Source organism: Schistocerca serialis, chromosome 8, assembly GCF_023864345.2.
Source record: "Schistocerca serialis cubense isolate TAMUIC-IGC-003099 chromosome 8, iqSchSeri2.2, whole genome shotgun sequence".
Lineage (NCBI taxonomy): Eukaryota > Metazoa > Arthropoda > Insecta > Orthoptera > Acrididae > Schistocerca > Schistocerca serialis.
Window position 1 is genome coordinate 329,216,863 of NC_064645.1, and position 144,179 is coordinate 329,361,041.

Below are 144,179 nucleotides of genomic sequence, written 5' to 3' on the forward strand. Positions count from 1 at the left end.
ACTCTGCAGGAGAGACGCTCAGCAGCTCGGTACAGGCTTTTGTTAAAGTTTCGAGAACATACCTCCACCGAGGAGTCAAGCAGTATATTGCTCCCTCTTATGTACATCTCGCGAAGAGACCATGAGGATAAAATCAGAGAGATTAGAGCCCACACGGAAGCATACCGACAACCTTCCTTTCCACGAACAATACAAGACTGGGATAGAAGGGAGAACCGATAGAGGTACTCAGGGTACCCTCCGCCACACACCGTCAGGTGGCTTGCGGAGTATGGATGTAGATGTAGATGTAGATGATGGTGTTAAAATCTAAACCTGGTGGCCTAAACAGTCAACAGACCGCTCCACTTAATTTCATGTGAGTATTAAGACAATATTGCACAACAGCTATTGTTCAGCATCTTAACTTGAACAAGGGTGGCCCAATTAAACTTGAAGTTGTAAGATGGCAAGAACTATTCCCCTTACATGAAGTCATTGTAGATCACCTAACTCACGTTGAGCGAACAGTAGGGCTGAACAAAAATGACTGACAAGGCACAATGCATCTTGTAGAGGGTATAGTATGTTCAAATTGGAATAATTAATGTTGGGTGATGGTTTTAAAGTAAATCACACGACATGAAAACTTTGTGGAAATGCGTCGATTTACTGGAGGATAGTTTATCACAGGGAAGTATTCAGAACTGACCGTAGCTGGCTGGGGAGCGGTGAAGGGAAGGGGCAATAGGCAGCTTAGGGCGGCTCAAGCTCTGAGAAAGTGGTAATGGGGCGCGGCCTCCAGCTGCGTTAAGATGAGTGACAGTGAGTGGGTGGTTGACCCCATGCTGGTGTACTGGGAAGCAGATGGAGAACTTGTACGCCTGTTGACAAATGTCCGTCATCCCGTTTTCAGTGAAACATGCGAGAAAGCCGCGCAAAGCTACGGTGGAGTGGTCAACAGAGGTCAAAATATGCGTGTTCATGACTTTAGCAACTTCATGCTGAATTCACAGTCTACAGAGTCTGAAGTAAATCAGCTGAAGAGCGACAGCATGAAATACACCGGCCTCTGATGGGAATGTAGGACCAAGGAATTTAAAGTACTCTCCTGGGATTCAGAATTCCAGAAGAATTGGTGTTTTGTGCAGACGCTAACCTTGATGGGTTGCCTGGGAGGAGCTAAATAACAGAAGTTGAGAGGAAGGGAAATACTGTGGGAATTTGTTCACTTCCCAGAGCAGGCATTGGTTGGCGCTGGGAAGCGACGCATAATTAACGCGACTTGCACTGCAATTGGAGTAAGTGATTTTGCTGGAGGGGAAACAGAGGCGAAGAGTGGACTGGCTGAAGTCTCCGTATAGGTTTTCCGTTCCCAGCTTGTGTAGAGTGCGGACGTGGCGTTCTTTACTCAACTTCCCTGAGAGAGAGTGAGCATCATTGCAGTTTATGACTTAGCAAACGGAACGATTGAGCTTGAAGATAGAAAGTTTTCGTTCAGTTACGTACTGAGCAAGATAGCTAGGAGTGAATAGACGAGCGCAGCCTTGCAGGACCACGAGGTTGGCCGGCATCTGCATAATGACACCACCCCGCCACGCTGAATTCGGTGATATTGCGCCCGCTCCGGCTGCTGATTAATTTGTTGGATCACGTCAGCAAAGTTTCCACGAGGATTTCATGGGCCGTGTATTGTAGAATTCTTCTCGCACTTCGCATTACACTTGGGTCAGTCGATAGGAATTAATTTTGATTGATCGCGCTTTACTCCACGTAAACGCAATTTATTACCACTTCCTGATAGGAGAGTCTTGTAATGTGATGATTGAAGGTCGGGAGTTAAAATAAATTCGTGCTAATCGACTGCATCTGTTTTAAATCAAGTAGTTGAAATCCCAAGTCACTTTCTTAATTAATTTTACGTTCAACATTTGCATGTTGTGTTAAATAGCTGAATATAACATCAATGTGCACCCCTTTTTAATTAAAAGTGATCAATTCTGAATCAATTAATGTCAACACTGCCACCGCAGTTCAATCAGGAGTCACAGGGCCTTATTATGTTCTTTGCGTTATCCGAAATTGCGGCAGTTTTGCACTCTCTGTTGATCTGTTAGTCAGTTACCTGGGGTGAACACACACCAAAACCAGATAAGTGATGGGTGGGGTGTTACAAAATATGGGCACCATAGTTTGCATAAAGATAATGAAGGGTTTCATCAAGTTATGGAATGAAACAATAGATAACATTAAAGTCCTCTTTAATGCTAAAACGCTTATACTTGACTCCATACACTGATCAGATCAAACAATGAATTATTATATGTACAATACAATGGTTAAAATAGGTTATTCGACATACACAATAATACGTTATCGCGCGGGGGGGGGGGGGGGGGGAGGATTGAGTGGGAGGTGGAATAGGAAAAGAAAAGAAATGCTAATAATGTCATACAACTTGCTATGTCCACATAAACCATCAGTGATTGCTAAATAAGTTAACAGATTAAACGAAAGACCAAGAAGAATACGGAGGAACACCAGTATCTTTCACTAGTGGTAGCAGAGTGCGTAGATTAACTGAGGAAAACAAGACTCTAATTTAAAACATTAACTTCGCATCCGCCTTGACATATCATGTGCAAATGCTGCTCATTATTGACAGCGTTCTAAACCTAAATTGCAGAGAATGGCTGCACTAATAGGTGAAAGTTACGCGTTTGGCCCAGCGTCTGTGATCCGCTATGGGAAAAGTTCTCAGAACGACCACGAGCCAAAACGTTGTCTGCTAGAAACACAGACTCAGAAAAAGTGTTCGACTCCTGGAGTTCTAAGACCAAAAGTTCATACCTTCTCCTTAAAAGAAACTTCATATCACTGCAAACTCGTTAGCCAATTATTGCGGACCTTCTGAGTTCAGTTAAATGAAATTGTCAGGAAGGTCCCAGTAATCACCCCTCTCTGACATAAACTATTGTCATTAACTCTTAAAGAGAGGGCAAAAATAATTTTTTTCCCACTATGAGTTTGGATCCAGGTTTCAGCAAATGAGTTTTCGTTCTCGCTACAAAATTTGGTGAGCCAATACTTGTTTCCCTAGTTGTTGTTGTTGTTGTTGTTGTCTTCAGTCCTGAGACTAGTTTCCCTTACAAAACTTATACATAAATTACTTCTGACTTCCTTTGAGTCCCGCAGATTTCTCTAACTTTGTATGCCTAATGTTTTTCCATTCCCTTGCAGATCGCTACAGTTTTCGAAAGTATTCTTTCCACTGCCGCTCCCAATGTCAGTTTAAAACACCGAGTCCATCATACTCCCTGCTGCTATGGTCGACAATGGGAAACCTTGGCTTTTTGGCCATCGCTCAGTGTACCGCTGCCAGCGACTGTGCCATATAGCGAAAGAACAGTTGTACGGTCGGTTACGTGTTACGTGATACGTGCCGCGTACCACTTTCAGAAAGTGAATTGGACGAGATTGTAGATTAACTGTGCTCGAAAATTAAAAGCGATCCATAGTGACTTCGAATGCTTATCGGACGCAACCCTGAACATTATTCAAATGGCAGAAAAAGTTTTCCGTTACAGTGCAAAACAAGCTTCGGTATCGAAGATGGGGCCTGAAGTACTGGAGAGAATGCATGTAAAGCATGTAAAGCAGCCAAGGAACTCCCTCACATTATTCCGTCTGTCACTCTGTGACAGAGAAAATTGCATAGGTACTTTTATCAAAAAATTTCACATTCTTTTATGGAAATACGATCGCCAGGCAGAGACGCGCACCACGGCGAAAACTGGTAGTAAAATTATAGGTACGAGAAATGCGATATCGTTACTTTAAGTGGCAGTCACCAGGCAGAAAATTAACTTTATATTTTGTGGCTGATGAAATTATGTTGAGAGTTAAGTAAATGGGAAAAGAGTTATAATCAGCAAAGGAAACAGAAAGATTAAAGACACCAACTGGGAAACACAAGAATCCTTTCGTTTTTGAATGCGGTCTGCAATTCTCAAATATCTACCTCTAACAAACGGATCATACACACTGCTATTATATCTAGAGCACATGTTACTTAGACTGATGAGCCAAAACATTATAACCACAGCTCCCCGCGAGGTTGTATGCTGTCTGGTGGCGTTGAGGGCACGTGACTCGTTAAGGTAAGTATATGAGAGGAACAGAGACGAATTGGGACTCATTCTAGCGACGATAAGTGGCGCAAATGTGACTTTGACAAAAGCCAAATTGTTATGGCCCAGTGCCTAGGAGAGAGCATTTCGGAAACGGCGCAGCTGGTCGACTTTTCGCGTGCTACTGTCTTGAGCATTTATGGAAAGTGGTTGAAAAATGTCGAAACCACGAGTAGGTGACAAGAAGTTGGACGTCCATACCTCATCACAGAAAGCAGGGATCGGAGGATTTACCGGTCTCTACAGCAGGACAGGAGCGATGTCTGGCAGATCTGAGGACAGAGTACAGTGGTGGCGCAGGAACAAGTGTTTTGGAGCTCACCGTTCAGCGCTCAGTGTTCGACATGGTGTTCAACAGTAGAGGACTGCTAAGTGTTCCTATGTTGACAATAACGTCGACGTTTATGATTACGGCGGCCACGGATTCATCGAGATTGGTTCGCGGATCAATGGAATCGTGTCGCCTGGTAGGACGAATATCTTTTATTGTTGAACCAGGTCGATGGTCGTGTCCAGATATGCCGTCATTCAGGTGAACTGTTGCTAGAAACATGCAGTGCTCCACGGACACAGACCGCTAGGAACAGTGTTATTTACGTGGGACATTACCCCGGGCTTCCCTGGGATCTGTGGTAGTAACCTGAGGCACCATGATAGCTGCAGACCACGTGAACATCACTAGAGGCCACCTGTAACCCCTTATGCCTCCTGTCTTCCCCAGCAGCGGTGGCATTTTCCAGCAGGATAACTGCCCGTGTCAAGGCCAGAACCATGCTGCACTACTTAGAGGAGCATGAAAGTGAATTCACGTTGATGTCTTGGCCATCAAATTCGCCTTACCTGAAACCTACGAAACATAACTGGAACGCTATGGGGCGCCAGCTCCGCCCCCACAAACCAGCAACCCGTAATTTATGGGAAATGTGTGACCTGTACGTAGGCATCTGGTGCCACAAACCTCTGGAAAACAATCAAGTACTTGTCGAATCAACGGCACGCAGAATCACTGCTGAATTGCGTTCCAGAGGTGGACCAACATGCTTTTAAGCTGGTGGTCATAATGTTTTGGGTCATTGGTGTATCACAGAAGTAACTGGGAGGACGTTTTGCCAATATTACGAAAACAAAACGCGATGATTTTCGCGAAGGTCTTAAGAAAATCATGACTTTATTGGTTTTATATTTCCAGTAGAGACTGGGAAACAGCTGAAAACTGTAGTTGATTGTTTACTAGGCTATCATTTGCACATATGGTCCTGCTCACTTGTTCATAAACGAGAATTTAACCGTTCTGTCCACAGCACTACTATAGCCGTTTGGGTCCAAAATCGCGGTACTTTCCCTACTGAGGGCTTTACGGCACAACGGCCTTACGCTCCACAAGTGGGGGCGTGAATGCAATTCCTTGCGAGTGACGAGCACTCGGCTCAGTACTGAAAATAAAATTTTTGCTACGCCCGCAAATCGTTAGACAGGCAATCTGCAACTAGATTTGTGTGACCAGGTCTTCGTTTTATGCGTTCAGTAATACAGATGCCAGTTTATAAAACCAAACGTTTGTAAATATTAGTAATTTCAGTATACCTACTTCTGTGGCGGTAATTCTTATATAAAAGATAACTGGCCATTGTCCATAAGAAAACAGAAAAATTCAGATTTAACTTTCGGCCGACGACAAGGTCATTAGAGATGTGCTATCACCTCGGAAATATTGTGTATGCCTGAAGGAAATCGTGTTGTTTTTCAAAAGTGACTTTCCTTAAATATGCCTTAAAGGATTTGCAGAATCTACAGAAAACTTTAATCATGATGGCTATAGAAGTCTTTTAACCCACTACTCCTGAATGTGGCAAACACCCCTTCGGTAGCTAAATCGTGGAAGAACAAGTACGAATTCCTAAGGGAAAGCATATAGTTGTACGACAAGTTTATGGCAAAAGAATGTATGCCAGAGGCTGTACTTAGCGTATTACCTTCGAATAAATATTCTTGCTCTTCAGCAATTAGAACTGCTGACTTCCCCTGCACAATTACAAAAAAATTAATACACTAACTGTAAGACAAAGAACAAAAAAAGAAACGACGCACCACGAAAGAATTATCCGAACGGGACGGAAACCGGTAGACGTGATTTACACGTACATACAAACAAAAAATTACAATTTCAGAGAAACTGGATCATTTATGCAAGAGAAAGAGCTTTGCAAACTGAACAATGGCGCGTTAGCCCACCTTTGGCCCTTATGCAACTGCGCGATTCGGCTTAGCATTAATAGTGTGTGTGCGTGTGTGTGTGTGTGTGTTTGTGTGGGTAGGTGGGTGGATGGGTGGGTGGGTGATATCGTACAAAATTCTGTCCGACTGGGGTGTTAGAGCGTCAAAATCCGTAGCTGGTTTAAGGGTACTGTCCATAATGCTTCAAAAGTTCTCAATTGGGGATGGATCTGGTGACCTTGCTAGCCAAGGTATGATTCAGCAATAATGAAACTCTCACCTTGTTCTGGCAGGCACCATCTTGCTTAAATATAAGACCAGGATGGCTTGCCATGAAGGGCAACAAAGCAGGGCGTAGAATGTCGTCGTCGTACGGCTGTGATGTAAGGGTGGCAGGGATGACAATCAAATTGAAAGAAATAGCATCCCAAACCATCGCTCCTTTTTGTCGAGCAGGATACTGGAAGGCAGTCAGATTGGTATCCAATCTTCGTGTAGGGCATTTCCAGACACGTCGGTTGTCATCGGTCAAAGACAACCAATTTTACTCCAGTCAATGCGATTCGAGGCCGAAGACGTGTCGGGAGACACAACAGCGATGGGATTCCAACCCGACTATGGCCTGCCATACGGGCCGACAGCAAGGTCTGGGTTGCCATTTCTTTTCATAGTAAGACACATTTGACTGTCATCTGCTGCACCTTTGCATCACAGCGTTCGTCGGCGACATTCTACGCCCTGACTTTTGGCCATCATGGCAAACCACCCTAGGGTTACATTTCAGGAACGTAATGCCTGCTCGCACACGGCGAGAGTTTATACTGCTTGTCTTAATGCTTCCCACACCCTACCATGGCCAATAACGTCGTCGGATACCGCTCCAATTGGAAAAGTTTAGAGCATCATGGGCAGAGCCCTACAACCATCTCCAGATTTTGACGATCTAACACTCCAATTGGACGGTATACGGCACTATATTCCTCCGGAGGGCACCCGACACCTCTGTCAATCTGTGCCAAGCTGAATAGCTGCTCGTATAACGGCAAAAGATGAACCTATGAGCTATTTACTTGCTCAATTTGAGAAGCTCTTTCTCTTGAATGGGTCATCCAATTTTTGTGAAAGTGTTATCATTTGTTTTTCTGTACATGTACATCACACCTATCGATTTCTGGCGCATTCGAATATTTCTTCCACAGTGCGTCGTTTTTTTCCTTTTTTATCTTAGAGTGTACATAGCCAAAATACTTCCCTTTCCGTGTTATTCCGTTGCTAGAAACAAACTTATTTAAATGAAAATGAAATCATTTGTTCCTTAGGTTAAGGAGTAAACAGCTGACCAGACTGAAGCTAGATTTCATCAGATAATGAGCAGGAAATACTGTTTGCAGGGTTCATTTATTCCAAGAGTTTAACATTTTCGGTTTCATAGTCTTCCTGTGGAAATAATTCTTTCTTTGATGACTTTTAAGTAAGTTGTCCTCTATTTAATTGCATTACTTTATAACTGAGAATAATAGCAACTGTTCCTCCTGAAGTAGTGCATAAGATTTTCATACAGAATGATTTATATTTTCATAATGCCACAGGTACTTGAGGAGATTTAGTACGGATTTAAATGGAACAGGGGAGCCATAAGCGTATACGACAGACTGTTGATGTGCAAGTCACTGTTTTTCATGTGGAGATTATATATTTTGAATATGTTGCCAGTGCCATAAAGACAATATACATGGACTGTCCCTCCTTAACGATAAATATTCTTCTAAGTACAATTATTCGATGAGTTTTACGTTTCGCAACGGTTTCAAGTTCGTAAATAGGCTTTTCTGTTCCTATTATTAAGTAAGCACCTTGCTGTATGATTTGTTCTTCGAAACAGTAGCATATATCTAGGAATCGAAACTTCTAATCACATGAGATTCATTTAATGTCTTTGAATTGTCATGTGCACGGGTCTATTATGTTTGTAATAAATGAATGACTGCCTTATTTTCTTCGTTGAATTCTTCAGTCTGCTCCTATACTTTGTTCACATCCTCTGCATCTTATGCTGGCAAGTAAGCTTCAGTAATCAGCGTATCCACAACCTTATAATTTCACTGCTAACGCCCTGCCACTAACTGGTATACCCGTTGTTACGTTCTTGCCTAAAAGTTTCCTGTATATAACTTCAGTCCCATTTTCCTTCCTTTCCGACACCTTGTAAATAACCTTTCATACTCGAGATTCAAATTCACCTTCTGCTTCCCATCGAACCTCGCTTTACAGTAGTTGACAGATTTTACGTCACTTCATTTTTCAAAAAAAATGGCTCTGAGCACTGCGCGACTCAACTTCTGAGGTCATCAGTCGCCTAGAACTTAGAACTAATTAAACCTAACTAACCTAAGGACATCACACACATCCATGCCCGAGGCAGGATTCGAACCTGCGACCGTAGCGGCCTAGCGGTTCCAGACTGAAGCGCCTTTAACCGCACGGCCACACCGGCCGGCCCACTTCATTTTTCTCTTTAAGTTTTATAATTTTCCTTTCTTAGTCGTCTTTCTCACGTTCCCTTTTCCCTTCTTATTTTGCTTAATTCAGTGCTTTGTTCTCCTGGGTAAGGGCCCACTCGGAGATTCATATGTAGACCCATTCCGGAATTTTTGTTCTCAGGAACAACTTTGGAGCATAGCCCAATGCCACTATGGATTCAACATGAACCTTCAATACGGTGTTTCCCATTGCCTCCAGTATCCTATGCTGTTGGCCATGTCAGGCTCCTCCGCCATTGGGTGTAGTTTCTCACTTTAGGGGGAAGAGAGAGCCCTGCTTCTAGCTGCCCATCCATCCTCCATGGAGGCTGTTGGCACTTGCAGAGGGGGACTCCTTCTCCCAGGTGAGATTCGGTCCTTGTGTCGTTAGCCGTTTATGAGCAAGCATTGCCCCTTCCCTACGACGCTGAGGTGACGTCAGGATTCTCCTCTCATCAAGTATATGACCAAATGACTTTTTCCCAAGATTCTCCAGTACTTCCAGCGAAGTGTGAATAGTACGTGGAAAAGGGAAGAAGGAACGACATAGCTGGAGACTGTGCACTGTGAATGACTAGTGAAAGGGGAGGAAAACTGAGAGCCTTCTGTGAACGATTTTATCTCTGGATCGCCAATACCTGGTTTAAAACATCAACAACGATGACTATACCATTGGAAAGCTCCGGATGATATTGGTACATACGAAATAAACTTTCTCATAACTAGCCAGAGATTCGAAAACGTTATCAAGATGCAAGAAATCTTTCTATGAACAGACGCCAATATGGACCAACATTTACACGTAGCAGATATTAGGAGAAGGTTAAAGCATATTAAAAAAGACAAAGGATAAAGAAATAAAATGTTGGCAAATTCAAGAGTGAAAACTCTAAGAAAATGTACGGTTACGTCGAAAAGAATTTAGAACATCTAAGACGAAGTGTAGAATTCGCTGAAGTGTGGAAAACATTGAAAATACATTGGTGGAGAAAGAACAGTGTATTGGCTAACGTTGACAAGTGCGGGAAAGGAAACAACGGCAATTTGGAAGAAGGTAGAAAACAGTACAGAAAAATGAACAGTGAGCTAAGAAGCTTAATTAACCTGGTTAGAGAAAATGTGAGGGGACAAATAAGAAGAGGTGTCAAACAATTGGAAGGGAAAGAAAAATTACGAGAAATGTATAGAGCCGTGAAAACTTTAACAAAAAGAAAAGTAAGGAAAATAATCAAACAAGGGGTGGTAAATGTACATTGGAAGAAGAAAATATATAGAAAAGAATGAGGAAGACCGATACCCTAAGATACTGAAATGAGAATTTGAGAGAGCAGTTAAAGAATTCCGAGAAAAGAAAGCACTGTGGTGGGACAGAATACCAATTGCGAAACAAAGTTTTAGGTCGAAATTCAATATCCATATTGACTCAGGTACAAAATATGATTTGTAACACAAGAATTAGGCCCCAAGATATACTTAAGATCATTGTATAGCTTTATACGCAACGCAAAAGAATAGCCCGTGCAACGAAGGCTATAGACGGTCGAATAATGGAAAATAATTAGTTTAGTTCCAAATTTCGCTATAGTGGTTGGAGGGTGTCCCAAGAATAACATGTTGATAAAAATGACCAGGGGGGAGGGGGGGTTAATGTGGGGCGGGGGCTGTGTTTGAAGGTCACTTTTGTACATTTTTCTATAACAACACTAAAACTGCGGCCTTTACCAAAAACGTATCCAAGGTGAATCTCAAACTACACTAAATTTGGTACAAAAAGGTCCTAGTCGTATTTTTCTAGGACTCGTATATCGCGCGAAGAGAGCAAGAGAATATTGAACACACTGCAAGGCGAACTTGTCGTGAGCATCCATGAAAAGTAGGTGAAGGATTGTGAAACAACGAATGGGTGACTGGGTGTTGAACGTATACGCCTCACCACAGAACGTGGAGATCAGACTATCCCGCACTCTGAAGCAGTATAGGCAGCGGTCTGTGACACAGTACATTGCTGGTACAGGCACATGTGTTTCGAAGCACGACATTCAATGCACATTGTTGAACTAGAGGCTCAGAAGCAGATCCTGCTAAATGTTCCCATGTTGACCCAACGACACCGCTAATCACGATTACAGTGGATCAGAAGGAACCTTGAGCCGCAGTAAGTTTTGAAAAGCGCGCCGCAGCGCGTAGCGTGAAACAGTCGCCCTCCGTTTTCTGGCTGTGACGCCTTTGTCGCAATTGAAGGCTTCGGTGGCTCCCTCTAGCGGGAAAGGGGAAAAGTGGGCTGTTCGCGTGGGTTTAAGAAGTGGCTCTTTCTAAACCACTGGAACGATTTAAGTCAGATTTGTTACACATATATACAATCTGGAAATATATACTCTAGGGATGGGAACAATCAGCCACCTATTGGGGTGGGAGAGAGGAGGGGGGGACGAGGAGATAGACAAACATCGAAGAGGAAGGAGGAGATGGGTACAAATAGGAGGAGGAGATGGAGAGAGATAGGGGAGGGGAAAGTGGACAGATAGAGAGGCAGAAGGAGATGAAGGAAAGAGAAGTTGTTGGATAGAGACAGGGGCAGGAAGACATAGGCAGAGAAATCGAGGAAGAGGAGATTAGCAGACAGAGGGGGAGAATGAAATTGACAGAGAGAGGGATGGGGGAGGAGGTAGACAAAGTGAGGGGAAGGAGTTAGGGATGAGGACCTGAACACAGGGGAAAAGAGCAAATGGACAGAGAGGAAAGGCGGAGAGTGGGGCAGGAAGAGATGAATAAGGGACGGGTGGAGGAGGTGGACAGAGAGTGGGAGTGGTTCAAATGGCTCTGAGCACTATGGGACTTAACTTTGAGATCATCAGTCCCCTAGAACGCAGAACTACTTAAACCTAACTAACCTAAGGACATCACACACATCCATTCGAACCTGCGACAGTAGCGGTCGCGCGGTTCCAGACTGTAGCGCCTAGAACCGCTCGGCCATCCCGACCAGCAGCGTGGGAGTGGTGGAGATGGATAATGAGACAGGGAAAGAGGAGATGGTCGAACAGAAGATCAGTCTGATGTTGTGTGTTTAATTTTAATTTTTGACTTGAGCATTTCTGCTCTAAACTTCGACCATTGCCTTCTCGCAATGCAATGATTTCTTAAAACTTCATTCTGATGAAGTCATCCTTAGAAGTGTCGAAACCTAGGTCAGTGTACAAAATATTTGCAACCGGTTGGCTGTATGATTCCTATGTTGTGCAGTTATGTTCACAAAAAACAGAATACCTTGAACGACTAGAGATAGGACTTTCATATTCACCGGACATGTGCATTAGTACGTCTTGCAGAAATGATTAGAATTTCAGTAACCCTGGTTCAGCATGTGTCCTGTTGTCTATTAGGCACAGGATGCGCCATGGGCACTAATAACTTGTTCATGCGTGATGGCATCGATGAGTATATGACGCGAATGGCGTCCTGTGGTATAGTCATCCATACTGCATTCACCCTGTTCCAAAGTTCATCTGTTGTGTTTGGCACTGATGTAATATTTCTGGTATAATCAGTGGTATATGTGAATACAGTGTACAAAATGTGTCACTAATACAGTTAGTAGTAAAGAAGTATTAAATTAAAACGTCGTGATTCATGTTGTAGTTTTACTGCATGAACAGCAAAAATTCAGTACGCGATAAACTTTTTTCCCTTCATCATACTGTGGGGGTCGAAAGGTGTGTACAGTCACTTGCAAGTCTGTATGAGCCCTCATTCTAAAATACTGCAAAAGTGAAGTATGGATAATCCCACGTCGTGAGGTACACTGCTTTTCATCCTCCACTTCCTAGGCAGTAAAAAATGTGTGTACCAAGTCTGGTTGAAATCGGTCCTGTGGTTTAGGAGGGGATGTGGAGCACACATACACACAACAGACTCTGGCGTGACAAAAGTCACAGGATACCTCCTACCACCGCATTGGACCTCCTTTTACCCGGCGTAGCGCAGGAACTCGATGTGGCATAGACTCCCCTGCAGAAATATGGAGCCATGCTACCTCTATATCCTTTCATACGAAAGTGTTGCCGGTGCAGGATTTTGTGCACGAACTGACCTCTCGATTATGTCACGTAAATGATCGATGGGATTGATGTCGGGTGATCTGGGTTCATTCGCTCGCACTATTCGGAATGTTCTTCAGAGAAATCGCGAAGAACTGTGGCCCCGTGACATGGCGCACTGTAATACATAAAATGAATGGCTGAAGATAGTCTTTAAAGTCGCCGAATACAGCCATTTCCAGTCAGTGATCGGTTCAGCTAGTCCAGAGGACCCAGTCCATTCCTTGTAAACACAGCCTATACCATTATGGAGGCACCACCAACTTGCATAGCGTCTTATTGACATCTTCACACCATGACTTCAGGAGGTCTTCGCCATACTCGAACCCTACCATCAGCTAATTTTTTTTTTTTTTTTTTTTTTCATCAGTCTTCTGACTGGTTTGATGCGGTCCGCCACGAATTCCTCTCCTGTGTCAACCTCTTCTACTCAGAGTAGCACTTGCAACCTACGTCCTCTATTATTTGCTGGATCTATTCCAACCTCTGTCTTCCTCTACAGATTTTGCCTTCAACAGCTCCCTCTAGTACCTTGGAAGTCTTTTCCTCATGCCTTAGCCGATATATTATCCTGTCCCTTCTCCTTATCACTTTTTTCCACATATTCCTTTCCTCTCCGATTATGCACAGAGCCTCCTCATTCCTTACCTTACCAATCCATCTAATTTTCTACATTCGTCTAAAGCACACACCTCAAATACCTCGATTCTCTACCGTTCCGATTTTCCCACAGTCCATGTTTCACTACCATACAATGCTCTACTCCAAGCGTACATTCTCAGAAATTTCTTCCTCAAGTTAAGGCTGATATTTGATATTAGTAGATTTCTCTTGGCCAGGAATGCCCTTTTGCCATTGTTATTCTGCTTTTGATGTCCTCCTAGCTCCGTCCATCACTCGTTATTTTACTGCCTAGGCAGCAGAATTCCTTGACTTCATCTACTTCGTGACCATCAATCCTGATGTTAAGCTTATCGCTGTTCTCATTTCTGCTACTTCTCATTACCTTCGTCTTTCTTCGATTTACTCTCAATCCATACTCTGTTCTCATTAGACTGTTCAATCTATTCAGCAGATCAAGTAATTCATCTTCACTTTCACTCAGGATAGCAATGTCATCAGTGAATCGTATCATAGATATCCTTTCACCTTCAATTTTAATTCCACTCCTGAACCTTTCTTCTATTTCCATCATTGCTTCCTCTATGTGCAGATTGACAGTTGGGGCGGAAGACTACATCCTTGTCTTACACCCTTTCTAATACGAGCACTTCGTTCTTGGTCCTCCACTCTTATTATTCCTTCTTTGCTGTTGTACATATTGTATATGACCCGTCCTTGTCTATTTTTCTCAGAATTTCGAACATGATGCACCAGTTTACGTTGTCGAAAGCTTTTCCCAGGTCGACAAATCCTATGATCGTGTCTTAAGTTTTCTTCAGTCTTGCTTTCATTATTAACCGCAACGTCAGAATTGCCTCTCTCGTGCCTTTCCCTGTGCGATAACTCTCAAACTTGCCGTTTTCGGAGTTGTGTGGATTATGTTTTTCCGAAGGTCAGATAGTATATTGCCAGACAGTATGTTGAGTCCGTCCTAACGACAATCATTTCTTTTTCGATTTCATCGCATTTTTCATGCAGCCATTTCGTCTTAGCTTCCCTCCTCTTCCTATTTATTTCATTCCTTAGTGACTTGTATTTCTATATTCCTGAGTCTCCCGGAACATTTTTGTACTTCCTCCTTTCATCGATCAATAGAACTATTTCTTCTGTTACCCACGGTTTCTTCGCGATTAACTTCTTCGTACCTCCGTTTTCCTTCCAAACTTCTGTTATCGCCCTTTATCTTGATGCCATTCATCTTCAACTGTACTGCCTACTGAGCTATTCCCTACTGCTGTATCTATGGCCTTAGAGAACTTCAAGCGTATCTCGTCATTCCTTGGTACTTCCGTATCCCACTTCTTTGCGTATTGACTCCTCCTGACTAATATCTTAAACTTCAGCCTGCTCTTCATCACTACCATGTTTTGATTTATATATCTGCTTCTGGGTTCGCCTGACAATCCATTATCTAATTTCGGAGTCTCTGTCTGACCATGACGTAATCTAAGTGAAATCTTCCCGTATCACCCGGCCTTTTTGAAGTATACCTCCTCCTCTTGTGATTCCTGAACAGATTATTCGCTATTACTAGCTGAAATTTATTACAGAACTCAATTAGCCTTTCTCCTCTCTCATTTCTTGTCCCAAGCCCATATTCTCCTGTAACCTTTTCTTCTACTCCTTCTACTACAACTGCATTCCAGTCCCCCAAGACTACTAGATTTTCATCTCCCATTACATACTGAGTTACCCTTTCAATATCCTCATACACTTTCTCTACCTCTTCATCTTCAGCTTGCAACGTCGGTATGCATACCTGAACTATCGTTGTAGGTGTTGGTTTGCTGTCGATTCTGATAAGAATAACCCTATCACAGAACTGTACACAGTAACACACTCTGTGCCCTACCTTCCTATTCATAATGAATCCTACTCCCGTTATACCATTTTCTGCTGCTGTTGATATTACCCTATACTAATCTGACCAGAAATCCTTGTTTTCTTTCCACCTCACTTCACTGACCTCTACTATATCTAGATTGAGCCTTTGCATTTCCCTTTTGAGATTTTCTAGTTTCCCTACCACGTTCAAACTTCTGACATTCCACGCCCCGACTCGTAGAATGTTGTTATTTCGTTGATTATTGAATCTTTTTCTCATGGTAACCTCCCCTTTGGGGACTATTCCGGGATCTTTTGCTAAAGGAGAGATGATCATGAGACTTCTTCCATTACAGGCCACATGTCCTGTGCATACACGTTACATGCCTTTAAGGCAGTGGCTTCCATTGCCTTCTGCTCCTCATGCCGTTGATCTTTGTTGATTCTTCCGCCTCCAGGGCTAGTTTCCCACCCCTAGGACAAAAAGAGTGCCCTAAACCTCTGTCCGCTCCTCCGCCCTCTTTGACAAGGCATTTGGCAGAAAGAGGGTGACTTCTTATGCCGATAGTCTTCGGCTGCCAATGCTGATTATTAATGAAAATTTAGGCAGCGGTGGGGTTCGAACCTGAGACAGAAGACGTTTCGATTGTAAATCTTACCAACTGAAACTGAATGTTCATCCTTCCAGGCCACGTTTTACCTGTTGTCTATGGTCCAGCGGATATGGTCACGAGGCCAGGAGAGGCGCAGAGGCGATACCGTGCTATTAGCAAAGGCACTCCTCGCGTCGGTTGTCTGTTGCCATAGTCTATCAACGCGAAATTTCGTCTCACTGTCCTAAAGGATACTTTCGTCATACGTCCCACATCGAGTTCTGTGGTTATTTCCCGCAGTATTGCTTCTCGTTACTACTGACAAATCTTCGTAAACGCCGCAGGTCTCGTCCGTTAAGTGAAGGCCGACGGCCACTGCGATGTCCGTAGTGAACGACAAAACCTGTAATGTTGTATTCTAGGCTCACTCTTGAGACTGTGGGTCTCGGAATACTGAATTCTCTAAGGATTTCCGAAATGGAATGTCCCATGTGTTTAGCTCCAAATACCATTCCGCAATCAGTCGGTTAATTCCCGTCGTGGGGACATAAAATCACGTCGGAAACCGTTTAACATGAAATAATCTATGCAGAAATGACAGCTCCGCCAATTCACTGCGCTTTCATACCTTGTGAATGCGACACTGGCCCCATGTGTACACGTGCATATCGCTATTACGTGACTTTTGGCCCCTCGGCGTACATACGAGGGCAGTTCAATAAGTAAAGCAACACTTTTTTTTCTGAAACCGGGGTTGTTTTATTCAGCATTGAAATACACCAGGTTATTCCCCAATCTTTTAGCTACACAACACTACTTTTCAACGTAATCTCCATTCAATGCTACGGCCTTACGCCACCTTGAAATGAGGGCCTGTATGCCTGCACGGTACCATTCCACTGGTCGATGTCGGAGCCAACGTCGTACTGCATCAATAACTTCTTCATCATCCGCGTAGTGCCTCCCACGGATTGCGCCCTTCATTGGGCCAAACATATGGAAATCCGACGGTGCGAGATCGGGGCTGTAGGGTGCATGAGGAAGAACAGTCCACTGAAGTTTTGTGAGCTCCTCTCGGGTGCGAAGACTTGTGTGAGGTCTTGCTTTGTCATGAAGAAGGAGAAGTTCGTTCAGATTTTTGTGCCTACGAACACGCTGAAGTCGTTTCTTCAATTTCTGAAGAGTAGCACAATACACTTTAGAGTTGATCGTTTGACCATGGGGAAGGACATCGAACAGAATAACCCCTTCAGCGTCCCAGAAGACTGTAACCATGACTTTACCGGCTGAGGGTATGGCTTTAAACATTTTCTTGGTAGGGGAGTGGGTGTGGCGCCACTCCATTGATTGCCGTTTTGTTTCAGGTTCGAAGTGATGAACCCATGTTTCATCGCCTGTAACAATCTTTGACAAGAAATTGTGACCCTCAGCCACATGACGAGCAAGCAATTCCGCACAGATGGTTCTCCTTTGCTCTTTATGGTATTCGGTTAGACAACGAGGGACCCAGCGGGAACAAACCTTTGAATATCCCAACTGGTGAACAATTGTGACAGCACTACCAACAGAGATGTCAAGTTGAGCACTGAGTTGTTTGATGGTGATCCGTCGATCATCTCGAACGAGTGTGTTCGCACGCTCCGCCATTGCAGGAGTCACAGCTGTGCACGGCCGGCCCGCACGCGGGAGATCAGACAGTCTTGCTTGACCTTGCGGCGATGATGACACACGCTTTGCCCAACGACTCACCATGCTTTTGTCCACTGCCAGATCACCGTAGACATTCTGCAAGCGCCTATGAATATCTGAGATGCCCTGGTTTTCCGCCAAAAGAAACTCGATCACTGCCCCTTGTTTGCAACGCACATCCGTTACAGACGCCATTTTAACAGCTTCGTACAGCGCTGCCACCTGTCGGAAGTCAATGAAACTATACGAGACGAAGCGGGAATGTTTGAAAATACTCCACAAGAAATTTCCGGTTTTTTCAACCAAAATTGGCTGAGAAAAAAATGTGTTGCATTACTTATTGAACTGCCCTCGTACATCAATTTTTATAATTTGTATGGATGCGCCACACACTGAGCTTAAGCGCACTGTCCATCGACCAAAAACGTACAGGTTTACTGTCGCACCAGCAGGGAGAGGAAATTGATTACCCTACGCCTTTATAAGCATTTAGGGTTTTTAGAAGTCATAGATGACATAAGAACCAAAATACCGGCATATAACTGAATAAGTAATAGCTGCCGAGCATCAGAAAGCATTTTCTTTTACAGAGCGCCATAGGTTTCGCTTTAAGAGGATTTTTCTATGTTACAGAATGTCGACGAGGTCAGTTTTCTCTTGAGTTGTGTTATATGTCGGCGTTACAAGAATCATACTATCGGCCAGATTTGGTATCACAAAATTTTCTTTTCTTTAATCCGAATTCAGTAGACTTATTAACCTATTTCTTATGGCAGAGTGCAACACGATGCGTCGGCATATTTTGTGGAGTGGGTGTTGTAGTGAGTGTATAGACGTCGATCACAGTTGTGTGAGCCGCGAACACAGAGCTAGTTAGTTAGCAGGCTGGAACTCGCAGCTCGGTAATGCCTCGTGAGTGCCGTGACCCTAATCCAATAGCGGACAGTAGCAGGCTCAAACTCGGGACTAAGTTGGCGCCACTGCAACCACGCGTTTCGAACGTGGCTTCACAGGGCTCTGATTAGATTAGTACTTTACAGGGCAGCTGTTTGCCAACCCTTACTGTCAAAAGCTCTTGCGATACGTTAGCCAAGCCCTACACGCTCCACGCGTAGTTAGCGACTTTGTGCCGCGAGCAGAGCGCGTTGGAGATGGTCAAAGGGTGTACCTCAGCTGGGACAGGTAAGTTTCTTACTGGCGAACTATCTATAATCCATCCCCGCTTTGGACCTTTGAGGGCAGAAGCTTGATGTTCCACGTTCGCAGAAAAATTCAATTAACTTGTGCTGTGACTACAGACAACCTTACAGCAGGCTTTGGCCGGGTCGCTTACGAGCTTCAAGTATAGTTACGCGTTGCATTATGAGGGGTAAAATCTCATACATGGCATTTATATTATTTCAGCCGTGTATGACCGTACTGTAATGAGCGGGTGGGGTGGAAGGGTGGCAGGGCGGAGGGGCAACAGTATGAAAGGTAACTAACTCTACTGTTGTTTTAGTGTTAAGCGTATTTATGGTCCGTCTAATTATTCTTCAACATTTAAGTCGCTTGTAACAGGAGCCGCTAGCGAGGGACCTACCGATATGGCAATAACACACACGCTCCAGTCACAGTAATATGACCGCCGACTATACAACACGTCAACGTGCAGTAAGCACTCCCACACTGCAAGTGACAGCACTAGCCTGGGATGGTATAATAAAGCGCGTCGGCGGCAAGGTGAGGGGGTGGGGGGAGGGGGGACGCGGAAAACAGTGCAGTCATTGTCGTAATGTGGAAACGGAGCCATTTATCTGACGTCCAAAACAGCATGATCATTGGCTTTCAGGCCAAGAGTCTAAGCATTTCCGAAACGGTGAAATATGTAAATTGTTCGCGTCCTGTCTTGGTTAAAGTTGACCGCGCATGCCAAAATGGCGCTGTCCAAACCAGCCGCCGTGGCAACCGTCGTGGACCACGGGTCACCGATGAGAGGGCTGAACGACGACTGCGGAGATTTGAACGTACAATAAGATGTGACCAACTGATCGCTCGGATGAAACAAGGCACTAGGATCAGTGTCTCCTCAAAGACCGCTCAGCGAACGTTGCTGCAAATGTGCCTTTACAGAAGCTGCCTGGTTCAAACAGCCATGCCGACTGCTGTTTGACCAGCTACGAAGGCTGGAATTTGCACGCTTCTACCACAACTGGACGTTCACTGAGTGACGACAGGTGGCCTTTTCAAATGAATCATGTTTTAAGCTACATCGGATAGATGGCCGTTGCCGTACAAGGCGTGAAAGCACACACCCTGCCTCAATCGTTCGAAGGCTCACAGTCGGAGAGCATTCCTTGCGTGGGACCGTCATTCTGGAAGGCACAATGGACCAACACAAGTATGCGTCTATCGTTGAGACCTTGTCCATCCCTACATGCAGTCTGTTTTTCCTCGGCAATGAATCAGCACGTGCGACGTGTCACACTGCCCAGAGTGTACGTGCGTGGCCTGAGCAGCACCAGGACGAGTTTACCGTACTCCCCTGACCACCAAACCCAACGGGAGTCTGTCACATAAATGTGACTGAACACTGTATAGCGCTACAACTAAACTTGCATTGTATCTACTGTCTGTATACGATATTGTATGGATGATTAAATTTCATGATGATTTGAGGGTCTACAGCGTGAGAAATTTAGTACACAGGGTTGCCACCTCCGTCAGCAAAAATGCAACCCGCCAGTGCACCTGGTCGAACTGAGCTTCGGTGACATATAGAGATACGTCATTTTGCAGTGTTCAAGGTCTGTGCTAGAGCGCATCAGTGGTGGAGAACGGTTGCCTGACAATCTCTCCGCAACATGTGACCTGATATTTTCGGTGGGTGACAGATTTGAAGGCCGGGCCGCCCATGGTAACAGTCGAAAACCCTATTTATTGAGGTAAGTCAGAAGTCTTACTGAAGAGATAACATCAAGAACCCGTTGATGATAGGGCACTGACATCGGCAACAGAGAGTCTAAAATCAATGGTTGCTGTCCAAATCACGGGCTACGCGATAGACATTGAATGTATTGTATGCCCAATGGCAGCCATAGCATAAAACCAGGTGCTGAGTCCATATGACAGTGACGACTGAAATCTGGCAATGTTCGCCTCGGACTCTAAGCTGGTCGTAGGTTGTGTTCCAAAAATGAACAGCATAGAGACAGAAGAGATGACACTTTCTGCAGGACCTGACCATCATTTTGCAAGACAATGCTTAAGCACGTACGGTGCAAGCTGTTACTGATTTGTTTCACTGATGGGGCTGCTAAGTGCTATACCTCCTACTGCACTCCCCTGACTTAAGCCGTCGTGAGTTCAACTCGATTTCTAAAAAGGAAACACTTCACGGCATTCGCTTCAGAACTGCTATAAATTCGTCAGGCAATAGACTGCGCCTCTCAAAATGTCAACACAATTGGCACTGCTAAGAGTAGCCTATGACTTCCACATCGCTGGTAACGGATTATACACAATGCTGGTGACTACTTTGAAGGTCAGTAAAACTTTGAAACACGTATATATTTTGTACGATCTTTAAATAAATAGTTGCCACTATTAAAGTTCCAACCCTCGTATTTGACGTTAAAAGTCTGGGTAATTCGCGCTGCGTTTTAAGGAAAGCTAGTTTTTCACATATCTCACTGTTTATGACGTCATATTTCCTCAACTACCTGTCGTCCAAAGGTGTAATTTTGCGCGTACACTGACTGATACATGTTCATACTATCTGCAGAATACAGTGACGAGCCAAAACATTATGACCACCTGCTTAACAGCTTGCTTGTCTGTCTTTCGAACGAAATAGATGACTGATTTTGCGTATCAGGAATCCGAGAGATCGTTGGTATGTTTGTGGATGTACGTGGCATTAAATGTCTACGCACAGGTCGTGTAATTTCCAGAAATAACGGGCAGCTGATTTTCGTACGCGGTGATGGCACCCTATAGCGACCCAAACAGGTTCCATAGGATTTACATCAGGTAAATTTGGTAGCCGAGACATCAACGTGAATAATTCTTAAACCACTGTAGCGCTATTCTGGCTCCGTGACACGGACAGTTATAATACTGAAAGGTGATATAGCCGTCGGGGAAGACATTAAACACGGAGGCATCGCCGGCCGGCGTGGCCGAGCGGTTCTAGGCGCTACAGTCTGGAACTGCGCAACCACTACGGTCGCAAGTTCGAATCCTGCCTCGGGCATGGATGTGTGTGATGTCCTTAGGTTAGTTAGGTTTAAGTAGTTCTAAGTTCTAGGGGACTGATGACCTCAGAAGTTAAGTCCCATAGTGCTCAGAGCCATTTCTAACGGAGGCATGCAGGTGATTCCCAGCTGTCGGCGTGTCTTCCACAGGCACAATGCAAGCACAGGAGAACGTCTCCCGTAGCATGATGCTGCTCCCACAAGCCTGCGTTCATGGCGCGCTGCACGTTTCGATCCGCCGTTCACCTCGATGACGGCGTTTGTGGAGACTAGCGACCTAGTGTGGCAAAAATGAGATTCACCCGAAGAGCCGACACGTTTCCATTGGTCGACGGTCGAATCTCGATGATCCCGTGCCCACTGCAATCGTAACTGACCATCTCGTTTGGTCAAATGTGAACACATATGGGTAGTCTGCTGCGGAGTTCAGTGTCAAACAATGTACGATGAACGGTGTCCTCCAGAACACTTCTACGTGCACTTGAATTATGCTCTTTCGGCAAACATGCCACAGAACACCATCTACTTTACAGAGGAGACAAGCCTCCGAATCCGAAGTTCTTTGAAGAGTCGTGGACGTCCAACCACTTAGCGCCTAGTGGTTGTTCCACTGTTCTTCTATATTTTTCCGTAGATGCTCACGACAGTTACACGTAAACATTCGACCAGCTTCGCTGTTTTCGAGGTATTCGTTGACAGACTTCGCGTAATAATAATCTACCGTTTGACAAAGTCGCTTACCTCAGTGAATTTCACCATTTGCAGCCCAAATCTTCGCTAGGGTGATCCCCCGTCCGTCTCTGCTGTGTTTATATGCTTTTCATAGATCGTAAAGTGCCCGCAACGTCACCAAGGAACATGCAGCCCTGCGGTGGATAGCGGTCATAATATTTTGGATTGTCAGTGCATGGTGCGATTTTAAGTAACACTAAAGATGCAATGAATTAAAACGCCGTTCCTGATGATGAAGTTTTAGTGCACGAACGAAAATATTTTAAGCCATAAACATTTCAATCTTTGATTATTTTGTGGAGAGTATCAGAATGAAAAAGTTTCGAAAATGACTGAAATTTCGTGTTATGTTTCTTGGAATGTTCTAACCGCTCTCATTCTCAGAAACTGAATGAACAGAGTCTGAAACAAATTACACACCGTGAGTTACGCGACCTTAGGCTATGTACACAGTTTCTAACTTTAATACTTGACTTTTTGGGTCAAACTTTTGACATAACATTATACCTCTCATCAAGCAGATTTGTGAGTGGACAAATAAAGGTCCTGTATGGTTTACAGGGGAGTCTTTCACCATTTTTCCTGCAAAATACTGAAAACTTCGTACAATTATGATGTAGGTGGTTAGCAGTCAAGCACCCATCTCTCCAAAGTAGACCACAAAGGCACAACAATACTGAGATCTGGTGACTCTGCTGCCAGGGAACATACAACAAAATTCATCCTTGTGCTCATAAAACCAGTTCTGGACGATGCGAGATGTGTGAACAGGGGACTGTGACGTCTTGGAACACAGCATGACCACTAGGGAACAAATAGTGTACTACTATATTTACCTGACCAACAGATGTGGTTATACAGTTCTTGACAGTAATGCAACATTGCAGAGTAACCATGGGAGCCATGGAATACAACGCTATGGCTGACCAAATCATCAGCTAACATTCTACGTGTTTCACTCTTGAGACGGAAACGGCCAGAAGTTGGAAATGGTATGAAACAAGATTCATCCGACCCAGCCCTGTTCTTCCACTGCAACATCGCCCAGGTGATACGGCTTGGGAACCACGTTTTCCTTTACGGGCATTTTCATAACTGACAAGTGGTTTTTGAATTCCAGTTCGCCCTGCAGTTTCCTGCTTCTGGTTTTCCCTTAGTACTGTTTTAGTGCTGACGGCTTTCACGAGTGAGGCATTCAGTTGCACGATGACTTTTTCAGCTGCCATCTTCTTATTTTGCGTCACAGTCCTCTTGTATGATCGTCATTCCCGATCACTCAAGACACATTTTCGTCCGTGTTACGACTTAGCGGATGATGTTTTTCCGCCCTCTGTGTTAGTTGTACAATTTTTCGATACGGTGCCGCTTCAGACACCAATCACTACAGATGCACACATCATACGAGCACCAGCAATTTCCCCAGCAAATTCACTTATCTCCGACACAGGGCACTCACAACTGCACAGAACTCAATCCTAGCCACGGCTGTCACTACTTGGTCGAATACATCATCTCAACCTACAGACTTGGCTATAATCTGCATTTACATTCAAGTTTGTATTTCTCGCGGTGTTTCTATACTTTTGTACAAACTATGCGGCACTAGCCTTTATGTTATTAAATAACATCTTTGTGAAACAGTATTGTACGCTACCGATAAACGAAATGTAACAGCTCTGCTTCAAACACACGTCTTATATTCGGTAGAGTGTAGACTCGAATCTTCATCTGCTCAACCTAATTTAGTTTTTCCGTGGTTCCCATAAGTTACTTCAGGGAAATGCCGAGATGTTTCTTGCTATAAGGCCAAGACCCACAATCTGGCCCATCCTTGTCAGACTAGACATATTAGTATTTACAAGGACGAGCCGACTTGTTGCCAGGTTGCTACGTAAGTTTCGCCGGGAAGCCCTTAACATCCTCCATACAGTCCCGATCTCTCGATTTCCACATTTTATAGCCCTGAAGAAGGAATTCGTGGCCTTCGCCTTGCCTCGGACGAAGAGAAGCATGCCTGGATACAGTCATGTTTCTGTAGGCAACTTAGCCCGCATCTCGTGGTCGTGCGGTAGCGTTCTCGCTTCCCACGCCCGGGTTCCCGGGTTCGATTCCCGGCGGGGTCAGGGATTTTCTCTGCCTCGTGATGGCTGGGTGTTGTGTGATGTCCTTAGGTTAGTTAGGTTTAAGTAGTTCTAAGTTCTAGGGGACTGATGACCATGGATGTTAAGTCCCATAGTGCTCAGAGCCATTTTGAACCTGTAGGCAACTTATCACCTTGTCTCGTGGTGAGATGAATATATGAGCAGATAAGGTGATTACTTTTGAAATGATGCATAGTTTACTTACTTTCTTTCATCTGTTTCTTTTTCACTTGTCTGCTCTTTATAAATACTTGGTAGTTACATTATTTTTGCTGTACGCAAATTGCAATACCAAGCATGTCGAATATCCTTGTACAAGTAGATCTACGGATGAATATTGCTACTGCTACTACTACTGCTACTACTACTACTGAGTTAACATTACAAATTATTAAGCACGACCAGTATTTACGAAGGCGTGCTTGAAAGTAATGCCTCCGAATTTTTTGCGTGGAAACTACTAATTTTTTTTATAAAAAAATCAAGCAAGTGTTATTAACATTATACATCTTGAATGAGATTCTCAGTCTGCAACAGAGTGTGCGCTGATATGCCTCATGACCAGTTAAAACTGTGTGCTGGACTAAGACTCGAACTTGGGGCTCTTGCCTTTCGTGAGCAAGTGCTCTACCAAATACATTGTACAGTGAAGGTACCAAAAAACTGGCCTCCCTTAGGGAGAAATGCGTTCGTCGTCAGGGTGACTAAGTTGAGGAATAAATACGTAGACATGAAGAATAAAGATATAGAATGTTAATACAGTTTGTTTTAATTAAATTGTTTTAACAGTTTTCACATGCAATATCCAGAGTCATTTCTTCTCAGCTCGCCGCCGTATATAAAACACCGAAACTGAAATTTTTGTAGACAGCCTGTAATTGGGGGCACATGATAGTTTTGGCCATTTAATAAAATAGATCAAGTGTGGAAAGTAATCCACGAACCTCCATTGACGACGTTCCTGCAGCGGTGCTACTCTGTTTCCCATGGGATAATTTCTGGCAGTAGTGTTGGGAAATCATAAGTGGAAACAACAATAGAAGTCAAATACGATATTGCAGTGCCTGTGTTATCGTGATTACGATGCAAAGTTTCTTTGGACATGTGTGCATGTCCAATACCGGGCAAGTGACTTTCGCGTACAGCGTCCCACCTGCGAGGGAATACACATAATGGATGTACAAGCACAGGTCGTAACCGCCTAGTTGACTACATAGGGGAGTTTGGCTCCGGCCGTGAGTCGTGCACGGTTAACCAACCCCTACTGATGTTGGTCACATAAATTACACTCCTGGAAATGGAAAAAAGAACACATTGACACCGGTGTGTCAGACCCACCATACTTGCTGCGGACACTGCGAGAGGGCTGTACAAGCAATGATCACACGCACGGCACAGCGGACACACCAGGAACCGCGGTGTTGGCCGTCGAATGGCGCTAGCTGCGCAGCATTTGTGCACCGCCGCCGTCAGTGTCAGCCAGTTTGCCGTGGCATACGGAGCTCCATCGCAGTCTTTAACACTGGTAGCATGCCGCGACAGCGTGGACGTGAACCGTATGTGCAGTTGACGGACTTTGAGCGAGGGCGTATAGTGGGCATGCGGGAGGCCGGGTGGACGTACCGCCGAATTGCTCAACACTTGGGGCGTGAGGTCTCCACAGTACATCGATGTTGTCGCCAGTGGTCGGCGGAAGGTGCACGTGCCCGTCGACCTGGGACCGGACCGCAGCGACGCACGGATGCACGCCAAGACCGTAGGATCCTACGCAGTGCCGTAGGGGACCGCACCGCCACTTCCCAGCAAATTAGGGACACTGTTGCTCCTGGGGTATCGGCGAGGACCATTCGCAACCGTCTCCATGAAGCTGGGCTACGGTCCCGCACACCGTTAGGCCGTCTTCCGCTCACGCCCCAACATCGTGCAGCCCGCCTCCAGTGGTGTCGCGACAGGCGTGAATGGAGGGACGAATGGAGACGTGTCGTCTTCAGCGATGAGAGTCGCTTCTGCCTTGGTGCCAATGATGGTCGTATGCGTGTTTGGCGCCGTGCAGGTGAGCGCCACAATCAGGACTGCATACAACCGAGGCACACAGGGCCAACACCCGGCATCATGGTGTGGGGAGCGATCTCCTACACTGGCCGTACACCACTGCTGATCGTCGAGGGGACACTGAATAGTGCACGGTACATCCAAACCGTCATCGAACCCATCGTTCTACCATTCCTAGACCGGCAAGGGAACTTGCTGTTCCAACAGGACAATGCACGTCCGCATGTATCCCGTGCCACCCAACGTGCTCTAGAAGGTGTAAGTCAACTACCCTGGCCAGCAAGAGCTCCGGATCTGTCCCCCATTGAGCATGTTTGGGACTGGATGAAGCGTCGTCTCACGCGGTCTGCACGTCCAGCACGAACGCTTGTCCACTTGAGGCGCCAGGTGGAAATGGCATGGCAAGCCGTTCCACAGGACTCATCCAGCATCTCTACGATCGTCTCCATGGGAGAATAGCAGCCTGCATTGCTGCGAAAGGTGGATATACACTGTACTAGTGCCGACATTGTGCATGCTCTGTTGCCTGTGTCTATGTGCCTGTGGTTCTGTCAGTGTGATCATGTGATGTATCTGACCCCAGGAATGTGTCAATAAAGTTTCCCCTTCCTGGGACAATGAATTCACGGTGTTCTTATTTCAATTTCCAGGAGTGTATATAAGTTAAAACATATTCGTGACGTCTATCTTGTGATGAGCTATTTAAGGGCTGACATTTTATGGAGACCCGTCCTCAGCATGAAATTCCTACAGACTCATAGGAAAGCCGTCCCTGCCCCGAACCTCGTTGAGAGAGAATCGCCGCAAACAACCTGGATGACAGTTTGGGGCAACATTAGTCTTCCGATTTTGCCAATGAGCGTAGCGTCCTCTTCGTATACGGTAGTAAGTAATTTGATTTCAACGAACGAGCAACTTTTCCGTATTGCGCTTAGCGACACGGATTTATATAGTCGTTGTACGTCTACAGAAACGAAACGACATCGATTTACTTGTGGAGGTCATATAGAAATTTGGTCTTGGATTAGGACGCAGCTGCCCTTCCTTACCCGATCTTCGGTGACTTTATACAGTACGGACGTCATACTTCGCCAAGATTCTTCCTTCTCGCCACGGTCGAAAACCCCATACCGTTATGTGGTTGCTAGGACACTTCGTTCATTATGTTGTATAAGGTGAGAGGGAAGATCACGTGAACTTCATACAGTACATGATCACGGCCAAATGGATATGCTTGCGAATGCCTCGATATAGAGACCTCTTCGGCAACATGTTGAATCTTGTTTTAGTCGGTAAGGTGTCGGTTAATTTCATTTTTCTGATGATAGGTGTCTTCTTTGTTATGTATATTCCCATCTCATTTGCTTCGGCTTGTTCTCTCTGTTTTTACCTACTTGTTTGGTTTTTGTGTTTTGATCAAGTATGGCTCCAGTCATATTGTAAAATGGGTATAGATGAACAATATATTCACATGAGTGTATACAATCCTTGCAACCAGAATGGAATTTTTCTGAGTTCGGTATACGGAATACAATCTGCAAGATGTTCGGTAGACCACCGCTGCTCGCACTATGCGTCTATCTTACTACGCAGACATCCAAAATCTGATGAACAGGTGTGGGAATGTTCTACAGACCATTATTCAAAGCAGGAACACACCACTGATGTGCTGTGCCCAATATGTGCAGCACTCCCTTGATGCGTCCATCCACCTTTCCGCAAACTTGGAGTGCGACCCCTTTATTCAACAAGAGTATGTACGCTTCAGTAGGTCATGGTTAAAGCACAGAACGCACGTTCGACTCTAAACTCAGTTACTACATGTAGACTCCAAACAGAGGATGCACAGAGAGGCCTTTTGAGTGCCATCTAATCACCGGTGACCAAAACAAATGAATCACTACCATTACAAACCCTCGGTATTTCGCGCTCCCTGGTGCCACTGACCACTGAACACGGACCCTGAAGGTGTCCGTTTTTTTTTTCTTTTTTTCTTCCAGCTGCGTCCTACGCCAGCCAAGAGATGGACAAGTATCTTAAGTACTTCATCCGTGTCCTGCATTCTGTAATCCTGAAGAGTGGACTGGCTGTTAATGGGAAATGGAAATAACGCCTCGGTAAATGCAGGATATTTCCAAGAAAGGGAAAAGTCTTTTCCTTTACAGCTCTGCTTGAAAAACCTCAGCGAGCGCTTCAATTCTACAGAGACAATCAGAGAGAAAATTCGAGAGTCGTAATCGGAAATGGCGACTGGGGCCGGGCAGGCCTTCATTACGGTCCAGCAGCGTTAGGACGGCGCGCCGTAACGGCGAGAGGACAACCGCGGTGGACGGCGCGTGAAGGGAAGAGAAGAGAAGAGGTGTGGCGGGAATACCAAGCAGCGCGGGGCAGCCAGTCAGCCCTCAGGGTGGAAAATGTGGTGCTCCGCGAGAGAGGCGCAGCTGGCATGCAGTTACTCCGCAAAGCGGAAGACGTTTTAATTGATTTCTGTAGCAGGAGTCTATCAATTCAGTGAATTGCATATTAAGCCCCATAAACTGGACTGGTCGGTCAATGAAGGTATTGTCTTCCAGTCGGAAGTAATCCACAGAAACACAGAAGATGTCAGAGCTCAGGAACGGTCCACGGAAGATGATGATGTTGGTTTGTGGGGCGCTCAACATCGAGGTCATCAGCGCCCGTACATGTAATCAATCTTTGAAGTTCCAATCTCGCCACTTCCCGAATGATGATGATATGTTGAGGACAACACAAAAACCCAGTCCCCGGACGGAGAAAATCTCCGACCCGGCCGGGAATCGACCCCGTGATCCAGAAGTAGCAACGCTAGCCACTACACTGCAAGCTGCAGACTCCACTGAAGAATTGTCGAACACTTTCCATAGTATATGGCAAATATGAGAGACCATAAAATGAAAAGCAAACACCCGCGACAGCAGGACCATAGCACGGCTCCATTCAAAAGTAATCACCACATGCATTACGCCATTTATCCCACAGGGAGGCGAGACGATCAATTCCTGCCTCATAGACAGCAGTCGACCGCTGACGGATCCACAACTGCACCCTGTCTTGCACTTCCTCATCCGATGGAAACCGACGTCCACGCATGTCTTTCTTCAGATTGCAAAACACGGACGATGTTGCAGCGTCTCCCAACCAACCCTTCGTCCAATTGGCAGTATGGAGGCGGGCATTATTGTGCAACAAGATCATTCCATCCGACAGCACTCTGACAGCTAGAGGTCAAACGGCAAAGACAACAGCGGGAACATCCCACATCTTCCCACGCCAAAGAAATCCAAAGCTGCTCACACAAGTTCCTGTAAGGCCTTGATGACCTCCTTCTCTGACTGAACGGGTCCTTTATTCGCCGAGTTCCTTGAGTGTAGAATCACAATCAATGTGTAGCGCTAGGAAGACTCTTTGCAGAAACTGCAGCATGCCATAAAGTCAAAACGAACAGTGATGCTGTCAGGCGGTGTCAGACGGAATCATCCTGTTCCGCGATGACGCCTGACCCCACTCTGCCAGCCCACTGAAGGCTACACTTCAGCGATTTGGCTGTGAAACACTGCATCAACCTCCATACAGCTCAGATCTTCCACTATGTGATTTTCACATCTCTGGTGACCCGAAGAAAAACATGCATGGACGTCAGTTTCAGTCGGACAACTCAGTGCAAGAATGGGTACAGTTGTGGATCCGTCAGCAGCTGACGGCCTTCTAAGAAACAGAAGTTGGTCGTCTCGTCCCGCAATGGCATAAATTTCCTGGCACATTTGGTAATTAGTTTTGAATGGTACCATTCCTTAGTGTATTCTTGGGGGTGTTCAGTTTTCATTTGACTGCCTCTTGCAGTGTTCGATTGTTGATAATTTCATAAAATCGACAGGATAACTTGAATCTTCTATTCTGTTTCCATTTATGCCTCTACAATTTGTTAGTAGGGAGGTGATTCCCAAACTGGCACCCAACGTATTGGGTAATTCATTACGCACATCGTATAGTCAATGCAGTTGACCTTTCAACGCTGTATCGTAACTGCGTTTGATGTACCAGTGACTGCCCAGATTACTTCTCTCTCCTCTTCGTTTTGTCATCGTGACGAACCTGTCACTTTTCTGCAGCCTTGGAGAACTACTTCTAGCTGGCTCAGATCATGGGATGTTTCTGAAAAGAACCAGAAAGAGTCATAAATGTCTTCAGAGCAGATAAAGTACTTAAAGAACTAGAATTTGCTTTGCCACAAGCCCGTGAAAGGGGTTGAAAGGTGAAATCTAAACCATGTGTAGCCTTCGGAAGTGGTAGAGCATGTGACTCAACGTGTGCCTCGGCAGCCACGTCATGGAATACTATTTGACTAAAAGCGTAGCAACTAGTTTTCCGACTGGCTCATAATATTCATTTCTGTATAATGCGTACTTTCTCGTATGTGTCTATATTCTGATTTCCTGTCTTCCTCCCAACATCAGGCTATCAATGGTTAAATCTTTGATAGCAGGAGTTTGTCTAACTTATCCACAAACTCATTAGCAGTCAGAACTCGAAAGGTCTGCTGAAATTGGCTAGCATGATACCAGCACTTATAGGAATAGCCTAGTTTCGAAAAGTTGAGTCAGAGAACACTTGCTGCCAGACGATCGAAGAGAGCAGACTTAGTTTTGGGAGGCTGAGGTACCACATAGATGTCTGCATATTAGAAATGAATACAGAGGGCGAGATATACTCTGTGTTGCTAGCCATTGCTGCCCCTGTTTTCAACACTGACGTCACATAAGAGTGCTAAGAATGAGCCAGTGATGAACGCACCAGTTTTAGGGGGTACAGGGTTCTTTAACTTTCCTGTGGGTTAACGGCTCAGTATTAACTTTAGCACCCAGATAGTTGCTTCCATCATGCACTCTGGCGATTGTACTGGTATTGTCTCATTTTCTGGGTTCTTTCTTTAAACCACTAGCCGTACTTGCAGTCATTGACCATATCCACGATTTAGTTTCATGTTTGTCCTTTTATTGTGGCCGCCCAACTGTGCCAAGGTTAAACTTCGTAATTACAGTCCTTTGCCCATTTCTTAAATGTTCACACACATATCTCTGCTAACGTACTGAGTGATGTGCACCCGCCCCTCCACCGCAGTGAAGTCTCTGTGGTATGTAACAGCGACTGACAACTTTCCTAGGCCTCGACGTTTATACTCTACACATCTTGCCGACAAAACTCTCTCCCCAGAAGCGCCCTTGGAAACTCCGACATGCATAGTTTCCTTTTTAACAATGCTTCCGACTGCTGGCTCCTCACACGCCTCATGTTGGCATTGTTGTTGCGTCGGTCGCCTCAGTCCGTAGAGCCCACCGAACTGATTCACCCTTACGTCACTCACTTCCCTGCTGCTCGATATAATGCCACGGTATGGGTTAAAAGTATGGCGCTGTCATACTTTTTTAATGAGGGCGTTGCATATGTGTTAGATTTTTGGCACTACTTAACGATCTTACGGCACAAGGTGTCGTATGGTTCGCTCTCTGCAAATTACTTGGGGTCGTTCCTTACGCATCCTACAGAGCATTGGGGTGTACCGACTGTGAGACCAGATTGAAGGTATAGCACAGGATGGACTGTCATGAGACATATTCGGTAACCAAAAAGGGTTAAGAGAAGACTATCAGGACGCCCTGCCGACTGGCCGCTGCGGACAGCCCCCCCCCCCCCCCCTCCCATAAATAGAAAAAATAACAAAAAACATTATACTTTCTTCCTCCCTCCTTTTTGACAGGACGATCTGAGGCATGTTTCGTATTTGTTCGCGGCCGGCGCCTGAAGTGGTGGCAAAATTCCGTTCTAGTTAACTAGCTTTCGGGTTAAAAATGAGGTGGCATTACGTATTGTTTTTGTCTGTAGGTTAGATTTTGGGGGCAGTGTGGGTGTCAGAGTGAAATGGAAGAGATCCCGGAAGAAAAAAGCGTTCGAGGCATTAGATTACCAGATAATCTCAATCATAAAAAAACTGCTTAAATTTTGTATACAGTTATCAACAATGGTGGCCAAAGATTACCAATATAGGCAGTCACACTCGTTCTGCTAGCGGCGTTGTCAAAGAGTGCGGAGGACCTGTCAGCGGCTTAGGACTCTTCTTTCCCTTGGTGTGGAAAACTATCCACTATCCCCAGAAGGTGAAAAATCAACAGTGATCAATGGCATGCAAACGCAGACGGCAGTGGAAACCATTGTGTTAAAGGAACACAATGTGAATTCACACTTCATGTTGCTTATAACTGAAAAAGCATCAAGATAATTTTTCCATTAGCAAAATATTGCACCTGTGTTTTCCATTCATTGTCTCCACGAGGGAACTACCATGGAGGAAGTAACAGCGCGAAAAATACTGAATAAACCAACGAAAGGGTAACATTTGAGTGATACGCTGAGGAGTGTGAAATGTCGGAAGTCTGAACGTGGTAGAGAATTAAGAAAATCTGAAAAGGAAAATGGATGAAGTGGGGGGTCAGTGACGTTAAATGCTGTTCAGATGACTAATGGGTAATATTAACAGCAGCAGATAATGGTACAATGGGAGTTGCATTTGTAGAGAGATGTGACTGGGCTATTGTGAACAGTTCAGAAACGACAGCAAACCAACGTCAACAACAACAGTGCATATATAAATTACGGAATAAGAAGCAGAAGATTAAGAGGTAGAGAAGGAATATGAGATACTGAAAACATAATTCAGTATCTAATAATCATGGTGATTGGAACGCTGTAGCAGGGGAAGAAACAGAAACAGTTACTGGAGAACATGGAACCAGCAGCAGAGAAGAAAAGAGTTAATTGAGTTATACAACAAAATTTAAGCTACTGAAAGCGAAAACGCAGTTCAAAAATTGCAATAGTGGAACGCGTACTTGGAAAAGTCTGGCGGACATGGAAAGTTTCCAGCTGGATTACACAATGGTCAAACAGAGATTTCGAAACCTGATATTGGATTATACAGCACGGCAGCAGATGTAGATTCCATAGTTCTCAACTTTAAGGCGATGAGAAGTAGAGTAAAGTTTAAGAGAATCTTCCAAAAGAATCAGTTTGGAAAGAAGAGGGATACAGATGTATTGAGGAATCATGTAATGGTTTCCAAAAGTCTTATGTTGTAAGTTATGTGATAATGCATACCGAAGTAGACAGGGAACTGACATATCTAAGAAGAGAAAAACAGAATTTAGATAGACAAACATAAGCACGAGGAAGTAAATTCCGAACAAATCTTAGGGAACAGAAGAAATACTTAAGCTAATCGACGAAAGAAGGAACTACAAAAAATGTTCACCGATAGATAGGAAAACATCAATACAAGTCAGTTAGGAATAAAGTAAACAGGGAATGTAGAAAAGCTAAGGCGAAATGGCTTCAGGAAACTTCCGCAGAAATAGAGACAGAAATGATTGTCGGAAGTACTGACTCAGCACATAGAAATGTTGCAATTAAATGCAAATGCAGCAATATTAAGAGTGAATCGAGAGTTTCACTGTTAAGCAGAAAAATGAGAGAGCGGATAGGTGGAATGAGTATGTTGAGCTATGTAAAGACGTGACAGAAGAAATAGAATCGATGTAGAAGCCGTAGGGGATCCGGTATAAGAGTTAGGGCTTAACTCAGCTTTGGAAGACGTGCGATTGTATAACGCTGAAGGGATAGATAACATATCTTCGGACTTACTGAAATCATTGGTGGACGTGGCAACGATGACATTTAAATAGCTGTGTAGGATCTATGGGACCGGCGAGACACCACAAGACTTACGAAAAATATCGTACACACGGTAGCAAGGGCAAATTAGCGAGTACAAGCAGCCTAAAGTCCATTGCATGAAAGCTGCTAGCAAGAATAACATACAGAAAAATGGGAAAGAAAATTAAGGATATTTCAGACGACAATCCGTTTGGATTGCAGAAGGGTTAAAGCAGCATAAGTGTAATTGAACTGATGCGCTTGATAATGAAAACATGAATTTAAAAAAAGCGGCACATCTATGTAGGGTTTGTCGGCTCAGAAAATGGTTTCTGCAATGCAACAAATGTTGCAAGTTGCTGGAAATTCCGAAAAAAATAAGAGTAAGCTAAAGCGGAAGAAGGGGAACTGGTGCCCATGCGACGGCGTGTGCAACATTTAACACTAGGACCGCCGAGTGGTCAGCTTGACCACTTTTTATATTTTAACATGTTATTATTCGGTCAATTTCTAATCTTTGCTGTTGTGAGTTAATGACTTTTCCTAAATGTTTATGTAGATGATATAAATAGTCTAACATTTATTATATCTTCATTAGTTTCCTTTGAATGACCACTTATACTTAAAACCGCCGAGTGGTCACTTTGAACACATTAAATGTATATTTGAAAACAGATTATTTAAAGTTTGTTGTGCGTCACTCACCGGATTTTTTCTTAGCACTCGTCAACAATGTACTAAATATGTTGGTTACTGAAGTTTATTCGCATTGTTTTAATTTAAAAGATCAAGAATGCAATACGTCATTTATTGTTTGCTATTGGTTTTCGCATAAACAAGACTGATTATTTGAGTACTGGTCTGAGAGCAGTAGACATGGCTCAGATGTCACAGCGATACAAACCACGGCCACGGTCACTTTCAGATGAAGAAATTGTCACACTTGTGTATAAATCGGATGCTGAAAATGATCCTGAAGTTGAGGACCTTGTGGTTCTACAGATGAAGATTACCGACCTGTCGCTAATCTGGAGAGTGACAGCTCCGAGACTGAAGACGAAAGTAATTTACATTCACTTATATTATTATTATTTCCTTCACTTTCTCAGACGTTAAGTCCGGTTAAAAATGGAGTGACGCGGACCTTGATCAAGCGTCACTTCCTTTTAACTGTACGGTATGTGTTATATTGCATTTAGGAACTTTCAGGTAATTGAACATGTATCAATAATTACGGATTTCTGTAGTTGTATATATATGTTTGGATGTAGCTGTATTGCATTGATGTACTGGTGGATATTGTGTGGTATGACTCCTGTAGTTGATAGTATAATTGGTATGATGTCAACTTTATCCTGATGCCACATGTCTTTGACTTCCTCAGCCAGTTGGATGTATTTTTCAATTTTTTCTCCTGTTTTCTTTTGTATATTTGTTGTATTGGGTATGGATATTTCGATTAGTTGTGTTAATTTCTTCTTTTTATTGGTGAGTATGATGTCAGGTTTGTTATGTGGCGTTGTTTTATCTGTTATAATGGTTCTGTTCCAGTATAATTTGTATTCATCATTCTCCAGTACATTTTGTGGTGTATACTTGTATGTAGGAACGTGTTGTTTTAAAAGTTTATGTTGTAAGGCAAGCTGTTGATGTATTATTTTTGCGACATTGTCATGTCTTCTGGGGTATTCTGTATTTGCTAGTATTGTACATCCGCTTGTGATGTGATCTACTGTTTCTATTTGTTGTTTACAAAGTCTGCATTTATCCGTTGTGGTATTGGGATCTTTAATAATATGCTTGCTGTAATACCTGGTGTTTATTGTTTGATCCTGTATTGCAACCATGAATCCTTCTGTCTCACTGTATATATTGCCTTTTCTTAGCCATGTGTTGGATGCGTCTTGATCGATGTGTGGCTGTGTTAGATGATACGGGTGCTTGCCATGAAGTGTTTTCTTTTTCTAATTTACTTTCTTCGTATCTGTTGATGTTATGTGATCTAAAGGGTTGTAGAAGTGGTTATGAAATTGCAGTGGTGTAGCCGATGTATTTATATGAGTGATTGCCTTGTGTATTTTGCTAGTTACTGCTCGTTCTAGAAAGAATTTTCTTAAATTGTCTACCTGTCCATAATGTAGGTTTTTTATGTCGATAAATCCCCTTCCTCCTTCCTTTCTGCTTAATGTGAATCTTTCTGTTGCTGAATGTATGTGATGTATTCTATATTTGTGGCATTGTGATCGTGTAAGTGTATTGAGTGCTTCTAGGTCTGTGTTACTCCATTTCACTACTCCAAATGAGTAGGTCAATATTGGTATGGCATAAGTATTTATAGCTTTTGTCTTGTTTCTTGCTGTCAATTCTGTTTTCAGTATTTTTGTTAGTCTTTGTCTATATTTTTCTTTTAGTTCTTCTTTAATATTTGTATTATCTATTCCTATTTTTTGTCTGTATCCTAGATATTTATAGGCATCCGTTTTTTCCATCGCTTCTATGCAGTCGCTGTGGTTATCCAATATGTAATCTTCTTGTTTAGTGTGTTTTCCCATGACTATGCTATTTTTCTTACATTTGTCTGTTCCAAGAGCCATACTTATATCATTGCTGAATCCTTCTGTTATCTTTAGTAATTGGTTGAGTTGTTGATTTGTTGCTGCCAGTAGTTTTAGATCATCCATGTATAGCAAATGTGTGATTTTGTGTGGGTATGTTCCAGTAATATTGTATCCATAATCTGTATTATTTAGCATGTTGGGTAGTGGGTTCAGAGCAAGGCAGAACCAGAAAAGACTTAATGAGTCTCCTTGGTATATTCCACGTTTAATCTGTATTGGCTGTGATGTGATATTATTTGAATTTGTTTGGATATTAAGCGTGGTTTTCCAATTTTTCATTACTATGTTTAGGAACTGTATTAATTTAGGATCTACTTGGTATATTTCCAACATTTGTAGTAACCATGAGTGGGGTACACTATCAAAAGCTTTTTGGTAATCGATGTATGCGTAGTGTAGCGACCTTTGTTTAGTTTTAGCTTGATATGTCACCTCTGCATCTATTATCAGTTGCTCTTTACATCCTCGTGCTCCTTTGCAACAGCCTTTTTGTTCTTCATTTATAATTTTGTTCTGTGTTGTATGTGTCATTAATTTCTGTTTAATGACTGAAGTTGATATTTTGTATATTGTTGGTAGGCATGTTATGGGGCGATATTTAGCTGGGTTCGCTGTGTCTGCTTGATCTTTAGGTTTCAGATATGTTATTCCGTGTGTAATTGTATCAGGGAATGTGTATGGGTCTGCAATGTAACTGTTAAATAATTTAGTTAGATGTGAATGTGTTGAGGTGAACTTCTTTAACCAGAAATTTGCTATTTTATCATTTCCAGGGGCTTTCCGATTGTGAGTAGAATTAATTGCTTGGGTGACTTCATGTTGCAAAATTATCACTTCAGGCATTTGTGGTATCATCTTGAATGTGTCTGTTTCTGCTTGTATCCACCGTGCATGCCTGTTATGTTGTACCGGGTTTGACCATATGTTGCTCCAGAAGTGTTCCATGTCTGTTATGTTTGGTGGATTGTTTATTTTAATGTGTGTGTTATCTATTGTCTGGTAAAATTTCTTTTGGTTTGTGTTAAATGCTTGGTTTTGTTTCCTTCTATTTTCACTTTTTTTGTATCTTCTGAGTCGTTTGGCTAATGCTTGTAATTTCTGCTTCTTTTCGTCTAATTGCTCTGTCGCTTCTTGTTGTGAGATTTTACCTAACCTTTTTCTTATAAATTGTGTTAGCTGTCCGATGTCTTTTCTCAGTTTTTCTATTTTGATCTGTAGCCTGTGTTGCCATGCTGGTTTTGTGGGTTTCTTCTGTGTGTTGGTTGGTTCTGATCTCTGCCTAGTGTGTATATTTAGTGTAGTGAGTGCTCCTATATAAACCAGTAGTTGTAACTCTTCCATAGTTGTGTTTTCATTTATTTTGTTGTGTATGATTGTGTTGATAGTTTTTATTGTTGTTTCGACTTGTGGGTTATTTGGTGGTCTATGCAAGAATGGTCTAATGTCTGTATTTGTGTCTTTGTATTCTATATATGTTAGCTGAAATTTTTCTTCTATATCTAACATCTGTGTCACTTTGTGTTCTATTTGTGCTTGTTCTGGTGGCTGTCTTAAGATTTCGTTTTCCTCTGATTGTTTAATTGGTGCATGTTGTTCTTTGTTTGTTTGCTCTGGTATGTTTGAGTCCATTACTGTATTTTCTTCTTCTTCTGATTGCACATTATTTTGTTCCAGTATTTGTTGTACTTGTTGTTTGATGTTTTCTAATTCTGACTGGGGTATCCTGTTATTTTTTATTATTACACGGATCTGATCAGCTTGTCGTTGTTCTGTTAAAAATTTTAATTCTGTGTATCTGGTAATAAATGTTGTGTATACTTGTGATCTGTATCCAGTTGTGTTGGTTCCTAGCTTTCTTGCTTGGTAATAACAGAACATGAGGTGTCGATTAACTTCATCTGACCATCTCATCCTCTGTCTTTGGTTTCCTTCTAGGATGGTTGCAGGAAGCATGTCCTGCAAAACACCTCTATTTGGATTTAAATCATTTTCCAGTTATTATTATTATTATTATTATTATTATTACTGTTATTATTATTATTGTTTCTATATGAATAACGATCACTATTATAATAGAGCTGACACTTCTACTGCTACTTCTGTTACTGCTATTTTATTGTGTGGTATGTTATCTTTATAATGAGTTGTAGCTATCTAATTGTCTCTTTCCTCAAGCATTTGCTGAACCAGGACCAAGCAGTAATATAAACAGTGCTAGGGAAGGACCTACCCTGGGTAAAAAAAGAACTGCACCTCCTGTAAGTGGACCAATACAGAATCGACGTAGAAGAGGAGAACGAAGTGAGGGTTCAAAACTCCTGGGTAAGGACGGGATCACGGAGTGGACTGTAGCAGACTTCGGTGTTACTACTCCAGGTAGGATAGGTCAACAGAATATATTGAAAGAAACACGGGAACCTACTCCACACGCAAAGCGGCACGTCTCAAATGATAATGTTTCGAGTGCCTGGCGCCTTTTAGTTGATCAATCAATATTGGAACACATAAAGAAATGCACAGAAGCAGAGGCACAACGGCTTCTTGGAAATGATTCCTGGAGTTTGCATTTAGAAGAACTAGATGCATTTGTTGCTTTATTATATGTTCGTGGTGCACTAGGTGCCAGATGTATTGAAGTAGATGAGGTGTGGTCGAAAAAGTGGGGAGCCGCATTTTTCACTGACACAATGAGTAGAAACAGGTTTCGAGAAATTTTGAAATATCTGCGTTTTGATGAAAAAATACACGGTCGGAACGTTTGAAAAGTGACGAATTTGCTCTTATATCAACTACTTGGAACCATTTTATAGAAAACTGTCAGTTGAATTACATACCTGGATCAAATGTCACTGTGGACGAACAACTTTTCCCCAGCAGAACCACGTGTCCGTATTTGTAATATATGCCGAATAAGCCTGATAAATTCGGAATCAAATTCTGGCTTCTAGCGGATGTAGAAACAAAATATCTTTGTAGTGGGTTCCCTTATGTAGGAAAGAACGAACAGAGGGCACCTAATGGGAAACTTCCAGAACAAGTAGTAATGAAGTTGGTAGCTCCATATCGCAATATGGGGCGAAATGTGACTACTGATAATTTTTTCACTACGGTCACACTTGGGGAGAGACTGGAAAAAAAGAAAACCAGTCTTGTCGGCACTATCAACCGTGCAAGAAAAGAAATTCCGAACACTATAAAAAATGAAAACTCCTCTTTATACGTCTGTTCTCTTGAAAAGGGAAGGTGGTACTCTGACTGTTTACCAAGGGGAAAAGAACAAAAATGTTCTTCTGTATAGCACCATGCACACAGATGTTGAAATACAAAATAATTCGAAACACCTTCCCGAAACAGTGAGCTTCTACAGCAGCACAAAATTTGCTGTAAATGTCTTGGACCAGATGACGAGGAAATATTCTGTCCTCTCTGGTACTCGTCGATGGCCTGTACACGTATGTCACAATATCCTTAATTTAGCAGCCATCAACGCATGGATCATTTTCAAGCTAGTGACAGGGATCAAAATAAGTAGGAGGAATTTCATCCTAAATCTAGCAGAAGAATTACGTAGAGCCTATATGGAAACCAGAAATCAGGAAAGGATGCCAAGGGATGGAAAAGAAAAGGAAGAAAAGGACAATGGTGATGAACAAAAGGGAAGAAGCGTAAATTCCTGCGAAAGTAAGAAAACTGTGCCAAACGAGGAACTGCAGAAACAAGACAAATGAGGTGTGCAGTAAATACAAGAGATATGTTTGTGGGCCGTGTACATATAAAGTAATAAAGACAGTAATTTGTAATGCTTGTAAGTAGGATTAGGTACTATACATGGTCATATTTTATGATTGGTCTTTCTCTTAACATATTCATGGGTACTTAGTTTCTCCAGTAAGATTAATTTCTATTAATTTTAAAACTACTGCAATACAATTAGTATGGTTGCAGATAAATATTGTGAACTATGTTCTTTAATATTAGTAATATTATGTCCCCACTGTTGTTGTAAAATACAATGATACTGTTACTAAACGTAATTAAAGTGCTACATTGTTATCAAGGTCATTAATATTTACATTACACAACACACAATGTACTTACAAAGAAAGCGATCACTTTGACCACATCGGCGGTTCTAAGTATAGTACTAGTTCTGGCGGTTCTAGTGATATATTCCAAAACGCCGAGCATAAAAACGGTGATTTTTCGGAGCTCAGTCTTCTACTGCAGTAAAAAGGTAGGGTCAAATGTTCTGGATAGCCCTTGGGCTAGGGACCATCTCTGTACCGAAAACAAGGGTCACTTACTGTAACTGTCCTACAGTACAAGGTCAACATTTGAATATTACACGTTTCATCCAGGTTAGGCAAATGGAGCATACTACTTGGATCTTTTTTCAGTAGATCTAGATGTGGTCAACGGTTCGCTTAAAGGGTTTTAAGGAAGAATGATTAAGTTTATCGGTGGTTTCTGAGAAAAATTGAAGAAAGTGTTTTCACAATTTTTTTCCCGACAGCGTCGAATTTCTAAATAGCTAACTGCAGCAAATTGCTGGGATTTTAACGTTGTATTCTCTGGACGCTTATCTAGAAGCGCCATTCTCCCAAAATGGTTCAAATGGCTCTGAGCACTATGGGACTTAACATCTGAGGTCATCAGTCCCCTAGAACTTAGAACTACTTAAACCTATCTAACCTAAGGACACCACGCGCATCCATGCCCGGGGCAGGATTCGAGCCTGCGACCGTAGCGGTCGCTCGGGTCCAGACTGAAGCGCCTAGAACCGCTCGGCCACAGCGGCCGGCTGCCATTCTCCCGTTTTCTAAAATATATACGTCACTGAGAAAAACCCAAAAACCAGGTTTTTAGCATGAAAACGGGTCGTGGATTCCAGAGGCTGTAGTTTTTATTCGATAAATTCCTAAGATATATATCTCGGACAGACTTGAAAATGTTCTTAATACCTTCAGCCGTATCTGAGATCCAGAAGCTCAAAGTTAAACTAATTGTACACCTACAGTACGCATGTAACATTCGGTGTGACGCGATAACGTAGCTTATAATGTGACATATCACGGAGAAATATGCTATAAAGTGTATTCTTATCATCATGTTATAGTACTGGTGCACGTGCAAAATTTTTGTGCACATAAAACCCAGTATGAGATGTAAAATTTGTTTTCTGTTATTTCAATTTCAAATAAGTAAGTTATCGAACTTTTACTGATCGCTAAAGTTCTTTTCATATGAGCGACATTCCCTGCTGTAGCAGGGAAAAGAAGCGAACTGGGGAGGAAAATACTCCTATTGGAGCACCAAAAAGGCGAATACGCTCCTCTTTAAAATACTGACTCAAAAGTATAGTACCAGCTGCCTCATTTAACCTTCCTCAGCACCTTTACAGTTTTCCCAAAAATTTCGCTACGCAGACATTATCGCACGTTTTTGTGATGAGGGAGGAGGAGACAGTGGCAGTGGGAAAGAGAGAGAAAAGTAAGAAATGTATGCTGGAAGATAATAGGCAGTAATTCTGGTACAGAAAGTTCGAAGGAGACAGTGGCATTATGACAGAAAGAGAGGGACATAGTAGCAAACGAACGTAGTTGACAGTGACAGAACAGTGCTAGAAAAAGAGTAAAGCAGACAGTGTCAGTTGGAGAGGCATGGAAAGAAGAAAAAAGTGGAAGAGAGTCAGAGCCAGTGATATTGAAATACAGAGTCTATATCAATGACGACGAGGAAGAGTGAGAAGAGACAACAGCAGCGGGAAGGAATGAATGAGATAGTGTGATGAGACAGTAGTAGTAGGAGAGAGCGAAGGAAACTGTCTGTGATACAGGAGACAGTGATGATTACAGAGATACAAACATATAATGACAACGAGTTGGGCTGATTGAGTGAGTACGAATGAGCAACTGGGAGTGGATGGATATGAACAAGTCCCAGCGATGGACTAGTGCGTATAAGAGAATTACAATTAGGGAAAATTGTGGGAGTGGGAAGTGAGATGTATTTTAAAAACAGCGCGAATATGTTTGCATGCCAGAACTTTTGGAAAATTTTTTAAAGGTGGCGAGAAAGGCAGATTAAGGCTGTTAGTACTCCACTTTTCAGTCAGTCTTTTAAACAGGAGCAATTTTGTAAGAAATTTAATAAGTTTAATTTTGTACTATGACAAGTTTTCGCTGGAGGGTGGGGTTTTCGAGTTATTCAATATAAACTTACAAAAGTGATATTAAGTGTGCTCTATCTCGGAAACCATCGTAATAGGGCATACGTCCATATGAATTTTTTTTTTTCAGAATCACTAATAGTATCACCTCTGAAAGCATGTACCTTTCCTCCTGACTAATCCTATACATGAACGGAATGAACAGCTAAATAAGTACAAAATATTGAATGAGAGTAAACCGATGAAAGACGAAAGAAACGAGGAGTAGTAAAGATGAAAGTAGATATGAAATTGACATCAACATGATGACCACGAAGTTAAAGTGTTGTGCTACCTTGGAAGAAAAATAACACATGACAGACAAAGCAAGGAGGACATAAAAACTAGGCCAACAGATTCAAAGAGGACATTCCTGACAGGGAAGTCAAGTGCTATTTAGCACTGGACTTAATTTAAAACATACAATTTTATGTGCAGACCATCAGGCGCTACTGAAGTTCATCATGAACGAAAACACAACTGACAGCTGGTAAAACTTGTTTTCATCTGACAGCATTACTGGTTTCACGGCTGACAGCCGCATATTCATGGGGAACACTACATATTTAAGAACTGAAATATCATTGTAAACCGTACTGCAAATTTGTGCTATTACATAAATAAATTTACAAACTCATACAAAAATTATTGCAGGAATCCATCACAGGTGTACCCAACATTCATAGTCAAAATATTGCCATTCTGAGAATACTGTCAATATTTGCCATTCCAAGTAGCGTTGGTTCGTCTACACTTGCACATGCTGACAGTGTTCTCAGAATGGCAGTATACTGACTAAGAACGTTGGGTTCACCTATGAGGGTTTAGTGTAACAATTTTTGTGAGTATAAGTCTGCAAATAATCTTTATGTAATAGCACAAATTTGAGATACAGTTTCTAATGATATTTCAGTTTCTTAAATATGTAGGCTGCACCTGAAGATGTGGCTGTAAACCGTGAAATCGGTAGTGTGGTCCGTTAAAGTGTTTTCGTTCATCGTGATTAAATCTAAAAAGTAATTTTATTCAGCCCGATTTTAGAAATGTGGAACAGCTGGTAACATCACCTACCCCAACAGTGCGCACAACGTAACCTTCTTTTCCCACGACGGCTTCTGGCTGGCTCCTGTTATTCTTCATTGATGTCGCTTTGTATCAGTTTCTCTACTCTTCCGTAAATAATTTGTGCCAATATATTTCAGTCGTTATCTATAAAACCGGTAATTCGACAATATCGACACTCATAAGCAAGTGACTTTTGGAATTCGAAATATTACTTTCTTCTTGTAGTCTGAAGGTATTGCACCCATCTCACATCTGTCCGGCCATGTGTAGCGCAAGCGCAGTGATGAGCAGAGAAAGGCACCGTGTGGACTCACATTGAGAACGCTGTCGTGCTTCCCTACCTGTTGACAGCTCATCAGAGCTGTCGCTACCTTCATCAGGCAGTGTGTGTGCGTGTGTGTGTCTGTGTGTGTGTGTGTGTGTGTGTGTGTGTGTGTGTGTGCGTGCGCTCTGGGTACCGCACAAAACTGGCGGGCAGTTTCCGTTCCGCTGTAAACGATCCTCTGCAGCCGGCCGAATCGAGTTAGCCGTCCAGAGTCCGGAGCCGGCCGGCGCATAAGGCCGCTGCCAGCGTGCCGCCGTCCGCGTCCCACATTAGCCTGGCTAATGCAATTTTCGCAATGGTCTTCATCAGCGCTGATGCAATTTGTAGTCCGTGCTGGCCGCCGCGGGGGGCGTGAATCAGTGGGGCCAGCTGTTAACGCAGCCTTTTATAAGCCGGGGGCGCTGCCACCCTCGCCAGAGGGGGCGGGCAGCTTCCCCGGCGTGCTGACCGCTGACCCCCAGGGCCTGTCGGACTGCAGCGTCCCAGCGGGTTACGCTGTATATAAATAATGTCAAAACAACGGAGAAACGCAGGGAAACGCAGTTACTGCAGCGTTAGGTTACTTTCAGCCCATGAACGAGCAGCTAAATGTCATCCAACGGCTTTTCACATCTAGTAAATACAGTCCAGTGGAATTTTATACGAACTACCTCTACATAGATTAGGACACAGACCGTCATCTAGGGGTAAGCAGTATAACACCACCACATTTTAATTAATGTGAGGGAGAGGGATTGTCTTTGCGGCGCCTGTAGGACGCGTTTTACTGCAAACTTCTCGGAAGGCGGGGTGGTTCCATCTCAGCCTTCCTTTTCTACCAATAGCGGCTACGCCCTCCCGGTGTCAAATGGTGCCCAAGCATATTTCGTATTAGATTTAGTGTCACGTGCCAGTGCAATCGCTGTCCCGCCGTACACACCCTACGACGTCGATTTACCTACCATGGACACGAAGCGAACTGGCACTGGCTCAAAACACAACTAACATTTCTGACTTGATCCTCTGAGACTGCCTATTCGGCTGATACTCTATAGCGTCCAGACTCCTAACTTACAAGGACCAATTAAAATCCGACTGAAAGGTTGTACGGGCACTTTCTTCATTACTTCGTAGTTGGAGGCGGCGATAGCGACTCACTGGCTTCCCACTAATATATGGCCACTGCATATTAAAACTGAGTCTGCCACGGGTATGCGACTTATTAGGGGTTATGTTAACCGGTCTTTGTGATATTCTTGTCACGGCTTCTTTACAGGTGTATTGTTACACAGTTAATTTCATTTTTGGGGCTTCGTTCGTATTGTTTTAATTATTAAAAAATACACAAATCGTTGCCAGCAGAGACCGATCTTTTTAAAAGTAAACGTTGCCGATTCGTATTTTTGAATAAAAATTATCAAGTTTCAATGGTACTTGAATTACGTAACCATTACTGCACATCAGCTCAACCTCTCGATACCAGCAATATTCTACTGTGTTTCTGTAAAGTAGTTAACATGTTTCTGCGACAACATTCAGATTTGATTTGATTAATGTAGAGGTACTTTGATACATCGATATGTTTATATTGCAATGATATTATTCTTATTTGAATTCTTTCTTTTGCCACCAGATCTTTGACGTACTTGTAACTCTGATTTTTGGGCGCGTAAGCGGTTATTGGAGAGTCAAGTCATGGTCGTCATGTTGAAAAGACGCAAAATGTAGTCAGTTTATGAAATGTGAACTTTAATAGTGAGGAAGATATTTTCAAGTGCGTTTTATATTGTGAAGTGATGTTTTGTGAGTTACGTGATACTGCAACAAAAGTAATAAAAAAGAAGTCTAACTTAAATTCGAAGTGCTGATTACTTTTTTATGTCACCATTGTGCTAACTTGCAAAAGTTTAATCTTCAAGAATGGTTTATGAAACACATCTATAAAACTTTTGAATATCACAGAATAACACCTAGGCCTCTTTGCATCCGACCTTGGAATCATCACCACCTAAATTTTCGACGATTGAGCCATGAGTTCACAACGAGACAAGCGTGGGAAACACGAAAAGCTCAGCGCCTAGTTTATCCATTATTTCATGAAACGACTTTATTAACTGTGCTCTAATGACACCTGACGCATAATATAACTTTGTTGATGCTGAAAATGCATACAAATCATAATTAATTTTTAACCTTTGTTGTGGTAGGGTTATTAGGAATTGCAGCCGAAGACTTCCTACATAAGAAGTCTCCCTCTTTCTGCCAACGACCTCAACAAAGACGGCGGAGGAGTGGACAGAGGTTCAGGGGACTCTCTTGCCCTCAGGCTGGGAAATTGCACCTGAAGGCAAAAGAATCAGCAATGATCAACGGAATGATGATGCAAAAGGCAATGAAAACCACTGCACTTAAGACACATAATGTGTATCCATTAGAAATGTGGTACGTATCTGAGAAAGTGTCATAGTGTCTTGATGATCTCACTACTAGCGAAAGATAACGTACTAGTCCCAAAACCGGATCTCCGGGAGGGGACAGCCAAGAAGGAGGTCAACATGAAAAAAACAAAGACTGAATTACCAACAAAAGGGTAATGTTCTAGGAGTTGGGGAGTGAAGTGTCAGACTTCCCAATGCGGTAGGGAAGCAAGGTGTCCGCAATTCTAAGAAAAATAGGGATAAACTGTAGTGAAACACGAGAAATATACAATACGTACAGGAACCAATAGGGAACAAAACCAAGGAAAAAAGGCTCAGATTAAAAAGAATCTAAGACAGGGATAAAGTCTTCTGCCCGTAATGTTTAATCTGTACGTCAAAAAAGTAATGACGGAAATGAAAGAAAAGTTCAAGAGTGGGCTTAAAACTTCAAGGTGAAAAGAGAACAATGATCATAATTGCTGGTGAGATTCCTATCCTCAGTGAAAATGAAGAATTACAGGATTTGTTGAATGGGATGAACAGTCCAACGAGTACAGAATATGGATTGAGAGTATACTGGAAAAAGACAAAAGGCAATGAGATGTAGCAGAAATGAGAACAGCAAGAAAAATAACATCAGAATTGGTGATCAGGTAAGCAGGAAAATAATCCATCGTTGACGGAGTGAGGAGGACTTAAAAAACAGACTAGTAGTGGCAAAAAGGGCATTCATATCCAAGAGAAGTCTACTATGTTAAACATAGGCCTTAAATTGAGGAAGAAATTTCTGAGACTGTGCGTTTGAACCACAAATTTGTGTTTCTGTGAAATATGGATAGTGAGAAAATCGGAACAGAAGAGAATCGAAGGGTTTGAGATGTGGTGCTACAGAAGACTGTTTAAAATTAGGTAAACTGATGAGGTAATAAATGAGGAGGTACTCTGTAGAATTGGCGAAGAAAGAAACAACTGGAAAACGCAGACAAGAAGAAGCGACAGGAAAATAGGCCATCTGTCAGGATATCAGAGAATAACTTCAGTGGTGCTATAGGGAGCTGTAGAGGGTAAAAACTGTAGGGGATGACAGAGACTGGAATACAGTCAGCAAATAAATGCGAATGTAGGATGCAGGTGCTATTATGAGATGAAAAGGTTGGCGAAGGAGAGAAATTGGTCGTCGGCCGCAACGAAACAGTCAAAAGACTGATAACACAAGTTCTACATCCATTATCTATAAACATGTGTGAAGTGTGTGGCAGAGATTAATGTATTAACGTTTTTTCCGGTTCCATTCGCACATGGAGGGCGGGAGGAATGACTGTTTACATGCCTCTGTACACACAGTAGTTAACTGAATCTTCTTCTCCTTGTCCCTACGGCAACGATGACTAGGTGGCCGTATTTTTATTCCTAGATTCTTTTACTTATTACTGGTACTTGAAATTTATTAAATCGGCTTATGCGGGATATTTGATGCCTATGTTGAAGCACTGACTAGTTCAGATTTATACACATCTTTGTGATGCTCCCCCATAGGCAAACATATCTATGAACATTACTGCTGCCTTTCTTTGGATCAACTCAGTTCTGTTTGGTGTTGGTCCCACGCGCATGGGCAATATACACAGAAGACCCAAACAAACTGGTACACCTGCGTAATATCGTGTAGAGCCCCAACAGTGCCCCAACACGACGTGGCATGGATTCGACTAATGTCTGAAGTAGTGCCGGCTGAAATTGATACCATAAATCCTCCAGGACTGACCATCTATCCATAAGAGTACGAGGGAGTGGAGATCTCCTCTGAACAGCACGTTGCAAGGCATCCCAGATATACTCATTAATGTCCATGACTGGGGAGTTTGATGGCGAGCGGAAGTGTTTAAACTCAGAAGAGTATTCCTGGAACCACTCTGCAGCTATTCTGGACGTGTGGGATATCGCATTGTCCTGTACATGTCACCTGTCAGAGTCGTATCTAGACGTGTCAGGGGTCCCACATCATTCCAACTGCACACACCCAACACCATTACAGAGACTTCAACAGCATGAACAGTCTTCTGCTGATATGCAGAGTCCATGGATTCATGAGGCTCTCTCCATACCCGTACACGTCCATCCGCTCGATACAATTTGAAACGAGACTCGTCCGACCAAGCAATATGTTTGCAGTCATCAACAGTCCAGTGTCGGTGTTGATGGGCTCTGACGAGGCGTAAAGCTTTGTGTAGTTCAGTACACACGGGTACACTAGTGTGCCTTCGGCTCTGAAAGCCCATATCGATTATGTTTCGTTAAATGGTACGCACGATGACACTTTTCTATGTCTTAGCATTGAAATCTGCAGCAATTTTGCGGAAGGATTGTACTTCTGTCACATTGACAGGTTCTCTTCAGTCGTTGTTGGTTCCGTTCTTACAAGATCTTTTTCCGGCCGCAGTTAAGTCGGAAATTTGATGTATTCCTGATATTCACGGCACACTCGTGAAATAGTCGTACGGGAAAATGCCCACTTCATCACTATCTCGGAGATGCTGTATCCCAGCCGGCCATTGTGGTCGAGCGGTTCTAGGCGCTTCAGTCTGGAACCGCGCGACCGCTACGGTCGCAGGTTCGAATCCTGTCGAGGGCATGGATGTGTGTGATGTCCTTAGGTTAGTTAGGTTTAAGTAGTTCTAAGTTCTAGGGGAGTGATGACCTCACATGTTAAGTCCCATAGTGCTCAGAGCCATTTGAACCATTTTTTGCTGTATCCCATCGCCTGTGCGCAGACTATAAAACCACGTTCAAAGTCACTTAAACCTTGATAACCTGCCATTGTAGCAGCTGTAACCGATCTGACAAATGCATCAGATACTTGTTGTCTTATATAGGTATGGAATACCGCACCGCCATATTCTGATTGTTTGCATGTCTCTGAATACTGATGCCAGTACCATTTTCTATGGCGCTTCAATGTATTATGTTGTGTGCGATTGAATGTATATGACCGCTCTACTTCATATCCTTACAAACTATTGAACTTTGATATTTCTACGGCTTGACTGTTTTCAATGAAGCCAGTTACCAACCTTTGCACCAATGTCAAATTTTATCAGTATTTGACACAGCATCTGAGAAACTTTTTCAGAAAGTACTTCGTTAGAGAAACAATTATTGTCTATATAATTGCTCTTAATACTCCTTGGCAAATCATTAATATAAAACGTGAACAGGAAGGGTTCCAATACATTGAACCTGAAGTTTACTTCCATACCTCTACGTAACACTTTATCCATGACAGCACGCTGCGGTTTCCCTAACGATAAGTTCTCAATCCAGTTACAAATTTTGTCAGGGGGCGTCAGAATAGTGTTCGCCGATGTCATACTTGCATGGTACTTTCGCACTTTCAGTAAAGTACTGAGTGTTACCGTAAGAGCGTGCAAACATTTAACAGGACACAGAGGATGCTCCACTGAACAATGTAAATAAAAAAATGTACAGTAATATGTTTTTATTTCTATTTTTATTTCTATGCTAATAGAAAACATATTACTGTGCACTTTTTATTTACATTAGTTACAGTTAAATGAAATACCGTTACCAACGCAACGGACGTACCGTGTACAGCATCTTACAAAATGTGCTGAAACTGACGGCCATGCAAGTGTAACATCGGCTAACAACATTCTGACGCATTCTGACAAATATCCATTTCATTAACATTGAGTTCAGATAGCTCCTTAGTTAATAATCAAGGGGGTTGAGGTCAGATTATCTCTCAGGCCCTGGAATAGGACCACCCCTTCCATTCCAGCGACTACGGGATACAGACTTAATATGGTTTCCGACATCCACAATGAAGTGAGGTGGTGAACCGTCGTGTCGTATCCACATCTTCTCATAAACAACCAAGGGTACGCTCTCCAACAAGCCGACCGTTGTGGCCGAGCGGTTCTAGGCACTTCAGTGGGGAACCGCGCTGCTGCTACGGTCGCAGGTTCGAATCCCACCTCCGACATGGATGTGTGTGATGTCCTTAGGTTAGTTAGATTTAAGTAGTACTAAGTTCTAGGGGACTGATGACCTCAGATGTTAAGTCCCATTCTGCTCAGAGCCATTTGAACCATTTTCGTTCTCCAACAACTCCAGTAGAACTCTTTGCCCGAGCCTCAAGTGCACGCGGCCATTCAGACGACCTACTACATCATGACTTCCTAGTAATCAGGCTCGTCCTCCTTATTTCCTTGCGGGGAATAACGAACGTACATATAAATAAACAGCTCAGTACGTGTAAACATGTACGCATGTTAGTCGTAAATAAGCAGGAAAACAGTAACACTAGACAAAGCGGTAGACAAGTTTACTTCTATATCTTCTTAAAAACGCAAGAAATATCACGTCATGTGCTACTTGTAATGGAAGAGTTCATAAATCAACAGTTACTGGACCATATTATGCGGAAAGTACCAGTCCTTCCGGAGCGCCATTGGTGATCATTTCAAAAAAGAGTATGGATGGCACTAAAGCATATTGGTTTTATTGAAAGTAGAAATATCTCAGCAGTCCTGTGATTACAGGAACTTACGCGATCTTAAATTCGACTGAACTTTGAATAATGTGGAACAGTACAGGTATTTATTAGCTATGGATCTAAGGAGTGGCTATCATTAGTTGGAAGCGGCGTCAAAATCGACGTTTACGACTGCTTTGTGACACATGCCATTTAGATTAAACAATGTGCTAGCCACATTTCAGTATTTATCTGATGAAGAGCGCAAGGGTTAAAACCAAGACAGTGTGTGATATACTTTGATAAAATAATTGTCTTTGTGAAGCGTATGTAAGAATATATGCTATGGCAAAAAGAGGTGTTTAAACGGTTACACATACCACACCTCCGCCGGCCGAAGTGGCCGTGCGGTTAAAGGCGCTGCAGTCTGGAACCGCAAGACCGCTACGGTCGCAGGTTCGAATCCTGCCTCGGGCATGGATGTTTGTGTTGTCCTTAGGTTAGTTAGGTTTAACTAGTTCTAAGTTCTAGGGGACTAATGACCTCAGCAGTTGAGTCCCATAGTGCTCAGAGCCATTTGAACCACACCACACCTCCACTCCGTTCAGAGGAACGTCACTTCATGCTATGGGAAGTACAATGTTTCGGACTTGGGTTTAGTCATGAGGGAGTCCACACAGGCCATGCATTAGTAAAAGCCATGTAAGATGTTCCAATACCGTGTAAGGAGAAGCAGTTACAGTCTTTTTGGGTTAGTTATTTTTATTGTAGGAAATTTGTTCCGAAATTTGCAGAGATAGCACAGCTTATCACTCACTTATAGAGAAAAGGAATAGTTTCGTTAGACATCAGAGTCTGAGAATGCGATCAGATATTGGTCTGATGCTGGTTTCTCCAAATTATGAACAAGAAAACACATTGTCATGTGACACAAGCAACTATGTGCTTGGCTGCGTATTCAGTCACGGTGTCGATCGAGTGGAGCATCCGTTGGCCTATACCGCATACCAGTTGAATGAAATGGAAAGAAATTACGAAAAAGAAGGAAATGCAACTAGCGGATTATGCAGCATTTTAGTTTTTGTAAGGGCTAAAAAAGCTCTCAGGCTGGTTAAGGCTTATTTACGACTAACATGCGTACAAGTTTACACGTACTGAGCTGTTCATTTATATGTACGTTCGTTATTCCTGCAAGGAAATAAGGAGGACGAGCCTGATCTGATCTGATCTGATATTCAGCAAGTTCTATTTTGGATTAATTCGTCTGCCACGCAGAACACATGGGAATGCAGATGGCCTCAGTTGGAAGGATTATGTGTTACGAATAGTGGGTCATACTACAGAGTGGCACAAAGTGCCAGCACCCGACGTTGACTGTAACCCTTTTCAGTGCTGCCACGATTCATTGTACACGATAGGTTGTAACGTGAGCAAAGAAAACTCCTCATGTTGTGATTCCAGCTGCTTGTGGAAACCAATATTCAAACAGGCGCATGATCATGTGTGACGGGCCATGGGGTCGAGAACCATCGGGCACAATGTTGACGCAAAGTACTGGTCGCGAGTATGTAAGCAGGATGTAGAACAATATGTAAAGAACTGAATACCGTGGTCACAAAATGCTGAACTGAACTTTCAGTATGTTCGGTGGCAAAGAATGCCAAAGGCTAGTAAATCTTTTGGAATGATCCTTTTGGACCGACGCCACACGGAATTGAAATGTACTGAAAATTATAGATCATTCCTTGTGACGATGCGTGATTATGACGGTTACCCCAGCATGCCAAACAATTGGTTGTTGCAATTCAGTGTTTCAGAGACGATAATTTTTGATCACGGCACCTATTTCATGTCAGAGCTACTGAAGCAGCTTTGCCATTTATTACACATTTGTAAATTAAAGACAAGCCCATTACCCATAGGCAAATGGGAGAACAGAGTGAATTCATCGAAGAATAGGAATGATGTCAAGTCATTATAAATAGTGTTCGTAACAACTGAGATACGCTGTTAACCATACGTTGTGGTGGTGTATAGTTCAAATGTTCTCGAGAATATGGCTCTATCGCCATATGAGGTATTATATGTCCAAAAAAGCCATCACTGTTCGAGTCAGTAAAGCCAAAAGTAGGGAAAAATGGAGACACGTTAAGGAATTTTGAGAGAACTTTGCGGAAGGTATGGAATCAAGTTTAGAAAAAAAGTCTTGGCCCGAATTGGACAAATGAACATTAACTCACTTGAATACCGTGTAGGACAGAGTGTAATGTTAATCAGTCTTTACATCCTGAAAAGAAAGACGAAAAGATTCTTCACTTTTTATCGATGTCCGTATCAAATAATCCCGATGACATTAGCAGTGTACGTGAAACTGCAACGCCCGACTCGAACAACAGTCCTCCACGTTTGGTATATCCGCCCCTTCCAGGTGTGCTGAACTCTTTACCGCTGTTATCGGCATCAGTCACAAAAAGGGGGGCAGAGGAGAAAAGAAACGGTAAGGAAAGATAACACCGCAACAGTAGCAGATCAGTGCAATGTATGTGCACATTGCCTTATGCATTAAGAATTAGAGTGAAGCCAACATAAAGAGTAGAGGATGGTATGAATGATGTGCATATAATAAAGGATATCCTTTTGTTTGAAAGTATTTATCGTGAACTGATAATTTGAAGGTTACAACGAGTGGAAGAAATGTATTCTTGTGGTATGTCATGTAGGTTTTTTCCATGGGTTCTCTGTCTTAGTGGACTAATAATATCGAGGATTTCTTTCTGTTATGCTATGAACTTCAGCTGGCTGGAGATGGTCTTTGTCTGTTTTGATCTATAAATAGAGAGTGAAGTTTAGCTAGGAGTATTTTTAGAGTGTAGATTTAGATGGAACATTGGTATCTCACGGTTGGCATGTAGTGTAATGTTAGTTTGGTGGTCGAGATTGTGAGGCAACGGGCGAGTCGCTGCGCCCTGAAAATATTCTAAGTTGGGAGTTGGCGTGGCCGACCTGGGGCCTCTCAGCGGGTCGCGGCCCGGCAGAAAGCACGTGGTGCCGAGCGTTGGCTTAGCAACCGCTTGATGCCACACAACGGCCGGACCACGTGGCTGGGAATTCCTTGGTGACGCTGTGTCAGTGAAGGAGACTTGTACGCCGAGAGTGCCAAAGATGGTGGACTTTGTGAAACCATCATGGCAGACATTTCACAGTTTGTTTGGAAATTAATAGTAGCCAGATGAATCATGATACCTCAAAAAGAAACATGTACATTACTATTATTTCCACGACGATTCTGATAGTGTATCAGATTTTCAATATCTTAGTTTAAAGTTTAGTATCTGATACAAGTAACACCCAGCAACGAATTTCCAAAATCTGAACACTTCGTCCGATTTCATCGCTCGATGTGTCTTTAAAAAGCTGTTAGTGTAAACCTATATTGGTATAAATTACAGGCATGTAACTTGAATAGTACTTGAGTTATTCGAGGTCAATGTGGCCGATTACTATCGATCGCATCAGGCCATAAGTAGTCCACAGTTAAACGAAATAACGGTAGCAGCTTGCTTATAAATATATTTATTCATCTATGTCTTTGTTTATATCCGATATATATTCTATTCATGAAGTTATTGGTTAAATATTTACTGTGTTTTAGAAAGCACAGAGACATAAGGCTACTGGCCTACCTTTTGTTCTATTACTTTGATATATGATTATTTAATTTGTTTATGTATTTAATAATGTGTGTTAGAGCGTGTTTATGGTCCAGCCGTAGGAATATTTATTTAATTTCAAGTTATTTAAATATAAATCCAGTATTTCGAAAGCGGTTCATTATGTTTGTCTGGGTGCGTTGGCTTGAAGACATGGTGCGAGCGCTCTAGCCAATCACAGCGCTCGTGAATTGGGCGACTGGATGGAAGCGCAGAACACGAAAGTACGGGATGGGATACAGGAAGTGCTGGACGTGATGGCGCGACTATCGCACAGCGGCAGAAGAGTGTGGAGCAGTTTGCACGTGATCGTGACACATAGAAATACTTCGGAGCGACAACTTGTGCACTTGTGAGATTTCCGTGGCTTCTACAGTGAAGAAATAGTGTGCGTTTAGAAGTGAATGTCTCGCAACCTATGTTGTTGTTCATAACTAATTACATGCATTAGGAAACTATTGTTTCTCTGTTATTCAATTTATGATTTATTTAATTGCTGGAGCATCGACACTAATAAGTGGTTTGCAGAGATTTACCACATTCTCAAAAGTACTTTTACTAGCGTACTCACCATCTAAAGTCGTTAAGATAGTAGCTGAAGATTTCATTTAATTGCAGTCTTTCATTTCTAAATTTCTACGTTACATCCGCAATTTCCGACTGATAGGAACCTTCGAGCATTTGATTCATGTGCATATTCATATTGTATATACTGTATACTTAGCAGTATTTTGATTGTAATGCGGCAACTGCGCATCCCAGCCCCTAGATGACGAAACCAGCCAAAACTTTCAATATTTCAACTCTCAGTCGGAGGGTACGTAGTTGAGGGCCATACACCATCACATCATCATTTACTATTGAAACCCCGTAAGATGGTCAATGAAACGTGCTATTTCTCAGGGGACAAATGCGGGACGATGACCGTTTGACATCCTCACAAATCAATGATATTTTTAGAAAGGAGGACCTCTCTGGCTGTAATCCGTATTTGCCCCAGTTGTAGTTATCACCGTTTGGCATAAGCAGGGACGTTCAAGAAGAACAGAACGCTTAGAAATACGGAACAGCGGTATAACGGGGTGGAATGAATTGTGGCGTCCCGGGTCCGACTTTCCAGCTTTCAGCAATAATAGCAGACGCTTCATCTATGAACCTTACAAACCCTCTACTGTATTTGGCCATTAATCCTTTATACAAGGGTTGGAACTTTAAAAATGACAACTATTTATTTATAGCTCGTAAAAAGAGATACATGTTTCAAAGTTTTACTGACCTTCAAAGTAGTCACCAACATTGTGTATAACTCGTTACCAGTGATCTGGAAGTCGTGGGATACTCTTAGGAGTGTCAGTTGTGCTGAAAGTTCGGGCAGCGGTCTACTTTCCGAAGAATTTATAGCAATTCTGAATCGAATGCCGTGAAGTGTTTCCTTCAGCTTAGAAATCGAGTTGAACTTACGAGGGCTTAAGTCAGGGGAGTGCAGTAAGTGGTATAGCACTTAATAGCCCCATAAGTCAAACAAATCAATAACAGCTTGCACTGTACGTGCTTAAGCATTGTCCTGCAAAATGATGGTCGCATCCTGCAGAAACTGTCATCACTTCTGTCTCTATGCTGTTCATTTTGGGAACACAACCTACGACCACCTTAGAGACAGAAGTGATGACACTTTCTTCAAGACCTCGTAAGTTCAACTCGATTTCTAAACTGAAGGAAACACTTCACGGCATTCGCTTCATAATTGCTACAAATTCGTCCGGCAATAGACAGCGCCGCTCGAGCTGTCAACACAACTGGCAGTGTTAAGAGTATCCCACGACTTACAGATCGCTGGAAACGGGTTATACACAATGCTGGTGACTAGTCTGAATGTCAGTAAAAATTTGAAATACGTAGCCGCACAGAATGAGAGAATTAGCGCGGAACAGATATTGCTACACATTAAGAAACATCACGGAAGAGACCAGAACAAGGCCATGGCAACAGGAATTTCAATCTCAAGTACCTTCTTAATCCTGATTCTCGTTTGTGTAGCTCATATAGTCAACGAGATCACAGAAGTCATGGGATACCTCCACGTATCGTGTCGGACCTCCTTTTGCCCGGCGTAGTGCAGCGACTCGACGTGACATAGACTCCGAAAATCGTTGAAATTCCTCTGCAGAAATACGGAACGATGCTGCCTCTTTAGCCGTCCATAATTGTAAAAGTGCTGCGGGTGCAAGATTTTCTGCACGAACTATCCTCTCGATTATGTCCCATAAATGTTCGCTGGGTTCTCGTCGGGCGATCTGGGTGATGAAATCATTCACTCGAACTGTCCAAAATGTTCTTCACCCAACTCCCAGACAATTATGGTCCGTTAATTTCATGCATTGCTATCCATAACAATTACATCGTCTATGAATGGCTGCAAATGGTCTCCCAGTGATTCTATAGTGGAGCCACAACCAGCTTGCACAATGCCTTGTTGATAACTTGGGTCCAGTGCTTCGTGGGGTAGTGCCGCTCTCTAACCCTACAATCAACTCTTAACAACTGAAATCGGGACTCATCTGACCAAGCCACGGTTTTCCAGTAGTATAGGGACCAACCGATACGGTATCAAGCCCAGGAGAAGCGCTCCAGGCGATGTCGTCCTGCTAGCAGGGGCACTCGCATCAGTCGTCTGCTGCCATAGCCCATTAACGCCAAATTTCGCTGCACTTTCCTAACGCAAACGTTCGTCGAACGCCCCATATTGATTTCTGCAGTTATTTGCGTAGTGTTGCTTGTCTGTTGGCACTGACAACTCTACACAAACGCCGCTGATCTCGGTCGTTAAGGGAAGGCCATCGGCCACTGCGTTGTACGTGGTGAGAGGTAATGCCAGAAATTTGGTAGTCTCTGCACATTCTTGACACTGTGGATCTCGGAATATTGAATTCCCTAAAGATTTCCAAAATGGAATGTTCTATGTGTATGCCTCCAACTAACATTCCTCGTTCAAGGTCTGTTCATTCCCGTCGGGCGACCATAATCACGTTGGAAACCTTTCCGAATGAGTGCACATGTCAGCTCCTCCACAACACTGCCCTTTTATACGTAGTATATGCGATATTGCCGCCATCTGTATATGTGCATATAGCTAGCTCATGACTTTCGTGATTTCAGTATAGCAGAGATCTGCCACCCATATTAACTCCAGGTTCATTACATATAAACCCAGTGGTTCAAATCCAAGATTTGAACAGTTCTGGGTGTTTCACCAACCATGCACAATGTGAAGGAGTGAACAGAGAAGGATAGTCAGTGCAGAAAGGGCAAAAAAGAGTCTAAGAGAGTATAAACAGAACAGTATTGAGCTATTTCAGGGGTTCGCAGGTTTAGCTGCAGTATGGAAGTTGGAGGATCGAATCAACCTAACACGGGAGGAATAGTATAGCAATAGCCACCTGGTAGAGAGGCATTCAGGAAACAATGCTACCGCTTCACTAATTACTGCTGAAACTGCACCCTACAATGCAGCGAGTCTGCTACAGCGGTGTCCCGGACTTGAACTTGCTGTGGCGCAACAATTCACTCCAATCGGCAGCTGCGTGAGCAGCAATGAACTCCTGTCACAACAAACCTGGACCAAATTATTATAAAGAATTACCGCTGGACCCATAGCAGCTCTTGTATTCGTTCTACGACTAGTTATGAGGCTTCTGACTCCTGTTGGACTGATGCTGTCGCTGTTTCCACGCCAGCTGATGGTCGAAAGTGAGCCAAGTAGCTGGAGATGCACATAGCACGTCAGCCTTGCCGCTGGTCTACGGCCTGCTAGTAGAACCATTGCTTTCGGGTCTCGAGCCGGTGCCACGATGAGAAGACATCCCCTAGGGCCTAGGGTATCTTCGTCCAGCCCTCCAGGTTACTCCAATGTCCCTAGGTTCAGCACTGGATACCTGCGTGCTGCACCCGTTATTCATGGCCCCTGTGACTTCTGTCCGCGGTCTTCCAGACGGGTTTACCTTAGGTCAGCGCAGCCGCCGCCCCGGTCGTGGTCTTGCACCGAGGCTGCCCTGCGTAAGCACACACTGCCCTGAGCCGAGAACGCAGCTGGGAGCTGAGCACCCACGCCGACGAGACGGACTCGCATATGGAAGTCTTGCAGAACAAAGCGAGTTGTTACTAGCTGAGCTGTTCTGATTCCGTGCTCGCTGTCGACTGATAGAAATCATGCTACCGTCCAGCACACGAATTCCTGGGGCTGAAACAATCATCTTAGCCGATAATGATATCCTCATTGGCATTACTAAACAGTGTAGTTCTGCAGCAGGTTAGTACTTTCTATTCCTGTTGTTGTGGCTTAGTTGTTGGCCGACAGAAGAGTTCACAGGATATCAAAAACATTTAAATGCCAGACTTAAAAATCGCATAATAAATAATCCAGAAAGTGCAGTTAGAATTTTGCAGAAATACTGATAGGAGTTTTTAAGTATGGCAGTAAGTGTTGCTATAACACTTACCTTTAAATCAATATGTGACTGGTATCTGTGTTTTAATTGCAGTTCATTATTTAAACACACTTGATGGTTGGTCCGAATGGAAAATAAACACATCAAAAAAATTTTTGCATCACCTCGGTTCCGAGAGTTCCGGAACCTGTACAAAAACTTGGAATAGAGATCAACATAAACATCATTTCGGCCCTTTTTATTGCTCATGAAAACCACAAATTTCTTGTTGTACCATCGTACAGCGAGACCTTTAGAGGTGGTAGTCCAGATTGCTGTACACACCGGTAGCTCTGATACCCAATAGCACGTCCTCTTACATTGATCCATGCCTGTTTCGTCGTGGCGTACTATCCACAAGTTAATCAAGGCACTGCTGATCCACATTGTTCCACCCCTCAACGTAAATTTGGCATAGATCCCTCAGAGTGATTGTTGGGTCATGTTGTCCATAAATAGCCCTCTTCAATCTATCCCGGGCATGTTTGATAGGGTTCATGTCTGGTCAACATGCTGGCCACTCTAGTCAAGCGATGTCGTTATCGGGAATGAAGTCATTCACAAGATGTGGACGAGGGGGCGCGAAATATCGTCCATGAAGACGAATGCCTCGCCAATATGCTGCCGATATGGTTGCACTATCGGTCGGAGGATGGCATCCACGTATCGTAGAAAAAAATGGTTCAAATGGTTCTGAGCAAAATGGTTCAAATGGCTCTGATCACTATGGGACTTAACATCTGTGGTCGTCAGTCCCCTAGAACTTAGAACTACTTAAACCTAACTAATCTAAGGACATCACACACATCTATTCCCGAGGCAGGATTCTAACCTGCGACCGTAGCGGCCTAGCGGTTCCAGACTGTAGCGCCTAGAACCGCACGGCCACTCCAGCCGGCCACGTATCGTAGAGCCGTTACGGCGCCTTCCATGACCACCAGCGGCGTACGTTGGCCCCGTATAATGCCACCCCAAAATAACGGGAACCTCTATCTTACTGCACTAGCTGGACATTGTGTCTAAGGCGTTTGGCCTGACCGGGTTGCCTTCAAACACGTCTCCGAAGATTGTCTGGTTGAAGGCATATGCGATACTCATCAGTGAAGAGAAAGATCTTCTGACTGTCGTTTGAGGAATAAATCCACCCATTATTCTCCTGCAAATTATTACGAAATCTCTTTTCGGACAGATTTATCAAGGTAGCCTTTGACTAATTTCTAATTTCCAATTTAGTGAAGGAAATCCCCCATGTGCAGCCCTCAAGATACCTTGCTTCAACATTTCTTCTTCTTCTTCTTTATTTAGCACTAGCTGTCCTCCCATTTTTTTCGGATGTGCTTCCTGCACTTTATTTTGTAGGGTTGATTTAGGTATACCATATAAATCACACGCTTTTCTGTATGATAATTTACCACTATGAATATCACGAACAGCTTTATCTAAAAGTTCCTGTGAAACCCACGAGACTCAGTGGGTCATAGACACGGGTTCCCAGGTAGGCGTTCGATACAGCTCCCCACAGTCGTTTAATGAACGAAGTAAGAGCATATGGACTATCAGACCAATTGTGTGATTGAACTGAAGAGTTTCTAGATAACAGAACGCAGCACGTCATTCTCAATGGAGAGAAGTCTTCCGAAGTAAGAGTGATTTCAGGTGTGCCGCAGGGGAGTGTCGTAGGACCATTGCTATTCACAAAATACATAAATGACCTTGTGGATGACATCGGAAGTTCACTGAGGCTTTTTGCGGATGATGCTGTGGTATATCGAGAGGTTGTAACAATGGAAAATTGTACTGAAATGCAGGAGAATCTGCAGCGAATTGACGCATGATGCAGGGAATGGCAATTGAATCTCAATGTAGACAAATGTAATGTGCTGCGAATACAAAGAAAAGCATTTAATTCCATAAATTATCTGGGAGTACGCATTAGGAGTGATTTAAAATGGAATGATCATACGAGGTTGATCGTCGGTAAAGCAGATGCCAGACTGAGATTCATTGGAAGAATCTTAAGGAAATGCAATCCGAAAACAAAGGAAGTAGGTTACAGTACGCTTTTTCGCCCACTGCTTGAATACTGCTCATCAGTGTTGGATCCGTACCAGATAGGGTTGATAGAAGAGATAGAGAAGATCCGACGGAGAGCAGCGCGCTTCGTTACAGGATCATTTAGTAATCGCGAAAGCGTTACGGAGATGATAGATAAACTCCAGTGGGAGACTCTGCAGGAGAAACGCTCAGTAGCTCGGTACGGGCTTTTGTTGAAGTTTCAAGAACATACCTTCACCGAGGAGTCAAGCAGTATCTTGCTCCCTCCTACGTATAACTCGCGAAGAGACTATGAGGATAAAACCAGAAATATTAGAGTCCACACAGAGGCATATCGACAATCCTTCTTTCCACGAACAATACGAGACTGGAATAGAAGGGAGAACCGACAGAGGTACTCCAGGTACCCTCCGCCACATACCGTCAAGTGGCTTGCGAAGTATGGATGTAGATGTAGATAATTACACTGTACTGTAGCACCTCTCCTGCTCTTATATGTTCGTCAATTATTCACGAATGTGGTAAATTTCAAAAGTCAAAGTGTATATAGCTTTTTTCAAAGAGTTAATATGTTTCCTTATTCACGTAATAATCTACAAATTATTAATTACGTTGTACTACACACTTTCTGCAGTAGCCTATGTTCTTCCTCGTCGAGATATTCTTGCAGATGACCGAAGTTTATGGAAATGTGATGAATGGAGCTGCCCCTCGAAAATGGCGCATCGTGTTTAATGGCAGACGGAGGCAAGCAGCAGATAATTACGAAACGAGGGAGTAAGCATGGTGAAAAAGTGATGGACTCATCAAACTCTAGTGTCTCAATAATGATGGCAGCTAGTGCTGATGGTAAACTGCTTCCTGCGTCCTTTACAAATCAGAGCATTTGTGGGACGCGTGGCAAGAAGGTGGGTTCGCTGTATGGCTGCTGGGTGCATGGCTGCATGGCTGACCTGTCTGTTAAGTGAACTGGCCTTCCTTGGGGTTTCACAGGCAATGTTAATCAAAATCGGATCACGAAAAAGAAGATACCGTAATGAAAATTGTATAAATGTGGAAGTGTGTTTCTCTGTCACCTTTTCACGGCCAAACCACTGAACCAATTTTTATGCAATTTTGTATGGAGATAGCTTAAGCGAGAATATTAAACGAGCTCGTGTAGAAGTGAACAGAGAGACTGTTAAGATGTTTTTCTCCAATATCAAGGCTATGCTGGAAAATCTCCCACCTAGCAACATGACCAACAATGATGAAACCTACATGTCAGATGATCCAGGCTAGCAGCTTCAATGATCACTACGACTGATGAAATGAAATCAAGAATCAAGGAAAACATTCAACTGGACTAACATTTCACTGTCGATGGACCGAATCATTGTTTTCAGAAAATTTCCCGATCAGTTGATAAAGAAATTGTTGGTAGTGATTTGGGTTGTAGAAGAGTTTGTGCCAGGTGGTTTCATCGACTTTTGAAAGATAAAGACAAAAAATAGAAAAAAATCCCGATGAGTGCGAGAATAATTCGCGTACCGAGGGTTCTGTACTAACATAATTGAGTACCGTCAAACGGGGTGATTTCGGACATCGGGGTGATTAGAACAGTATGGGTTATTTGCCACGGCATAGAAACAAAGAGTTACTTATTTTAGCGTGCGCCAGTTATTTCTACATCTACATCTACATCTATACTCCGCGAGCCAACTTACGGTGTGTGGCGGAGGGTACTTATTGTACCACTATCTGATCCCCCCTTCCCTGTTCCATTCACGAATTGTGCGTGGGAAGAACGACTGCTTGTAAGTCTCCGTATTTGCTCTAATTTCTCGGATCTTTTCGTTGTGATCATTACGCGAGATATATGTGGGCGGTAGTAATATGTTGCCCATCTCTTCCCGGAATGTGCTCTCTCGTAATTTCGATAATAAACCTCTCCGTATTGCGTAACGCCTTTCTTGAAGTGTCCGCCACTGGAGCTTGTTCAGCATCTCCGTAACGCTCTCGCGCTGACTAAATGTCCCCATGACGAATCGCGCTGCTTTTCGCTGGATCATGTCTATCTCTTCTATTAATCCAACCTGGTAAGGGTCCCATACTGATGAGCAATACTCAAGAATCGGACGAACAAGCGTTTTGTAAGCTACTTCTTTCGTCGATGAGTCACATTTTCTTAGAATTCTTCCTATGAATCTCAACCTGGCGCCTGCTTTTCCCACTATTTGTTTTATGTGATCATTCCACTTCAGATCGCTCCGGATAGTAACTCCTAAGTATTTTACGGTCGTTACCGCTTCCAATGATTTACCACCTATGGCATAATCGTACTGGAATGGATTTCTGCCCCTATGTATGCGCATTATATTACATTTATCTACGTTTAGGGAAAGCTGCCAGCTGTCGCACCATGCATTAATCCTCTGCAGGTCCTCCTGGAGTACGTACGAGTCTTCTGATGTTGCTACTTTCTTGTAGACAACTGTGTCATCTGCAAATAGCCTCACGGAGCTACCGATGTTGTCAACTAAGTCATTTATGTATATTGTAAACAATAAAGGTCCTATCACGCTTCCCTGCGGTACTCCCGAAATTACCTCTACATCTGCAGATTTTGAACCGTTAAGAATGACATGTTGTGTTCTTTCTTCTAGGAAATCCTGAATCCAATCACAAACCTGGTCCGATATTCCGTAAGCTCGTATTTTTTTCACTAAACGTAAGTGCGGAACCGTATCAAATGCCTTCCTGAAGTCCAGGAATACGGCATCGCTTTCCATTTTCTGGTTCTGGGATATTTTATTCGTTACACATATACCCTACCACTTCCATAACAATCAATTTAATCTAACAGTGTATACGAAAGTTACAATCAAAATAACGACAAAACCGTCCGAAATCACCGCGTTTGACGGTACATAGAAAGTACATCCATCCTGGGAATCGAGAAATTGACGAATTTTGTCTGTTATCGATGTCGGTATTGGCAGTATTCTACAGTATGTGACATAAATGACCATATCTTTCGACTGCATTGACTTAAAGGCTTAACTATTTTACACCACCAACGGACTATTCAACTTAGCTTGTGATGTACATTTTAACTGGGCATCTCAGCCCGTCCTCGACAAAAAGGAGTCGTATCAAATGGACGGAGAGACAGTCGGGTAATAAATAAAAACAGAAATAAAAAAAAATTCGTGTGATATAATTAGTAATTAACAGTTTTCGGATGTTTCGCTTACTTATACCCCGAAACCTTCCTTCTAACCAAATTTTATCGTCTATGCCAAAGGCAAGCACCCTGTAGGTTCTGATGAGTGAATTTGCTGGTACCAGAATATTTGAAACAATTGGCAGTATCTTTTGACTGCATTGGCTTAGAAGCTTCAATTTTCTCCACCGCCAAGGGTCTGTACATCTTACTATGTGCCATAAATTTCAACGCAATACAGACAAACAGCAACAAAATTACACTGTAAGGGTTCCGATTTTACCGACTGAAGTACGGAAAAACCAAAAAAGAACAAATGGGAACTGCACTGACATTTCTGAATCGATACGACAACTGCGGTGCGAGGCGCTTTTGCTACTGGTGACGATGCTCCGGTTTCCCAAAAAAGTCTAGGGAAAAAAATCGCCAGCGAATAACATGGCGTTATTCATGATCTCAAGCAATACAAAAAAAAAATTCTGAACGTCATAGGCCATCGAATTTTGGCATGCAAAAGGTGTATTCATTGACCTTAAGCCCAGAGAAGAGACAAGAGCAGACTCTTCACCGACTACAGGTGCTGTTAAAAACAAACGACGAAGAACTTCGCCCAGGGGCATTGTGGTTCTTCACGATAACGCTCGCCCACAGTTGCCTGCTTCGACGAAGGATTTTCTTCAGCATTTTAAGTGGGAAGTTTGTGAATATCCGAGTTACAGTACGGACTTGTTTCCAAGTAACTACCATCTGTTTCCTAAACGGTGGGATTTTGTTAAGGGAAGGCGTTATGGAACAACAATTATACTTCAACAAACGTAGCGGCAACTGAATATACAGAAGGCATAGGGAAACTTGAGGAGCGCGACGAAGAATAATTAAATTAGAAAGGCAGCTGAGTAGAAAAGTAGTCAATATATGTAATGAGTTGTAAGGTAAATTTTCTTTGATTATAATGACAAAGTACGAGGTGCCTGGGTTAAAGCATGATAATACAATAAGTAGTAACTTGAGATGTAACTGATATACTTATTGGTGCTTTGCTTCTAGAAGTATGGTATCTCAAAATGTTTTATGGTTACTTACGAACGTTCGTACCACGCGTGTATGCGAATAACGGCTTTTATCAAGTAAACGCGTATCAGTAACTATGTGGACTCCACAGCACAAGGTGTTCTATGTGTGTTCTTTCACGGAGGTAAAGTCTGTTACAACGGTACAACGTCGATTTCGGCGTGAGTATGGACTGCGACCAACTGACGATGTTCGCAATTATGTAAGGCTCTAGAATTGGGGCAAGCAGCCTCGGAAAACTGGAAGTTTGCCTTCGATGTCGGACCATCACACCAAGCACGTAGTTCCAGAGGCTACTGTTGAGCCCTTGCAAGTCAATCCGACAAATAAATAGGCAGTTACAGTTACGCCTTTCGACCAGTACACGATGTCATGCTACGGGCCTTGTACCGGTAGCTTCGTCACAAAACCAAGTCTGGGGACAGGTCTCGGCGGAAGGCATTCGCGGAGACAATTCTGTCAAAAATGAACAAAAACCAGGCATTCCTCGATTTCGTCTGTTTCTCTGACGAGTCTACATTTCACACTTCTGCACGGTAAACACGCATAAATTCCTTATATGGGGAACTGAATCCCCCACATTGTGACGGAGTGTGTAGGTGACTCTCAGAAAGTGAATGCCTGGTGTGGATTGTTGAAGGACAGGGGTGCAGGGCACTTTTTCTTCGCGGAACCGACAGGTAACGCAACAACGTACGTAGACATGTTGGAGATGTATGCTGTGTCACAGCTTCCTCGTGGCGTGATTTTTAAGCGAGATGACGCACCATGTCACTCTGAGAACATCGTGACCTAGTTCTTGGATCGTGAGTTCCCACATCGTTGGACTGTGAGAGGTAGTCCATGGATTGCTTGGCCTCGTCACCGGTTGTTTTATTTTTCTTGTAATGGTTTTCAAGAATCAAGCATACCAGACTACAGTTCGTTATCAGCCAGATCTGCGCCATCGCATTCGTGTAGCTACCGCAAATGTTACGCCTGCAATTCTGCAATACAGTTGGAGAGACGTATAATACAGATTAGATGGCTGTCTCACCACTGATGGTACACATATCGAGTTGTATTAGGTGTATAAAAAACTTTTAGAGCTGCCAAACTTGTAGAAAGGTACAGTTAACAAATATCCTAATTACTTCTCGAGTTAAAACGTGTTTAACATAGACACGCTGTATATTGGAAAACAACTGTTCTTTAAGCTTAGAATGACCCTCGTACTTTATTGTATAGAGTTTTGAGCGTTTGTTATCAAATTCTGTGATTTTCATTCGAGTAGCACTGAAGAAAAAACTACCGGCCCATACAGAAAGATACGACCACCGTTTTCCTTCCTAGGTCACACAAGCAATATTATACACCCATAATGCGCTATCTCAATGAGAGTTACGGGAGCTGGAACCAGGAGTTTCAGAAGTGAAGTCAGCTGATGGCGATCAGTGAAGTATAGCCCTCCATAAAGTTTGTCTTCGCATAAGTATGTGATTAAGAAAGTGAGGACGCGGCTGTACTTCCCGGACGCCGGCTGTTCTTCGTCTCAGGGCGCGCAGTAGATTTACGCATCCCTCGGGTCCATCCAGCTCTGAAAATGGGGTGGGGGGTATGTGGGGTTGCGTCGTGACCGGGGAGCGTAGCACCATAATTCTTTGCGCGCAGTGGGGACTGCGCATGCGTGAATCATCTGGGCTCCGGAGAGGGATGGGGGCTTGTACAAACAGTTGCTACACCTAGCAAATGACGTGTCAGCGACGACCACAAGTTGTTTCAGGACATAAGTCAACTTCTGTCTGTTCCAACTGCAAATTTATTACCTTACAAGCATCAGAACAACGAATTACCAAACACTAAAAAATCGTCGCAAAATTTCAGTAGATCCCAAACCCGAATATAAGCAGCAGCTGTAACATATTAATCGTGTTCACAAAAGACCATAAAAATTTATAATTAGACAATGTACATACAATGCTGAAAAACTGATAGTAAGATGAGAATAACGCAAGGAAAAGACTATATGTGCTTCAAGAAACTGTCGCGAAACGCCTACATGGGGTGATATTGCTAAATGGGACAAACTGCACGAAACAGTCTCTGACAGGATAATGGGCAATAAAAGTCAGATGGAAATACGGCCGGAAATGGATTCCACGGGAGGTACCCCCAATTGAAGGTGGAGTTAAATGATCTACGACAGGGTAGCTATCAGTGACTGAAATCGTACATGACACACGCATCACAATGTGTGATCGGCGGCTGGCCGAAGTGGCTGTGCGGTTAAAGGCGCTGCAGTCTGGAACCGCAAGACCGCTACGGTCGCAGGTTCGAATCCTGCCTCGGGCATGGATATTTGTGATGTCCTTAGGTTAGTTAGGTTTAACTAGTTCTAAGTTCTAGGGAACTAATGACCTCAGCAGTTGAGTCCCATAGTGCTCAGAGCCATTTGAACCATTTTTTTGTGATCGGCGGCCGGCCGGAGTAGCGGAACGGTTCCAGGCGCTTCAGTCTGGAACCGCGCGACCCCTACGGTCGCAGGTTCTAATCCTGCCTCGGTTATGGATGTGTGCGATGTCCTTCGGTTGGTTAGGTTTAAGTAGTTCTAAGTTCTAGGTGACTGATGACTTCAGCTGCCAAGTCCCATAGTGCGAAGTCGGAACTAAAGTTGAAAAATGGTTGAAATGGCTCTGAGCACTATGGGACTCAACTGCTGAGGTCATTAGTCCCCTAGAACTTAGAACTAGTTAAACCTAACTAACCTAAGGACATCACAAACATCCGTGCGCGAGGCAGGATTCGAACCTGCGACCGTAGCGGTCTTGCGGTTCCAGACTGCAGCGCCTTTAACCGCACGGCCACTTCGGCCGGCACTAAAGTTGAAACGTAATGTCTTCTTCCGATAGTTGTGCGCCATGGTGGTCTGGAAGGAAAAACGGCACTTACAGCGGCCGAAGTAAACACAAGCACACGGTGCGCACCTCGACTGAGCTTAACCTGATCAGCACTAAGCTTCACACGTTGGATATCACTTAAACGATTGCCCCGGTGATGTAACTGGGCCTCAAGGCTAGACACTTGTTTTCGGATAGGCTGACTGTCCTCGACGTTTCGATGTAAGTCTGACAGTACAACAGCACATTCGGCTAAAGTGGCACCTACCTCACTGACGGCGTCTTCGCTGAGGAAATGCTTCAAATGGCTCTGAGCACTACGGGACTTAACATCTGAGGTCATCAGTCCCCTAGAACTTAGAACTACTTAAACCTAACTAACCTAAGGACATCACACACATTCATGCCCGAGGCAGCATTGGAACCTGCGACCGTGGCGGTCGCGCGGTTCCGGACTGTAGGGTCTAGAACCGCTCGGCCACGCCAGCCGGCTCTTCGCTGAGGACCAAGGGACTGTTGATACCCGAGCGCAATCGACTCACCAGTTCAGCAACGCTTCCGTCGCAAGACACGTGTTTAATTTTAGTTTTGTGAACCAACTGGTCCGTCTTAAAGAGGGAGATATCAGGACAATGACGCGACCCCATACTCAACAGTGATCCCGAAAATACTATACAATTAAACACAATGCATAATAAAAAACAGCTAAAATAACAAAGACAAATAGTGAATGGTGTTTCAGGGAAAGGATCGGCCTAAGGCCGTTCAATCATCTACAGTTGTTACTACCAGATTCAAAGCAATCGGTAGAAAGACCTTATTAAATACTGAAGTTTCTGACAAGTTTAGCGCTTTCTTTAAAAAAAATTAATAACAAAAAAAATAATGTCGTGTGACGAGTGCCTCCCGTCGGGTGGACCGCTCGCCTGGTGCAAGTCTTTCGATTTGACGCCGCTTCGGCGACTTACGCGTCGATGGGGATGAAATCATGATGATTAGGACAACACAACACCCAGTCCCTGAGCGGAGAAAGTCTCCGACTCAGCCGGGAATCGAACCCGGGCCCTTAGGATTGACAGTCTGTCGCGCTGACCACTCAGCTACCGGGGGCGGAAATTTAATGACAGAGAAATACATATCTCTGACTGAAGCCTGTTATAAGTCTTAGATTATAATCCTTGCAAAAGTAGGCACTGTGAACCAGTAAATTACAACAAAATGACATATTGAGATTTAAGCTTAAATTCGACTTGGCGTGGAAGCATAATTTTTAAAGTGAATTCGACCCCGGGGTCAACTAACTCGATCAAACCAGATCAGAAAACAAGCAAAAAAACTTCTAAAACCTCAGGATAAGCCACACTTAAGTTGCAAAAAGAGCAACTGTTCGAATATTTAGATTAAATCAGTGCAGTGGCCGTTTAGTTAAGAAGCCAGGATCTACTAAGAGCCACTTAAGAAACTGTTCTGAAACCTCAGAGCACATCACACTTAAATTAAAAATGGAGCAACAGTTCTAATTCTCAAGTTACATTCTGTACCATTTTAGATAAGTAACTATTAGCATTTACTTAAGGTGAGTTTCAGTTTTAAGATTAGACCAACTCTCCAGCCTAATATCAACGTACAAGTAAGCAGTCGATAGATATAATAATTTAAAAATACATAACTTTCAGAGCAGTACAGCTGCTCAGTGGAGACGCCCCGCGTCGTTGTTCCATTTAAAACGCGCCAGGTCAGCTGTTGGCTCCAATAAGACCAAAACAAGTAAGTTAAGCCCCACAATCATGACACTAAAACACACTGCCGGTACCACACTCTCGGACTCACTTAACCCACAGTAACAAACTCAACCAAGGGCAGTATAATCTATAATAATAATCAATGAAAACGCCAGAGAAAACACACGCTCTTTAAAATTCCATGAACACTACTGAGCAAAGGCCGAAAGGTGGGGAGCAGTTAACCGTTGTCTTCGTCCCAGATTGCCAAAGCACGAAGTTTAGAGAAGAAGAAGGGCGGTAATGCGATAGGGCCACACTCTTACAGACCGAATAAGGCAGTTTCCGCTGCTAGGAAAAATCAACCGACGCTTCCACGAAACGAGTCATTCCGAATAAACAATCTCAATCAGTCAGACGCTATTTGTGTCTCACATTCTCAAGCTTACCTTTTTGCTGCCGGGCAGAATCAATAACGCAGTCATCAAGAGGAAATCGTAAGCTCAAGCGCACGCACACCAACCCACACTCCCAGTAGCGGTGGAAAATTCACTTCAAGGCAGCTCAGAATCACGTCTCCACTTCCCGCCCGGACATCAGACGCCTCTGTCCAAAACGCAGGCGTTCGTCGCCCTTCATTCCCGCTTCCGTTCCCTCCTTAGACAGCCACACGATCGCAGCGCCGTCTCACCCGGCAGCGCCTCACGTGAAGCCGCCAGTTCGGGATGAGGAGATGGAGAGGCACGCAATTCACGAACGGACCGACACAGCTCAAACATAATTAAGGAATCTCTATTTCGAAACTCCAGACTGGCCTCCTTTACGACGTATCAAGATTGAAATTTGGCGCAAAGGTGTCTACAACTTTCTCTGGAATTAATGGTAATGGTACAAATGTGTGGCGCGCCTCCGGTCGAGTACAAAAAGGTGAACGTCTCATTCCGTGAGGTCAGCGTGACTATAGCGCCAAATGGGGCCGGTTCTGCGGCATGCGGCAGTTAAAGGAACAGGAAGTCAGTGGATGTGTGTGTCAAGCAGCGAGCAGTTAATGTTCACTGTGGTTGTGTTCTTCATTACAACGCGGCCTGGAGATAACTTTTTCGATGACTTTCACACAACGAAGAATCGTCGGAATACTAGAAGCTGTCGCAGGTTCGAATCCTGCTTCTGGCATGGGTGTGTGTGTGATGTCCTGAGGTTAGTTAGGTTTCATTGGCGTCATAGAGATTCCTCGCCATTCAAGTAATTAAAACATCACTTTCTGTTAGGCGGATATAGGAACAGTCTCGTGGGCCAGGGGTGTTGTCATATATGTGAACTGTTTGAGCGAGAGGCCCCTTACCCCCACAATTCTCACATTGGAACAATTTTCTTTTTTCTGCACACTGGAAGGCGCTAGTGGAGTATGTGGCAGTAGGATTGCAAGTTTTAGGGGACTGATGACCTCAGATGTTAATTCCCATAGTGCTCAGAGCCATTTGAACCATTTGATACTAGAAGAAGGCCATAGTGCGACGAGGGTAGCCCAAGAGCGTGGTACTGCTCATAGCATTGTTTCACGTGCATGGACAGCGTTGCGAATCACAGTCATTGCTGCTCAAAGAAGAGGAGACGGTCGATCGCGGCCAGCTACAACGGCGCATGACTCCTACATTGTGTAACAGGCAAGAGGCGGTCCACGTTAAACAGCAGGTGCAATAAGGCAACCACATTTAACAGCACTGCAAGGCACGCAGTCTTGCTTTCCACAGAGGCACGTCAGTGCGTGGTGGTCGCCTCTTTGCTGGGCGACAAACGCGTTGTGTTCTGTTGACACCCAAGCGACAGCAGTACTGTATGAGATGGTGCAAAGAGCCTATGGACTGTTAACGTTTCACGTAACCAAACTGCGTGGTTAATAGTTTGCGCGTGTGTGAATTTCTGAACGGTGAAGGTGACATTATACCTTGAAACGATGACTTCAGGGAAATGGAGGCAGGGCAACACACGCCCAGACATCAAATAAAATGCTGATATAAATAATTGCACTTAAAAATAGAAGTCAATTTTAGAAACGCATCGTGCTGTGCATGAAAAATTTGTAACTGGTGAAGTATACTATTATTTCAATCGTTAACGACGCAATTTTATGTTTGCGGATTTCCCTGGTTTGCAAACATTTGGTGTGGTTAATACGAGTCTATGCTTTAAAAAAAATCGTTTATGATTAATGAATTAAGACAATGATTTTCGGTATATCATCAGATTACGGTAAGGGTTAAATACGACGGTTTTACATGACTACCATGCACTGAACGCTGGACATGAAGAAGCGAAAGTATTTGTAGAGTCAGTACTGTGTCAGATGTTCAAATCAGACGTCGTACCAGCCGTTGTGTATTTCTCTCCTTCTCTGTCTCTGTCTCTCTCTCTCTCTCTCTCTCTCTCTCTCTCTCTCTCTGTGTGTGTGTGTGTGTGTGTGTGTGTGTGTGTGTGTGTGTGTGTGTGTGTGTGCATGTGTGTGTGTGTGTGTGTGTGTGTGTGTGTGTATTTGGTGTCCGCGTGTGTGTACGAGCGTATGCGTGTGTGACTAATGAGCGAAGCGACGATGCAATGCACGGAAACAGTACGATATGCTGAAGGGGGAATTTTCTGTTTCCGTCATCCGGAATTATTTTGGTCTGTGAATACACGCATGCAGAGGAGAAGGAGAGTAAACTGGATGTTTACTCATGGAGGCAGAAGTCCCGAGAGAAATGAGAGCTGCCGGGCCTTGCAATCCTACTGCCACATACTCCGCTAGTCCCTTGCAATATGGAGAAAAAAGAAAATTGTCCCTGAGTGAGAATTGTGAGGGTAAGGCGCCTCGAGCTAAAATAGTTCACATACATGACAACGTCTCTGGCCCACGAGACTGTTCCAATATCCGCCTAACAGACACATGTTTTAATTACTTGAATTTCGAGGAATCTCTATGATGCCAATTCATTCCGGCTTTTTAATCTTACTGGTAAAATAATGAATGTCTCTTTCACCGTACGTGATAACTGATTGTAGAAAATAATCATTTCCGCCTCTACACTGATTCAAAAGCTGCTGAAAAATAGTCTTCCTTTACCATTTCCGATCAAATGTTACCCAGCAGAGCGACCACTTTGGAGGCCTTTGCTAATAACACATTCTCGTGGAGGACCAACTCAACACAAAATTTCTCACTATGCATTTCAATACTTCTCAAGGATGAAATTCTTAAGACAATCTACGTTTATTTTGGAAAACAAGAGTAAACTCCCTGTTTAAGCTGTTTTTGTTACAGACTTGTGTATGCTTGTAGACCACATGATTGGTTTCACAGGTAGCCCTGCCTTTGAAGGGATAGGTGATGTTAGTGACCAGACTGGAGTAGGTGGTGGTGGGACGATGTATGACACAGGTCTTGCATCTAGGTCTATTATAGGGGTATGAGCCATGAGGTAAGGGATTGGGAGCAGGGGTTGTGTAAGGATGGATGAGTAGGTGGATATCAGAATACCAATGTGGCAGGTGGGAAGGATACTGGGCAGCTGGGCAGGACACTTCTCAATTCAGGGCACAACGAGAGATAATCAAAACCCCGGCAGACAATGCAATTCAGATGCTCCAGTCCTGGGTGGTACTGAGGGGAGTGCTCCTCTGTGGTCAGACATCGGGGCTTCGGAAGGTGGTGGGAGACTGGAAAAATAAGTCACGGGAGATTTGATTTTGTACAAGGTTGGGAGGATAATTATACGAAGGCCTCAGTGAGATCCTTGGTATATTTCGAGAGGGACTGCTCGTCACCGCAGATGTGATGACCATGGGTGTGTTTAGTCCCCCTTAAACATCCCAACAACCACCACCACCACCACCATGGGTGGCTAGGCTGTACAGAAGGGACTTCATGGTATGGAATGGGTGGCAGCTGTCGAAGTGGAGGTATTCCTGGTGGTTAGTAGGATTGATATGGACAGAGGTACTGATGTAGCCATCTTTGAGATAGAGGTCAACATCTACGAAGGTGGCTTGTTGGATTGAGTAGGACCAGGTGAAGCAAATGGGAGAGAAGTTGTTGAGGTTCTGGAGGAATGTGGATAGAGTGTCCTCACCTTCGATCCAGATAGCAAAGATGTCAGCAATTAATCTGAACCAGGTGAGGGGTTTAGAATCCTGGGTGTTTAGGAAGGATTCCTCTAGATGGCCCATGAATAGGTTGGCATAGGATGGTGCCATGCAGGTGGCCATAGCCATACTCCGAATTTGTTTGTAGGTAATGCCTTCAAAGGAGAAGTAATTGTGGGTGAGGATACAGTTGGTCACGGTGATTAGGAAGGAGGTTTTTGGTTTGGAATCCGTCAGGCATTGGGAAAGATGGTGTTCAATAGCGTAAGGCCATGGGCATTAGGAATGTTAGTGTACAGGGAGGTGGCATCGATACTGACAAGCAGGGCACCGTGTGGTAAAGGGATAGGAACTGTGGAGAGTCAGTGGCGGAAATGGCTGTAACTTTTATATAGGGGGCTAGGTTCCAGGTCATATGTTGAAGGTGTTAGTCTACGAGAGCAGAGATGCTCTCAGTGGGGCACAGTAACCAGACACAATGGGGCGTCCTGAGTGGTTAGGTTTATGGACTTAAGGAAGCATGTAGAAAGTAGGAGTGCTGGGAGAGGTAGGGTTGAGTACAGAGATGGACTCTGGGGAGAGATTCTAGGATGGGCCTAAAGATTTGTGTAGTGACTGGAGGTCCCGCTGGATTACTGGAATGGTGTCACTGTGGCAAGGCTTGTAGGAGGAAGTATGTGACAGCTGGTGGCCAGGCAATCCTTGTGGTTCATCACAACAGTGGTGGAGACTTTTTCTGCAGGTAGGATTATGAGGTTGTGATCAGTTTTTAGATGGTGGACTGTGGTTCTTTCTGGAGATGTAGGGTTAGTCTGCATTTTGAGGGATTTGAGGAATGATGGTGATGCAAGGTTTGAATTTAAGGAACTCTGGAAAGTTAACAGAGGATGGTTTTGGGGCAGGGGGGTGGATCTCGGTTATATGGAGGAGTGAACTGAGTTAGGCAGGGCTACCCGTGAAACCAGTCATGTGATCTACTGGCTAACCTGCAACCACTGTGCTGCATTCTATGTAGGTATGACAACCAACAAGCTGTCTGTCAACATGAATAGTCACCAACAAACTGAGGCCATGAAACAAGTGGACAACCCTGTTGCTGAGCATGCTGACAAACATGATATCCTTCATTTCAATGACTGCTTCATAGCCTGTGCCATATGTATCCTTCCCACAGAAACCAGCTTTCCCGAATTGTGCAGGTGGGAACTTTTCCTGCAATACATCCTATGTTCCTGTAACACTCCTGGGCTCAACCTTCGTTAGTCGCTGTCCTCACCCATCCAGCCCCTTCCCTGCTCCCATTCCAGCACTACACAGCTGTCATTCCACCACCACACCCAGTCTTTATCTTTTTTTATTTATTTTATTTTTTATTTATTTGTCTCCTTTTCCACTACTTCCACCCATACCCACGTCTCCCCTGCCCACTGCTGAACCTGCAGCACTTCACTGTCTGCCATCCCCACCATCCTATCCCTCCCCCTCCCCATCCCAGACTCGTCCTTTCCCCTACCCAATCGCCATTCCCATCACGCACGCTGCTGCTCGCAGTGTGGTTTCAGTTGCCTGAGGCTGCAGTCGTGTGTGTGAGTTACTTTTGCATGTGTGTGTGTGTGTGTGTGTGTGTGTGTGTGTGTGTGTGTGTGTGTGTGTGTGTGTGTCTATTGTTGACAATTGGCCAAAAGCTTTAAGTGTGAAAATCGCCGGCTGCTGTGACCAAGCAGTTCTGGGCACTTCAGTCCGGAACCACAGGGCTGCTACGGTCGCGGGTTCGAATCCTGCTTCAGGAATGGATGTGTGTGATATCCTTAGATTAGTTAGGTTTAAGCAGTTCTAAGTCTAGGGGACTGATGGCTTCAGATGTTAGGTTCCATAGTGCTTCGAGCATTTTGAATTTTTGTGAAAATCTTTTTGTTGTGCCTATCTGTCACTCAGAATCTCCACTATATGGTGAGTAGTAACTTTCCATCTCTTAAAATTGTAAGGTTTAAAAAAGAAAGCTATACCTTACTCCTATGAAAAAACATGGCATGGGACCTAGATTCTCATACATTGTTGACAACATTAACACATAGATGAAATGGGCTGACTTTCATATTTGAATAACAGATGCTAAAGAAACAAAATTGTTTTTTTGAATGAGTTTGTGATGCTTTCAGCTTGCATTCTCTTTATCTGATGTATGATTGTGCAGTTTTGGCATTACATATCTTTTACTTTTTGGATGAGGTAAGATAACTTTTGAAATTTTGTGATCAAACTTTTCTTTCCTGGGGATAATTTAAGACATCTCTGTGTGGTGCTAGTGAGAGCATTTGACGCTGTATCACTTTAATACTACATGATGACAATCCTTCATCATGAGACATCTATTCGTTGATTTGTTTGTCCGTCCCACAAGTCAATTAACAGAAGAAATTGGTTCTTCAATACGTCAAAATTCATCACATCTATAAGCAAATTATAAGGATGTTGCAAGTTTCCCATATTTTCATGAAGCATTGATGTGTGCTTATCCGCCAAATGTTTCTTTGCATTTCTTTTACATGCCTTTTTATGAAAATATTAATAAACACAATATACTGAGCTTTATTTCCATTTATTTGCAGTGTAAGTGACGTAAAAAATAAAATCAAATTTTCCCCGGAACGAATCGAACTCACATCCTCGGGTTACCATTCTGAACTTTTGTCGCTGTGACAACCGCTGCCGGTAAGTTATGCGCCGGTAAAGGTATCATGCCTCACTGAACCAGCGCCAAAAATGCTATTATATCTAAGCGCTATGCCATCTGGAATTCCTACTTACGTCACCTTCATTTAAGGGTGAGCCCCCCCCCCCCCTCGCCCTCCACCATAAATGCACCATTGTTAGAAACACAGTACGCAAGCGATGATCAGGCATTACGCAGCATGTGTGGTTACTACACTCCTGGAAATTGAAATAAGAACACCGTGAATTCATTGTCCCAGGATGGGGAAACTTTATTGACACATTCCTGGGGTCAGATACATCACATGATCACACTGACAGAACCACAGGCACATAGACACAGGCAACAGAGCATGCACAATGTCGGCACTAGTACAGTGTATATCCACCTTTCGCAGCAATGCAGGCTGCTATTCTCCCATGGAGACGATCGTAGAGATGCTGGATGTAGTCCTGTGGAACGGCTTGCCATGCCATTTCCATCTGGCGCCCCAGTTGGACCAGCGTTCGTGCTGGACGTGCAGACCGCGTGAGACGACGCTTCATCCAGTCCCAAACATGCTCAATGGGGGACAGATCTGGAGATCTTGCTGGCCAGGGTAGTTGACTTACACCTTCTAGAGCACGTTGGGTGGCACGGAATACATGCGGACGTGCATTGTCCTGTTGGAACAGCAAGTTCCCTTGCCCGTCTAGGAATGGTAGAACGATGGGTTCGATGACGATTTGGATGTACCGTGCACTATTCAGTGTCCCCTCGACGATCACCAGTGGTGTACGGCCAGTGTAGGAGATCGCTCCCCACACCATGATGCCGGGTGTTGGCCCTGTGTGCCTCGGTCGTATGCAGTCCTGATCGTGGCGCTCACCTGCACGGCGCCAAACACGCATACGACCATCATTGGCACCAAGGCAGAAGCGACTCTCGTCGCTGAAAACGAGACGTGTCCATTCGTCCCTCCATTCACGCCTGTCGCGATACCACTGGAGGCGGGCTGCACGATGTTGGGGCGTGAGCGGAAGACGGCCTAACGGTGTGCGGGACCGTAGCCCAGCTTCATGGAGACGGTTGCGAATGGTCCTCGCCGATACCCCAGGAGCAACAGTGTCCCTAATTTGCTGGGAAGTGGCGGTGCGGTCCCCTACGGCACTGCGTAGGATCCTACGGTCTTGGCGTGCATCCGTGCGTTGCGTCGCTGCGGTCCGGTCCCAGGTCGACGGGCACGTGCACCTTCCGCCGACCACTGGCGACAACATCGATGTACTGTGGAGACCTCACGCCACACGTGTTGAGCAATTCGGCGGTACGTCCACCCGGCCTCCCGCATGCCCACTATACGCCCTCGCTCAAAGTCCGTCAACTGCACATACGGTTCACGTCCACGCTGTCGCGGCATGCTACCAGTGTTAAAGACTGCGATGGAGCTCCGTATGCCACGGCAAACTGGCTGACACTGACGGCGGCGGTGCACAAATGCTGCGCAGCTAGCGCCATTCGACGGCCAACACCGCGGTTCCTAGTGTGTCCGCTGTGCCGTGCGTGTGATCATTGCTTGTACAGCCCTCTCGCAGTGTCCGGAGCAAGTATGGTGGGTCTGACACATCGGTGTCAATGTGTTCTTTTTTCCATTTCCAGGAGTGTATTTTATCGTGGTTTCACTCATTGTGAGAATGCCACTTATGGCTACATATTTCAACTGTTTTCTTTGGTAACTTCTTGGAGACAGATATGTTTGCTAATTTTGCAATCTCTTTATATTACGACACTGTTTATTACAGTTGTTAGCTAATCATTATGTACACTCTTTTATAACACATGCATATTTCTGTGTTTCGATCAATGTTAAATTGATCAAAACGATCGACGCAGGTAATTGAGCAAACGAATATTTCCTATCAGTGACTATTGTGGGTTACAAAATTTCATAATATTGGATCGCTGTCACCTTCGCAGTGACTATGTCACCCCTCATCACATTCATAATGTGGATGTGAAACGAAAATGCGGAGAAAGAGCTCTGGTAAATCAAGATCAGGCAGACTTTAAGTAACGATGGACAGGGACAATCGATCTTGTGTAGTGTGGTTTTAAACAATTGCATCAAATCAGCAGCATGAACCACTCGTGACTTCCAAAATGCTTTCAGTAGTGTAGCTAACACAACGACTGTGTGTACGAACTTCTCCTTTAGCGATCCAATGGAAGGGCTTAGGTTTGTCGAACGCCTGGAGTACATTACTTGCCATCCCATGTAGTGCCAACAGTGAAGTACAACGAAGGTGGAGCTACAGTATGGGATGTGTCTCGTGGGTAGGTTGTAACTCCTTTATTTCCCTTATGAAAATACTTAGTATGAAGTGTGTGAACACTTTTAACAACACTGGGTACTGCCTACAGAAGAGGATGGCTGTATCAGGACGACAATACACCCTGTCACAAACCAACAGCTGTGAGGCAATTGCATGTGGACAGTAACATTCCTGAAGTGGAGTGGCCTGCCCAAAGTCTCGACTGGAACCAATTGGACCAATTTTGGAATAAATCTGAACGTCGACTTCGCCCCAGAGCCCAATGTCATCTTTGGTCTCGGCTCTAGAGAAAGAATGAGCTACCATTCCATCACACGCATTCAGACACCTCACCGAAAGTGTCCTTAGCTGAGTACAGTTAGTTAGTTAGTTTAATGTTCCATGGATAATTTGCACAATAAATCGTATTGATGTGGAATGACTCATTTAACATTCCCATCGCAAATTAATTTATAAATATGGCCACATGCTGAATATTTATAAGTTTTCTTAATCGTACTGATGTGAGTTAATAATTCCTACCGACTACCTTTTACACATTACAATAATACAAATTCTTCTGTGGGATAGAAGGAGTTGTCAAAAGGAAACTTTTTCAGTTTCTTCTCAAATTTAACTTTTCTGTCTGTCAGAGATTTTATATCACTGGGTACGTTATCAAAAAATTTTATTGCAGCATTCTGTACCCCTTTTGGGTTAAAGACAACTTTAACGTAGAATAATGAATGTCATTTTTCCTTCTGGTATTGTGAGTGTGTATACAGTGTCCCTTTTGAACTGCACTGCATTATTTATAATTTTTATGAGGAAATAAATTTACTGTAGTGCAGTAGAGAGAATGTCCAACTCTTTAAACATGTCTATAGGTAGATCGTGTGTGAGCACCATATATTATTCTTTCAGAGGGCTTTTAAGCAATGAAGCCTTTTTTTCTTTGAGGTCAGTCACCCCAGAACATTCCATATGACATTGTTGAATGAAAATATGCAAAATAATTCCCCAAGATTTGCAAGATTCTAAGTGCAAATGTGGCTGAACTAAGTTGTTCAGTAGTTCCAAAACGTGCTTTTCCCAGTTTAAATTCTCATGAACATGGACACCAAGAATTCTGAAGTTTCCACTCTGTTTGTTATTTCCTCAACATGTGTTACTCTTATCACTGGTGTAGCATCCATAGACATGGAGAACTGAATATGTGGTGTCTTTTTAAACCTGAGGGTGACATCATTCGCTTAAAACTGAGATCATTTGCTGAAAAACGGTCAGTGATACTTTTAAAAGCATTGCTTATCATTTCTCCTGTTCGTGTTTGTATGCTTGGATTGATTACAATATTAGTGTTTCTACAAAAAGACATTATATATATGAGTAACAATAGTGGACCTAAGGTTAAGCCTTGTAGTCCCCAGACTACATTAGTTGAATTACTAAGAACAGTTTCTAAATTCTTCTGGTTAGATATAGCATTATTCAACGAACAGCTATATTATCAACATCATCAACCTTCAGTTTATCTAGGAGAATACTATGATTTACACAGTCAAATGTCTTGTACTGTCCAAAGAAAACATTAACTGCCACTATTTTATTGTTTAATGGTTGTATGATTTGGCTAGTGTGCATGTAAATGGTGTTCTCAGTAGAACAAACCTTCTGAAATCCAAACTGTAATTTGCTGAGGACATTATTGTTGCTCATGTACGATACTATCATAGAATACATCACATTCTGAAAAAATTTGGAAAAAGATGTCAGGAGTGAAACAGGTTGGTAGCTGCTGACGTCTTTCCTGTCACCTTCAAGGTCATCATAAGGGCGACAGGTGAACACATTCCATATCTATGCCTACTATCAGGTATCCAGATAGTTCTGATGAGGTAGCGTGTTGCATGCAGTCAGCCTAGTTGTTCCACTCCCAGTCTGTCCTGCAACAAGACTGCCGCGCGGGGTAGCACCGCGGTCTTGAGCGCCTTTCCACGGTTAGCGCGGCTTCGCCCCGTCGGAGGTTCGAGTCCTCCTCGAATATGAGTGTGTGTGTTAGTGTGTGTGTTTAAGTTAGAGTAAGTAATGTGTAAGCCTAGGGACCGATGACCTCAGCAGTTTAGTCCCTTAAGAACTTACATCAAATTTCCAAATTTTCTGTGACTAGAAAGGTACTGAGAATCTGTCCTCTTGTATGATCTGGGAATGGAATGGGAAGAATGATACCCGTGCAATCTACCAGACACAGTATGGTGGCATACGAATACGTAACACATAGGTGCAGGTTTAGAAAGTGTAGGTACTTAATCTAGGACAGGGTAAAATCGAATACAATGTATCACACAATCCAAAAGGGCTGATGCCACAAATATTTCCTACCAAAATGGCCAATGAAAATAGATAAAATTAAAATGATTGTACATGTATGGGGTGGCGTAAAATAGGTGTTACAGAATCTTCTTCTACTGTGGTTTAACTGTACGCCGTAAATTATTGTCCTTGTAATACCTTTCAACGCAGAAATGACGCAGTCAACCGCTTGCAAATAATTTTTATCATTTTGACTTAGGTGGTACGCTGTGAGCAGGTAATAATCAAAATTACGTGCAGATGTGCTCAAGTCAAAAATTAAAAATAAAATAAAATGTCGCAGCGTTTAGTACTTACACCGTATAACGAACAGCATCAGAGTCTGATTAAAAATTAAAAAAGTTTCTAGCGTTTCCACCTATACATTTTAATGAAAACATCAGAGTCTGATTGAGGATTAAAAATGTTCCAGCGTTTGATATGTATACCTTGTAATGAACAGCATTAGAGTCTGATGTTCATTATAAGATATACATACCTAGTGCTGGAATATTTCTAATTTTTAAATTTTTGCCTTGAGCATGTCCGCTCGTAATTTTGGCTATTTCCTGCTCGCAATGTAACTTTGCGACTGTTAAAACATTATTGTGATGGAAACATGTTAGAGGTGTCGGAACCTAGGTCAATGTACTAAAAATTATTTGCAAACGGTTGGCTGTGTCATTTCCCCGTTGAAACGTACATACAGTTGCTGAGAGATAGCCATGTTTAAAACTGATCCTTGTGGTATTGTTATATCCTAGCTGTGGAAAGCCTATAAATCACTCACCGAATCCACATTTCAGAACAGAAACAGTAACACTGGAACAGCGTTCGTTCATCGTAAAGATATTTTATGCACATTCTGGACCGCATCATTGTGGTGACGCACGCATTCAACAGCACATTTGGTCCAAGAACATCACCCTTCAGAATGACAATTTCTCGGTGAGATTACCGTGCAGCACAGAAGTCTAATAGTGATAACAAAATACAAGCTCCCTCTGTCAAATATTTTGTGTAATGTCTTCCCTGTATTTTAATATGTTGATGAATTTTTTTGAAAATACCGGGTCGCTCTGTTTCCAGTCACGGCCAGTCAGGACGACCAGCCTCAGTTGTAATCCTGGAGAATGTGGAACGAGTGTGAAACGTATTCAGTGAGGCGCCTACTAAATTAACAAGACATACAGCACTGCTACTCAGGATTTTACGACGGCCCCTCCAGAGGATAATGAATGAGAAACATAACAGTTTTCCACACAAATTTCAAAGGTGCCAATCTTTCAAGGACAGGGACATGGTGTGGTGATATTCTTTTGGAAATACGATGAGTGAGGCCTTTGACAATGTAACAGTCGATGTAGATCAGATCTGGTTCAGTGATGAGGCACACTTTCATCTCATGGGTCCGTCAACAAACAGAAGTTGCAGAACTGGGCCACTTGAGAAACAGCATATTCAAGCTGCTGCTCCACCTATCAGCAAAAATTCACTGTTCGGTGGACAATCAGTGTACAATGCGTTACTGGGCCCATTGTTATTGAGAGACCTGTCACAGCAGACGTCTACAAATAAGTACTGAATGTTAACTTGTACAGGCGGCACGACGCGGCCGAATGCTCCGAAACTACTATTTCGTGCATGGTGTAGCACGTTCACATCGTACCGCGAGCGTCTTCGATCTCCATCAGAAGACGTCAGAGGTGTGATTGTTGCAATGAATTCCTTATCATTCATTGGACATAGTGTGGAATGACTTCCTTACTGTCCCGATCTCAACCAGTGTGATTATTCCTTCTAGGGATATCTGAGGGACAGAGGCTTCAAAGATCCATCTGGAACACTCCAGGATGTTGGTACTGCAATTTACAGAAATATTCTAGCTGTGTAAAATAATGTTCTTCAGAAAGTAATCATGGAATTCAAATCAAGACTCTACCAACTCACTGCCGTAGAAGGAAAGCATTTTGAAAAACTTCTGTATTAAATTTTAGGTTGTATGCTACAGCATACACCGAGGTGACAAAAATCGTGGCATAGCGATATTTGCATATACAGATGGCGATAGAGTCGCAAATGCGGGGTATAAAAGGGCAGTGCGTTGGCGGAGCTACGATTTGTGCTCAGGTGATGCATGCGATTATGGTCGCCCGACGGGAATTAAGATACTTCGAACGTGTAACGGTAGTTGGAGCTAGGCGCATGGGACATTCCACTTGGGATATCGTTAGGGAATTCAGTATTCCGAGATCCACAGTAACAAGAGAATACCAAGTTTCAGTCATTATCTCTCATCACGAACAACGCAGTGGCCCACGCCTTACACTTAACGACCTAGAGCAGCGGCGTTTGTGTACAGTTGTCAACGCTAAAAGGCAAGCAACACTGCGTAAAACAACCGTGAAAATAATTGTGGGACATACGATGAACGTATCCTTTAGGACAATGTGGTGAAATTTGGGGTTAATGGGCTATGGCAGCAGATGACTGACGCGAAAGGCTTAGATAACAGCGTGGGGTCATGAGCCTATCGGTTGGACCCTAGACGACTGGGAAACAGTGGCCTGGTCAGATGAGTCCTGATTTCAGTTAGTAATATCTGATGGTAGGGTTCGACTGTAGCACAAACCCAATGAAGCCATGGACCGACGTTGTCAAAAAGGCACTGTGCAAGTTGGTGGTGGATCCGTAATGGTGTGGGTTGTGTTCACGTGGAATGGACTGGGTCCGCTGGTCCAACTGAGGCGGTTGTTGTCTGGAAATGTTTTTTATTCGGCTGCCATTGCAATTGTAGCCTTTCATAGACTTACTGTTCCCAAACGACTATCTAATTTTTGTGCAGGACTACGCGCCGTGTCACCAGCCAGCAGTTCGTCGCGATTGGTTTGAGGAAGATTCTGGACAACTCGAGTGAAAGATCTGGCCAGCCAAATTACCCGACATGGGACATAATTGAGAGGTCAGTTCGTACACACTGTCCTGCGCCGGAGACAGTTTTGGAAGTGAAACTTCCTGGCAGATGGTGTGCCGGACAGAGACTCGAACTCGGGAGTTAGAGTCTTGGCCCGGCACACAGTTTTAATCTGCTAGGTAGTTTCATATCAGCGCACACTCCGCTGTAAAGAAAAAATTTCATTCTAGTTTTGGAAGTTATGGACAGCTGTAGAGGCAACATGGCTCAATATTTCTGCAGGGGACTTGTTGAGTCGGGTTACTCTACTACGCTGTGAAAAAGAGGGTACGACACGATTTTTGGAAGCATCCCATGACTTTTGTCGTCTCAGAGTAAATATGATAAAAATACTCTATGATCGCATATTATGTCGTAGTAGACGAAAACTTCTTGACCCCATTTTGTGCCACCCTGTAGGTAGTGCGACATGATTTTAGGAGGTACCTAATGACTTTTGTCACCTCAGTGTATTCCGACACGATTTGAGGAGATATCCCATTCGATTGGCACCTCATTGTAAATATGACAACAAGAATCTATGATCCAATGTTATGTCGTAGTAAACGAAAACTTTGTAACGCCTATTGGCGCCATCCTGTAGATAGTGCAGTACGTGAGCTTAGAGAATTGTGGCAGTACCCTTTTGTGAAGCTCAGATACCCAGAAGTATTACGCATGGGTATTATAACGACCATTTCCTAAAATTTATGTGCGCGCCTGGTCAGTACAGGAACACGGACGGCGTGCTGCGAGCGATACCGGCTCTGGCTACGCGGCAAGCGACTCGTGGGAACGCAACGTGGCAGAGTGGCGGCGTTGGCGCATCCGCGGCTAATGGTGCTCGCCCTAATTGCCCAGCTGCCAACACCTGTCTGGGCGCGGGCGGCCGGGATGGGGGTGGGAGGTGGCCAATTACCGCATCCTCCCCATAACACGGGCGCGGCGGGCGCGCGAGCTAGGAAACGGCCGAACGCCGCGTCTGTGCACCTCTCCAACGGTGGGAAGCTTTGCTCGGAACACTCAGTACCGCGTTCTGTCAACTGCTTGAAACTGCTTCTAAGTTTAGAATGCATTAATTTTCAGTCTAATATTAATTAATGCCATTATTACGGGAGATTGTTGCACTCTCGGACATATTTCAAACTTTCGCCTTAAGTAAAAGACTTCCAACATGCACCGAGCACAAAAACAAAAACAAAAATGAAACTCGCAACATCAAGAAGGGGCTGTGCGACATAAACGAAAGGTGGTAGGCGTGTTTCTACGACTGGAAGATTAAGTCTCTCAATTCAAATTTCGCTTCAGTTGCATACGAGTGGCGCCACTATGAGGATGCAAGTCAGGTCTTGGTTGGTTGGTTGGTTCTTTCGGGGAAGGAGACCAGACAGCGAGGTCATCGGTCTCATCGGATTAGGGAAGGACGGGGAAGGAAGTCGGCCGTGCCCTTTGAAAGGAACCATCCCGGCATTTGCCTGGAGCGATTTGGGGAAATCACGGAAAACCTAAATCAGGATGGCCGGACGCGGGATTGAACCGTCGTCCTCCCGAATGCGAGTCCAGTGTGCTAACCACTGCGCCATCTCGCTCGGTTCTGCGATACTGCAGGAATGTAGCCACTGTTCATGAATTCTGGCACTGGTGGTCAAGTGAATGTACGGGCGCAAGTAGCCGGGCTCTAGGCGTTCACGTGCCACTACCGAGAGGGAAGACCATCGTGTTCGGCATATGGTCCTGTCGCACCGAACTGCATCTGCAGCAGCAATGTGAGCAGTAGTTGGCACTACAATGACGCAATAAACTATTACGAATCGGTTACTTCAAGAACAGCTCTGATCCAGACGCGTTGGATCCCAATCCACCGCCATTTACGACTTCAGTGGTATCACGCGAAAGCTCATTGGAGGGTAGGAGGTCTGTTGTGTTTTCTGATGAAAGGTGTTGCTCCCTCGGTGCCAGTGATGGCAGTGTGTTACTGTAATCACACTGTCAGTATGATAGACAAACTGGACCTATACCTGGAGTTATGGACCAGGAACCGATTTCGTATGACAGCAGGAGCAATTTCGTGGTTATTGCATGCAACTTGACTGCAAATTTGGACGTCATTTCGGTGATTCGACCTGTTATGCCGCCATTCATGAACAGCACTCCAAAGGATGTTACGTACTCGGTCACATAAAGTTGTAGTGGCCCAATATGCTGTGCACAGGGTGCAATGTTGGTTTGGCTTGCTCATCGCCAGGTGTGTCTCCAATTGAGGAAATATGGGACATCATCAGATGAAAACTCCATCATCATCCACAAACTGCGTTAACTGTCCCTGTTTTGACCTACCAAGCGCAACAGGCATGGTACTCCACCCAACATACTGACATCCGGCACCTGTCCAAAACAGTGCATGCACGACTGCATGTTATCATTCAGCATTATGGTGGTCACACCGGTTATTAATGTACCAGCATTTCACAATTGCAATGGTTTATCTCGTGCTGACATTAACCTGTGATCTTGCGGTAATAAGTACCTAAATACGTTATCTAGACAAATGTGTTCCGAAATTTGATTACTCCACATTAACTATTTTTTGGTGTTGTACTCTTTCCGTCAGTTTATTATTTTCTTCCATTTCTAATGTTGGTATTCGTTTTTTATGTGCTGTAATTTCTTTAAGAAAATACGTAAATTACCCCAGATATTAAGACTTCTTGCAAATGCAAACACGTATTCTAAGGTACTAGATGGCATCTAACTACGAACAAAAATTTTATTGGAATTCAAAAGCGTTCCAATGTAGAAAATGTTCTCAAAACTGTATTTAGTCATCAGTCTGTCACTAAAGACCAATAATGAGCAAGTGAAAACAAATGAAACAGAAGGCTTGTCAAAAACCAGTTTCGAGACAAGTACATTTTGAAACTGTAACTACTGGAAACGAACGGAAATTGAAATTTTCAAGACAGGTAAAACTGTAAAGATATTAACGAAACTCTGTTAATACGCAAATATCGCATGTTAAACGCTCAACTCGTTATGTAACTAATTTTAAATGTTTGTAGGGTTCCGCTTGCCATTAATTTCTGTAGATGAATATTTCACAATATATTTCAAATAGATTTAATCCATTACACCTGTAGAACTCAAAATGTTTACAATACTGCACAAAACGCAACCTTGTGTCTAACGACAAAAAAAGTGTAGAAAATTTAAGAAACTGCTTGTGACAGTCTCTAGAGTTTATCCCTTCATGTGCTTCTAAAATAATTCATTAGAGTGAGGCAACGACAAGGAAACGTCACGTTTTTGGAATGCATTCTACGATGCAGAAACTCGAAAACTGGAAATTTACAATCTATGGCTTATATTTATAAAAATCATTGTATATGAGTATGTATGTATGTCTGTATGTATGTGCGTTCATGAATCTTTATTTGTAAAAATATACTCTCACGTTAAGATACATGTACTACGTCTAGGAGTGGAGGTGGGGATGGGAACCCGTGACCTGGAAAAATGTTCGGAAAAATAACTGTTAGTAAGCATTTCTTTCATGTATTTAGTTGATTGGAAATGCATCAAACGCAGCCCGTCTCTTATTTGTCTGTTTCAGTGCATTACCGGATGGGGGACTGGTGCGAACCAATAATTTTGTCGGCGTATTTCGGACAAAAGATCATGCCGCATGGCTGAATGCCACAGATACATTTTCCGTCGTCTCTGCTGTCGCATGATGTAAAATAGCGGTGAATTAGAGAGTTACCAAAGACGTTCTTTCTTCTCGAAACGATAATCAGTTAATGTAATCAATAAACTTTGTATCTCAAATGAAACCGACGTCTATCGATCTGATTCAACGGAAAGGGAAAGGGAAGAATGCCAGTTTATCAATTACGCCATCGACTTCAGGATACGTGGAAACTTGTCACCATAATGCGGAATGGTGAATCTGAAGAGCAACGAACGCGTCGCTTATAAGGAATATTTGTGTATGAAATATATCTGACAAACTGCACCGGCCGCGGTGGCCGAGCGGTTCTAGGCGCTTCAGTGCGGAACCGCACTGCTACTGCGGTCGCAAGTTCGAATCCTGCCTCGGGCATGGGTGTGTGTGAGGTCCTTAGGTCAGTTAGGTTTAAGCAGTTCTAAGTCTAGGGGACTGATGACCTCAGATGTTAAGACCCATAATGCTCAGAGCCATTTGAACCATTTTTGACAAACTGCGGACATAAAGCTAATAAAAAAAGGATGCTGCTTTTTTGACAGATTTCTAGCACTGGATGAATCCACCTCTTCCACTGCCGTATTCAAAGTCTGTGTTTTCCTTTCAGCAAGTAGCAACAGTTTGTCGTCAAGCCCATTGCCACTGAAATGAGCCTCTCGGTTCAGTCACATACACTTATCTAAGCGGGTCAGCCACGTGGCTCAAGAGCTCCAGCCAAACTGTCACTGTGAATGCGCCGCTACAGTCTAACTGCTGACGATTCTGTAAAATTGTAGAATAAATAAATGAAATAAATTGAATAGATAACGCTAGCGACATCATACATTAAGCGCACCCTAGAGGTGTTTAAGATAACTGTCGTAATGGCCGCTCCTGCTACATTAAAAGTATGAATAATGCAGTGCTACAAAAGAGCGTGTTTCATAAGAATTACGAGCCCCCAGCTAAGCTAATGCTGCACCTCCAGCTCTACAGTGCCTGATTAACAATCCCCTGGGCGCGGCTGTTGCTGCGCTGCTGCAGTGTAAAGGGCTCGAAGTAGTACCGGAGTACCGTACAGTACCCGGTTCAGTTCGTGGCGACTCGAAATAAAGCACGTTCAGTCGGCGCCGTGCTATCACGGCGCCTCCATTTCCGTGGCTGAAAGTTAATGCCGCTTTCAACAGTTGCTGCGCACTGATAAAACATCAGTTTTAACTGCTATCTGCTCACGAGTTCTGCGCTGTTTTTATTAAGGCACTTAAATTTCTGTTATCTTTCCCCTTTACCAATACGAACTTTCTGGACGGAGTTATCTGGGGGTGAACGGTGGCGAGATGGTGTAGAGCACGTGATTTCCACGCGTTTCAGGCTTCCGCGCACCGCAAACTGTAATGTTTTACTGGGAGTAACCGTACGAATCTATTTGTGGCTTCGACCTCCTCGGGCGAGGGGAGTTAGGGAAATTTCATGTAGAAACATAGGTAATGAAGGTAAAATTTCATTGCTTTGAAGATTTCAACAACATAAATTGTGACAGATAGCGTAACTGATTATCGCTATTAAAATCACCTTCATTTCTCTGATTGTATGCCAACCCTAATCTCAAGAACACTGTAGTGGTTTTGATACAGTTATCGCTAGTAGATGTTGTGGCGTTTCTCTTTCATTAGGTGTGCATGAAGGAATTTTTAACTGCCTGTCTGCTTGTTTTCACAGCTCCAATCCTGAGCACTCAAAGAATTACCTACTCCGGCTCACGTGAAATTACTCACAACAAGGGCCTCATATATAAACCTCCAGAATATGCGCAACAGATCTTTAAACTGATATTGTCACTAACTGAGCCCAGTATTTTCATCTGACTGCGTGCTAAAATCACTTCTTCCCTGCGTGAATCTAAAGTTCATGTTTCTCGGGATATTTATGATTTCCAAAGAATTAATGTTCTGCTCTATTCCCCGTAATTATTTTCAAAATGAAATTAAATGTTGCATTGATTATTAATCGTTCTTCAAATCCATAATCACATCCATTGCTATCACACTGTTATCTTCAAGTTACAAACCAGAACAGATAACTACTGGAACAGCCTTTAATCCTAGAAGACTAAATGTGGGAAAATGTTACATTGTTGCTAAACCATCGTAAATTTCACTGCTCCATATTTTATTCAAAGGATATCACAATTCATAACTCACACACCAGTTTATTACAATTATAAGGTCTCCCCTGGTGCTTCACATACAATATAAGCACAAAATGTCCTGTTTTATATCATATACAGACAACACCAGATTGGTGGAAAGCGGATATCGTAATATAGGGTAAAATATATTTTCATGAAAAATATTACACACGCTGTGTCTCGTGTTTCCCTATATATCTCTTAAATATTTCTATTCAGTTCAAGATTCAACTACAATAAAGAGCCTGGCCTGGCGCTGTTGCAAGACGGCAGTCCTACACTAAAGCAGTGACAGGGCTTTTGCAATTTCAGAATGTGTTGATCAGCGGCAGTGGCATCCTGACGCACTTTGTCTGCCGGTGTATTGTTGCTCTGCTGTCATTGCAAACTCACTCTATTCCCCAGAGTTTCGGCTGCTGCTTGATGTCGGAACAACTCTTTTCTAAGACATATTTCAAAAACAAATTAGTACGTGGTTAATCCCCCACTTATGACTGGTTGCTCAGCAATGTTTTTTTGTTAATCTCCTAGCTTTTATTTTTTACTAGCTCCGAAATGTATACCTTGCTTGGGTATTTATTTATTCCAGTCTTCTAGCAGTATGTTTTCTCATCCCTGCTCTCTCTGTGTCCATCGCTTCCTCCTCTCTCTCTCTCTCTCTCTCTCTCCTCTTGTCACGGTCTCATCTACTGCCAATCTCCTCCTCCCATTTCTCCCCTCTGTCTCTGTCCGTCTTCTCCTCCTCTCTCTCTTTCACTCCATCTCCACTCCCTCCTCTCTCTCCGTCATGCCCCCGTCTCCCTCAGTGTCCATATCCTCCTTCCTTTCTTTTCAAATCACCTTTCCCTATCTCTCTGATCATCTCCTTTTCCCATCTTTCATTCTCTCTCCTCTTCCCACGCTATCTGTCCATCTCCTCCGCACCTTCTATCTATACATCTCCTCCCCTCCACTCTGTATGTCGAACTCCTCATCCCCCATGTACCAACCTCACCCACTATCCCTTTCCAGTATGTAATATGTGTGACATAATTTGACTGAAATCTATTCAGTGGCGTAGGAGGAGGTGTTCAGCATACAAATATGTGACGTAAATTCTACACATATATATGTCTTTTGCACTATACGACTCCAGACAGGATGTTAAGCGTATCTGTGGTATTTAGCCGTGTGGCTTCACCTTAGTTCCCGAAACAAGTTGATAAAATTATGGAATGGATGCAGTGCTCATTCTCACGACGTACTTTTAAAGGTGTTCTAAGTCGACTTAACAGAAAAGATAAATACCAACAGGTAGTCTTGAAACATTCTTACGTCGCCACTTCTCTGCCACACCTCCACTCCTATAGAAGGAGCTATGAAAGACGGCGGTCGTGTTTAAGCTCGTTCTCTGCACCTAACATGACGCCATCCTCCGACAGCCATTCAACGTTCAGAAGGTTTCTGAGCGCTATACTGTCAACGTCTTGGCCAGTGCGAGTGTTAAACGTGAATGCCGCAGCTATTCGGTGAGTTTTTATTCAGTTTGTTGTGATTTGTCATGGCTGATGGTGATGGTAAGCGACAAATTGTCCGTAAACAAGTGAGAGATAATTTACAGGATACATTCTTCCATCAACCGCAAAGCAGGAAAAGGTGGACCTATAACGGATGTTGGTAGATCTAAGGAAAGCACTGTAGAAGTGAGTGGCTTCAGCTTCAGAACTGTTCAGTGGATTGCTAGTGAAGGTAATTTATCTGTACAGACCAGTGGACGCCAAGTTTTCAGATCGCCAGGGAAACATCACAGTCGTGAGAAGCCTGTCACGAATTTTGACGATTACGACAAAGATGTTCTAAGACGAGTTGTGCTAAATATGTACAAGGCAGGAGAAATTTCTACTGTGAAGAAAATTACGTTGAAGATCCGTGAAACCATGAATTTTAAAGGCAGTCTTACCTCAGTGCGAAGAATACTGAAAAACATTAAGTTCAAATATGCAAATACAAACGATGGACGAAAATTTTTAATGGAACGTTGTGAAATCGCTGCTTCAAGGCCACAGTTTTTAAGGTATTCATGAGATAAGAAAATCTGGCAATCAGAACACGTTTTACTTGGACGAAATATGGGTAAATCGGAATCATTCAAGGAAAGCATGTTGGGAACTGAGTGATAGTTTTGGCTGTTTTAAGGTACCAGTTGGTAAACGTGGAGGAATAATTGTGCTTCACGCTGGTTCATTCTAGAAAGCAAATTAGTGTTCCGGCCAGTAAAGAGCAATTAAAGCGATTATCATTCTGAGATGAACTCAGAGACATTTACATTATGGTTTAGCAAACAGTTTCTCTTTACTTGCCTGCAAACTCAGCGACCGTTACGAACAATGCGAGTTATCACTCACTTGTTCTTGACAAGGATGCCACAACAATTACAAAAAAGCCGATATCATGCTGTGGCCAGCAAGTAAGAAGGTAATGCACACTGCCAACCAAATGCGGGGTGAATATTTGAATCTTACAGGGGTTCATAAGCCTCGTGTAAAACTTGAAGAAATCGATAGTATTGCACAGGAACATAGCCATACTGTTTTGCGTTTGTCACCGCATCATTGCCAGTACATTCCGATAGAGTTTATATGGACAGAACAGAATTTGGCTTTTAGAATAGCTGACACAGAGATGGTTTTGCACGAAGAGCTTGACAGCATAACTCCTTCACCATGGGCTGAATGTGTAGACACGCAGAACGGCTACTGGAGGATCACGTGGTGAGGGAAATTTTGATTGACAGTATGAATGATCCCATCGTCATCACTCTAGGACCGCCGGGCTCTGTGACCGAGCGGTTCTAGGCGCTTCAGTCCGGAACCGCGCTGCTGCCACGGTCGCAGAATCGAATCCTGGGTCGGGCGTGTATGTGTGTGATGTCCTTAGGTTAGTTAGGTTTAAGTAGTTCTAAGTTCTAGGGGACTGATGACCTTTGATGTTAAGTCCCATAGTGCTCAGAGCCATTTGAACCATTTCACTCTAGGACCGGATGCGTCAGACGCTGACACGGACTACATCGATGCAGATGATGACGATCACAGTAACTGAAAACAACCAAAGGTGAGCCACACATACAATATTCATGTTGTCTTTTCTTTTTCTATACCTTCTCTTTCGAAGTTGCAGCTGTATCAGTAATAATGAAGTATATTCTGTCTTTTGCGACTGTGCTAAATTCTTGTTTGTATCAGAAGCACCTTCAGTGGGCGGCATTTTGGCTCCTAAATTGCTGAGCCACTTGATTATCTGTCGTACTTTTGTCCATCACTGCTGTATTTTTCTCTACTGATCTATATTTTAGCAAGTAATTGGTATTTTTGTACGACACACATTCAAATGAGTTCGTTTTTCAGCACATTGCACTTAACTTGCACTCAATGATCATAGTTCTTATGTTCCTATGAGTCCACAATTGACTTCGTATACTTTGTCAACTTCGATTTAATCGAGGTACTTCAAAAATACCGAAATGCGTCTGGTCTAAATAAACCGTATGTCTCAGTTGCAAGATAGGAGAATTTTCCAGGATTATGTACACTTTTTGGTAGTATTAAATATTATTTCATTCAGAATGTTATACAACATGTAATTTGTGACAGACTGTGTGCATGTTGGCAATAGTTAACCACTGCAAATTGCAGCAATATTTTTGGTGTTTCACGACAATAATTATCTGTAAATTTTAATTCTGCCAGTGGCACTTCCCTGTACGTAGATTGTCAGGACGAAGCGCCACAACCTGCTGTGCCAGACGGCACTGAGTATCTTGTTTCTTTCGATCCGGCCGTCTCACAGTGGTAGTCATGTGGTGGTGGGGGCTTAATTTCCTCCGCTGCCGCCACACCTTAAACACAAGCTTACGGGTCTACAGCTCGAGACCTGGTAGTTGATGCCATTTGATCACAGGGTCCCGGATCCGATTCCCAGTCGTTTCGGGGATTTTCTCCGCCCTGGGACTGGGTGTTTGTGGTATCCACATCGTTTCATCATCATTCAGGACAATGTCGAGACTGGTCTGTGGAAAGATTGGGACTTTGTGCGGACGCTGACAAACACGCTTTTGAGCACACTTCAAACCAAATCATCAGCATGATCACAAGCGTACGAACTGTTTGGCGTCCACGTCTCTATGCATGTACCACAGCTGTTGTTTACAACCGGCACCGATATAATCCAATTCTGTGCCTCTATATCGCGGAGACTTGTGCGTCCCGCCGCCATCGTTCATGGATTCAACTGTATTGGCAGCGGGTACTTTTACCCCCACAGCATTTTTTCCCACATAATAAGTCATGTACCTAACAAATTAGATTGAAATTGATCCAGCTGATTCTGAGTTACGCTTCAGTGTCACCTTTTCATTCCCACACCTATGGGATGTTGGTGGTTCTTAATCACAGAGGTCTTCTTCCACATAGTAAGAAACAAATAAACCGTAGATTCTTTCAACAAGCATTCTCTCCTGTATCAAACAGTTTCAGAGTTCTCATTACCTCACAAATCAGATAATGTATTAAATATGCATGTAAGCGAGAAAAGTTTACAAAGAGTTTAAAATTATGTTAAAAGTTTGCTGCTAAATGCTCTTATTATCAAACAACGAATTGTCATGGTCTCGGTAGTTTCCAGTCTCCTATGTATCTCACTGTTTATGACATTATATCTCCTGAACTGTATGTTGTACAATGATATAAATTTAGAGGCTCATCTAGAGGTACATGTCGGTACTGTCGGCAAAATGTGGTCCGAATAGAGTGAGTAGTAATAAACTAGTACTAATAAATTAATAATAAAATTGAGTTAGTCGTAATACATTAAAACGACATGCGTAATGAGGCAGTTTAACTGCGTAAACAGTGAAAACGTCGTAAGCGATTAACGTTTCTTCCTTCTTTATTTTATGGGAGGTACTAACAAGAAAGAGGTTCGTAGAAATTTAAAATTGTGTGTAAAGTTTGTTACAAGTCGCTAAGCATTTGAGAATGAGAGCGCTTTGAGAATAATGACCAATATGATCTGCATGCTCACGCCCCATGCGTTATGCTTCTTTTTTCACCCACCTCCTTCCCTTTGAGGAGTAGGTGTTCGTTCTCGCAAAGTGCCTCTTTCGGGATAGCAATTAGTATGTGCACCAAGTTTGAATATAAACAATCCAGTAGTTCAGGAAGTGATGTTGGACATACACTATGTGATCAAAAGTATCTGGACACCCTCAAAAACATACTTTTTTCATATTAGGTGCATTGTGCTGCCACCTACTGCCATGTACTAGATATCGGCAATCTCAGTAGTCATTAGACATCGTGAGAGAGCAGAATGGGTCGCTCCGCGGAACTCACAGACTTCGAACTTGGTCAGATGATTGGGTGTCACTTATGTCATATATCTCCATGTGAGATTTCCACACTCCTAAATATCGCTAGATCCACTGTATCCGAAGTGATAGTGAAGTGGAAACGTGAAGGGACACGTACAGCACAAAAGCGTACAGGCCGACCTCGTCTGTTGACTGAAAGAGACCGCCGACAGTTGAAGAGGTTGGTAATGTGTAATAGGCTGACATCTGTCCAGACCATCACACAGGAATTTCAAACTGCAGCAGGATCCACTGTAAGCAGCGTTAGGCGGGAGGTGAGAAAACTTGGATTTCATAGTCAAGCGGCTGCTCATAAGCCCCACATCACGCCAGTAAATGCCAAACGACGCCTTACTTGGTGTAAGGAGTGTAAACATTGGACGATTGAACACTGGAAAAACGTTGCGTGGAGTGAGGAATTACGCTACACAATGTGACGATCCGGTGGCAGAGTGTGGATATGCCGAATGACTGGTAAACGTCATCTTCCAACGTGTGTAGTGCCAACAGTAAAATTCGGAGGTGGTGGTGTTATGGTGTGGTCGTGTTTTTCATGGAGAGGGCTTGCACTCCTTGTTGCTTTGAGTGGCACTATCACAGCACAGGCCTACATTGATATTTTAAGCACCTTCTTGCTTCCCACTGTTGGACAATTCGGGCATGGTGATTGCATCTTTCAGTACGATCGAGCACCTGTTCATAATGCGCGGCCTGTAGCTGAGTGGTGTCACGACGATAACATCCCTGTAATGGACTGGCCTGCAAAGAGTACTGGCCTGAATCGTATACAAACCCTTCGGAGGTTCTGGAACGCCAGTTGCGTGCCAGACCTCATCCACCGACATCGATACCTCTCCTGAGTGCAGTACTCCGTGAAGAGCGGGCTCACATTCCCCAAGAAACCTTCCAGCACCTGATTGAACGTAGGCTTGCGCTACGAACTTGTAAGTCATTTTCAGCCAGGTGTCCGGATACTTTTGATCACTTAGTGTACTTACATGCTCACGAGAGCTGGACAAAGCATGGAATCACCGAAAACCCATCATATTACCATGGCTAATACGGAGTACAAAAACCTTCGGCATTCAAAGCAATTTGCAATCGTCTCTGACTGGATATACATGGGTCATACGTAGTCTTCAAGGGAATGTTATACCATTCGTTCTGCAAACTGGTGGCAAGTTAAGGTAACGATGATGGAAGTGAACAGCAATCATGCAACATTCTCTACAAAGTAAACCACAAAGACTCAATGATACTAGATCTGGTGACTGGCAGCCAGGGGAAATGCGACAGTTTATCCTCGTGATCACGTAACCTGACCTAGGCGATGCGAGCTGTATGGCCAGGCGCCCTGTTTACCTGGAAGACGTTATCACGACTAGAGAACGAGCATTGTACCATGGAAGGAACCAGATCAGCCAAAATAGTCACATAAACAAATGGTTCAAGTGGCTCTGAGCACTATGGGACTTAACATCGGAGGTCATCAGTACCATAGACTTAGAACTACTCAAACCTAACTAATCTAAGGGCATTAGACACATCCATGCCCGAGGCAGGATTAGAACCTGCGGCCGTAGCAGCAGCGCGGTTCCGGACTGAAGCGCCTAGAACCGCTTGGCCACAGCGGCCGGCGGTCACATAATCCTCAACAGTAATACTACCTTGCAGAGCAACCATGGTTCCCACGGAATACACAACATGGCGACCAGAATCACCACCGAATCATCAACAAACACCTGCCACGTTTCATTCTTGCGATGTAAACTCGACCAGTAGTTGGATACACTTTGAAACAAGACATATACGACGAACTGACCTTCTGTCATTGTTCCATATTGCAGATATTGTGGCTTCGAAACCACATTTCCGTTACTGTTGAGTGGCTTTGGAATTCAACGTCGCCCTGCAATTCCCTGTTTTGTGTTGACAGGTGGAAGTGGACCTCTTCGTACCGGGAGAGGTGGCGCCGTGGTTAGTACACTGGACTCGCATTCGGAAGGACGACGGTTCAATCCCGCGTCCGGCTATCCTGATATAGGTTTTCTATGATTTCCCAAAGTCACTAAAGGCAAATGCCGAGACGGTTCCTTTGAAAGTGCACGGCCGATTTCCTTCCTCATCCTCCCATAATCCGAGCTTGTACTCCGTCTCTAATGACCTCGTTGTTGACGTGGCGTTAAACACAAATCTCCTCCTCCAGGTTTCGGGAATGTGACGCCCAGTTCTGCTGTGACCTTTAGAGTTGTTGCCCTTTCGTTTTTCCTCGCAATTATAATCAATTATCGTCCGTGAAGGTCTCCCAACACACACTTTTCTTGTGATTCAGCAGATGATGGTTTTCCGTTTTCCCTGTATACAGTACAAACCTTCTCTATGGTGCCTCTTGAAATAGCAAACATCTCCACTCCCTCGGTCACGAAAGCACCTACCACACGAGCACAAAACAATTTGCCCTGTTCGAACTCACTGAGCTCCGACATAAAGATTCACAAGTACACAACACTGGTAATGCGACTTATCGAGGATAATGCCCAAGTGCTGTACGTGGTTAAATACGACAGTGAAACGTGCAGGCTTGGCCAGCACCTACGTTTAGGTTCAAGCACACATTTCTCGCAGTGTTTCCATATTTTTTTTTCAATCCCTATACATACATTTTTGTAAGATACAAAGAAGAGATTGGAAAGGTAAAAATATCGAACGAACGTTCGATATTGCAACAGAATGATTCACACGGCTGGTTTGGTTGGTTCAAATGGCTCTGAGCACTATGGGACTCAACATCTGAGGTCATCAGCCCCCTAGAACTTAGAACTACTTAAACCTAACTAACCTAAGGACATCACACACATCCACGCCCGAGGCAGGATTCGAACCTGCGACCGTGGCAGTCACGCGGTTCCGGACTGAAGTGTCCAGAACCGCACGGTCACCGCGGCCGGCGCAAGGATGGTTTACGTATTTAATTTCTAATTATAGACATGATAGGTGTAGAAGCTGATCAGCTACGGAGGTAGGAGCATCTGATGTGAAAAGCGGTGCAGAAAACAGCTGCATTAAATCCAGAGATCGGTAAAGCTTGATCAGAATCTAAACATCTGTACATATCTTCTATAAGTATTATAAAGTCTCCCTCTGCTTCACTATGTGCAGGTTAGTCTTAGGAACTGCTCCCCGGATTTTGATATGCCGGTCGCTGTGGTCGAGCGATTCTAGGTACTTCAGTCCGAAACCGCGCTGGTGCTACGGTTGCAGGTTCGAATCCTGCCTCGGGCATGGATGTGTGTTATGTCCCTAGGTTAGTTAGGTTTAAGTAGTTTTAAGTCTAGGGGACTGATGACCTCAATTGTTAAGTCCAATAGTGTTCAGAGCCATTTGAACCATGATAGGTAGACAGGCCCACAACATAGGTTTGTGAATATAACTTACTACCACTGCTGCTGACTAACTGTCCAGCCGTAGATACAGCTACGACTTCCATTTCTGGAGTTATTACCCAAACTAAAGGTGAAGGAGAGAGTGAAAAGTTCCGAAACAATGTCTTAAATACATAGACTGTACAAATAATAGTATACGGTGGTTGTGACTAAAAGGCGAATACTACAGTCACCTGCAGAGAGCGACTGCAGCTCCTGAGAGAGGCAAGCCAGCGTAGATCACAGAGCTAATGCAGCCTCTGCCTAGTCGCACAGATCGCGCTGCCGGGCCACTTGCGATTAACCGGCAGGAATTGTAATTACGAAACCACCTCAGGCCGCCGCCCCCGCCGCTGCTGGCCACCAACAGGTAGTAAATTTAGACAACGGCGCTGTCGCCGCCAGTTTTTCCACTCAAAAGTTCAGGGCCCGCTGTTGGGTTCCTTGCCGCTGTTCTCATTTAATCACTCTTACGTTGCCCTGCTCACTTCTATTCAATGCATGACTGTGTGAGTGTGTGTGTGTGTGTGTGCGTGTGAGTGTGTGTGTGTGTGTGTGTGTGTGTGTAGATAGGAAGGAGCTGTGTCTCCTGGTGTATGGGACAATGGACAGGTGACAACCTGAATGTGTGTGTTGTGAGTATTTGTATGTGAGTATAAAATGGGATGAACCGTGTCTAGCAGGCCGCTGTGGCCGAGCGGCTCTAGGCGTATCTGTCCGGAACCGCGCTGCTGCTACGGTCGCAGGTTCGAATCCTGCCTCGGGCATGCATGTGTGTGATGTCCTTAGGTTAGTTATGTTTAAGTAGTTCTAAGTCCAGGGGACTGATGATCTCAGATGTTAAGTCCCATAGTTCTTAGAGCCATTTGAAGCACTTGAACTGCATCTCCTGGTGTACTGGACGACGCACAGGTGACGATGTGAATGACTGAGATGAAGGGCGAAAGAGGGTTGGTGACAGGGAGAGGGCATAGTCTCAAGCGACAGGAAAAAGGGCAGGTCACTAGTCTACATAAGGAAGATAAAGCAACTGACTCGCAAAATTACAGACCAATAACCTTAACACGGGTCTGCTGAAGAATTCTTTAACCCATACCGAGTTCAGATAACTTGGATTTAGAAGGCATTGGCCGTGTGAAACTCAGGTTACCTTCACTTGACATCCTACAAACCATTGATGGAGAGCAACAAGAAGATTTCACATTCCTAGATTTATGTGCTCCACTGCAGACAGTTGACGAACGCCCGAGCATGCGGATTACTTTGGCAGATACGTATGTGAGGGGCTCGAAGACTTTTAAAGTAACAGAACCCAGCACGTTGTACTCGACAAGTGTTCATCAGGGACAAGGGCATCGTCAGGAATGCCGCAGGGAAGTGTGATATGACGGCTCATTCTCTGTGTACATAAATGATTTGGTGGACACAATGAATAGCAAATTACAGGTGTCTGTTGAAGATGCTTTAGTGTACGGAATACTGTAGTGCTTGAGTGACCACCACAAGATCACCTAGACAGAATTTCTAGTTGGTCTCATGAATGTCAGCTTGCTGTAAATATAGAGAAATGAAAATGTGAATGAGAAGAAACACTCCTTTAACATTAGAATACAGCATTTGTAATTTGGTGCTTGACATAGTCACATCGAATAAATATCCAGGCGTAATGTTGGAATGCGAAATGGAATGGAATGGAATGACACGTTAGGGTGAGTGACCAGAAGACGAATGCTCGAATTTTTTTACTGGGACAATTTCATCTAAAAAGGAGACTGCATGTAGAACATTGGTGCTATCCAAAATAAATGATTGAAATGGCTCTAAGCACTATGGGACTTAACATCTGAGGTCATCAGTCCCCTAGACTTAAAACTACTTAAACCTAACAACCTAAGGACAGCACACACATGCATGCCCAACTCAGGACAGAACCTGCGGCCGTAGCAGCAGTGCGGGTTGCCATCCATTCTTCAGTACTGCTGGAGTGTTTGGGACACCTACAAGGGTCGATTAAAGGAAGGCATGGAAGTAATTCAGAGGTTTGCTGCCAGATTTGTCACCGGCAGGTTGATCAGCAGGCACGGTTTATGGAAATGCTTCCTCAAATCACATGAGAGTCCATAGAGGGAAAACAAAGCTCTTTTCGCGATGCACTATTGCGGAAATTTAGAGGACCGGCATTAGAGGCCGACTGCAGAACGATTCTATTAGTGCCAACGTTCATTTCGTGTAAGGATCATGAAGATAAAATGAGAGAAACTGGGATCTTATAGACAGGCATTTTCCCCACGCTCTATTTGGAATGGAACAGGAAAGGAAATGATGGGTAATGGTATGTTATACCCTCCACCATCCACCGTACGTTGGTTTGCGGGGTATGTATCTAGATGCAGGTGTAGATTTGGAGGGGGAAAAGAAGAGTCAGGCGTATACAGGGTGTATCATAATTAATAGCGAAAACTGACACGAACGACGCTAACAGGAGCAAACTCGATCCAGTAAGCATGGATCCCCAAACAGATTTCGAATGTGTAGTTCTGACCGACTGCCGATTTCAGTACGAAATATAGTTCTAGTTAGTAAAAATGAATTTGAAACGTTAACTCTTATATTAAGTTCTCGTCCAGTTACGATCAAATTTTCACCCACTGCCTACATTAACTGTAATACTGTACAGTACACTGCTTATTATAATTGACAGTACACCAGTACATACTGAATATAGCACTTCTCATGTCGTCCTCACATACGAATTCAGTACCCACTCCTCTCTTCTTCCTCCTGATCATCTGGTAGACGTTGACAAGACAGCAGAATTCACTTCACTTATTCTACAAACATGTAAGTGGAATACTTCGAACTTCATTTTGAGATAACCCCAGACAAAAAATCCAGAGCATTGAGGCCAGGTGACATTGCAGGTCAAGATACAGACCCTGCTCGATCTGTCCATCTTGGACCATATTCTGCATCATATGCAGACCCACATCATCAGCAAAGTGTGCTGATGCCACCAATGTTCCTGCCAAATTCAACAACGATGGTGTATGGATTAAATTTAAACCCTATGAAATGGGGCTTATTCAAAAAGTTTTTATTTAAAACATGTTGTTTCTATCAAGGGAGTATTTCACACAGAAATCAGTGGCGACTTGTAACCATTCACTTGCAGGAGTCTCACAAACGGTTGGTTTGAGAACCCATGTTTATTAGAACATCATTTCTCCTATTACCTTATTGTAAGGTGGCTTTGTTTTAGAGTTCCAAGTTAAAACTAGTAGGTCTCGCAATAACATCAGTGTACCATCCAATATAACGACTAGGAAAAGTCGCAATTAATTTGATTTATTTCGATAAAATTATTGACATAGCAAGTGACAAATACTAGCAACATCAATGTAACAAGGCTTTGGCATATTTGACATAGGGGTCAGGGGAAAAATGCTAATAATTGTGCATGTGAAATAATTGTAATCACATAGTGCTTACTGATGGTTGTGATGTTAAGTGAAAACAGATAATACTACTGAAGGGAGTACATCATAACTGTTGTTGTCAATGAAAACTGACTGTCCATTGATGTTAAGATACAGGTCTTGTGAGAGCGAAGAATGAGATAATCAAATTACTATAATACGATTTAAATGTCCCTACATATCGCCTCAGAATTGTAGCTCGATTGCATGTGGAGGCTAAAGAGGCTGCAGAAACAGTCATTGATGGAACCAATTACCTCTGGCATTGGCCTAGCGCAGATCAGCCTGAATTTTTTGGAAGTCTTCAATACATTGGCTCAGGCTGCTCGGCTGGCTAATGGAGTCGACGGTGACTCTCAGTGTAGAAGTCTGGTGGTGGAGGTTCCCGAAGATCGACTAACTTCTGATCGTATTTTAATAAAGAGGAAACCTCACATTGCCATGTTCTGTGACTCTTAATAAATTTGTGTTGGCTGGGCTCCAGATCTTCCAAGCGGCGACTGATGTAAAAGCTTCTTATAACACAAGTCCTCTTCTTGTAGCTACGTCCTACCATCTTCCACAGAAAAAACTTCTTCACTCTTTCTCTATCTTTCTCTGTGACCAATGAGGCTGTCTTCGTCGTTGCCGTTCCATTTCCCTTTTAACCTATATTTATATTAGCCAATCTTGCAGTTCTTACATTGCACAAACGTTAATTTCTTACTGAGTCAATATGTTCAATGGTGTCTCTCATTTACAGAGGCCTAAAGCTGCAGGACTCCTATACATCTTCAATAATGTTTATCTCTGGCGTCCAGTACTTTATGGAGAAACAGTCACCTCTCTACATTTGAGAACAGTAGTGCCTTCAGATAGAAAGTGAACCTTCTCACTCCACTTTCCGTTTGTAAAATGTTTTCACCAGAAGTTTGCGGGACAGGAGATCCTGTGTTCATTCGGAACAAAGTTGCGCTACAGAAGCATGGCTGATGGACAGTGGGCTATTAACGCTCACCCCTCACCCGTCAGGCCTTCCGTGAATTGGCTCTAAGGGTGGCCGCCAGTGCTACTGTTCATGGCGACCCACATGCATTCTCTGCTGTTCAGAATGCTTTCAATGTTCTTTCACTTGTACATGGTAAGTAAATTCAACTCAAGAGGTTGCATTATTTCTTTACTGGCAACTACTAGTATTGCTGTTCATCATAGTCCTCAAAGTTAATAAAATATTTCAATCAATTGGGTCTTTCGTTACGAATTTCGATACATTACTGCTTCCAGAAAAAAAACTGCCGCATAACGGTACATATTAACTCGCGTCGGTTTTACTATTAACGATGGTACATCTTGCGAAATAAAAACAAGACAAACAAGAGTTAGAGGAAGATATGGTAAGATATCATGAGTCTCCTATTAAAACTTTTTCGATGAATTTAATCCTGCCCCATCTTTTATTAAATTGAACTCTTTTTTGATCTTATACACCCACTACACGTAATATCCTTGGTAAATATCTCACATATTCTAAATATAAACTTCACGGTTTCTATCTCTCTTGCTCCTGCCAGCCCCATGTAAACTGTTCAGAAAACTTGATGGATAACATTTTCAATCGTTCTCAGTTACCTGTTTCACATGCTTTCCAATATGGGACTGGAAAAACAGGTCAATAATAGCCAGCCAGCATCTTTTCTTCAGTTTGAAAATCGTTCAAAGCCTCCATTCTCCAAGATCGCCAACATGCACACCCATGGGCAGTGGCATAGAAAAAGACGAATGTTTAGATCTTAAAGTCAGGTATACTCATTTTGTTCTGATATCGTGGCCTTGTCTGATCAGTTTTTAAGTTTCTGAAGATTCTAGTCTAAAAAGTGGTAAGAATGTCCATATGGCTTCTTCGTAACATCTTTAGGGCATTATGTTGTGAACTTCACTATGAGGACGTACTTCACACACAGTTGAGGTATTACAGGTGTGTTGCATCTCTTTAAGCTACATTTGATTTACAAGCCTATTCGAAGCCAATCGGTTTGTGAGGAAATCTCTTGTTGGACATTTAAAGCAGTTTCTTCTCACCCCACTTTCCTCTTTTCCTGATTTTGCTTCACTTTTGGACACTACTTTAATTACGTGCAAGTCCTATTTTTATTCAGTACTTTACATTATAAAACTGACACATAACATTAAATCTCCTTATCCCAATACGGCGTTATAGCTCTACACATGTTTACGCAGTCTCTGAACTCAAATTTACGATATTATCACAGTTGGTGCCCTTCTTTTCATGTCATATACATTATGCAAGATATCCTTTACCTGACAAGACATACCTAAAGACATTATGGATACGATTGTCTGAACCGAATATTTATTATTTTCAGAACCTGGCAATCGGACTGTGAAACACAGATTTGATTCCTCGACTATCGCACCGGACGCTTTACTTACCTATTACGCCAGGTAACAACGAAAAATTAAAAATCCAAAACAGCTTCTCCACAGAATCTTGAATTCGCTGGTCGACGGAATTAAGGATGTCTCTGAGAGGTTACAAGTACACATGGATTTATTAATTTCACGTGAGTAACAGGACAACATCGCAAGACGAGATAATAAAAATACTAGATGGAATAAAACTTTTAATGGCAGTATCCTTTTTCAGTTTATTATTTGCACTCATTTCCCTCTAAACATAGCGTGCATTCCTGTCATAATAATTAACTTGATCATAAGATTCTGTATCCACCACTGCTGTACAATGTAACTTACAATTCATTGTCCTGCACTGCGATATTAAGGATTGAATTTGCTCATCTGCCTAATTAATTTGGAGCAATAAATTTAATTCAGAACACATGCACTGATTTTAATTATTTATTGTGGAAAATAGATTTTGTTAGAAATCGTTAGCAAAATATCTATAATACCTCAGTGAGGGCTGCAACATCAATATAATTAATTTTGATCCATTCGGTGTCTTCTTAAGTGAAAATGAATTTCAGTTGGGCAGCGCAATCGCGGACAAGAGGGACTCAGTGTTCAGTGGCAACAGTTAGTGCAAGACACCGATTCTGCATCACCAACCTACATGATAATATTGACCAAACGTGTGTACATTGCTCTGCAAGGTTGTTTGTAGGTGACAATTCAGCTACTGTAAGTTGGCACAAGGAAAAGTTTAGCTTTTAAAGTTTATGGAGAGTTTCAAACCCTCATAGGCCAGAATAAAAACTATACTAAGAACTACACAGAAAATATTGGACAATTTAATTATGGCATTTTCTTCAGTTCAGTTCAGCTCAGTTGATATTCCTGGTAGAGTTCCATATTGTTTTAAAATGAATAAAGGATGTTGCAAGGTAAGAAGTGTGCAACCCCATCAGGAATTGCAGCAAATTGCGCTGGCCTTTTCGTTGCAGATTTTGATACTGCAATGCAGTATCGAAAATGGAATAAAGCCAACAGAACCTGTGGCACGGAAATAACGATTACATTCCGAGCAATACTTGATATATATAATCCTTGTGCGCACTTGTTTAAATACATAAAATATGTATCTCAAAGTATGCCTGATTTTGAAATACAATTCGCTACTTGCAACGCATTTCATCATGGAAGACCCACTAGGTCTACAGTCAGTGACGTGGCTGCTGTCTTTATCACTGATGATGGAACACCACAAGGTAATATTTATTTTGTCTTCTAATCTAAAAGAACTGGTGCATTTACTACAGTATTTAACTTCAAACCGCGTTCTGATCCAGAATACAGTCCACTGTTTTTTCTATGTGGTGATTCACAATGGACTGCAGGTAAATCACATGTTCGAGTTCCTGCTACCGCATAGAGAACAATCACAATACAGCACCAGTACTGTTGTTGTCGTTTATCAGTTATAAATGGTGTCACAAAGTATACTTCATGCTTCAGGTACATTTAACGATGATCACATTATAACCGCTAACATTGTTTTAAAAGAAATTTTGTAAAATAAAGGAGTATTAAAAAGTAAAATCACTTTGAAAAAACAATAACTGGTTTTGATACATATTACAGTTAACCATACCACATATAAGATCGAGTTTCTACAACGAGACTAATATTTGTTACTGCTATCCAAAATATATTACTTTCTATTAATAAATAATTGAATTTCTTTGTCTCTCCATTACTATACTATCTATTGATGACTGATCAGGATAGAGTGCGAATTATTTACTCTGGCCAAACAGTAATGAAAAAGAATGTAGATCAAGTTACGTAAGTGGCTGCATGCAACACCATCGATTCAGAGAGATAATGTATCTGAACGGCTTAATACAAAAAGGTAGAGACTACACACTTTTTTGGTTCGAAGAAACTAGGTCCCAGAATGCTACTACACTCACGCTCATAAATTAAGGATAATGCTGATACATGGTGAAATATCGCTCCGGTGGGCGGTTTGCGGGTTTAAATCACCTCGGGGTATGACCATGCGGTGAATTTGACCTGCGGTCGTCGCACGGTGACGCTGGCAGCAGTCGACATACGCATTGGTGTGTTGGTGCAGAGGTGAGTACGGTGCAGCGAGTAAGTGTGCAGATGTTTTCAGATGTGCTAATGGTGACTGTGTATTGAAACTGGCTCAAAGAACACATATTAATGACGTTATGAGGGGTAGAACACCAGGGCGACTGGAGGCTGGTCAAACACAGCAGATTGTAGCACGGACCCTCCGTGTGTCACAAAGTGCGATCTCAAGATTATGGCAACGATTCCAGCAGACAGGAAACGTGTACATGCGCTACAGTACGGGACGTCCACAGTGTAAAACACCACAGGGAGACCGATATCACACCATCGGTACCCGCAGACGGTCACGGCGTACTGCAGGTAGCCTTGCTCGGGATCTTACAGCAGCCATTGGAACAGTTGTCTCCAGACACACAGTCTACAGACGACTGAACAAACATTTCATTCGCCCGGAGACCTGCAAGGTGCATTCCACTGACTCCTGGTCACAGGAGAGCCCGTAAAGCCGGGTGTCAAGAACACAGTACATGGTCATTGGAACAGTGGTCACGGACGAGTCCAGGTACAGTCTGAACAGATTTTCGCCGGGTTTTCATCTGGCGTGAGCCAGGAACCAGATATCAATCCCTTAATGTCCTTGAAAGGGACCTGTATGGAGGTCGTGATTCGATGGTGTGAGGTTGGATAATGACTGGTCCACGTACACCCCTGCACGTCTTTGACAGGGGAACTGTAACAGGTCAGGTGTATCGGGACCTCATTTTGCTCCAGTATGTCCGCCTTTTCAGGGGTGCAGTGGGTCCCACCTTCCTCCTGATGGATGATAACGCACGGCCCCACCGAGCTGCCATCGTGGTGAAGTACCTTGAAACAGAAGAAATCAGGTGAATGGAGTGGCCTGCCTGTTCTCCAGACCTAAACTCCATCGAGCACGTCTGGGATGCTATCGGTCGACGTATCGCTGCACGTCTTCAAACCCCTACGACACTTCAGAAGCTCCGACAGGCACTGGTGCAAGAATAGGAGGCTATACTACAGCAGCTGCTCGACCACCTGACCCACAGTATGCCAACCCGTTGTGCGGCCTATGTACGTGTGCATGGCGATCATATCCCATATTGACGTAGGGGTACATGCGCAGAAACAGCGGCGTTTTGTAGGACATTTGTTTCGGGACGGTTTTCTCAATTTATCACCCATACCGTAGATTTACAGATCTGTGTAGTGTGTGCTCCCTATGTGCTTATGCTATTAGCGGCAGTTTTGTGTAGTGCCACGTTGTGTGGCACCACATTCTGCAATTATCCATAATTCATGAGCATGAGTGCATATCAGAGCCTTTATTACCAGAGGCTAGAGATAAAATTGCAAAACAAATGGGTACTTATTTTTCTGCATATTTATGCCGGTTAGAATATTTCAAGAAAAGCTACTATGGTATTAAACAAACATTTGCGGTGAATCCAATAACTTTTACCTATGTGAATACCGGTTGGTTCCATCCTACGTTGCCTCGAATACTTCAATAGTAACGAAAAAATGTCTTCAATGTCAACTATGTCTAGTGGATGGATCTCGAATACTTCCTTCATTTATTATTGAGAAAATTTTAAAACTGCACTGTTTAAAAAGTGTAAGAATATCAAGTCGAACATAAGGTTGACAAAAAAGAGGAGATTTAAATAAAGAAAAGGCATAGGAGACCAGTAACACGCAGTATATAGACTGTCAATGTACCGTATGTACCTGCAAGAGTCAATTTGAGTAGAAATTGCTGTATTGTAATAAAATTTGACGTAATGGAAAATGCAGTATTTTCCTTTTAGATTGCATCGTTTAACAAGAAATTCTTTTACTAAAAAATTGTTTCAGTCCCCTCAGTTTCACGTTTTCCACTGCATACTCTGCCTCTCAGGCAAATTACGTGCGTCTTAGGTAACAACTATTGGATAATCTATCAAAATATAGTCCTTGCACTAACAGCAGATTATTGAAATTCTCTGGAAGTAGCAGCACTTGATGGACGATGCATTAAGGGCTGTAACGCGGAACAATACATGTAATAGGACTATCTACACAGTAGTTTACATAACGAAACTACGAACCAAAAAGAAAAAGGGAAATAATCTGTTAGCACAAGTGCGAACCAGTATAGTTAAAATGATACAGTGTTTTATTGACATCCAAATACCAGGATTTAACTGAAATGAAATAATCGTATGGCATTGTTGACTGGGAGGTCCCATCCGGTTCCGGCCACCACGTGCAAATCTTACTTCAGTCGGCACCACATAGGGCGACTTGCGGCCGATGATGAGGATGAGATGATGATGAGGACAACACAACACCCAGTCCCAGAGCGGAGAAAATCTTCAACTAGGCCGAGAATCGAACCCGGATCCACTGCATGGTAGGCAAGCACGTTACTACCCAGCTAAGCAGGCGGTCAAGATTTGACTGACGTACCAGCATGAAATTTATCTTGGAATGGGCTCTGATTAGCAAAACTGATGTGTAACTTGAGCCACAACTGGCGGCTCTGGATTCGATAACCTCTAGAAGAACTGTATGGTGATTGCAATACTCCATGAACACTGCTGACCGATTTTGCCATAAGCAGCCCATTACGATGCTGAGGGTTAACCGATCGTTGACCTGCAGGACCTATGGTCACGGAACACAGTTCCACGTTTTTCTATAATATTGTGTTTAGTCTCGGTTACTGTTTTCGCAAATTCCTACCTAAACCACAAATTCGGTTTTGAATATTACAGAAGTGCTTCACTATGCGATGTCCTCTGATGGACAATATGAAGTTACAAACCCTGACACATTTAGGTGAAAGACGTCTCCTACTGATGAATTTCATGCAACGTATTCGTTTACGAGATGTTAAGCTCCTGCGTGATTCAAGAACCCTATAGTCATTATTATCATGTGAAAGAACAGCTTTATAGTTGATTTGGAGCATCACAGCATGTCTCTGCCCAGTAGTTTCAGTGGTAAGTCCCACCAGCCAATCGTATTTGCTGGCGCTGAGATCTGTGTTCGGTAGGGCAGCATGGTCGGCATGCAGGTGAGCATATTGAGGTCACATTACCCAAGATTATTGGTGAGCTAGTTGCTTATTCGCGCAACACTGTAGTGGTTATGTACATATGAAGTGATTTTTCAAGATTATTTATGGGACCTACTTTGTCGTAGTATTTCTCGTGAGCCGTTTTTTCATTGGAATCTTTGTTAGAATACATATTAACTGGTATCTGCACTTCATCCGACGGTACCAGTAGCTTACAACATTAACTTATGGCATTTCTTCATTAATGCACCACGTTGACGCGCAGTCTGTTTGAGATCTTTCTTGGACTGCCTTCAGTAGGGACGTCATTTCTTGAGTTCATTTGCAGTTTTTAGTCAAACCACGGCTTACAGTGGATCTTAGAGAGACGAGCCACAGGGACATGACTTCGAGATTTTCTTTCAAGTGAATCATTTTCTACTCATTGGTTATTACCTAATGAGGTGAAAAAGTCAGGGGATACCTCCCAATATATTGTCGGACCTCATTTTTCCCGGCGCAGTGCAGCAACTCGACATAGCATGGTCTCAACAAGTCGTTGCCTTGTCTCTCTCCATTTTTGCGAAAGTGTTGCCGGCGCAGAATATTGTGTACAAACTCATGTCTTGACGATGTCCCATAAACATTCGATGGCATTCCTATCGGGTGATCTTGGGTGGCCAAATCATTGTTCGAACTCTCCAGAATCTTCTTCAAACCGATAGCGAACAGCTGTGGCCTGGTGACATAGCGCATGGTCATCCATAAGAATTCCACTCTTGTTTGGGAATATGAATCCCTGAATGGGCTCCAAGTAGCTTAGTCATTCTCAGTCAATGATCGGTTCAGCTGGACCAGAGGAGACAGTCCATTCCATGTGGACTCAGCCCACACCAGTTTCCACAGTGCCTGGTTGACAGCTTGGCTCCATGGGTTCGTAGGGTCTGCGCCACACCCGAACCCTACCTTCAGCTTACAAAATGAAATCGGGACTCGTCTGATAAGGCCATGGTCTTCAAGTCGTCTAGAGACCAACCTATATGGTCACGAGCCCAGGAGAGATTTCTTGCTGTTAACAAAACCACCTGCATCGGTCGTCAGCTGCCGAAGACCATTAACGCCCAATTTTGGTGCACTGTCCTAACGGATAAGTCCTCCATTGATTTCTGAGGTAATTTCATGCAGTGTTGCTTGTCTGTTAGCACTGGCAACTCTACCCAAAAGCCGCTGCTCTCAGTTGTTAAGTGAAGGCCTTTGACCACTGCGTTGTCTGTGGTTGCAGCAGGTGATGCCTGACATTTGGTATTTTAGGCCCACTCTTGACACCGTTGATCACGGAACATGGAATTCCGTAACGCTTTCCTAAATATAATGCCCCAAGCATGTAGCGGCGTTCAAAGTTTGTTAATTCCCGTCGTGCGGCTATAATCATGTGGGAATTCTTTTCACATGAACCACATGACGGCAAATGACAACTCCGCCAATGCAATACCCTTTTATACATTGTTTACGCGATGCTACCGCCTTCTGTATAATTTCGTGTTGCTATCCTGTGATCTTTGTCACCTCAGTATAGTGTAGTGCGTGAAAGGGCATCAGCATAGCACGTATCATTCCTGTAAGGAGTAAAACATTAGCACTGATAGCTTTCGTTTAAAGTCGTTGATTTTTGGTTGCAATGGAACATAATTTAACTTACATTAAATGCAACTTTTTATTCTGCTGCGCTTTGAAAGTTGGTTAATTCTAACATGCATTATTAAATATAGTTGGATAGGGCTACTGTTCATTTTTGGACAAATTTCACATAAAGGGGAATGATTTCGAGGCATTAAAAACAGGATTCGTAAAATTCTATGTACTCACAAATAAAAATTTACACGTGAGGTCTGCTTTGATAGAGTTTATAAGGTATAACTGTCCAGTCACATTAATATTACCACTGTCTATGTTGAACGTCAACGTACAATAACTACTCACAGACAGCAGGTACAAAGCGTGCCGAGGGGATGCGCAAAACAATACAGCCGTTATCGTAACGCGGGAACGAAGCGATTTATTTGAAATTCAAAAGGGCATGATCATTGCTTTTCGGGCAGCGGGTGGAAGCATCTGCGAAACGGCTGAGTTAGTAAATTGTTCACGTGATGCCGTGGTTAATATATACTGTGGATGGCAAAATGGCTCTATTCAAAACCTGTGCCAAGGCCACTGTGGTCCACCATGGGGCTTCGATGACAGGGGTGAACGACGGCTGCGAAGATATCTACGGACAAATATACGTGCAAATCCTCAACCCAGTAACCTAGTGCAGCTGGCCACGGCTGAAACGGCATCCCTATGGGTACCTTCCAGAACCTCGCTGATTCTCTTCCTGTACGTCTCGTAGCTTTCCACACTGCGAAAGCTGGTTAATCAGGCTTTTGACAAGTGGCTGTGTAATGTAATTGGATAGCGTAATTTCTAGCCTTTATTCCCTGATAATGGAGAGTTCAACATCAATTTAGGGGGTCTGCCTGCCAAATTGCCTGTTGAATTCTGTCTCAGGTTCGTCGGTCGACGCTTCTTTGGTAATTCTTCGGACGTTTCGCCAGCACGAATGTCTGTCATTGCCAGAGTTTCACCCTCTGTTTCTGTTGGTTGACTGTAGCCTGGCTCGCGCCTTCAGATTATATGTACCTGGCGCGAAAACGTCTAAGGGATTTTCCGTGTTCATTACCTCTGCGATTCTTCCCTTCATACCTGCAACGCTCATTCTTTGCAGCACGGGAATCCAGGATCCGTTCACCTTGAGGCTTTCTTCATTCTTGTTGAAGCTATTGTCATGTTTTGTATATCTATAGCTTCCCTGAACGAACAGGTATAAAATGACTTCTCTACAGCAAGAACTTCTGTGTCGGCGAATTTCAGCACGTCGTTGGTCTCACACCTCCGCCACGGCAGATTTCTCTTCGTGCCCCACCCTTCAGTGTCGCTTATGTTCGGTGATCCTGGTACCGACTGATTGTCCAGTAATTCCATCATAGACTTTATCACATGTGCATGGTATTCGATATATCCCGACATTGCAAGTGGGTCCCAATTCTCCTTTGCCGATCAGAGACATTCTTTTATCTTCTTTATTCGTTTATAATTAGTCTTTACGCCGTTTTTGTGCAGTATGTAGCCGCTTCTGTCGGTCTGTGTGGGAATGTGTGGCAGAAAGACACTACTCGACATTTCTTTCTCTGATGTATTACTTCGTCGAGTGTTTGATTCTCTGACAGTTCTTAAGTAACTATTGGACTACCCATTGCTCCTCAAAAAGCTTTTCAGATGTTGCATCTTGCATCAGAGATGCCATGGCTCACATATTCGTCTTGCTGGTGGTACGAACGAGTTAATCGTGCCTCTTTTCTTACTCGGGTGCTGCTTTGATAGTTTGTGCAGGTATCGGCCCGCGTGTGTCGGTTTTCGATACATGCTGTGTTCCAGGTTTTCACCATCCCTCGTCAACAGCACATCTAGAAAGGGTAACTTTTGGTCCTTTTCTACCTCCATAATAAATTGTATGTTGAAGTCACCGACTTATCCATATCGCACCGTAGATTTACAAGGTGCCAATATCAAAGCTTGGGCTTCGAAATGTTCCATGAAACAGTTAGTTATCATTGGAGTAAGTGGAGCTAGCCATGGCGACACTTTGCAGTTGTTCTTGAAGTTGTCATTCCACATGAAATAGGTCGTGGTGAGACATGCGTGAAGGAGTTTGGGGATGTCTTGCGGGAAAATGGAACCGATATCCTGCAGAGAATCACTGAATGACACTTTAGTAAAGAAAGAAACAACATCAACGCTGACCAGGACGTCGTTTGGTCCAAGTTTTAGTTTCTTCAGCTTCTCAATGAAATTTTCTGAGTCCTTTAATTATGTGTCAGTCTTTCCTATGTGCGGAAAGGCCAGGAGCCAGGGGCGCTTACAGTCGGCCTTAATGGAACATAATTCTTACGAATCTTTGGTAAACCATACAGCATATATGGTACGGCTTCCGTGTTACGCAGGTTCCTCCGTGTGTCCGCCGAAAGAGAAGACGCTTTGATCAGCCGATTCGTGTTCCGTGTTATCGGCTGCGTCGGATCTGTCCTTAGTTTTCGATACGTAGTTCGATCTAATAGGACCCTGATCTCCTACTCATAGTCTTCTGTCGACAATGCCAGCAATTCGTGCTGGCGAAACGTCAGAAACATTAGCAAACAAACGTCGGCCGAAGAACCCGAGACAGATGCTCAGAACCAATTTATGAACAAGTGGCCACGATAACATTAACATTTCACCGGGTTATTTGGTAAGCTTGATAGCGTTACGGAGATGTTTAGCAAACTAAAGTGGCAGACTCTGCAAGAGAGGCGCTCTGCATCGCGGTGTAGCTTGCTGTCCAGGTTTCGAGAGGGTGCGTTTCTGGATGAGGTATCGAATATATTGCTTCCCGCTACTTAATCCTCCCGAGGAGATCACGAATGTAAGATTAGAGAGATTCGAGCGCGCACGGAGGCATTCCGGCAGTCGTTCTTTCCGCGAACCATACGCGACTGGAACAGGAAAGGGAGGTAATGACAGTGGCACATAAAGTGCCCTCCGCCACACACCGTTGGGTGGCTTGCAGAGTATAAATTTAGATGTAGATGTAGAATTCTGGTTCTGCTTGCGTTCAGTTACTCAAAGCTTCTACAAATTCAGCAAAATTTTATGTTAATCCAACTTAAAATCATACTTACAAATTGTTTCTGTTTTGGGAAAGTTGACCTCTGATTTCAAACCCATGAAATATTTCTTTTTAAGTTTCATGACAGATGCTGTGTTTGTTAAAACGTTGTAAATTATGTTTACTACATTCGTCTTAACCTCGAATTCTGCGAAAAGTTTTATACGTAGCCAAATGTCTCGTTAGGATCATTGAACGATGATACAATAACTTTCCGTTGAGGGATTTTCATTTTGGAGATTATAATGATGTTTTAGCAGATTTTTTTTCCAGTTTAGTTGAGACTTTTCAGCAGACCTTTTCGTAATATTTTGTATGCAACTGTTAGATGCTGCCATATTTCGTGATGACTGAAAATTTTGCTTATCTCCTACCTAAGTCAATTCATTTCATATGACCTATATGATTCCAAAAACTACATTTAGGTCTTGTGCATTTTGACAGTATGACCGTTAAATACCAAAAAGCTCTGACTTAATTTCGCCACATTATTTGTTAGGTTCGGGTTCTCGTATATTTTTTAATTCTTTCTTAAAGATTCTTATATAGTCTACATGCTGGACACTACGGTTTATAAGCTAGCCAATGTGTTTGAGTAATGATTTCAATACGAGGATCCTAGATCTAACCACAATCTGACCAATAATCTGTAGGATACGAGTACTGTTCTCGGTGTGCTTTATTGGGTTTCTCTATCACGAAAATCCAGAACACCATCACCGTAACTTTAAGGGCCAAATCTTCTTTGGTAGATTAGAGAAGATTATAAACACTGTTTCTCTTACATAACAGGAGCTTAAGCGTCAACTATTGAGTTTTCTTTTAAGAAGTCAACTGTTCCCATCGTCTGTAGCGAAAGGTCACATTGGCGCGTAGAAACTGCACACGTGCCTTTGCTGTTTATGCAGTTACCGGCCATGTTTGCTGAATTTCCATCTGCACTCGACAAGTTACTACAAGTCCGTTTGTGTTACTGACGCAGGTTGTAGCTTACTCTCTTACGTAACAATTATGTAATAATTACATAATGACATCGTATCAGCTGTAACGGCGTTTGTCAGGCAGCAGTCTCCTGAATGTGACAGAAAAAATTCCGAGTGATTGTGCCTCGCAGTTGAACTGCCCACCACACGTGTAGTCGATACTGAGGCATCAAATTTCTGATTCAATGGTTTTTAATGTCTTGGTAAGTGACGATGAACAAGCGAAGAGGCTATCTCGGTTTACATAACCGTAATTTTTAAAAGAAGTATGTTGAAAGTACAGTAATACTATAATAGGCAAATCCAAAACTTCATTGTATTTTCTGAAGACCCTTGCTTTCCTAATATTTTAAAGTAATTCCACAGCAATTACGAATAAACACAACCAGAGGCTATACTGTCCTTGCAATTCACAATACTTATCGTCATCATTGGGGCTATTTTCCAAATCTTCACTGATGAAACAACTTCTTCCAGACTTTTCTTGATGCTGCGCTAGTGTATTTTTGCGACCACATTTGTACCGGTATGTTCACTTACATCGCTGAAGTTTGAGTACGCATTCTCATAGCTCCATTCTTAATAGGAGGAGTCTTGCAAAGTCTTTCCCATGCTCCTCTTCCAACACTTTGTATGGCTATGTGACTAGAGCATATTCATAAAAATTTTTAATGTTCTGCATTTTGATACCCACGAATCTTATCTTTTTTTCTTACCGTTGGAAACTTTCCTCTCCACTCTACCGATTCCTAAATGTTTCTTTAGACTATGCAGCAGGAAAACCTAGAATTCTGGATATATACTCAAAAACAAAGGCTTTTCTTGCAATTTGGAACTAATACTCAACATAGTACCACTCAACAAAGAAAACTACCAAAACGAACAAGGCAATCGAGAGCTAACAAAATTAAACGATGAAAATAATAAAACCACCTAAATTTGTAAGAGGATTAAAAAAAGGGTTCAGATGGCTCTGAGCACTATGGGACTTAGAACTACTTAAACCTGACTAACATAAGGACGTCACACACATCCATACCCGAGGTAGGATTCGAACCTGCGACCGTAGCGGTCGCGCGGTTCCAGAATGTAGCGCCTAGAACCGCTCGGCCACCCCGGCCGGCTAAGAGGATTATCGTACACAAATAATCAGTGCCGAAACGAAAGCCCTTTTGAATAACCAAATTTAAATGACAAACATTCACTGTTCACGTTAACAGATTAAATAGTCGAATAATCCCCAAACAGCTGATCGTCAGAATAAAGTCACACAACCTCTAACCTACAAATCACACATCCAGTCGTCTGGACACCTATAGCTCTTAACGCCTTTACGCACTCCTCGACAGCTATTACATTCAGTTTCAACTTTTTCCACCACCCTTCCAATGTATCAACATATCGTTGACATGTCTGTAGTATTATAAAAATGCAGGAGGAAAGAAACAGAAACACAGATGTACAAAGGCAACCCCCCCCCCCCCCCCGCCCCCCCACTCCCTACCACACATACACAAAAAGAGCCACACATACCAACACGTTCGTCAGAAATGGACACTTATGAGTTTGGAGAAATGTACACATAGAGAGAAGAAGTGAGACGTCAACCCAACAAACAGTTATGGCAGAAATTGCTCACAGTTCTCGTAAGAAAAACCTATAGTTCTTGGCAGAGCAATATTGGCGTTACACAGAACATAACTTTGGAAATATGAGGACTACAAAACGAAAAGTGACATGAAAATGTACTGATTTTTGCAAGTGGAGTACCGATATCAGAGAAAACACAATTTTAGGCTAGATAGAAGAATAACTGAAAGTAAAAATTAATTAATGTAAAAATTGTTTTGTAGTCTAAAGGTACTGCACACAACAATGATACTATATTTTTCCAGATTGAATCCGTTGAACATGGCTGAAAAGGTGAAAAACATCTGGAACACAAGCATAGATCGCAGTGAGGCCAGTTTCACACTCGGACACTAGTGACGATCGCCAGTAATGGTCACTGGTGACTACGGTAAACACCCTCGGATCACCGGTGATGATGATGATTAGTAGTTTTTTAGGGCGCACAACAGCGAGGTTATCAGCGCCCGTTCCCAAAAGTTCAATTCAGAGCCGAATCGTGAGAGAATTGGTATTGTTCAAATTGCAAGATTGGACACAGCACATCAAAACAGGGAGGTAAAACTAAAAATAAAATGGCAGTACAAACAGGGAAAAATAAGTAACGGTGGCTGAGTGACCACTTACAAATAATGGGTGACCAAACCACTGGACAGCACATTAAGACTTCAATCCCAATATTTTGGGAATAAGGCCAGACATCACACAAAAACGTAAAACTCTAGCGACACTCGCCTCATTATTAGTTAAAAGAGAGGGTAGGTCTGGTGGGAAACTGAAATCTTCCCTCAAACCCGCATATAAAACACACTCAGTTAAAATATGCCGTATCGACAACTGTGTCCCACATGTCTGACACGTTGGTGGCTCCTCACGACGTAACAGAAAACCACGTGTCAAAGGACAAAGTCCTATTCTAAGCCGTGTAAGGGCTACTTCCTCAGCTCGTCGTTGTCGGAAGGAGGTGAGCCCCGGCGGACAGAATCCTTCACCGCTCCCAACTTATTATCCCTCACGTCCAGCCACTGAGCCTCCCACCAACGCATGACCTTCCGAGTCACGAAAGACGTAATGGCCTGCAGGGGGACGGAACAGCGAGCAGGAGGTGGGATGGAGCAAGCCTCCTTGGCAGCCGCATCTGCAAGTTCACTTCCAGGAATCCCTATGTGCCCTGGAACCCAGCAGAAAATCACATCCTTACCCTGCTGTTGCAAGAGCAGGGGTGCGTCCTGCACCTCTTGCACCATCCGAACTGCTGGGTACATCTGTTCAAGAGCGTGTAGAGCACTTTGGGAATCGGAGCAGATGATGAATTTCGTGCCACGATGTCGGCGCATATGCTCTAATGCTTGCAGAATGGCAAACAGTTCTGCATAGTAAACTGAGCACTGCTCTGGGAGCCCTATCCGATGGACAGTATCGGGAAACACAGCAGAGCAGCCCATAAAATCCCCCTGTTTAGACCCATCCGTGTAAACAGTAATAAAATCGGAATGGCGTTCTAAAATCTCAATAAGTTTAATTTTAAAAAGGTGGTCTCGGATCACCGGTGTCCTACACTGGAGGTATTGCCGACTGATTAGTTAGTGAAATGAACTCGTACAGACGTAGCAACTAAATTTCGCTAGCCTTTTATGGTCCTAAAAATAAGGCATTAAATTTGAAAAAAGAAGATACAACTTACCAATTTTTTTTTCTTATCCATGCTCTTCTCATTGAAATCAGGCACAAACTTCGTTATAATTTCTTTCCACGCATTCGTTTTCATCACTTTTTTGCTATAGTCATCGCTTTTCACATCCCATACAGCAGGACGGCCTTCTACTTCACTTAAAAAATCTTCTGTGTTAATCAAATCTAAACTCATAGCTACAGTGTGCACAGTATAATGTACAATGAATATTTCGCGCCACTGTCTCAGAAATGAGGGCCTGTCGGTTGGCAACTCTGCAGCGCTGTGTCTGTGATCAGTATTACAATATGAACACTCCAATTCAAACTAACGAAAGTCCGGCTGTGACTGCTGTGAACACAATGACCTTGTCCGTCACATGTGACCAGGGTCAGTGACTGCTGGGTCACAGTGGCTCGGTGATACAGTGTAGTGTCCCGGTGTGAACGCTCCTGTTCAAACGAATGTATCTCTGTCGGTGACCGTCACTGGTGACTGTCACCAGTGTCCCAGTGTGAAACAGGCTTAAGAAGAAAGGGTCTCCATTTATAATACAAACATTTTCATACATGCAGCGGAAAATCGCCACACCAACAAACTTGTCAGACACAATTCCATTTTACTTTTCGGCCGTCAGTACGATATCAACGGCGACCCGCGTCAAGCCGCTCTTCTGTCCGTTAAAATCATAGCTACTCAGGCTGTCCTGTGATTCCTTCTTTGTGAGTTAGTGCGTATGGTGACAGAGACTAACCAAGCGTATTGTCTTTCCTGAGGTTTGTTTCTTACATTATTCCGTCAGCACTGACACCATGAGTCTGTTTCGCACAAAGATCATAGATTATATTTCTAATCCTTTAATTGCTACCCGATTACCTAAGACTATTAAATGTTTCACCCTACCTTCCATAATCAGAAGTATTTTCCATATACAGAAAAGCAAACCATGTTTTTTTTCCAGTTTTTAAATCTGCCTTCATTAAATGCCGTGCTAAAACTGCTCTAGAGTACCTCTATTTTTACTAAAACCAAACTGGTGTGCTCATAATCCAAATCCGATTTGCCCTTCTATTCTTCAATAAAACGCTCTTTTGAATCATTTAGAGACCTAGTTGTGCGATAATTTTTGTATCTTTACTCTTTTTCTTTCCTCAGAAGCGTAGTGATTTCACTCTTTTCTACGTCCGATGGGTCTTCCCATTTTATTTACGAACTCGTGTGGTTCTGTCTCTATTAGATGGCCCGATTTCCAAAGCCTTCCTCTGGTAATTGAACAGTGCCTGGATATTTGTTCCTTTCGACATCGTGCAATTAAAAAAAAAAAAAATTGAAGCAAATACTGAATCCAGCACTGTATCCTCATTTCTAAATGGCCAAATGTCTTCTGGACCCCTATAAATCTTCTCCTAGTATTTTTCCATTATGTCTCCATAATTTATGCCTCTATTAGGCAATTATCCTATTTATTTTTGATAAGTAAGTTCCGCGTTCTGCGCCCACTAAACTGATAGTTACTGCACGCACGGGTGTCTCGAGAGGTACGCTACAACTTTGATGTGCTGTACCACCCAAGCTAATTAAGATATTCATACCATGTTTCGCTTATGTTACAGACGAACTCACAGAATTTTGTTTGTGTATGTTCCATGCATTCGTGAGTGAAGAAAAATGACAGCGGCTCAAGAAAAGGCTCAGTGTGCGGAATGGTTTATTCAGCCGGAATCGGACATAGAAAGGAAGTTCCTTTATCATTTAGCTACAATATAGCATGTCAGCAACTGGAAGCAGTTAATTCCATAAATTATCTTGGAGTAGGCATTAGGAGTGATTTAAAATGGAATGATCATACACTCCTGGAAATTTGAATAAGAACACCGTGAATTCATTGTCCCAGGAAGGGGAAACTTTATTGACACATTCCTGGGGTCAGATACATCACATGATCACACTGACAGAACCACAGGCACATAGACACAGGCAACAGAGCATGCACAATGTCGGCACTAGTACAGTGTATATCCACCTTTCGCAGCAACGCAGGCTGCTATTCTCCCATGGAGACGATCGTAGAGATGCTGGATGTAATCCTGTGGAACGGCTTGCCATGCCATTTCCACCTGGCGCCTCAGTTGGACCAGCGTTCGTGCTGGACGTGCAGACCGCGTGAGACGACGCTTCATCCAGTCCCAAACATGCTCAATGGGGGACAGATCCGGAGATCTTGCTGGCCAGGGTAGTTGACTTACACCTTCTAGAGCACGTTGGGTGGCACGGGATACATGCGGACGTGCATTGTCCTGTTGGAACAGCAAGTTCCCTTGCCGGTCTAGGAATGGTAGAACGATGGGTTCGATGACGGTTTGGATGTACCGTGCACTATTCAGTGTCCCCTCGACGATCACCAGTGGTGTACGGCCAGTGTAGGAGATCGCTCCCCACACCATGATGCCGGGTGTTGACCCTGTGTGCCTCGGTCGTATGCAGTCCTGATTGTGGCGCTCACCTGCACGGCGCCAAACACGCATACGACCATCATTGGCACCAAGGCAGAAGCGACTCTCATCACTGAAGACGACGCGTCTCCATTCGTCCCTCCATTCACGCCTGTCGCGACACCACTGGAGGCGGGCTGCACGATGTTGGGGCGTGAGCGGAAGACGGCCTAACGGTGTGCGGGACCGTAGCCCAGCTTCATGGAGACGGTTGCGAATGGTCCTCGCCGATACCCCAGGAGCAACAGTGTCCCTAATTTGCTGGGAAGTGGCGGTGCGGTCCCCTACGGCACTGCGTAGGATCCTACGGTCTTGGCGTGCATCCGTGCGTCGCTGCGGTCCGGTCCCAGGTCGACGGGCACGTGCATCTTCCGCCGACCACTGGCGACAACATCGATGTACTGTGGAGACCTCACGCCCCACGTGTTGAGCAATTCGCATGCCCACTATACGCCCTCGCTCAAAGTCCGTCAACTGCACATACGGTTCACGTCCACGCTGTCGCGGCATGCTACCAGTGTTAAAGACTGCGATGGAGCTCCGTATGCCACGGCAAACTTGTTGACACTGACGGCGGCGGTGCACAAATGCTGCGCAGCTAGCGCCATTCGACGGCCAACACCGCGGTTCCTGGTGTGTCCGCTGTGCCGTGCGTGTGATCATTGCTTGTACAGCCCTCTCGCAGTGTCCGGAGCAAGTATGGTGGGTCTGACACAACGGTGTCAATGTGTTCTTTTTTCCATTTCCAGGAGTGTATAAAGTTGATCGTCGGTAAAGCAGATGCGAGACTGAGATTCATTGGAAGAATCCTAAGAAAACGCAAACCGAAAACAAAGGAAGTAGGTTACAGTACACTTGTTCGCCCACTGCTTGAACATTGCTCACCAGTGTGAGATTTGTACCAGATGGGGTTGATAGAAGAGATAGAGAAGATCCAACGGAGAGCAGCGCGCTTCGTTACAGGATCATTTAGTAATCGCAGGAGCGTTACGGAGATGATAGATAAACTCCAGTGGAAGAGTCTGCAGGAAAGACGCTCAGTAGCTCGGTACGGGCTTTTGTCGAAGTTTCGAGAACATACCTTCACCGAAGAGTCCAGCAGTATATTGCTCCCTCCTACGTATATCTCGCGACGAGACCATGAGGATAAAATCAGAGAGATTAGAGCCCACACAGAGGCATACCGACGATCTTTCTTCCCACGAACAATACGAGACTGGAATAGAACGGAAAACCGACAGAGGTACTCAAGGTACCCTCCACCACACACCGTCAGGTGGCTTGCGGAATATGGATGTAGATGTAGATGTAGACACGTAGATTCAAAAGAACTTCTAAACATTATATAGGATGTATGCACCGTCGTGGACGTCGGTACGCCGGTGATACAGAATTTTTGTGCAGACAGGAACTGATGGTGTAATGCATCATCCTGGGCGACCTGGACAAGAGAAGCCGGCACAGAACGGATGCGGTTGGCTTTTCAACGTTCACCGCAGATGTCTGTTCGTAGGGTGTCGCGGGAGCTGCAAATCCCTAGCGCGAACGTGACCGCGACCGCGCAGCGTGTTCTTCGATAACGTTCGTGATGTATCCATACCAATTGCACCGGCTGCACGCTTTGAAACCGGACAACAAGTCTCAACGTATGCAATTCGTTTTGGACGTTCTTCGCCTTTAGAGGAGAATGGAAATTTTCTAAACAATCTAGCATTTTCTGACGAAGCATCATTCCACGTGTGGAGTGAACGCACCAATGATTTAAAAAATCGGAGAGTTGCTGCCACTGTCAAAGTTAATGCGTATCTGTTGCGCCGAGTATGGACAAAGCTTGAATACAGATTGGATCTGATTTTGTCCACTACAAATAGTTTTTTTAAAAGTCTGCGACTGTGAAAACAATGAGCATATTCATAAATAAGTTTTATGTCACCAGTCACGACTTTCTTTTTTTCATATTTTACACGACTCGTTTCAGTAGATGATTCCCATTTTCAGGTGTGTACTTCTTTGTACTATGCCAGTTTTACGTAGTGTTTTCAATGTGTAAGGTTCTGTTTTGTTTTGTTGACTTTACTGCAATATATAAAAAACTCCCAATTTTTAGTTATCGATCTTTATATGTAGTTAGTGGCGGAATTTTGAAGAACTTTTAGTTACTGTTTTCTTATGGTCCATTTGTGCAGAGTATCACGCATGTTACACACAACTAACAACTTTCAGTGGACAGCACTGATCAAGAATAACTTACATAAACAAAATATTTTGGATGTAGTTGACAAAGACAACATTACAGATCCTCCATAGATATGCTTTTGTACAGAAAGTATTAATCTTTACAACATGGATTATAACTTACTTACATAAATTTTACAATGGTGCTTACTTCTGTGTGTTACTACATTTATTCAAGCATATTGTCGAAACATCTTAAGAAATTCACCGAATCACTTTCAAGTTTTTCGTTTAGCATTTCGTAGACGAGGGCTCATTCGTTTCCGGACCAGGGCTCCTTAAGTTAAATTGATACATTTATACTTCTCCATCATTCCTAGAAGTTTGTACGCATCACGGTATAACTCTGTGTATACATACATACACTCCTGGAAATGAAAAAAGAACACATTAACACCGGTGTGTCAGACCCACCATACTTGCTCCGGACACTGCGAGAGGGCTGTACAAGCAATGATCACACGCACGGCACAGCGGACACACCAGGAACCGCGGTGTTGGCCGTCGAATGGCGCTAGCTGCGCAGTATTTGTGCACCGCCGCCGTCAGTGTCAGCCAGTTTGCCGTGGCATACGGAGCTCCATCGCAGTCTTTAACACTGGTAGCATGCCGCGACAGCGTGGACGTGAACCGTATGTGCAGTTGACGGACTTTGAGCGAGGGCGTATAGTGGGCATGCGGGAGGCCGGGTGGACGTACCGCCGAATTGCTCAACACGTGGGGCGTGAGGTCTCCACAGTACATCGATGTTGTCGCCAGTGGTCGGCGGAAGGTGCACGTGCCCGTCGACCTGGGACCGGACCGCAGCGACGCACGGATGCACGCCAAGACCGTAGGATCCTACGCAGTGCCGTAGGGGACCGCACCGCCACTTCCCAGCAAATTAGGGACACTGTTGCTCCTGGGGTATCGGCGAGGACCATTCGCAACCGTCTCCATGAAGCTGGGCTACGGTCCCGCACACCGTTAGGCCGTCTTCCGCTCACGCCCCAACATCGTGCAGCCCGCCTCCAGTGGTGTCGCGACAGGCGTGAATGGAGGGACGAATGGAGACGTGTCGTCTTCAGCGATGAGAGTCGCTTCTGCCTTGGTGCCAATGATGGTCGTATGCGTGTTTGGCGCCGTGCAGGTGAGCGCGACAATCAGGACTGCATACGACCGAGGCACACAGGGCCAACACCCGGCATCATGGTGTGGGGAGCGATCTCCTACACTGGCCGTACACCACTGGTGATCGTCGAGGGGACACTGATTAGTGCACGGTACATCCAAACCGTCATCGAACCCATCGTTCTACCATTCCTAGACCGGCAAGGGAACTTGCTGTTCCAACAGGACAATGCACGTCCGCATGTATCCCGTGCCACCCAACGTGCTCTAGAAGGTGTAAGTCAACTACCCTGGCCAGCAAGATCTCCGGATCTGTCCCCCATTGAGCATGTTTGGGACTGGATGAAGCGTCGTCTCACGCGGTCTGCACGTCCAGCACGAACGCTGGTCCAACTGAGGCGCCAGGTGGAAATGGCATGGCAAGCCGTTCCACAGGACTACATCCAGCATCTCTACGATCGTCTCCATGGGAGAATAGCAGCCTGCATTGCTGCGAAAGGTGGATATACACTGTACTAGTGCCGACATTGTGCATGCTCTGTTGCCTGTGTCTATGTGCCTGTGGTTCTGTCAGTGTGATCATGTGATGTATCTGACCCCAGGAATGTGTCAATAAAGTTTCCCCTTCCTGGGACAATGAATTCACGGTGTTCTTATTTCAATTTCCAGGAGTGTATACATTCGCCGGCTCCTAAGACTTGGGCGCTCTGTAGCGTTATTGGATGACGTTCCCGGACACATGTTCCTATCCTTATTTTGTTCCTGAAGACACCTTCTATGTGCTCTGGAAGTCTGTATAGTTTTGAAAAACCGTGTAATAAGTTTATGATTTTAGGTGTAAATCATTTATACTTCTGAAGAAGACGTTTTCAAAGACGTTGAAGTGTACACCAAGAGGTTATCATAACCCTTTTTACTATTGAAACTGATTTGGCTATTTTCCAGATTGTCCCCACGAAGATTGTTTTCTACAGTTGTTGCCTCCAGCCATATTCAAGAATTTAAAGATTTATTTAAATGTACAATTTCTATGAACGTACGGTTGCCTTTCTTCAACCCATCTTCTGAGATAACTCGCAGGGTTGACCACCATGACTTAAAAACTGATGGTTCAGTAGTATTCACATATGTCAGCATCTGCCTTGTTTGGAATTGCAATTATTACATTCTTCCTCAAGTCTGAGGGTTTTTCATCTGCTTCATATATCTTGCACACCATGTGGAATAATTATGTCATGAATTAAATATGTTATAAGTACTAAAATTACATTTTAGCTGTAGTGCTGAACCAACCAACCCACATTCGATGCAAACAATGAATAATAATATTCCTTCTAACTTAACGTGTTATTCCAGACTTTTTAACATACTCATAGAGGTCTTACCAAGGCAGTATGAATGATATTTTGTCTAGTGTGATCCTTTACGACTACTACTCCACACGTTCAAAATGGCCCTGAGCACTATGGGACTTAACATCTGTGGTCATCAGTCCCCTAGAACTTACAACTACTTAAACCTAACTAACCTAAGGACATCACACACATCCATGCCCGAGGCAGGATTCGAATCTGCGACCGTAGCAGTCGCGTGGTTCCGGACTGAGCGCCTAGAACCGCTAGACCACCGCGGCCGGCACTCCACACGTTCGCTGCGTCTTCTGCAGAAGATGCAACTGGAGTTTTCAGCGTTACGTGAGGTGGAGCAGGGCACAATCTAGCGCTGATGGAGACTCCAGAGAAGGGGCGATGCTCCTCCTTAAAGCGATTCCCTCCGACAACAAGAGAGCTCTCCGCCGGTGTACGGGGCCGCCGTGCGTGTAATTGCTGGCCGGATTACGAATTAGACGAGCTCATCCCATTTGCTCGCTAACGGGTTTTTTCAGCAGACGAGGTTCTGAGAGAGAGGTATCCAGCGACGAAAATCAGTTTACTGTCACAGCAGACTAAATCTGACAGCTGAAAAGGAGCATCGGTTGTTGTGTGTTTGACACTGATGTTCGGAAGGAATTTCGCGTCACTGATACAGTGATTCGCCTAGAACAAGTAATAAGAGATTATCGGATCACATGTAGGAAACAAATAATATGTCTGTTCCTGGGGTTCCCTAGAATATGCCCTCATAAGAAACACCTTTTTTATTCTATGCAACTGTGACCTACTTTAATACTTAATCAGACTTACTGGAAGTGCTGACGTACTGTTTAGCGAGAAACTATTACTCCGGAGGAATTAATTATAATCCCAATCCAGCAAAATGAAACTGCTTTTCTGAAACATTTCAAGCAAATGGAAGGAAGCGGTATCTGCTGATACTTTGCGGTTCCCAAGTAAATTATCTGCGACCTCACGACAAGCTCCGTTTATGTTTTCGTTTGATGTATTGCCTTTTTGTAGAAACATTTTCACTAGTTAGAGGCAAGGAAATACATCTAGCTTATGAAGAAGAATAATTCAAGGAGGTTATACAGGACATTACTGTGCTACAACTTAGAGAAGTGGTTTCTTTCGTTCAAATTGACTAATTTTCGATATTTAAGAATCATAATGTCTCAAATAAGAGATCCAATCCAAAGGCGATAAAAAAGAGGGAGTACAAGTATTCTCATTTGCGGCTCAAATTATTGTAAATGCTGATTACTTTTATTACAGACGGAATTGTATTCATCAAATTTAATAACATGGATAAAAATTTGCTTCATGCCAACAAGTCATTCTTAATTAATAGCGCATTCGGTGACAAACGATGCCTTACGTAGTTAATGTTCACACAAAAGAAGTGATTTTGTAAAAAGTTAATTTGGCGTTCAAATTATGCTACAAGTTCTGCTTTTTAGTAATAAATAAAATAACTAACGAGAGAGCTCTTAAGTTGCTCGATCGTTGCGTCAACAAACAAGCCGCTTCCAATTTAATTTAAATACCCAGAAAATAATATTTCATTTAAAACGGGAGAATTAAGAGGTTTGTCGTTTTACAAAATGAAAACAAGTTTGAATTATAATGGTCCAGTTATGACTGGCAAATACATTCACCAAGTGCACTTACATCCTTATCTTGACAATACAAGAATAAGAAGGAAAGAATCTAGTGTCGCATTTACCTCAGATATAACAATTATAACTATCGGAGAACAAAAAGTAGGATAACATTTGAGGGTTACATATATTAATTTTCCAAATGTTTTGCTTTTTCCTACTTACAATCAAAAGAAATAGTTTTTACTATTATTTCAATGTAACTGGTGTAATTTCGCAAACATTTAAAATGAACTGTTACGTGGCAGTCCATAAGCAGGCAAATTACCTGACGTTATTATCATGTGCCTTAAGCATGAATCAGTCAGACGCAGATGTTCACAGTTGCATCTTAGTGAAAAGATATGTTATATCAGACATGATTATTTCGAGAAACTAAATCTGTTTTACATTATTAGTAATACGGACACACGCCACTGCAAACTTCAAAAAGCAAGACAAAGTCACCATGCTACATTTACGAACCGAAGAAAGCCTTGGCTCGCTGACTTCTGCTGTAGTTTCATTGTTACAACTCTTTAGCGATGGCAGATTTAAGAAGCTTGAAAATTACATTTCAGTTTCCCAACAAAATGGTGGCCTTACAGTAATGGCAGATGAGTCAGCTTCATGAGAGATCACCTGTTGAGTACAGCCAAATGAAGGAACCCAGTACTGAAAGTTGCAATTATGTTTAAGTACTGAAGAAATGCAGCAATGTCTTCCAGTAGACTAAATTTACTAAATTTGGTTAGTAACATTTCTGCATATCAGTGGCAATATACCTGGTGAAATATGTCAACCTTCATTGTGGGTGACTTCCTAATAAAGAAAATTTATGATTAATGCAAACTAAAAATATGAATAAAATAAAGACGTTAATCTTCCCTGCAAACTGTTTGTTAGTTTACACATTCGTACGTCTTGTTGTCAAGCTATAAGTAAAGCACTAGGTTTGGATCGACAGTATAGGCAATACATTCGATAAGTAGTTCATTCCTGAGAAAATACTATCAGTTGTTTAAATCAAGTGCTTTTAAATTGTGTCATTATATACTCAACCTTACAGACTTAGTTTCTTTAATTCTAGTCTAATGTAATATATCATTTTTACGCGTTTTCCATAGCTTTGAATTTGGTCGTGTGTGAGTCATTTCAGTGTGAAATTAAAAATCGCTGACTGTTATAAAAGGCAATGCCGCGATTTTATGGGTTTCACTTGTGCTTTGGAGCTCACGTCCGTGAGAGTTCGCTTCTGCTTCAGACTTACTTTCTGCGAAAATTTACTTCCACGAGTGATTTTGGTTACACTTTATTTAAGCATTAGAGCTTCATGAATCGTTCAAATAACATACGTCTTGAGAGTCTTTCAAGTCAAAAGTTTAATCTACTTTAGCAATGGAGCTATGTGGAATGTCTTCTAAGACGACGTAAGTTTACTGTGAATAAAGTAAGAGATAACGTATTAGCTTCACGTGGGAATTATTTGCATGTTATCACCACTGAATTATTTAATGGAGAGAACGGATTACCTAAAAAGGATGTCTAAAATTAATGTCATGTGCAGGTTCGTATTCTTATCAGGAATCACACAGTTTTTAGTCGCTACTCAGATTAATTTTATTATAATGATACATGACCTTATCTCATGGTCAATTGTAATCCTACAGATTATTCAAATTAAAGCCTCAAATAAAGAAAATATTTTCCAGTGCCAGTCGCTGCTAGATAAGACGAGTGTTATTGACTGGCACTCGGAAACAAATCACTGTTTTCGCAATTCCCATAGTAGCTGAAATTTTATTTTAGTGCTTGGTATCGCTGTTATATTATGACCACAAAAACGTGTCGTCAAGCACTCGATTTCGATCCATAACGACCATCTTCACATTTGACACAAAGATCCTAATACGATTAAGTGAAAGTGGCACGATTAACTGATCTAATGAAGCAAATTTTGTTTATGTCTATTGAGGGTGTTCAAAAAATGGCTCGGAGCACTATGGGACTTAACTTCTGAGTTCATCAGTCCCCTAGAACTTAGAACTACGTAAACCTAACGAACCTAAGGACATCACACACATCCATGTTCGAGGCAGGATTCGAACTTGCGACCGTAGCAGCGGCGTGGTTCCGGACCGAAGTGCCTAGAACCACTCGGCCACAGTGGCCGGCTATTGGCGGTGTTACTTTGGGTTAAGCGTATTGGGATAATAAAAGGCTTTGTACATTATAATCAGATCTGAAGTTGGTCATGGGCCCAAATCGAGGGTGTGACGACATTTGCTTGTGGTCATAGACTAGGATTAAAAAAACAAATTAAGTATTTCCTGGATCATTGTCTTCATGTGCGACTACGTCGCAACTTGTATAACACAACATTACGTTGCATATGGAACCTTTTGATGTCTGTGTTTGTCTATGACTCGAGTCTGCTTGGAAGGGTCGGTGGTGAGTTTCGACTTGATTGATTGTTTTATTGCTTGATCCTGTCTGGACTTTCCAGAAATCGAAATGCTCCGTATGTGGTGAGATACCTAATGAAAAATTATACTCAACAGAAAACGCAGAAAATACCCTCATGAATAAAGCGTCGTTTCCGGTCTTACAAAATTAACAAATGATAAGGGGCAGGGAATGTCTGACTACTAAATAGATAATGTAAGTCTAGATTTTTCCCGATTTAATGTTTCTCATGACCATACAAATGAGATAAGAAATCTACAGATTTCGATATTAAAAAAGAAACCAGATAGTTAACACACATCCTAAAAGTATCACTTTGTATTATAATCTGTACACGTGTCGTACAGTTGTTGATTGTGCGCAAGGAAGATTGGTGGTAGAAAATGACAGACATAATCCTTAATGAGCTCAGCCAAAACTTAAGTGATCCGATGGTATAAAAGCAATTGGTGGATCATGTTACAAAAAGACATACAACGCATCAACTGAAGCCACTTGCCATTGCATATGCAATTTTTTGGAAAAAAATGCAGACGCGTCACAAATCTCTTGTCCGCTCGGAAATCAGAGAAAGACAACTGACGGAATCACTGGCGTGAATCTGAATAAAAGAGCCATCCCTATAAAATTCTTTTAGTATTAACAGTGCCTGCTCAGACCTAACAACCTGCTCAAAGAAGCAGTGCTTACCAAATGAAGAGTCGTCATTGTAGCCGGAAGGCAGCGTCTGCGCCCATCAGAATCTGCGTCCGACTGTGTCTGAAGCCAGTGTTGATGCGTCTGGATCTCGCCCCAGTTGACTGTAAAGAGTTCTCCATAATTTGTCCATGTACTCTTCTTAACGGTTACATAATGCTAAAGTTACGTAATAAAAGCAATATCATTTTTCTTATTTGTTAATAGTGTTGTTTGCTGACAGTTGAAACACGTATGTAACGCAGCAGCGATGGCGAGGCATTGTAGCATCTGTGACCAGAGAGTATGCGCTTGACCGCGCGAGTGTTGCGAGCGGTTCTCAGTCAGTAGTAGTCTTGGCGAGTCTGTCGAGTAGTCGTTGCGAGTCTGTAGCTCTGGCTAGTCGTTGCGAGTACTCTGTTAGTAGTCGTCGCGTGCTGTACGCCAATAGTCGTCATGGAGAGCGGTCGGCAACACTGGTCAAGATGGTGAATAAGGTATACTGTTAATTAATATAATCATTAGATAATGAAAAATTTTATTTATTGTAACTATTCTCCAACAAGTTCCCCAATAATAATTTTTATTTCAAAAGCATTTTCTCGAAAATTTAATTTTTTATTGAACTAAAGATTTCGTTGCACTTCCCATTTCATTCCACTTCTTTTGAAGAAAAATTTCACTAGAATCACAAAAAAAGGAAATATTATTATTTGCAATGCAGTTCCTCCAAGCGGTGCGCAACAACAAGAGCAGATATGTGACATCGATTTATTCTGAGGTAAGACTTTAATTCTGATTGTTTTACACAGGGCCAAAGACCGATATTTCGGTTTAATTGAATTTCCTTATCACTGAATGGACTTTAATTTTTCATGAGGAATTTATATTTGAGTCAGATTGCGAATTTCACGTTTTTGGTTGCCATTGTCAGCAAAATTTTGTGGGCGAGGTTACACTTGGTTCCCATTTCTATTGAGTATTGTCATTTTTCCTTTTAAAAATTACGGTGGGGAGGTTACACAGTGTAAGCTGTCTGTGAAGTTACGTCAACTTTCAACATTGGAGTCCGTAAACTTTGAACATAGGAATTGGACTGCGAGAAGGTGTTGCAAAGTAGGACTGCGAGAAAGTAACTTGAAAGTACGTATCTGGTTCCCTGTCTGTTTAAACATTCCTAATATCAAGAATACTGTCTGATTACAACTCTGTGAATCATTAAACTTTTAAACTGGTAAATTGGCCCTGGAAAAACTCAATGTCCCCCTTTTTTTAATTATTTGATTGTGGCTTACCTGTTGCACAATGGAGACACGGTGACACTGCTCACGTCTTGAAAGTGCTTCGCACTTGCTTGGCTACAACTGACTACTGTGATGCGCCTGGTGCAACGCGCTCCCTCTTTGAAAAAAGGACAAAGCATGATTGGTACGTAACAGATCTGAATCAGTAAAAGCGATAGCTCCTATTTTCACATGGATTCTGGATGCGGGCAATAGCTTGGGTTGAATTTAAACAACAAATGTAATCAGTTTTCTGATTAGAAACGTTCTACATTGAAAAATTATTTCCTTCTTTGCTTCGCAAACTTTAATACACACAAAAAATTAGAGTCCTTGAATGGACAAACGTAAGTAGTCTTTCACATCAAATTCAAATTGAAAATTATGCATGGCTGATTATCTTCCCCTTCAAGTCTCTGGATATCTGAACCAAAAATGCGCAACTACAAGCTGCCGTAATGAAGTACGAAATCTGAAATCAATTACATTAAATTAAATACTCTTCTATTATTCATCAAAGTAACCACAATAAAAATATTTTTCTAAAAATGCTTCAATCTCTTTCCTCATCTGAAATAATTAATCAGTAAATCAACATGTTCCACTTCTTCAGAATATAACTGAAACTGTACTACTCGGTTTATGTCGTACTACAAGTCGTGACACACCACTGCCAACTACTGAGACTCCTCATCTCCCGATTAGCGCATCATATGCCGCGCATCTTGCAAAGCAGAGATGGTCCAAACAAGCCTCCAGGTGACACAGCACTTCTGATGACACTGCGCGCTTACAGTTTCAATCAGTACAAAGGCACTTAAGCGCCCATGGCATCCAGATATTAGGGAAATGCCTATGAAACTATCTAAAGTTCCATATAAAGGCAAGCACACCTGATTTGCTTCAGGCAATCAAACTTGCGTAACATTTGGTCTGGCAATCAGGCGAGAGGAAACCCACTTCTCCAGTTCAGCGGTTGGGTTATCTTGTCTGAATATATTCTAACTGACCGTGTTACCTGGATCAGTTGTTAACCAGTATAATGCCTCCTGATCTATGTAGATGTACTGCCCTTATGAGAGAATTCCACAAGACCTCCAGGAATTCTAACCTACCCGTGCATAGCGACCTGCCACTTTTAAATCGTAAGAGACTGAAATCACGCCATCCAACTCTGTGCTATGCTGCTGATATGGTTGCTAAGGATTTCAAACCTCTTGAAGAATGGAAAGGTCGGTGGGAAGCGGTAACAGATGTGCGCCTGCATAACATTTTCTCAGGTGCTAAACTTCCAAGTGGATTCGATCTACCACGCAAGACCTGGACTACTCTCAACAGAATCCGTACCGGCCATGGCCGATGCTGGGATGCTCTGTGTAAGTGGAAGAAGCTGCCTAATCCAGCCTGTGACTGCGGGGCTCCACACCACACTGTTCACCACATTGTCAGTGAATGCAGGATTCGATCCTATCACGGTGCTGAAGAGGACTTCCTGCCAACAACTCCAGTTGCAGTGCGCTGGATTGAAGGACTGGATATTTAGTTGTAAATGCAAACTTAAGTTTCTTGTGTGTCAATATGTACGTATGTATATGTAATTCAATTTTATTATATGTCTGTATGAGCCATACTCTATGTAAATAGCCTGCATCAATTAAATAGACATCTTCAGTAATATTGAACTAGGAATTCGGCAGCACTAAATGAAATGTTAATTCAGTTTGTTATATTAAAATAGCTCATAAATCAACTCATAAGCAATGGAAATTCTAAAGTAAGAGTTGGGCGCTCCGATTGAAGGGTCTGGAGTAAGATTCTAGTAATCACGTACAAAATGAAACAATTCCAGTCGCGAAGTTTTGCATTTATGGTCATATTTTCAGTATAAACGATAGATGTGCTAGAGAAGGAAATGCACTGGATTTGTGGGCGGAGTTGGAAGAAAATTGCTCATTCGAAACTGAAAGCAAGCCTCCAGAATGAATCTAGATTGTACTGAAATTCTAAAAAAAAAAAAAAAAAAAAAAAAATGACTTTACTGCCCCTACGGATCATGTTGTTGTCATGGTTAGATATCACCATATCAGCCTGTGGGTGAAGGCTGGAGCGGCTGCAGAATCTGTCACTGGCGGCGCAGTGACGACCCGCGCCCGAAATGTTCCCAAATCACCCAACACGTCTGTTTAGGGATAGACCCCGGCGCCAACAAAGGCCAAAAAATGGCTCCCGGTGGTCAAGCGAAGAAGTGTCGAATGCCGAATGTCTAATGAATTTGTACCGACTGACTCCTAAAAAGAAAACTCGTATTTCTGAGTTTTCTGCCCTTTACTTCTGCTTAAAAAGGCGTCTCAGACTCTCTCTATCTCTGTCTGTGACCAATGAAGTAGAACTTCGGCAGCACAGTCAAGTCTCTCTCTCTAACTTCCAGCTTACTTAAAAAAATGTTCAAATATGTGTGAAATCTCATGGGACTTAACTGCGAAGGTCATCAGTCCCTAAGCTTACACACTACTTAACCTCAATTATCCTAAGGAGAAACACACACACCCATGCCCGAGGGAGGACTCGAACCTCCGCCGGGACCAGCCGCACAGTCCATGACTGCAGCCCCTTAGACCGCTCGGCTAATCCTGGCAGTTCTTAGATTACATAAACGTTTCGATTTTGTTGACCTGACATTTCAGCAGTGTCCCACTCTTACAAAAAGGTTCCAAAAATGTGGTATTTCATCCCATTTTCCAGATGTTTCTGAGGCATCTGGTGTGTCGCAAAGAAACACAGCTTTCTACATTTTGTTCAGAATAGTGCGTTTCCTGGACAGTACTAAAAACAGCAGTTCTCTTCTTTCCACCTTTGAGATGTAAAGACAGTCACTACTGGCGTCTTTACACTGCATGAGCAGCAAATGGCTCTGAGCACTATGGGACTTAACATCTATGGTCATCAGTCTACACTGCATGAGACCATATATATATGCCTGTGGTGTACTCAGCGTCCATTTGTGGCAACTCAAAGGTAAAGTGAGTGGCATCAAATTGCTTGCAGATGGCTTCCTACTTGTAAACACCATGCAGATACAATGAAAATGTAACTTAAGATAGTTAACCACCAACAATTCCTGGTACTAATATGCACTTCATTTCTCAGTGCTGATTAATTTGTCCAATCTAATGGGGTTGATATTCCGATTTTATATTAGTTATGGGACAGTTTTGAGTAAAACCACTCGCTTAACACCCTCCTAAGGAAATTTTGAGAGTTGCGGCCCCTCAGACACTTTACCAAACAGTCGTTGTGTAGCTGAGCATAGTCGCAACTGGTAGGGCACCAGAAGGATGCCTTGAGAGATGTCTCGATAAAAATACCTTCAGCCAGGGCAAGACCAGCATTCCTCCCTCCACGTCTCTACAGAGGAGGAGGAAACTCGCTAGTAAGCGTCACTAGATTGGCGGTCGTTCATGAAATGGTAGTATCCACGGAAATACCTGACTTGTCGTTCGGATACAACAGAGGGAGTGGATCATAAACGGGTGACACATGACAACGCAGAGCAATGTCTGTCACCCGTGTAATAGGACGCCCGTTTACTGAAGCTTCTCACCCCACAAATCTGGAAACCATAACTTGGTTTTTGTAAGTGGGGCGACAGAACAAGGTTGAAAAAGCCAGAGGGAAGTGCTCCTCAGGCCACGAAGGTGTGTCTACATTTTGGATGCTCCCTAATGAAAAATTTAGTACTAGGTGAAGATTTATTTGCTCTATTAATCATAAAGATTGCTCATCTATTGCCACCCACGGAAATGCATCTAGACTACACGGAAAGTGGGATGGTGTAAGGTTTTATCTATTGGTCTCCTGCAATTATTCCTGTTACCTACGTATCCCTTGATCATTCTTGTTCTATCATAGTGGCAGAAATTAGCATGACCTGAAAAGAAAGTCAGCCGGACAATTGGCGGACACGCTTCACTCTACCTTATACAAAAAAGGTAACATAAAATATAAATAAAACACGTACGTCTGCATTTTGGTTTTATCATGACCTGGTAGAAATTAAGGTGTATTGGCATTCACGAGTACGGAACGTTAGCGTTTATGAAGAAAAATTTCCTACCGAGTTAACCTGACTTACAGTAAAATGGCGACGTGAAAAATTGCACTGCTTTACGTTAATCCAGGTTTGCAGGAACATTTCTGGACAAATATTTACTAAATTTTCAACATAGTCCTTCATTAACGCTGAGTATATGCAATGCAAGCTGTTTCAGACAAGACACTTCCTGGCAGATTAAAACTGTGTGCCGGACCGAGACTCGAACTCGGGTTAGTAGAGCACTTGCCCGGGAAAGGCAAAGGTCCCGAGTTCGAGTCTCTGTCTGGTACACAGTTTTAATCTGCCAGAAGTTTCATATCAGCGCACACTCCGCTGCAGAGTGAAAATCTCATTCTGGATCTTTCAGACAAGTATATCAACAGATGAACCGTATTTAAGTGACATGAGGGGGCTTCAAAAATTAGGTTAAACATTATTATGATTGATCAAGGAAGTTTTATTGAATGCCGCAGAGTAATCGAAAATGAAACAAATACACGACACCATTTTTTAACATAGTCACCTGAACACTGTCAACAGTGGTCAGAGAGTTCTACAAATCATTCAGTTCCTCAACGAAAGGAATCTGCACTTGGTCAGGATGTATTTGAAAAACACTGTGTAAACGTCTTTATCGTTGGAAAATCTCATCTCTCCCCCCCCCCCCCCCCCGCCACCGCCTCCCCCCCCCCCCCCCCAACACAGATGCTCTTTAGGCTTGCCGAAAAGATGGAAATCGCGTGGCGAAATCTGAACTGTACAGCGGGTCAGCACGACCGACGTTTTTCCTGTCTTGGCCAAATTGTTGGCACCATTTCACTATGGTTGGACACGACGTTGCATTTGGGCCATACACCAGCAGAATTTGAGAGTTAACCTGCGTGTAAACTAAATGTTTTGTCCACAAGAATCGTAGTGTCCTACGTATTCATCTTTGGAGCACATCTGCAGTTGCCGCGCCATTTCAATCGCTTTCTGTGTGCACCTGTTATCCATACCACAGTAAAACTGTGCTTGCAGGAAACCCAGAACACGTATTCTCTTCTGACAATAAGCAACGTTTGTGCGCAATGGTCTTGTTGTGGGACATGTTTAATCTACTTTCTGAAGTCGTTACGTCAATGTAAGCTTTTATAACACTATGCAAGTACTAACAAGAGAATATAGGTCAACAAGAGACCAGTCTGCTCCCAACGATTCTTTTTTCCAGTTACGTTTCACAAATTCAGTTACCGAAGTGTCAGCATTCAGAACACCATACTTTTGTTTTTGCCTACGTCCAGTATCTTTTAAGGAAGATACCTCATTCGATAACGCACTCGCCGAGAGTCGGCGCTTTACTGCAACGACTAAATCAACTTCTGGATATTTTTTGTCATTATCTTCACTCCACTATGCTATGTCCTGATTAATGAAGAACATCACTTGTTTGTTGTGAATAAAGACTGCTATAGGCTAAATATGTTTAACACATTCCATCCTATCAGTGGCTCCTGGGCAACAATGGGGATGACATGGACATCGTATGATGTTCCATCTGCAGATTTAAGTCTTTAGTAAACTCTGGTAAAATCGGCAAAGATAGACTTTAGAAAACAATCTAAACACGCTTCATCGTTGTATTACTGGTCAGAGCGCCTAGTAGTATACTTCCTACCGCCATGTAACGGGTGTGTGAGATTCAAAGCTACGAAACCATTGAATATTCGAAATAAATTATTGTAAGACGGAAACCGGTGTTGACTTATATCACCGCAGAAACCGCGTTCGACGCAACTGCGTGGCAGTTAAAAAGTTACGCACCATAAAAGCAGAAACAGGAGATTTCACTGCTGCCATAAACCTTTAAGTACAGGAAATAAAGATCCCGAGATTTCCAGACCGCTTCCTTCTTTGGTGAAAGTAGGATTAGGCTCGAAATGACGTAGTGATATAAAAGACATTCAGCTTACATTACCGGCACAACGAGTGACCGTTACCTAACGACACAGCGTGTCCCACTGCGCATGTTGAGTTCAACTTCACATACTTCATACTAACATGTAATCTGCGAAATCATGGATAAGATATAAAGTTATTTCTTAAATTGATACCATTTCTATTTGTTATGCATTTCGTTGTACTGTTCATCGTTTATTACTAGGATTGTTATGGAGGTTTCAAAAATATTTTGTATCAGTTATAAACACAATGATGAAATACGAACTGAAAGAATGGAAAATTTTAAATATAGTGGAGGAGCAAAAACACGACGGACATCAAGAAAGCTTTCTGCCACCTAATAGAAAAATACAGCGAGAAAAATGAATTTTTTTTTTAAGAGGGTCAAATTCATGTCAGCTACACAATATCAATAATTACAAGGAGGTACAAATATCTGTGAATATTTTCAAAGTCTCACCTTTTGTAACTTGTGGTAGAATACGCATAAGGCTTCTGCTATTAGCATACGTATAGCTCGTACAACATATTTTGGTGGAGCAAAACACGCAATTTCCATTTACAGAAGATTTGGGAACATTAAATAGCAAAACAAAGCTGTACCGAACAGTATACTGCAGCAGCGAAGACGTGCCACCCGCGCGTCAGAGGAACGGCGTACATTGTACCATTCCGACCATCCGACCAGTGATATTAAGCTTTCCTGTTTCCAAAAAGTACTTGAATAAAATTGAAGGGCTGTGGGATCGAATCAAGTCTGCCTATTATTTTTCTCTGTGCCTTTTGATCTAGCATTCGTCTCCAGGCTACACTGTTGCTCCTGTTTACCCAGTTTGGGTAACTGGTTAGGGACATACAAGTCGCCTAAGTGACGTCCAGTTGACTGCGATCGTTTAAGAAGAACTGTATAACAAGAGAACGAGCGAATCCAAAACCTGTGGTAGCTGTCCGACGGAATGACGACAATAAAAATTTATGCCGGACCACGACTCGAACCCGGATTTTATGCCTGTCCGAAGGAATATCGCATCGTTGTTCTCAACAAAAAAGGGACAGCAATGTCGCCTATGGTTCTAAATTTTTAATGCACAAAATAAAACATTTCCCGAAAATCTGCGTACGTCAGCGAGGGGTGCAGATTTGTTTCGTTTATATCAAAATGTTTTGCAGCAGTGCAGCAGATGGTTGAACTTTCAGCTTTCGCTTTCCTTGAAACACTCAACAAATATAATATATGTGAACACGATTCTTTGCATTCCCAGGAGAGAACGTCTGAAGTCTGCCACAAAGCGTCCGCGACACAGAACTGCGGCAATGAGTCTGTGCCTACTAAGGCCTGCCATCACGGGCTACACGTCCACATCAAGAGTGATTTTCTTTCTCATTTCATTTTCTTTGTGACCTTCCGACACGAACCACTCAGCCACCCTCAGAGACAAGAAATACTATAAATCTTCTCTATATGTATGCATCCAAGTGTCCTCCTCGCTTCTTTTTGTATATTTTGGCTAATTTGAGGAACTACTGCAGAGATTTTCGTAAGATTTTCATTGATAGGTAAACTGGCCTACGAGGGATATTCGTGGCAGATTGGGGGGAGCTATGAGTAAATAATCAACACTCGCTGTGAAATCGATGCCATTGCCAACTAGCAGTGAAAGGTAGAACTCTTTGTATCCACAGCTCTAGCGGTGCATCTCTTCTTTATAAGTACCGCCCATAGCTGGGCGACATTGAAAGGAAATTAACTTCGCTAAATGTTAATCCATTACTAATCAAGTTAACTTCGTTCAACTTTGAACCTTAACTGTACAGCTGATTTATCGGAAGTTAAAGTTAATCGTTAAGTGGTTGTAGTAAACTTTATGTTGTGGGTATAGTGAAAAGAGCATGCGAATCAAAATATTACCGTTGCCTGGATAAAAATGTCTTGGTTTTGGAATTTTAGGCAGGATATCGGAGACAAAAGTAGTTTAATTATTTGATCACTTAGTTTTATAATTATTTAATTTTCAATGTCAAATCACGGCAGCATCAAAATACAGGAGAATCATGTAGTACCTGATATTGGGTGCGTATTTCCCCTCATGAACATCAACGTGTTAAAGTTTTCATCCTAGAGCGAGGATCGTTCAGGAGACAAAATATCTTTGCCCATAAAAAAAAAAAGTCATACTACTGCAGCACTCGAGGATTCAGGGTGTTTCATTCAACAAATAAATTTAAGAAAACCTGTTCCTCAAGAAATAGTGCAACATTGAAAGAGTCTTTTGATTTCATGTCTAGCCACAATTTGATTAGGTTCTCAGCTTTACTTGTAACAAATGTCTTACTAATAAACTTCTTCTAGATTGAATGACAGAATAAAGGAATCTTCCCCTTCATCTTTGTTGTTGCTCCTTCTGCCACTGTTGCTTAATGTGTAAGATGGCAAATTACTTGAATGTCAATTTCGCACCTTACATGACAGATTTTATACATCATAACGAGAAGATAAATATTTCACCTGACATACTTCGATGAAAATGGGCAGATTTGCCCATTAAAATGTACAGTATGCAATGCAAAGGGAGAGACTCAATCGACGGTATTGATACACCAAACCTAAATCCTGCATGTCAATGAGCGAGAGGTGAAAACAGCTGCTGGAGGAAACGTTTAGTTTGGCGGCAGACGTGAGTTGCGCCGTCACAGGCCCGAGTACAATGGGCCACTTTTAAGGTGACTCGTGACGACGGACAATGAACACGCTGGGCGATGCATGGAGGAGAACAGGTAGTGGGCCAGCACTGCATGCTATGGAAAGAATCTTTAGAAAACTGCATTGGAGAATTTCCAGACGGATACAAACAGACCAGCGATGCAGTTGATCACGCGAAAGGCGCGTGGTAAGCTCGTAGTACATAAATGTAACTTTTAGGCGTCTGGAGCGGGCACAAGCTATCCGACTGGCTGAAATGAACTAGGAAGGAGTAAAGTGCCGAAATTTCGACGGAGTTTGGCGGTAGGCCCTTTGCGATTGGCAGAGATAGTTTCCACAAGAGGAAAGGAACACTACTATTGGTTGGAAAAAAGAGCGACGTTGAGCACGAAAGGACTCAGCTGGGGGACAGTTTTGCTACGAGAGACAAGACCGGAAATTACGAGGACTCTCCTCTGAACCAATGTCAGGTGCAGAGCAGGGCACATCACACTCTGTACGAACAAAGGAGGAATTTTGTGTGAACACTGCATTCACTTCGGCTGAAAGTCAGCTAGATATTAGCTGTAGCGTCGTTGAGTTCCATCAGCAGAGAAACGAAACAGCCACATAGTTAATTGTCCATGTGAGAACTGAGAGGGCATTGTAATATGCATGCTGCTCCATCCATGCACGTGGATATCGCCATATTTCAAGACTAGGGATGAGTGCATGTTTTCTTGCCTAATGAGAAACACAGGTCGGTTTCTGCTGATAAAATCAGCAAAGATTTTGATTAGCTTTTATAGGACTTTCAGAGGAGGAGAGCAGACATACAGCTGACAGCTCATCGCAGCTAAGGTAAATAACGCTCGCAGAGTCGTAAACTTGTTGGTTCACCAGCTCGCGTCCACTGTGAACTCGATCAACCTTGAGGAATCTTTTGCTCATCATGTCACAAAAACTAACCATCCTCCATGGACTTGATTGTCATTCTGAATAGTACCGAACTTAGAACTGGAATCGGATGATTTGTCATAATATTAGCCAACTTCAGCATGTAGTAGTAGAATAATTTTGTAGAGAACTTTCTGTTTAAAACTTGATATTGTCGTGTTCAGTATTATTTCGATTAAACAGGACGTACTGTGTTATCTTGACAACTGTCCTAACGTTTTCATGCTACAACCTATGTAAATTCGCGTACTTCTTTGGCAGTAATCCTTAATTAAACGCAATTGAGGCGTTTCGTTCAGGAACGGGACTTGTCATCATTTTTATGGTGTTGGAACCGTCAGACTAGTCCGAAGAATATTTACATGAATTTAGAAATAGCAAAAGACACGCCAAATTGTGGAAAAGGAATTTAACCGAAAGAACGTAAAGGGTTTGGAGCATACCAACTGGAAAGGAAAAATTGTTCCTAGGAAGGGAGCTGATGCAGATTGCAAGTAAATAATCAAACACTGTTCACTGTTTGATTTCTCTGTACATAATGTAATTTTCCGTAGCAGAGGAAAGTTGTGTAGAAACATTGTACTAAGATGTGATTATAAATTCCTTTCATGAACACAAAGTTTCAATTTATGCTTTAGTTGTAATACAGGAAATCGGTAAAAATATGTTATTCGCTGAGCATATAGAATAATGATACGGTAATATGTGTTTACAGATGCCAGCGTAATCGTTTTGAGAAATTCTCATTCACTGAGAAAGAATGGTTGTTGAGAGAATTCAACAATATGCCCAACAAAGATGGACAGGATGGGTACCCGAGTGCTCACATTCTTCCCTTCATTCCAAAAGCAAGGAGACCACGCTCAAATTTCATTACCAATCATGGAAGGATAGCAAACTATTATTATAAGGTAACTGGCATGACAACTGCAACATTATTTCATTAACTATTTCGTTCCCGAATTATGAACATCTTTGATCCACGTTTTGTAAAATCTTTAAGGGAAATAGTTAAGCCATATATTTAATAGAGTTACAGTATTAGGATATTGTTGATTTTTATGTCTCTAATTCACTTGTATATGCAGGTTAAAGTTTGCTTCAAGGAAAATATGGTATGAAAGAAACCTGTTATTGCACTCCATGGCGTAGCAAAATGTCGAGTGGAGAGA